The 144,179-nt window shown below is 44.2% G+C and overlaps 1 protein-coding gene across 1 annotated transcript; it reads right to left on the bottom strand.

The window, feature by feature from the left end:
- Positions 1–73,548: 73,548 nt before the first annotated feature.
- On the bottom strand, positions 73,549–136,465 carry LOC144769857 (olfactory receptor 5J3-like). The gene is made up of 2 exons (XM_078654043.1): positions 136,385–136,465; positions 73,549–74,496 (listed from the first exon to the last, which is right to left on the bottom strand). Exons 1-2 carry the CDS (start codon positions 136,463–136,465, stop codon positions 73,549–73,551), a joined length of 1,029 nt encoding a protein of 342 aa, XP_078510169.1.
- Positions 136,466–144,179: the final 7,714 nt, after the last annotated feature.

Raw genomic sequence — 144,179 nt, 5'->3', positions numbered from 1 at the left:
TCCCACACGACATTATGTATGTTTTGGGAATATTGATTTTTAAACCCCTTTCTGCCATGTAGTTAGCGAATTTAAGGACGGCTCTCTGCAGAGCAATCCTAGTGCGGGACATGATGGCAGCGTCATTAGCGTATAAAAATAGTGGGGTAGGTGTTCCCATTATAGTTGGATGATCGTGTTGAGACTCCCTAAGGTGTTGGCTGATCGAGTTTATATAAAGTGTAAAGAGGAGGGGGCAAGAATGCACCCCTGTCTCACACCCCTCTTGATGGGAAATTTTCCTGAGCACTCACCCAATCTGGTGTAACGGACCCTGGCACCTGCTTCCCTGTAAAGTTATTTAATAAACTGAAGAATTTGATTGTCCAGGCCCATGTCTGTTAATATATCCCATAAAAAGTTGTGGTTGACGCAATCCAAGGCAGAACTCAGGTCAACAAAGGCAATAAAAAGATGCCCCTTCTTGGCCTGAGTATACTTCGATATTGTCATTGCAAGATTTAAACCCTGCTTAATTGTGCCCTTCCCCATTCTAAAACCATATTGCAAATTTGATATGATATAATTTTCCTCAGCCCATGATTGGATCCTATATAACACTATTCGACCTGCTACTTTCATTAATGCATCAAGCAATGAGATCGGGCGGTAACAGGTAGGATCATTTCGGTTGCCCTTTTTAAAAATAGGGACCACTATAGACTCCGTCCAAGAGGGTATGAGCCCCTGTTGATTTACTTTATTCAAAACATTTGTTAATAGTGGAGCTCACAGTTTGATTTCATTTTTGTATACGTCTATTGGGACTCCATCTGGGCCCGGGGCTTTACCAGAGGGGCTGTCGCTAATAGCTTTTAAAACCTCCCGACAGTTAAAAATGATAACCAGCGGGAACACGGTGGGTGGGGAGTTGTCATACTGGATATTCGGGAGTCCCACTCCGAAATTTGCATTTTCTGGGGGGGTCTCAGTTTCATAAAGATGTGTAAAGTGGTTAACCCATGTTTCCCCCTCAATGGCCTGATCTATGGTATCAACATCTCTTTTTGTTAAATAGGGGGTATTAACAGTTTTCCAAAAAGCGGTGTTATCCCAGTTTTTGGAAGCATCGCATAAAGCTGACTAAGCCTCCTTTTTCAGTTGATTCTTTCTATTTGTAATGGCCGATTTATATTGTTTCCTAGCTAGCCGAATCGTAAGGGGGGATCTAGGTGATGCATGCAAAGCCCTTTTCAAACAGGAATATGCTTTAGTGCAGCTTTAGTCAAACCAGCCATATAGCTTGTTAGCTTTTGGTCGGTATTCCTTAGTTAATAAATTCTTCATCTCGCCCTGAACTTTGATAAAGGAGCTCACTACTTTAGCTGGTTCCTCTGTGCGAGATAAGCAGACAAGTAGGTCTGCGTGAAAAGCCAATTCCAATTTTAGGAGGAAATCAACTGGGTTCACCTTGTCCCATTTTAACGTATATCCATTAGAAGCGGCTAGTTTAACTGACGGGAGGTATACAGGTTTCTCTTTTAGGGTCTTAGTTTGTCCTCTAAATTTTAGAGTGAAGCGAATGGGATAGTGATCACTAAAAATTAGCGGAAGGGTTTCCCATGAGGAAATCAAGATTGCGTGGGAGGCTGTTAAAAGGGTAAAATCAATCGTTGAATTACATCCCCTGCTGTTGAAAGTAGGGCAAAAAGGAATGGCTGGGGAACATATTTCATTGATGTAAGACAAATGAAAATAGAATAACATACCATTAAGGACATTTCCGAGTTTGGAATGAATAAAGTGGGTGGGAGAGTCCTCTTTGTGTTCGGATAGACCGCACATGTCCGACGAACCATATGGACAGATAGTACAATTAAAATCTCCCATCCAGATAAGAACCATCTTGCCTCGTAAGTGGTCCTGAATGATAGATAAACTACTTTTAAGGTTGTCCATTACTTTATCCACATTATTTTTGGGGATATTAATGTAAAAATTGACTATAGTCATGTTTTTAACATGTTCGCCGCTCATAGTCAGAATCTGAAAATGCTCTGTAGATATAAACTTAAAAGTTTTAATTCCAGCTGCCGGAGAAACATATATAGAAAGACCCCCTTTATTTCTTCCTTGGGTAGTTATGATAGCAGGCGTATGAAAAGTCTGATAGCCAATTATGTGTAATTCATCCGCTGCCCATGTTTCTTAGAGGCAGATTACATCATAATTTTGGACAACATCTAGCCAAGGTTGAAAGGAAATTTTACTAACTAACCCTGCGACATTCCAGGATATGAAATTTAGATTAGTGTTTCCCATCTGGGGGTGGTAGCCGCGTCAGTTTTTTCACTTATGTTTATCAACTGTGGAGGAGAAGGTTGCTCTGCCTCAGAAGTCAAATCAAATCTTTGCTCGTGTGAAGATTTTTGGGGTTTAGAGATACCCAGCCCAAGTGTAAACCCTACTTCTTGGTCTTCTTCTTCTTATTTTCCGGGCATCCCTTACGAGGAAGTACTCTCCGTTGTTCATTTAAGTCAAGCGGTGGTGGAGCTGGGACCTTCAAGGTCATTATGTGCGCCCTGTTTTCCCCCCTATTTCAATGCTGATCGTCAAGGGAAGTTAATGCCTCGTAGTGATTGTATAAGGGAATGGACCAGGGCGGGGTATAAGCGGACCTCTGTGTTCTCATATAGTGATGTGAAAAAGGCCTATTTCTGTAAGTGGGTCCCGGGTAATATGCCTCCTGCCTTCTATAAAACGAAGGTGTTAAAACTGGTGTAAAGAGAGTGGTATTTTTCCTCATCTTGTTGGTTTGCCTGGGGAACCTCCCAGCTACTAAGGCTTGAGGATAAAAATAGCTCAGATCACGGGTGGATATGCCATCGCCGCCTCTCTCGACGTACCCATCCGTGATGTGAGCTACTGCCCTTCGGTCCCTGAAGTTTACAATCAGGATATCATCCGCAATATCCTTGGGTCTATTGCCAACCCATGCCAATATTCTCACGAACATGATTTTGCCATTTATATTAGGTGGCAGGGGTCTATTGTTTATTAGCCAATGTATGGCCTTGTTTTTTAATTCCAGATAAGGTTCCCTTTTCTCTGCTGGCAATTCTGGAATGCCAGTAAGGATTATGACGTAGGGGGCAGAAGCTGGAGGGCGATCTATATGTGCCGCCATTTTATTTAAGGTTTTAGACATCGAGTGTTCTTTATTTGGAGGAATATTTAAATCTTCTAGGATTTTTGTTGGAGCGGTTTCATTTGATCCTGTGTTTGTTATGTGGGTGCTGTCTGTTACTAAAGGAACCAGATTGAGCTCTTTTACAATAGGTAAGGATTCTAATGTTTCTGTTGTTTTGTGAGCATCCCCCGGTATCTGGCCACCAAGGGAAATAGCTTGTTTGGATATCGACAATTTCTGTAGAAGATTGGCATTATTAGTTGTAGTTTCAGCCATGGTGCTTAGTTGGTCAGATATCCTCTAAACTCTTTCTATAAGGGGTAAGAGTAATGATTTTACTAAATGCTCCAGATTTTTCATCAGATCATTTGAATCAAAGGACAAGGGTTCTTTTAGCAGTGTACCTTTTGATTTTAAAGGGCTGTGATGGATTTTAGCTGTTTTTGGGGGTCTACCCTGGTTGCATGCTCCTCCCCTTTTTCTCTTTGACATGACAATGTGCCCAGTTTGTTTTATCTTTAAATTATTATTTCTCAGTGATGTAATTTTTTCTGGGGGATTTGGGCGTTCCTCTAATAATAGTTCTAAGGAGATGTCAAGACTGTCACTGCCTACTCGTGCCCCTATAGTCAAAATCGAAGATGTAGTATAATCTTGCAGAAGTAGTGGAATGCTAGGATCGTCTGTCGGGGTTGCTTGAGTGGGTTGTAAGGGCGGAGATGGAACTGTTAGGGAACCCAGGGAGGAGTTTCTATTGGCTAATTCCAGTGACAGTTGGTGTTCGGCAATCGCAATCTCATGATCAATATTTGAGGCTGCTTTAGTTAAAAAGTGGTCGAGCGTCCCTTTATTTAATCCTCCTCCCAGAGAGTTCCTGCCCTTAGCTGTTCGTGCAGTCATTATTATTCTTAATGGGGCTATATACTGGGTCTCACAGGTACCTGACAGCAATAATCGTTAAAAAATGAGTATTATAAACAATTTAGTTACATATATAGCAAAGTTCATTAACAGTCAGTACGTTCTTACTGTAAGGGCCGTGTCCAGTGTTCATACATCAGCGGAAAGGGGGGGCCCGCCCCGGCCTCGTCTGGCCCCGGACGGCCACAGACGGCCCGCCCTTTGCCGGGCTTTGCCCCGGGTGTCCCGCGTGCGTCCCGCGACGAGGAGGGGTCGGTGGCTTTGTAGCCCCTCCTGGCGCTGTAATCGCATCAGTGATGCGCGCCGCCACTGAGGCAGCCGGGATCCGTGGTCCCGGGGTGGCGGCGTGGGTGGTAGTGGCGTCCCGCAGGGTCCAACAGGGTCGTCAGCGCTCCAGCGCTCTACAGGTGGGCAAAAGAGTCTTGGCGGTGTCGGCTGAAAATCAGCTGCTCCCTGGTCACGAAGAAAAGTCTCCCCATACTAAAAAACAGTAACCATAGCCGGAATCCTTCTTCCCACTCTTCATATTACAGACAATGTTTAAAACAAACTTATCCAAATGCATCCTACCTCACTTCGCCTGTCAAACCAATGGATCAGAGGTGCCCAGATCTTTTTCCTTTGCTCGCCTCCCCTTGTTCTTATATAGGATCATTTCCTGATTCTATATATTCAAGAGCCGACTAAAACAAGCTGTAAACCCAGGGTATTCAGAATCTTTCCAAGCTGTGGATATCAATAGTCTAGCTACTGACACTGAAATAAATACAAAATCTTTTTGAGACGATGATAGCCCCGCTCAACTGTCATATCCAAATAACATTAATGATTGGCTTAAACTAATCTACTTATTAATTGTGTGCAACCAAAACATTTCCATACCAATTTTTTAAAGGAGCCAATTTACTACATGTGCAAAACATTTGTATAATATCAGCTGGGTTGACTTGCAGAAAGGAATATATTTTGACCCAGTTCCATTGACATATTCAGGTCTACCTCATCATCTCCCTGTTTTTCAGCCCATTTTGCCCCTACTTTTTCCAAGTCATCGGGGAGAGTTTCATCAGAATATTATATTAGTCCCCAATCCTCGCATCCCCTGATAATTTATATCCAACACTGGTATTGCCCTGAGTTTAAAAGATACTTTGGCCAGGGTTTTCTGGCGGCCCCACATTTGAACATACATGAACTGAGACCTAATATTTTTCTCCATTTGCTGGACTAATTTGGGGAAAGGTATGGTCTCTAGATTGTCATTATACAGGCTAGAAATTGTTTCTATGCCAGCCCGTACCCTCCCTCTCGCCATACATCATATATCGCCGTTAGAAAGGATGAAGACCCCCATTGGGGGGTATATCCATTATATTTGGGGATTTTCAATGCTTTAATGACTTTAGTCCACACCTTCAAGGTCGCTTTTAGGCATTTGAGCTGGGTCTTTTTATATTAACTGGGTTCAAGTTGTTTTAAAAACAAACCCATAGCTTCCTTGCCTAAGGCTAAGTGATAGACAGAGGGTAGGTAATTTTATTTCCTGGGCCTGCCTGTTGTTAGCAAGGCCCCCATCTACTGCAAAGTCGCTTTCCAATAATAAAAAAGCAAATTAGGGGCAGCCCATCCTCCTCGAACCTGCGAAAGTGTCAACAATCTTAGAGTAGGCCTAGTTTTCTAATAATGCCATACAAAGTTTGAAAACATAGAATCCATTTTCTGGACTACAGCAGCCGTCTGTTCCAGGGGGATAGGGCGGAGCAGGTATAATATTCTGGGTAACACTTTGATTTTCAATACATTGATTCTGCCAACTTTTGTTAACTGCAATTTGTCCATCCGCCTTGGCTCACTACCTACATTATCCAACACTGGATCAAGATATTTTGACCATAATGCATCCAGAAAAGATCCTATCCTAATGCCCCTACATACTAATGATTCAATCTGCCGCTGATCTTGCATATTGTAATGCTTTGTACTAAATAACTGTGTTTTGCCCTTAGTAGGCAGATATCCTGACCTGCTTCTAAATTCCTCCGCCATCCTCTCAATTTCTTTAATTGCTATCTCTGGTTCAGGTGTAATGATAGCAAAATCGTACGCATAAGCCAATACCTTAGTTTCAAAACCATTAGTTATTATTGCTTTAATCCTGGGATTCAAGAGCATTTGAATAATAAAAGGGTCTGAGTAGATAGCAAAGAGAATTGGGGAGCATGGGCTTGTTCCCCTATGTACCTCTTTAGTCCCATGATGAGCTTCCCATGACCTGTAGTTTTGCGATAGGACTATAATACATCACCCCGATGGCTGTAATTAAACGAGGGCTGAATCCGCACTCTGCAATTGAATCCCATAGGTATTGCCAAGCTATATGATCAAAAGCCTTCTTGGCATCTAAGAGGATCACAGCCATTTCATCCCCATTTGCCTATGCTATATCCAATAGCGAGATCACTCGTCTTATATGATCGGTAGTTCCTCGGCCTGGTATAAAGCCATGCTGCCATGGTGGGACTAGTTTGGCTATGAACCTCAGCAGCCGATTAGCTAGAGCCTTTGAATAAATCTTCGCATCAGAGTTTATCAAGGAGATTCAGTGGTAGGAACCGGACAGCTCTGATGGTTTCCCCTTCTTGGGGAAGATTCTTATATCAGTTTCCTGCCACGACATGGGTGGAATTCCTCCATATAGAGCATCCAAAAAGAGATTATGCAGTAGTGGAGCCAGATATTGTTGAAGCAGCTTATAAAGCTCAATTGGAATTTTATCTGGTCCGGAAGCCTTCACAGAAGATAAAAAAAAATTCAGCAGTAATTATTTCTTTCAGCGTAATTTTGCTTCTAACTCTAGCTGTATCGCTTCATCGATCTTACTCAGCGTTGTACACCAAGCCCCGGTAAGGAATTGCACCAAATCGGTGGGATCTGCTTGATATATTTTCTGATAAAATTGTTCAAAACCCCCATCATGTTTGCAGAGTTGTTCTCACACTTCCCTTGATTATTCTGTATTTTAGTTATGTTATTCCTAGCTGTCCTGTGTTTAGTTTGAAAAGCCAATAATCTACCTCCTGGGACTAAGAGTCCCGCAAAAACAGTTACAAATAAAGAAAATGGGCCAGGGTTTAAAAGCATTTTGAAAAATATTTTGCCACAAATTTGAAGATCTTTTAAAAGAAGCCCCTGTGTGGATCAAAATTGATTGGGCATGTTTTTTTAATTATACAGGGGTGCCCATCTGGCACCCCCAGCCCGGTGACTGTCCCCTCCCCTGGTCTAATTATTAATTAAATGTGGGGGAAAGACCTTATGTCCACCAACTCTGCTGGTCTAATGGAATGGGTGCCTTGTGGATACCCACTGCCACAGGGACCACCACTCCCCAGGGCATTTAATTTTTGATATCGGAGGCATCATGGACCCCCCAGGCCACAGGGATCACCATCTCCCTGGGGCCAAGGTGTTTTTTAAGAAATGGTAGGGGGTCCATGTGGCCTATCTCCCAGACCATTCTCAGCCCCGGGAACTGCCACCTCCCCTGGGCAGGCCCTCAGTCAAGGGAGGAGGGGGGTTGCACAGCCCCACTCCTGGAGCCGTACCTGACACAGGGGATGGCACCCTCCCCCTGTCTCTAGCATTGACCCAGGGTGCCTGCCTCCAGGACATTGCAGTTTGCTATGGCTTGGTGAGAGCATTTTCGCTCCCGCCAAGCCTTAGCAAACGCTGCTCCTTTTTCAGCAAGCAAGAAGGTTAACAATGCTCTTGTTTGTCAAAAGCAGAGTAGAACTGCTTTTGGACAGAGGGAGCTGCATGTTTACCAACTCCCTCTGCCCAAAAGCAATGCTGGCTCCCTCCTATTACCTACAGTAAGTCCCATACAGCAGGACTGCTGAGAGGTCTTTTGAGGCCACTCCCCCTTTCTCTACCACTCTGCAAACGTACCTCCTGGTGCACTACTGGTTGGGGGATGCAGAGGGTCTTTGGGGGCCACCAAGTCCTACTATTACCTCCAGTAAGTCCTACACAGCATGATTGTTGAGACGTCTTCAAAGACCATGCGCCCTTTCTCCACCACTCTGGAAACACCACTCTAACACCTCTCTAACGACATCACTAACTCCCAAGACCTCTGCAATGCGCTATCCTCCTTCTTCTACAACAAAATTGACGACATCCACAACAGCTTCAAGAACACTCCCAATGACCAACTCACCCCACCCCCTTCTGATCCCACCCCTCCAACTAACTACCTCAATTCCTGGAACCCAATCACCACTGAAGATACCATTCGCCTCATGAACTCAATCCACTCTGGCTCACCTTCTGACCCCTGCCCCCACTACATCTTCAACAAAGCTGACTCCATCATCGCTCCCCAACTCCGCGATGTCATCAACTGCTCCTTCAACTCAGCCACCTTTCCAGAAATATGGAAACACGCCGAACTCAGCGCCCTTCTGAAAAAAGCAACAGCAGACCCCTCAGAACTGAAAAACTACCGACCCATCTCCCTCCTCCCTTTCCCGGCCAAAGTCATCGAGAAAGCCGTCAACAGCCAACTCGCAGCCTTCCTTGAATCCAACAACTCCCTGGATCCCTCGCAGAATGGCTTTCGAGCCAAACACAGCACCGAGACCGCCCTCATTGCGGCGACCGACGACATCCGAGCACTCCTGGACAACGGTGAAACAGTGGCCCTCATCCTTCTCGACCTCTCCGCCGCCTTCAACACTGTCTGTCACAACACCCTCATACAACGCCTCAACAACATCGGCATACAAGGAAAAGCCTTGGACTGGATCACTTCGTTCCTAGCCGGGAGAACACAGAGAGTCCGACTCCCCCCTTTCTACTCAGAGCCCACCGAAGTCATCTGCGGCGTACCTCAAGGCTCCTCACTCAGTCCCACCCTCTTCAACGTCTACATGAGTCCCCTCGCCTCCATCGCACGCCGACACAACCTCAACATCATCTCCTACGCCGACGACACCCAGCTGATACTTTCCCTCACCAAAGACCCCAACACCGCCAAGGACAACCTTCACGAAGGTATGAAAGAAGTAGCCGAATGGATGAAACAGAGCCGCTTAAAACTCAACTCAGACAAAACTGAGGTGCTCATCCTTGGATACTCCCCCACAGCTTGGGACGACTCTTGGTGGCCTTCCGCTTTGGGATCAGCGCCCACACCCACAGACCATGCACATAACCTTGGCTTCATTCTAGACTCCTCTCTCTCAATGTCCAGACAAGTTAACGCCGTATCGTCCTCTTGCTTCAACGTCCTTCGCATTCTCAAAAAGATCTTCCGCTGGATCCCCCTCGAAACAAGAAAGACTGTCACCCATGCACTGGTCACGAGTCGACTGGACTATGGCAACACTCTCTACGCCGGAATCACAACAAAATTGCAGAAAAAGCTCCAGCGCATCCAAAACGCATCAGCGAGACTCATATTAGACATCCCGCGCCAAGAGCACATCACCGGTCACTTAAAAAACCTCCACTGGCTTCCCGTCAACAAAAGAATTACTTTCCGCCTTCTTACCCACGCACACAAGGCCCTTTATAATCTAGGACAGAATGCCTCAACTCCCGACTGTCCTTCTACTATCCCACCCGCTAACTAAGATCATCCATTCAAGCCCTCGCCGCAGTCCCGCGCATCCGAAAAACCACCATGGGTGGCAGATCCTTCTCCTTCCTGGCTGCCAAGACCTGGAACTCACTCCCCACCCACCTCCGCCTTACTCAGAATCACATCTCCTTCAGAAAAGAACTGAAAACTTGGCTATTCGATAAGCAATGAACCCCTCCCTCTAGCGCCTTGAGACCCTCTGGGTGAGTAGTGCGCTTTATAAATGCCTGAACTTGAACTTGAACTTGAAACATACCTCCTGGTGCACTGTAGGTTGGTTGGAGAAGCGCCATTAACTCTAGAGCGTCCTTGGGGGCCCACAAGTACTCATGTTACTTGCAATAAGTCGCATACAGACTGATTGCTCACAGGACTTCGAAGGCCACCCAACCTTTCTCCACTACTCTGCAAATGCACCTCATGGCACACTACTGCTTGGGGTATGAATCCTCTTTGGCTGCTTAAGGTCCTGGGGTGCCAAGCAGCCCTCCTGTTTACTCCAGTAGGTTTCTTAAAGTAGGATTCCAGAGATCTGGTTGAGGTACCACCCCTTTTATCCACCACTCTGCAAATATGACTACTAGTTAAAAAAACATAGACTTTCACTTTAAAAAAACAAAGGTTACAGGAAAGTTATAGTTAGGAAATATCATTTGATAAACCTTAGATATTTACTGAAACAAACAGGGAATGGAATTTACAAAAATAAATAGCAATTCGTGGAAAAAGCAACGGTTACAGGGATGTTATTTTCAGACTGAGAGTTCACTTAGACAAAAACTGTGAAATTCAGCAGTTATATTAACTTGAGCTAAAAATAACTTATGCCAAGCAATGCACTGCCAATGACCTTATATAGTACATCACTCAAGACATGGTTAGTAACATCACTGATGATGTCTCAAATTACACAGGTCACCTACTGAAAACATACCTACTAAAGCCCAGTGGCCATGTCTTTAATATTGTACTAACTCTGGGGCATATTATCAAGGGGGTTTATCTCCGCTTTTTTGGCTTTAAAAGCCAAGAAAGCGGAGATAAAATTATCTCCCTATTACCTAGCTGTCGCTAACACCAGTTAGCGACAGCTAGTAGGAGATAGCGACCATCTTGGGCCCCACTTTGCATGTCAGTGATATTTATCACTAATGACATGCAAAGTGGGCGTGCCAAGATGTTAGCGACTGGAAACAGTCGCTAACATCGCTATCTCCTATTACCAACTTATGGAGATATTCGCGCTAAGCGCGAATATCTCCAAAAGCTAACACCTGCCCTGAGCAGTTCTTAGCCATGTTATCCAATGGGAGGTGGATAACATGGCTAAGAGCATTAGCTCGGTAATGCATGAATATCGCTGACTTTTCAGAGATATTCATGCATTGCGGCCGATTTTTATCGCATTTGCGATAAACCTTGGTAATACCAAGGTTTATTTGCGATAAATATCGCCACAGCTCTGCGGTAAATGTTTGTCTCTAACCAAGCAATAGCGATAATTATCGCTATTGCTTGGTAATGTGCCCCTCTATTCCTTAGGTGTATGGCAAGTTCCTATTGAGTTTCTGTCTGTGTTTTTTGACGTGCCACACTCTAACCATATAGTTCAACTTTCAGTTTTCTGCAAAGTGAGCTATGAGTTTGCTATTATTCTGCATCATCTTAAATACCATTTTGTATGGTTTCCAGTCTGTACTGACATTCATCAGTGTTATGTCCAGCTAGCCACAGGATTAGCCTGCTGAGTTGGGACACTAAGTAATACAGTTCCATATATGAGGCCCCAAGTCCTCCTGTAGGAGTATTTTTAACTTGGGCAGTATGATTCAGCATCTTCCATGCCCTGGTATCAGTTCCCACAAGAGGCCATCCAGCTCTTTAAGTGTCACTGAGAATACTAGTACCGAATGGTTAACAAAGACGAAAAAAATCTGGGCTTCAAGATCATTTTGGCAACTGCCACTCAACCCACGGGGCAAGAGTCAGTCAGTCAGTCAGTCAGTCAAAGAAACTTTATTCGGTTATTTAAAACCATAAAAGCAAGACATGGTATACAAAACAAGTTTAAAATTCAATTAAACTTATATAAAAAGACAAGAGTCAGTATACGCTAGAAAGCACCGTGCAGCCTCAAGGATGCAAGTGAGGCCCCAGATTGCCCTTCAGTCTATCTTTGTATTTATAGAAATCCAGGTTCCCCAAATTTCCAAATGTGTGGAGTTCCCATGTTATAGCTGCTTTCCTGTGAGTGGGGTGTATAGGGTGTGTCCCCTCTATAGTGGGATAGATTGAAACAGCATTTAATTTGGAGCCGTTAGTTTCTGGTGCTTGACACAGACATTTAATTGTCAACACTGGCCTTTATGGCAGCTGCCACATGGTGACAATGTGTGTGTTTTTAGAGATGAACAGAACAACAGTTCTTTTTTTTGATCGATATAAAATAAAAAACAACTAATACCTGCCTCCAAAAGTAGTTCTTATAGTTTTGGGGGCCTCAAATAGTCTGGTAATCTGGCATTTACTCTTTTTTTAAATTAAGCACTGGGTTGACTGACCTACTTTAAGGGCTTTGAAGCCTCTTCTCCATCCTCTGACGTCAGTGTGCGTGCTGTGGTCCTCCATGCAGACTCCTATCAAAGAACTTGACCTATTGGAGAACTGTGTGGAAGGTATGAGAGACTTCACCCTTCACTTTTATTTATTTGTAATTTTATTTAGACACAAGGTACAAAATATATAGATTCCAAATAGAAATCCTACAGAGGTTTAGTTATATATATATAACAACAATCCTTATTGATTGACTGCAGCTTTAAAGAGAACATTCTAATACCATTAGTCGGTTTCTTGTGCGGAGTAACAAAAAATATATAGAGAAAAAGAGAAAAACATACTAGATTCAGATTCAAAAAGCTTTATTCGATTTTTAAGAGAAAATCATAAAAGCGAACATTACAATAATAAATGCCCTAAACATTTTATAATTATACACATTATTTTTTAAATCCGTTAATAAATAGATAAAAACAGTTATTTATCAATTATCACAGTTAATAATAGGATTCATCAAAACAGGTTAGTTCATTGTAATCCGGAATTTCACAACAAGTTTTGGAAAACCAGAAACTGCATAAATAACAAAGTCATTTTCCAGTTGCTGCAGTCTGTTAAAAGCAAGTTTGCAAGTACGGATATCCCATTTTTTAAAAATTGGTTTCAGAAAGGTCCTCCGTGGGATTTCATAGAATTTACAATAAAAGGCACAATGGATGGACGGATATATCATCACAGGGGCAGGTTAGGTTTTCCATAGCCCAATTATTAACATGGGGGAAGGTAATAAAACGGTAAAAGGTGCCAAACCTAAAACGGGAGAGTAGCATTCGGGCATAACAACTGGGGTTATACGTGAGATACCTTTGAAGCCCTTCCAGCGGAGTAATTTGTTGGTATCTTATAACAGTATGCTTGATTTTTTCCGTACCCCACCTCTTGGTGTTTAAGTGGTCCATGACCATCTTTTTCAAAGATTTCCTAGATACTAGTTCCATAGTCAATGGGCTAGTATAGAATTCCGAATGTCCGAGCTATGTCATCATGTTCTTCACATAGGTTAGCCATTTGATATTACCTACTCCCTCAAGTTTGAGGCAGTCATTAATTAGATCACGATTTAGTGAGGTCTCAGGGGTGACCCAGATTTTATGCCATAATAGAATGGGCGCTGTTTTAATAATATCCAGTATGTAGTGAAGCCCCAGTTCAATATGTACAAGGTAGGTAGATGTTGTTTTAGGTACAGCCAACAAGTGGCGAATGAACTGGATTTCACTATAATGAATTTTTTGGCCGTTTTCCATTCCCCAGAGTCCTGAGCCATATACAGCTGTAGAAACACATTTCGCATTGTAAATATGGATCAGCTCTCTCACTGGTCTGCCCCCGATTTTAGCCTCAAAATTGTTCAGGGCGCCTATGGTCCTAGAAAAAGCTAGCTGTCTAGCTGACACAGCAGGCTGCCAACTGCCTTTTCTATCAAAGTGTATACCCAGATAGGTGAATCTATCTGCGGACTCAATCCGCCAACCATCAAGAAAAATAGAATAGGGAGTCCTCTTTTCCCCTGTCCCACACGACATTATGTATGTTTTGGGAATATTGATTTTTAAACCCCTTTCTGCCATGTAGTTAGCGAATTTAAGGACGGCTCTCTGCAGAGCAATCCTAGTGCGGGACATGATGGCAGCGTCATTAGCGTATAAAAATAGTGGGGTAGGTGTTCCCATTATAGTTGGATGATCGTGTTGAGACTCCCTAAGGTGTTGGCTGATCGAGTTTATATAAAGTGTAAAGAGGAGGGGGCAAGAATGCACCCCTGTCTCACACCCCTCTTGATGGGAAATTTTCCTGAGCACTCACCCAATCTGGTGTAACGGACCCTGGCACCTGCTTCCCTGTAAAGTTATTTAATAAACTGAAGAATTTGATTGTCCAGGCCCATGTCTGTTAATATATCCCATAAAAAGTTGTGGTTGACGCAATCCAAGGCAGAACTCAGGTCAACAAAGGCAATAAAAAGATGCCCCTTCTTGGCCTGAGTATACTTCGATATTGTCATTGCAAGATTTAAACCCTGCTTAATTGTGCCCTTCCCCATTCTAAAACCATATTGCAAATTTGATATGATATAATTTTCCTCAGCCCATGATTGGATCCTATATAACACTATTCGACCTGCTACTTTCATTAATGCATCAAGCAATGAGATCGGGCGGTAACAGGTAGGATCATTTCGGTTGCCCTTTTTAAAAATAGGGACCACTATAGACTCCGTCCAAGAGGGTATGAGCCCCTGTTGATTTACTTTATTCAAAACATTTGTTAATAGTGGAGCTCACAGTTTGATTTCATTTTTGTATACGTCTATTGGGACTCCATCTGGGCCCGGGGCTTTACCAGAGGGGCTGTCGCTAATAGCTTTTAAAACCTCCCGACAGTTAAAAATGATAACCAGCGGGAACACGGTGGGTGGGGAGTTGTCATACTGGATATTCGGGAGTCCCACTCCGAAATTTGCATTTTCTGGGGGGGTCTCAGTTTCATAAAGATGTGTAAAGTGGTTAACCCATGTTTCCCCCTCAATGGCCTGATCTATGGTATCAACATCTCTTTTTGTTAAATAGGGGGTATTAACAGTTTTCCAAAAAGCGGTGTTATCCCAGTTTTTGGAAGCATCGCATAAAGCTGACTAAGCCTCCTTTTTCAGTTGATTCTTTCTATTTGTAATGGCCGATTTATATTGTTTCCTAGCTAGCCGAATCGTAAGGGGGGATCTAGGTGATGCATGCAAAGCCCTTTTCAAACAGGAATATGCTTTAGTGCAGCTTTAGTCAAACCAGCCATATAGCTTGTTAGCTTTTGGTCGATATTCCTTAGTTAATAAATTCTTCATCTCGCCCTGAACTTTGATAAAGGAGCTCACTACTTTAGCTGGTTCCTCTGTGCGAGATAAGCAGACAAGTAGGTCTGCGTGAAAAGCCAATTCCAATTTTAGGAGGAAATCAACTGGGTTCACCTTGTCCCATTTTAACGTATATCCATTAGAAGCGGCTAGTTTAACTGACGGGAGGTATACAGGTTTCTCTTTTAGGGTCTTAGTTTGTCCTCTAAATTTTAGAGTGAAGCGAATGGGATAGTGATCACTAAAAATTAGCGGAAGGGTTTCCCATGAGGAAATCAAGATTGCGTGGGAGGCTGTTAAAAGGGTAAAATCAATCGTTGAATTACATCCCCTGCTGTTGAAAGTAGGGCAAAAAGGAATGGCTGGGGAACATATTTCATTGATGTAAGACAAATGAAAATAGAATAACATACCATTAAGGACATTTCCGAGTTTGGAATGAATAAAGTGGGTGGGAGAGTCCTCTTTGTGTTCGGATAGACCGCACATGTCCGACGAACCATATGGACAGATAGTACAATTAAAATCTCCCATCCAGATAAGAACCATCTTGCCTCGTAAGTGGTCCTGAATGATAGATAAACTACTTTTAAGGTTGTCCATTACTTTATCCACATTATTTTTGGGGATATTAATGTAAAAATTGACTATAGTCATGTTTTTAACATGTTCGCCGCTCATAGTCAGAATCTGAAAATGCTCTGTAGATATAAACTTAAAAGTTTTAATTCCAGCTGCCGGAGAAACATATATAGAAAGACCCCCTTTATTTCTTCCTTGGGTAGTTATGATAGCAGGCGTATGAAAAGTCTGATAGCCAATTATGTGTAATTCATCCGCTGCCCATGTTTCTTAGAGGCAGATTACATCATAATTTTGGACAACATCTAGCCAAGGTTGAAAGGAAATTTTACTAACTAACCCTGCGACATTCCAGGATATGAAATTTAGATTAGTGTTTCCCATCTGGGGGTGGTAGCCGCGTCAGTTTTTTCACTTATGTTTATCAACTGTGGAGGAGAAGGTTGCTCTGCCTCAGAAGTCAAATCAAATCTTTGCTCGTGTGAAGATTTTTGGGGTTTAGAGATACCCAGCCCAAGTGTAAACCCTACTTCTTGGTCTTCTTCTTCTTATTTTCCGGGCATCCCTTACGAGGAAGTACTCTCCGTTGTTCATTTAAGTCAAGCGGTGGTGGAGCTGGGACCTTCAAGGTCATTATGTGCGCCCTGTTTTCCCCCCTATTTCAATGCTGATCGTCAAGGGAAGTTAATGCCTCGTAGTGATTGTATAAGGGAATGGACCAGGGCGGGGTATAAGCGGACCTCTGTGTTCTCATATAGTGATGTGAAAAAGGCCTATTTCTGTAAGTGGGTCCCGGGTAATATGCCTCCTGCCTTCTATAAAACGAAGGTGTTAAAACTGGTGTAAAGAGAGTGGTATTTTTCCTCATCTTGTTGGTTTGCCTGGGGAACCTCCCAGCTACTAAGGCTTGAGGATAAAAATAGCTCAGATCACGGGTGGATATGCCATCGCCGCCTCTCTCGAAGTACCCATCCGTGATGTGAGCTACTGCCCTTCGGTCCCTGAAGTTTACAATCAGGATATCATCCGCAATATCCTTGGGTCTATTGCCAACCCATGCCAATATTCTCACGAACATGATTTTGCCATTTATATTAGGTGGCAGGGGTCTATTGTTTATTAGCCAATGTATGGCCTTGTTTTTTAATTCCAGATAAGGTTCCCTTTTCTCTGCTGGCAATTCTGGAATGCCAGTAAGGATTATGACGTAGGGGGCAGAAGCTGGAGGGAGATCTATATGTGCCGACATTTTATTTAAGGTTTTAGACATCGAGTGTTCTTTATTTGGAGGAATATTTAAATCTTCTAGGATTTTTGTTGGAGCGGTTTCATTTGATCCTGTGTTTGTTATGTGGGTGCTGTCTGTTACTAAAGGAACCAGATTGAGCTCTTTTACAATAGGTAAGGATTCTAATGTTTCTGTTGTTTTGTGAGCATCCCCCGGTATCTGGCCACCAAGGGAAATAGCTTGTTTGGATATCGACAATTTCTGTAGAAGATTGGCATTATTAGTTGTAGTTTCAGCCATGGTGCTTAGTTGGTCAGATATCCTCTAAACTCTTTCTATAAGGGGTAAGAGTAATGATTTTACTAAATGCTCCAGATTTTTCATCAGATCATTTGAATCAAAGGACAAGGGTTATTTTAGCAGTGTACCTTTTGATTTTAAAGGGCTGTGATGGATTTTAGCTGTTTTTGGGGGTCTACCCTGGTTGCATGCTCCTCCCCTTTTTCTCTTTGACATGACAATGTGCCCTGTTTGTTTTATCTTTAAATTATTATTTCTCAGTGATGTAATTTTTTCTGGGGGATTTGGGCGTTCCTCTAATAATAGTTCTAAGGAGATGTCAAGACTGTCACTGCCTACTCGTGCCCCTATAGTCAAAATCGAAGATGTAGTATAATCTTGCAGAAGTAGTGGAATGCTAGGATCGTCTGTCGGGGTTGCTTGAGTGGGTTGTAAGGGCGGAGATGGAACTGTTAGGGAACCCAGGGAGGAGTTTCTATTGGCTAATTCCAGTGACAGTTGGTGTTCGGCAATCGCAATCTCATGATCAATATTTGAGGCTGCTTTAGTTAAAAAGTGGTCGAGCGTCCCTTTATTTAATCCTCCTCCCAGAGAGTTCCTGCCCTTAGCTGTTCGTGCAGTCATTATTATTCTTAATGGGGCTATATACTGGGTCTCACAGGTACCTGACAGCAATAATCGTTAAAAAATGAGTATTATAAACAATTTAGTTACATATATAGCAAAGTTCATTAACAGTCAGTACGTTCTTACTGTAAGGGCCGTGTCCAGTGTTCATACATCAGCGGAAAGGGGGGGCCCGCCCCGGCCTCGTCTGGCCCCGGACGGCCACAGACGGCCCGCCCTTTGCCGGGCTTTGCCCCGGGTGTCCCGCGTGCGTCCCGCGACGAGGAGGGGTCGGTGGCTTTGTAGCCCCTCCTGGCGCTGTAATCGCATCAGTGATGCGCGCCGCCACTGAGGCAGCCGGGATCCGTGGTCCCGGGGTGGCGGCGTGGGTGGTAGTGGCGTCCCGCAGGGTCCAACAGGGTCGTCAGCGCTCCAGCGCTCTACAGGTGGGCAAAAGAGTCTTGGCGGTGTCGGCCGAAAATCAGCTGCTCCCTGGTCATGAAGAAAAGTCTCCCCATACTAAAAAACAGTAACCATAGCCGGAATCCTTCTTCCCACTCTTCATATTACAGACAATGTTTAAAACAAACTTATCCAAATGCATCCTACCTCACTTCGCCTGTCAAACCAATGGATCAGAGGTGCCCAGATCTTTTTCCTTTGCTCGCCTCCCCTTGTTCTTATATAGGATCATTTCCTGATTCTATATATTCAAGAGCCGACTAAAACAAGCTGTAAACCCAGGGTATTCAGAATCTTTCCAAGCTGTGGATATCAATAGTCTAGCTACTGACACTGAAATAAATACAAAATCTTTTTGAGACGATGATAGCCCCGCTCAACTGTCATATCCAAATAACATTAATGATTGGCTTAAACTAATCTACTTATTAATTGTGTGCAACCAAAACATTTCCATACCAATTTTTTAAAGGAGCCAATTTACTACATGTGCAAAACATTTGTATAATATCAGCTGGGTTGACTTGCAGAAAGGAATATATTTTTACCCAGTTCCATTGACATATTCAGGTCTACCTCATCATCTCCCTGTTTTTCAGCCCATTTTGCCCCTACTTTTTCCAAGTCATCGGGGAGAGTTTCATCAGAATATTATATTAGTCCCCAATCCTCGCATCCCCTGATAATTTATATCCAACACTGGTATTGCCCTGAGTTTAAAAGATACTTTGGCCAGGGTTTTCTGGCGGCCCCACATTTGAACATACATGAACTGAGACCTAATATTTTTCTCCATTTGCTGGACTAATTTGGGGAAAGGTATGGTCTCTAGATTGTCATTATACAGGCTAGAAATTGTTTCTATGCCAGCCCGTACCCTCCCTCTCGCCATACATCATATATCGCCGTTAGAAAGGATGAAGACCCCCATTGGGGGGTATATCCATTATATTTGGGGATTTTCAATGCTTTAATGACTTTAGTCCACACCTTCAAGGTCGCTTTTAGGCATTTGAGCTGGGTCTTTTTATATTAACTGGGTTCAAGTTGTTTTAAAAACAAACCCATAGCTTCCTTGCCTAAGGCTAAGTGATAGACAGAGGGTAGGTAATTTTATTTCCTGGGCCTGCCTGTTGTTAGCAAGGCCCCCATCTACTGCAAAGTCGCTTTCCAATAATAAAAAAGCAAATTAGGGGCAGCCCATCCTCCTCGAACCTGCGAAAGTGTCAACAATCTTAGAGTAGGCCTAGTTTTCTAATAATGCCATACAAAGTTTGAAAACATAGAATCCATTTTCTGGACTACAGCAGCCGTCTGTTCCAGGGGGATAGGGCGGAGCAGGTATAATATTCTGGGTAACACTTTGATTTTCAATACATTGATTCTGCCAACTTTTGTGAACTGCAATTTGTCCATCCGCCTTGGCTCACTACCTACATTATCCAACACTGGATCAAGATATTTTGACCATAATGCATCCAGAAAAGATCCTATCCTAATGCCCCTACATACTAATGATTCAATCTGCCGCTGATCTTGCATATTGTAATGCTTTGTACTAAATAACTGTGTTTTGCCCTTAGTAGGCAGATATCCTGACCTGCTTCTAAATTCCTCCGCCATCCTCTCAATTTCTTTAATTGCTATCTCTGGTTCAGGTGTAATGATAGCAAAATCGTACGCATAAGCCAATACCTTAGTTTCAAAACCATTAGTTATTATTGCTTTAATCCTGGGATTCAAGAGCATTTGAATAATAAAAGGGTCTGAGTAGATAGCAAAGAGAATTGGGGAGCATGGGCTTGTTCCCCTATGTACCTCTTTAGTCCCATGATGAGCTTCCCATGACCTGTAGTTTTGCGATAGGACTATAATACATCACCCCGATGGCTGTAATTAAACGAGGGCTGAATCCGCACTCTGCAATTGAATCCCATAGGTATTGCCAAGCTATATGATCAAAAGCCTTCTTGGCATCTAAGAGGATCACAGCCATTTCATCCCCATTTGCCTATGCTATATCCAATAGCGAGATCACTCGTCTTATATGATCGGTAGTTCCTCGGCCTGGTATAAAGCCATGCTGCCATGGTGGGACTAGTTTGGCTATGAACCTCAGCAGCCGATTAGCTAGAGCCTTTGAATAAATCTTCGCATCAGAGTTTATCAAGGAGATTCAGTGGTAGGAACCGGACAGCTCTGATGGTTTCCCCTTCTTGGGGAAGATTCTTATATCAGTTTCCTGCCAGGACATGGGTGGAATTCCTCCATATAGAGCATCCAAAAAGAGATTATGCAGTAGTGGAGCCAGATATTGTTGAAGCAGCTTATAAAGCTCAATTGGAATTTTATCTGGTCCGGAAGCCTTCACAGAAGATAAAAAAAAATTCAGCAGTAATTATTTCTTTCAGCGTAATTTTGCTTCTAACTCTAGCTGTATCGCTTCATCGATCTTACTCAGCGTTGTACACCAAGCCCCGGTAAGGAATTGCACCAAATCGGTGGGATCTGCTTGATATATTTTCTGATAAAATTGTTCAAAACACCCATCATGTTTGCAGAGTTGTTCTCACACTTCCCTTGATTATTCTGTATTTTAGTTATGTTATTCCTAGCTGTCCTGTGTTTAGTTTGAAAAGCCAATAATCTACCTGCCGCTTCCCCATACTCACACATTTCTTTCTGGTATGCCTGGTACGACTGGGCAACTTGGAGCTGAAAAAAACTATTTAGTTCTGATTTCATGAAAGCTATTTTAATCCTCACCTCATTTACTATCTCCTGTCCTGTCACCTGTCCCCCCTGACCAATCAACTCCAATTGTGCCAAACGCACCATTAAAGAATTAACCTTATTGTGATGCTTGTAACGTTGCTGGCCTACATAGCTTATCACTTCACTCCTCAATCCCGCTATAAATCCATCCCACACTATAATACATGAGGCGCTGTAGCAGTTCTTATAGAAAAATTCTCTAACCCATTTTCTAATATAACACTGAAATACCTAATCCATTAAAAGTTTTCTATTGAAAGTCCTGCAACAGTGCTCCCCCCCCTCTGTTTTCTGTCAAGTTATTTCCAAAAGAAGCGGGTTATGATCAGAAAAAAATGGTGGTAATTTGGTTATTGTCATTTCATCCAACATCCTAGTAGGAGCCATAAAATAATCTATGCACACATATTTCTGATGCTGATATGAAAAATAGGTATATCCGAGATCCATAGTATTTTTATACACCCAGACATCCGACAGTCCATGACTGTTCTTAAAATGTTTAAAGCCCTATAAACCTGTGGTTTCCTACCCTTATACTGTAGACCAGTAGCTCGAGACATCCCAAAATGAACATTAAATTCCCACATACTATTAATGGAGTTCGCCAAAAAGCAAGCTCAACCTCAAGATCCCCCCAGATTCTAGAGTCGTCTTGGTTTGAGCCATAAATAGTTGCAGTCGTAAGCTGTGTACTTAATGTAGCAATGGCCCATCTTCCCCATTTATATTCCATTGTGCGCTTCACAATACCCACATGGTGTCTGATGAATATAGCAACTCCCCTTATCGTTGTCGTTTGTGAAGAGCAAACTATCAATTCATAGCCTCTAATATGCAATTGGTCCTTATTGCTCCATTGGATACGAGTCTCCTGTAAACAAATAATCTCTGGATTCCAGAACCGTGGGATCCCATATACCATGGCCCTTTTCTTCTTATAGTTCAGCCCTCCCACATTACCAAGCATATCTGTATTTTATCCATAGTAAATTGCTAAAAGCTGCCATCTATTTTGATTACCTCTCAAATTTATTTTTATTGCTCCAATTTTCATATCCCTTGTCAGACTTTTTTCCCGCTTTGCACCTCCCAAAACTCTCCCCAGAGCTGCACCCCCCATCCCCGGCCCCCAACCCCTTAACCTCCCCCTAGAGGCATCCAGACCGTGGGTCTGGTATGAGATGAAGCAGTGCCGTGATCAGTGAAAACCCCCTATATCAATTGTAACACTACCAACAAAATATCCTGCACCTACCCAAGCGTTTAACAAGAAAAAAGAAAAGAGTGCAGTGCCCAGTAGCCTAACCATATTTATATTCCATTACTCCATCCTTCCCTTGACTTTTCCTTTTAGTTCTTCCAGAAGTTTTTTAGCTTTAATATCAGATGTAAAGAAACAGGATCTATCTCCTACAACAATTTTCAGTTTAGCTGATTTCAAAAGGCAGTCCTGTGCACCGTTCACCTGAATCAAGTTGATCATCTGTCGTAACACCAGCGTCTTTCTACGGTTACATGACAGAAGTCTGGCTATGTGAAGAACTCTACACCATCCAATTGACACTTCTTATCCAGTCTAGCTTTCTCGAATATCGATCTGCCGGAAAAGGTAGTTTCCAAAACAGACTAGGCTTACTGTGTACTCCATCAGGGTGTTTAGCTACCATAGGAACTCGGTGAGCTCTCTGGATTTCATGGGCCCAGTTCCACCCAACCACCTCGGGAAAGGTTTTCGCTAGTAAATCAACCATTTAGAGGCGGATGTCCGTGGCCCCTTTATCCTCCGGTATACCCAAAAATCTTAAATTGTTCCTGTGCTGGCGATTTTCCTGATCTTCCAGCTTCCACTGGACATCAGTTAATCTAGCCTCATGCAATTTAATCTGGAGCTGTGTTGCCACAATATCCCTCTCAAGATTTTCAGTCCTTGTATCTAGTGCAGTTAGCCGATCTGAGATCTCGACTCAGACATTAACAATGTTCCGCACCGACCCCTACACCTAACGAATAGCTGCCTGGGAGCATCTATTATCTTGCTTAGACTCCTCCCGGTGGGCCAAAACTGATTGTAAAATGGTATCCAGGGTTGTGGTAGAGATGTTTCCTGAGCCTACTGTTTGCTCCCCCAAGCCTCAAATAAGCAGACTAGATGGTGAATAAATCCAAGTTAAGTTCTTGTATTTTATTCCCTTTGCCAAGGCCATGGTTAGGGAGACCAGACCGCCTGCGCTAGTTATCCACATAGTTGCACAGAGTCTCTCCCGCTGGTATCCGGTAGACTCTCGCTATCCCCATCACATGAACTCATCAGGGCTTGGGAATCCATTACTGATTCCACTACTGATTCTGTATCATCTGACAATGAGTAGAAATAATCTGTCGCCTCCACTTCGATATCACACATATGCTGCCTGCCTACTTTGATTTGTAGAGTTTTTACAATTAGGTCCCTGCTGCTTTAGTTTTGGGCCTCCTATCTGAGTCTTGCTCCTGCTCTTGGTAGCCAATATAATATTCTCCCCTACTTTATTTTGTAAAGGATCCTCAGATGGGTTTGTGCATAATGGGTAGTTTTGTTGATGATGTGTTTCTATTCCTCTCTCATTGTCCGTTGTAATGTAATTCCGTACAATGTCAGCACCCTCAGTCATGGCTGGGTCCCTTCCAGCCTCTAATATCTCATTGCCGGTAGATAGCGGCAAGTCCCGGGTCTCAGTCCCTTCCTTTAGCTCGCTCTACATTAAGGGAGGGTTGACTGTCACCATTGTCATTTCTGTTTCTCCCACTAATGAATCTTCCCTCGCTAGCGCGTTTACCCGCACAGTCTGTTGGGTTGCTTCCTCGCTCCTCTCCTTATCCAGCATTTCTCCCGACTCCGGTGTCCCAGCAGCAGCAGCAGCAGTACGTCCTTCAACTTTCTTAGAGCCGCCAAGCAGCTTTACTATCGTCGGGCCGGGCATATGTTGCTGGGCATTTATCCTCTCCCTTTCCTCTCCAGAGCTCCTTCACAGTGTGAGGAAAGGCATACAGGTAGGAGGAAGAGCATGGAAAGAAACAATGCAGCCCAATGAATACAGTGCACTGAGGTCCTGCATAATTGTCTATGTGCTTGTGCATCAATCCTACTCCCACATTTGCCAAATGTAACTTTTTCTCAGGACTCTGTGACTCTCCAAGGCAGACTTAAGGACTGGACCCCTGTACTAGTGCCTAGAGAGTGAGATACAGTTTTTAGTACTCTGGATCCATGGTTCTCTGTTTAAAACCGGTACAGTACGCCTCAACATATGAGGGAAAAATGCCACCAGGAGATGCTGTCCAAGCATCAATTGGAGTGATGGTAGATTTGTAGACTGGGTGACAAAAGGCCTTACCAGTTTTTACTCACTTCAACAGCTGCTATATGGCCCTGCCCCATGCATGACAGCTTTTCCATTCCTCACTTTATACCAAAAGAAAGTTGTGTTCTTGTACATGTAGTCATTCTTTAAAAATTGTAAGCATGGAATGAAAAATCCTTACGCAACGCTGCTGACTGAAAAGCCAGGAACTGAACACGCCCTGCATGAGCAAAGCCCTGTAATACCAGAGCATTTGTCGTGGCAGCACCCTCTTCCTTGTCTCCAGCAGGTACTACCAATTATAATATGGCAAGATGAGTTTTTAAGAGCTTGCCCTCACCCACCCTATGAATAAAATCATGTTTCCCCCATTTCATTCCCATCACTATGTCAAATGATTCTGTGCCATGTGGGCCACCTTCATCCAGTCCTTTTGCATAAAAATCTAAGCTTGCATAGTGTTTTTGGATATAAAGCCTGGCTGACTGATGATGTCACATACATAGGTCCAATGGTCTAGTGTCAAAATATCATCTTCAAGCAGTTCTTTATTTACTGTCATCATTTCAACACCAGGTAAAACACACACTATGTCCATGGTATGGTCATTTTGGCTTTATGTATACACTCTGCACCACATACCTTCTTAAGCACCCAAAGAGGTGGCATGTTAGCACTACACAAAACACTCAAATAAACAAGAAAATCCAGGGACTTGGAAGAATTGTCTACATGTATTTCCAACTGCTGAAGAATTTCCACACATTGCTTTAAGGTCTTCCCATGTCACGTGACAGTCATTAGTCAGGCAGTAGTTTTGATTTGGCATTCAGGAAATCAGAGTCCTGCATTTATAATGACTAGAACATGGGTGAGAACCAGAAGATAAAGTACAACCCGGGTGGGGGGGTGAACTGCCCCACAAAGTAGTGCAGTCTGATACAACATTAAGAGTCTGTGCATAGCCTTGAAAGCCACCATAACTGTTTAGAAAGCCAACAAAAGAACAATTTGCCTAAGAAACAGGCAAGAATAGGAGAAGGAGAATCTAACTGTATCAACAACTGAGATTGTAGACTCAGGAGAACAACTACCAGCAAACTGTCCCCATTGATGAAACTATCCTTGGACTGAGGGAGTGGTGGGCTGGGTATCAATTAACACAAATGACTGCTGCATACTGTGGTGAATCAAGACTTGTGTGGGGTACTGTAAGATCTGTATTTGGTGACCATCAATCAGAAATCAAAAGGCACATCATCTACCAGACTAAGGGCGTTATAGAGAGCTCAACAGGTGGACTATTATATCACAAGCAGAATAGATATCCTGTTGGCTGTATTACTAGTACTAAAAAAGAAAAGGTTTCCTTTGGGTTTACTTCCCAAAGCTATTTATATTGATTCCACTAATAGCTACACTGTCTTGCACCAATCAGAACCGCACAACTTTGTACCACTCATCCTTTGACACACACACAAAGGATGTATTATAGTAACCCCAAGGTCAGAATGCACAAACATCGAAAATAGATGTTTTTTATTAAAAATATAAAGCACCAAATATGTAAAACATGCAAATTGGTAAATAAATTAAAAACAGTTCAATACATTAAAGTATCCCAATAGTTCGTCGATGGGATCACCCATGTACTAATAATTCCTGGAAAATCCTAAACACAGTTATTGTAAACAATTCATAAAAAGAATGACACCATAAGCACAGAACATAATCTATTTGGCGAGAGGACACACAAAAGACAACACACTTTGTCATTGAGAGCTACACATCCGTGTTCAAAACAGTAATTGCTAGAACCCGATACTGTAAAATTTATTAGTAATCTGTATTTCCAGCCACTCCAGGGATTGTGGGATGCAGCGCTGACGCGTTTCGATGGGATCTTTTAATTCACACAATCTTTTTCAAGACCTTTCTAGTGACTCTCGTAATTATTTAGTATTGCCAGAAAAAAGTCAACACACCTCTTTTCGAATAAAAATAAAGGGGAGATAATTCTCCAGGTCGCTGCCCTCTTTCTAGAATCCTTGAGAAAGCAAAATACTGTAGTTCCCTCTCTCTGTGTCCTATCCACAAGTTTGCAGGGCATATCTTATACTCTAAATGGGTCCAGGTGGAAGGTTCTGGAAAGTTTGTTTCCTACGGCCTCATTTATGAAAAGTGACGTATCGCTGCATGAAAACTAAGATGCGTCACTTTTCATAGTGCCCTCTTTGCGACACCAATGATGCATCATATTTACAGTATGACGCATCATGGAGCAAGGAGTTACAGATACGTCAGTATTTGTGACGTATCTGTAGGCGCAAAAATGACACATTGCTGGAGTGTGTCACCTAAGTGACGCAACTCCAGTAATTTGTCCTTTCACCTGGGGCAAGCCCCAGGTGAAAGGGCCTGCGTCAGTCTTTCGCCTGTTGTGAGGCAGGCATAAGAAATTGATGCATTTCGTCCTAGAAGTGACCCAGTGAAATCTTATAGATTTCACTACGTCACTTCTATGACCCTTTCTTGCGTAAGAACGCCCACCCCTGCATACATTATACCTGGTGCAGGTTTAATGTACCGCAGGGGTTTACAAAGTGACATATCTACCTAGATGCGTCACTTTGTAAATATGGTGCCACAAGGCAAATTTTTTACGCGGCTGGTGCGTCACAAAAAGTGACGCACCGGCGGCGTAAAAGTGACGCACTGCCTCATAAATGAGGCACTTAATTGGCAAATCTCTCCAAGCTCCCGTAGTGCGTTAAAATCTGTTGTGTGTGGGCCTGCTGTAGGGTATTTCAATTCCTTCCTCGTCTCTGTTCACTTGCGGCTTCCCCTTTTTATAATTGATGGGACTTGTGACATTTTTGTGTGTGGTGTTCCCGTTGCGAGCCGAATGATCAATGTATTACTAGTGCCATAGGAAATAATGTACTTTTATTATCTGTCATGTTTTTGACGGAATAACCCATCCACCAAACTCTAAATCCGGCCCTTAATTCCAGGACATTGTTCATTGACACCTCAATGAACAATTTTATAACAATGTTATGCAATGAAGAGCAACAAATAGAGTGAAAAGGAGATATGTGAGTGCCATATCTACATAGATAAAGCACTGGTGAACATGACACTAAATACTATGCCTGGGCATCGTTTAAAATCTTTCCAACAATGTATGTGTGGCATATACTGCAGCACACAAGCTACTTTTGAAAAGATTGTGAAAAAAATATTTCTCCAACTTTAGGCCTGCTTCATGAAGTTTTACAATTTAGGACCAAAGCTTTGTCTATACATTTTAGTTCATAAGGCTTTGCTCAGAAAGAAAAAGGTTATTTCATGGCATCAACCATATACCACTCATAGGATGCCCCTTGATTAATAATAGCGAGCACAAAGTGATGCACAGTGCTACTCTGTGTCACTTTAGGACTACTTTCCATCACAAAACAAGATTTGCACTGGAAAGTAAATGTAAATTCAACACTTCGCTTTTAGTGACCCTGTGCGGGTGCCCGGTGCTGATAAATCTGGTCAACAGTTTGGAGTGAGATGGGGTGGATTCTCAATTTATCGATTAGTAATTATTGGGACAACAACAGCAAAAAACATTAAGGGTAGTAAGTGTACGTTGCTTAGTATAAATGTAGTATTCCTATTTGAATACCTTGAAAATGTATATTTGGTCATGGTAAATTAACAAAAAAATGTATTCTTAACATTATACACTTATACACTTACCATGTCCATATTTTGGTTGTCATTTTGGAAATTATAATAGGTTATGACAATATTCAGTGCTCAGCCTCCTGGCGCGACACCCTGAAGGCGTCCATGCTACACATACACGAGAGGGAGTAGTGTGTGCCTCCACTGGTCACAGGACTCAGTGATTTCAGTTCACAAAAATATGGAAATCCTGGACAGTGTCAGCTTCACAGAGAGAGACAAAAGATTGCTCCTGAAGCAAGCCACGTGTGTGAACACTACAACCTGGAGCAGCATAGCCCATGGGTGGCAGTGCCACCCTCACCATTGAATGGAGGGGAGTGACTAACTCCAACTCTTGGTGAGCAGAAACCAGTATGGGTGAAATGGAAATACCTAATGCAGCAGCAGAGGGAGCTTATTATCACTTTCCTCAACTTATCAAATGTGGGAGCAGTGAGAAGCTCCTGCATGTGAACCTCATATCTGCAGCCCCCTTCCTGTACTGAGTACCCATTAGAAGCATCTCTTGCAGCCCAGGTGATGGCATTGGTTCGACCATTGCTGCTACATTTTGTATGCTTACAATATCCTGTCAGCAGATCAGTACATACTACTTTAAGCATCCTTTAGAAATAGGTCTGACAGTCAAAACAGAATTACATACTAATCATCTAATCATGATCTGCATTAACACATAGTCAGACAGCAGTCGGTATCTCTGAGCTGAGTTAAAGGGAACTCAAAACTGTGGTCAAAGTGTGATCAGTGCCATAACTTATATGCTGCTTCATTCAGAGGCTTGGTTCAAGCATTGACTACATGTACATAAAAGCAAATCTATTTACCTTCATATTGAATGTCAAAGAATCCCAGCTACTGGGGCTACAGCAGACGCACACTGTTCCCCTGTACACATTCCTTTTCTACAGAAAGTCTGGATGGAGGGACCATTAGAAAGGAAACAAAGGGCAGTGACTCCTCAAAGATGCTTTGTGACCGCTGAGAATGGTATAAACCTCATTGTTGCTTAGACCTTGGGGCACAATGCATGAACACTGTGGTGCACATGTCCCCAGAATATTGTTGTCTGTTTTGTGAAGAAAGGTGCCAGAGAGATCTGCTTGCATGTTCTGTTGGTGTCACACCAGCAGCTGCAGGTGTCATTGTACACAGACTGCAGGTTTCCTTTTCACATGCACTTGTACACAGATTGCAGTGTCTCACGGCTTACCCGTCACTTACATCACAGCACTGGAATAAACGACTGGCACATCTTCTTGCTGCTAGTCGATAGCCTATGGCTTTTGTGTGCTGCATCTGTTTGACGAGGTCGACAGAATTGGTGCTTAACATCCAGCATATTGACAGCATCAGTGCATATTCTGGACAGGAACCTGTTCCCAAATGAGTCAAACATGACTTTACTGGGGACACAGATGTCCTACAGCTGGCGGGAGGACATCTGCCAGATGTGTTTGTGGATGCTGACATGATAAAGACTAACACTCAATAACTTGTGAAACATTTAAACCTACTTTAAATACTGCTTGTTAATAATCAGTAAACAATACATGTTGTTGTTGAAGTTTACTGTCTTGTCTAAAATAGAGTCCCAACACTTACTGTGTGAACACCATCATCTAAGGATTGGTAATTCGGACAACTTCAGAGGATGAGGAGGAATTTAAAGAATAGGAAACGTGTCCCCTATAGAAGAAGGTCGACAGCATCCATGGCATTCACCATGATGCATTTTCCATCCTCTCTCACCTGCTTATATGAAGCTGGAGGCAGCATTCACTCTGCAGGAAGCTCCTCAGAGACACAGTCCCTGGAGCTACAAGGGCCAGAGCCACATCTGCAAAATGTTACAGATGTTGTAGCATCATTACTTCGGAACTCAATTAACATGATGTGTCCTTGCCATTGATGCACAATTCTCAGGACAGAAGGTAATTGATGTCCTAAAGTCAGTGGTTATGTTTACAACCATTAAGTAATAATTGTCTTAGGTCAGGGCTCACCTGTATTGATTGTGTGTAAAGGAAACATGAATTAGTTTGACAGGTCTTGAAACTGCAATGCAAAAGTGGAGACAGCACCAGGGATGAAGTCACAAATTGGTCACTTTTTATGAAACAAGTTATTTTATTCTTCTTGATATAAACACTTGACAACAGCCAACACGTTTCGTTCCTATGCAAGCAACTTCCTCAGGGCAAAGAATGATGAATAACTGGGTTCCTACAATAGTCCCAGAGTGCTCGACATGGACATAATAGTCCCAATTTCTCAGTTTCAATGTATTATTAACTTGTGCCCAATATCACATTTCAAGGTATCTTAAGATAGCTTGAAACGTGATATTGGGCAGTTATTCATCATTCTTTGCCCTGATGAACTTCCTTGCATAGGAACGAAATGCGTTGGCTGTTGTCAAGGGTTTATATCAAGAAGAATAAAAGAACTTCATAAAAAGTGACCAATTTGTGACTTCATCCCTGGTGCTGTCTCCACCTTTGCATTGCATCTCGTATCTGAATTCCAGTGGGACTGAGTCGCAGCAGGTCCCGTGGTGGACTAGCACAGGACTCTACCGAACAGGGGACTCTTATGATTGATGTGCTCAGCGTAGAGTCAGCTGCAGGTTCATTTTTGTTGTAGGTCTTGAAACTGACATCCCCTGGAGGACCATGTGGCATTTCATTGAGGTTCCGGGTGATACCTCCCTTGGTTGACATCCAAAGCTCCCACTTCTATGGCATTGGAGAGGCCATTTCCTTGCATTTACGCATGGATGTAAAGAGGAGTGAGAATAACTCAGTGTGAAGCAGATATGTACCTCCTTGATACACCCACTGATCCTAATCCTTTTAATGACACATCAGGACTATCAGGCTATCTCCACCTCGTTTGTAATAATAGGTGAGGGTGTATGTGTCCCATACTGACCATGATACTTGGTACTGGTTGTTTAATAGAATGCTTTTCTCAAAATCTCCTTGACTCCCAGGTCAGAATTATCAATGAGTAAATGGTTGAGATTCAATGCAATAGATCCAGTTATCACAGGCTTACCCCACTTAAATAACATTGTGGAAATATATAACGGTATGTACTCAGACATGACATCTTACCTTTGACCACTAAATATCTCTCAATTATTTCTGCATCTTACTTCCTATGTTTCAACCCCTTCGTTCTTTTCCAGTTAGTTCCTTTAGGTATTTGTATTTTCCTGTCTCTTTCATTTTCTTTTCCCATTTCATCACCAGTTGTATTTCTTAGCTAATACCATCTTTCTTATATTTATTTTATTTTATTTTCCTTTATCTATCACATGCTTTCTCTCTCATGTGTTATTCCTATTCCTTTCATTCCCTCCTCTAGAGGTGTTTTCCAATCTTGTTCTTTACTCTTTCTCTCCCACTTGCTTTCCCTGTTGCTTATTTCTTCCTTCCCTTCCTTGACTGTTCCTTTTCTTCTATCTTCCTTCTTTTTAACTCTTATTTACTTAGCCCTTTTTACTCACCATGCTTGAGTCCTCACTCCTACACCATCAGGGCCTCACTTACGAGGACCCGAGCAGCTCGTTTGCACCATCAAGGCGTTATTTCTTTGACGCTCCTCTGGCGCAATGTGCCGCAGCATATTTGCGTGGATTTTCATTGACCTTGTGAAGATTGCGTGAAAGGAGTGTTCCCTTGGTGTTGCTGTGAGTGTTCCTGCACAACACTCAAATCATGTGAAGCATTCCCAGATTATTAAGGAATCGTAAACTTGGGAATACTTCAGATTCTAATGCTACCCAAGGGGTGTCGTTTGGGAGGCATATCTATATTTCTCCAAATGTTTCCTCTTTCTATGTGTGCTGCATTCTGCAGCACACATAAAACAGGAAAACACCTTTAGGGATTTTTTTGGTGCAGGAAGGTGACCCTTTCTGTACAAAAACAACCCCTCTAATCAAGCAGCCACCCTTGCACTATGGCAGCCAATTGTGTGCCAGCACAGGGGGAAAAGACAAAGGCAGAAACGCTGTATCTTCAAGATACTGTGCATTCCTGGCCTTTTGTTTTGATGCAAGGCAGCGCAGCAAGATTCCTTTCATCGCTGCCGTGCTCCAAAGCCTCGTAAATGAGGCCCTCAGTTCTGTCCGCATTATTCTCTTCACTGGATTATTTATGACCCACTGCTTAAGTGCATAGGATTCCTTTTAAAACTTGGCATAGTATGCAATAGCCAAAGCAGTAATAGAGCAAAGCTTTCCCCAAATCCCAGGTACAGTACCAACAGGAGCAGGTCAAGCTTCTTACATTTGCAAGAAGCTGCCCATTGGTACTAGCAGTGGAACCTTCATTCACATATTGCAAACCTCGGACTCAAACAACTCGTAACGTCACCCACCCACACCTCTGGACACTCACTGGATCCCATTTTCTCCACAAGCCCCCACGTCTCCTTCAACCACACCACTTAACCCCACTGGACCGGCCACAGATCCGTCCACTTCAGCTTCAGGAAACCCACCACACACCACCGTACCCAACAGCTACCATGCCGCTGCTGGGGCAAGGTCATCAAGGACCAACTGACTATCACCCTTGCCCTGAGACCACCCGCCGACCCCACCGACCCAGACATCGCCGCGACCAACCTCAAAAAATGGATCAACGACTGCGCCAGACCCCAGAGGGGTCTCAAGACTTCCACAACTAACCACACCAACATGAACGCCGCCTGGTTCACCGAAGACCTCCGGACCTCCAAGGCGCACCTGTCGGAAGCTGGAGGAGAAATGGCTCCACGACCGAACCCCAGACAGCCACACAGCCCACAAAAACGCCACCCGCAAACACCACCAACTCATCAGGACTGCCTTCAAGGACCGCCTTCAAGGACCGACTAGACAACAACGCACACAACACCAAAGAACTTTTCAGCATCGTGAAAGAACTCTCCAACCCCAGCTCCAACACCAACGACATCCCACCATCCCAAGACCTGTGTGACTCCCTGGCCACTTTCTTCCACCGCAAGATCATCGACAGCCACGACAGCTTCAACTCCAACACCCCCTCACCCACCACCGAGTCCACCACCCCTGCAACTACCACCCGCACATGCCGCCTGACCGCCTGGTCTCACGTCAACGACAAAGACACCATCCAAACCATGAACTCCATCCTCTCCGGATCCTCATCCAACCCCTGTCCTCACCACGTCTTCAACAAAGCCAGCACAACCATCGCACCCCACCTCCGGAAAGCCATCAACAGCTCGTTCGAGACAGCAACCTTCCCGGAAAGCTGGAAGCACGCCGAGATCAACTCCCTCCTGAAGAAGCCCAAGGCGGACCCCAAGGACCTCAAGAACTTCCGGCCCATCTCCCTGCTCCCGTTCCCGGCAAAAGTGACAGAGAAGATTGTCAACAAACAGCTAACCCGCTACCTCTAAGACAAAAATCTCCTCAACCCATCCCAGTCAGGCTTCCACAGCAACCACAGCACCGAGACCGCCCTCATCTTTGCCACCGACGACATCAGGATCCTGATGGACAAAGGAGAAACAGCCGCCCTTATCCTCCTGGACCTATCAGCTGCTTTCGACACGGTCTGCCACCGCACCCTATCAGCACGCCTCCATGGCGCCAGAATTCAAGAGAAGGCCCTGGCCTGGACGACATCCTTCCTCTCTGGCAGAACCCAGAGCGTCCGCCTCCCACCCTTCCTCTCAAAAATCACAGAGATCCTCTGCGGCGTCCCACAGGGATCCTCCCTTAGCTAAACGCTGTTCAATATCTACATGACTCCACTCGCCCACGTCGCATGACAACATAACCTCAACAACATCTCCTACGCCGACGACACCCAGCTGATCATATCCGTCACCGAAGACCCCCTCACCACCAAAGCCAACCTCCACAGAGGAATGAAGGCCATTGCCGACTGGATGAAGGACAGCAGACTGAAGCTGAATTCAGAAAAAACGGAGGTCCTCATCCTCGCACCCAACCCATCAGCCTGGGACGACTCCTGGTGGCCAACGTCGCTAGGTACACCCCCGGAGCCCACCGACCAAGCACGCAACCTGGGTTTCATCCTCGACTCCTCCCTCTCCATGACCAAGCAAGTCAACGCCGTCTCTGCGTCCTGCTTCAACAAACTATGAATGCTCCGCAGGATCTTCAAGTGCATCCCTCCCGACACACCCAGGCCCTCATCACCAACAGACTCGACTACGGAAACGCCCTCTATTCAGGAACAACATCCAAGCTCCTGAGACGACTACAATGAATCCAGAACGCCTCGCCATTACTGATCCTCGACATCCTCCGACGCAGCCACATCAAACCCCACCTAAGAGGCCTGCACTGGCTCCCAGTCAACAAGAGGATCACCTTCAAGCTCCTCATCCACGCACACAGCGCGCTACACAACACCGGATTATCATACCTCAACAACCGACTCAGCTTCCACACCCCCACCAGCAACCTCCGCTCCACCACCCTCGCCCTACCCACAATATCCGTATCCGAAAAACTACCCTTGGCGGCAGATCCTTCTTCTACCTCACCGCCAAGACCTGGAACAACCTCCCTACCAGCCTACGACAGACCCAGGACCTGCTGGCCTTCAGAAGACTTCTCAAGACCTGGCTCTACGATCAGTAGCAGCCCCCCCTCCATCGCCTTGAGACCCTCACGGGTATGTAGAGCGCTCTACAAATGCTTGATTGATTGTGAGATTGATATCCACCCCAAATCAACTTCTATTCATGTCTAATCACAATCACTACCGCAAGGAAATAAAAACTTGGGGCCAGATGCAGGTGGCCAAATTCTGATCGCTAACGGTGAAATTCGCAAAATTTTCAGCGTTTGAGATCGGTATTTGGCTGAGAGCAAAATAGGTGAGTTTAAACCTAAGGAATCAGAAATTGGGATTCCTTAAATGCACAAAAGAAAGTGCACTTTAGCCTTAAGGGATCGCTAATTACCACCAACTTCAAGTTGGTGGTAATTAGCGATTTCCTTTAAAAAGCACTTTTTTGCTTTTTTTAAAGTGCCAAGTGGTGCACATACATGCCCCTAGATGTGCACATTTCAGGGGTGCAACAGGGTGTCCTTTTGACACCCTGGCACCCTTGAAATAGCTCCCTCTATTTGTGATTCTTTAATACCTGATCGCAAATAGTGAATATCTTCCCATTCATTCCTACGGGCCCCTAGCCGATAGGAATGCATGGGTAGGTATTCCTTATAAACAAATCTCAATTTGCTATTTTTTATTAAGGAATATTAAGGAATCACTAATATTTTACATTCAATTTTGCGAGTCCTTAATAGCGAATCTGTAAAATTCGCTATTAGGGACTCGCAAATTAGATTTGACCTACCTCTGGTCCTCGGTTATTATTTAGCCCATACGGAGCCTCCCCCAGCCATGAGACGTTGTTGGTGATTTGTGCGCTCAATACGTTTCTCTGACTTTGACACAGTGGGTACTTCGTAGGTAGAAGCATTGCAAAGGCGAGTAGAATGTTTTTATGATTATTATGTGCAGAGAGCACTGGTGTAAGTTTTCTTCACACAAAAGAGAAAAAGCAAACAGAGCTGCAGTGTAAGTTTCCCTGATGCAAACAGTCATAGAAGAGACAACTTCTATGCATGCTTTTTTCACATGACAACAGACACACCACAAGCAACAGCTCAGCAGGCATTCCTTGCAAAAAAAGGTCTTGGATAAACATCAGCGTTCAAATCGCTCTCACATCAGTGCATTACTGTGAGTAGCAGTGCAAGCATTACTAGAAAAACAGGTCCAACATTGGCAGCAGATCTGCAATTTTCTCTTGCACTAAACATGAAAAGTGTAAGCAACAGGTGTAGAGGTCTTCTTCATTAAACAGATGCCGCACTAGAAAGAGGAGTACTGCAAACATCTATCACTCAAGTGATACACCATGGGAAACAAGAAGCAATGGCAGCCACCTTCACCAGAGAGGTGCAGTAGTAGTAGCAGCAGGTGTGCAAGCACCTCCCACTCAAACATGTAGAATACCACAGCAGCAGAGCAAGCCTAAGTGACAAGACAGGTGAGGAAGTATGAAGGGATAGGTGAGCACAGGTGCCAACTGGCAACATGTCACATGTGACACCGTCAGTCATCCCTGGCTTTTTATCCAAAAGCACCATGCAAACAGGGATTTCTGATGCCATGTTTCAAAGCTAAACATAAAACTACAAGTTCCTGAATGCCCAGTGTTCTTGGTTTAAAAGCTAGAACCAGCAGGGGCTTCCTCTTTTGATGGATTGAGTGGCTGGGTGTGGGTGAAAACAGACACACAACTAAGTCAATTTTGCCAGACTCGAATCATAAAATGTGATGAAATATACAACCTCAATGTGACATCAGTTGCATTTGGGTTCTACATTTAAGAAGCCTTTTTCTAATCTTGTGGATTTGAGAGTAATAATATGTAGGGTTGTGAGATACCTGCAAGATCATATATGATTTTTAACGATTGTTTCTTTTTCTTTTACTGATGGTTTTGATTCACATCATGGCACATGCCGGTGTTCACTTTCACTATATATTCATTAAATCTATACATTATTTTCAGGTTTACGAAACCCCGTAAATCTGGGAATGTGTCAGGTTTCATGGATGTTGCGTGGGAGCACCCACAGCATCACCCATTGAACTCCCCTTTCACACAGAGTAATGCATGAAAGGGGCCATATTAACAAGGTCAAGAAAAGCCACGAAGGGTGACAGTTGGTGGCCTTGTACATATGGGCAGGCACACTGCTCTGCCAGTGCATCAAAACAAGTGATGCGCCAGCAGTGCAGCAGGGTTGTAAATGAGCCCTTAGTTTGGAGAATTCAGAGTGATGTTGGGAAAGAGGTAAGTCAGGGGACCCTTCACCATGGAAAATACGATGTGGATGGGCCAGTGGCACTGTGCCTCAATTTCTGAGTTTGAGATCACACAAACATGAGGGCTGGGTTTTGCATTAGTGGCGCCCTGCCCCTGCCCCTCTGCCCCTCTGCCCATGACCTTCTTCTCCATGGATTTCCTCCCTCCCTCTGTCTATTGGTGCCCCTCATCTCTCCATAACCCTCATGTATTTTGTTGGGGCACACTTTATGTCACACACACATAGTTAAAGACACACAATTGATGGACAGAATGCAGAACAAATCAAAACATTCACCCCCAGTCAAGAGATCTGGGTAAAATACATCATTATTTTGCTGAGCCTTCCACCCCAGTTTAGACCTGGCCATATGCAAAAAAGTCTTGACCCTGTGCCTCATGGGAACAGTCCAGCCCGAACTGCCAAGCCATGTCCTCCCTGGACCAGAAAGAAGCATCCTAGGAATGGTTTCGGTGTTTCACCCCATATTTGCCAGGAAAGCTTGATTCCAGTGGCACAGTGAGCCCGAGACCCATGTCTGGGTATACCCAGTGCACTTAGGGTAAGAAAGACAAAAAGACACACAATTGATTGGCGGAATTCAGAACAAATTAAAATATTCACCCCCATTCACATACACATAGTTGAGAGAGACAATGACTCATCCAAATGTGTAAATCAATCTCAGGATCATAAGACATCATAAGAATCATAAGGCAATGTGAGCTGTAAGGTGTAGAATTAGATCAGCCATACTGATAGACAATATAAATTAAGACTGCTTTGGGACACACAAACTCAGAATTTAAACTGTAACAGTGGCTGGGGTTTTGCATATCAATACAAAGTTATCACTACTGAAATAAACCAATTTTAGCAACCTTAGAATAAATCAGGTTTGAGGAAAAAAAAGGTTCTAAGCTTATGCCTTGCAGTTTGCATTCAGTTATTTGATGATTGTTCATAGCTCACTATACTATATGTCGCTTACGAACTACAAGTACAAAAAAATACTCTGTAACAAAAGCAGTAGCCAACTGAGCTATCACAATAACATTCTAATCTGTGATCTGCTTATTACACATTTGCAGCAGGCTGATTAACCCTATCTACTACTTTATATCTAGACAAAACAGCTCTCTCCAACAAGCACATTATTCACCAGTTATATTCCCCTTATTATTGTCCCCCGAAAAGTTTGGAGCACACAAACATTTCTGCAGGCAGGTTTTGTCTCCCCTGTGGTCTGACCTGTCTTAAAGACAGCACTGCAAACTGAGTTACAATTTCTTCTCTAGTGCTGGGCTCTGAGGCTCTGCAGGTGCAGATTAGAAATGCAGCAGGAAAAAAGTGATTTTTTTAACCCTAGAAGAGACCCTCACTTTCAAGTGAGAGGCACTCTTCATGAATCATGTTTTCCATTCTCCTCTTTCACTGATGCTAGGACTCTGCCTGCTTCTGTCTATGCTCCTTTTTTAAGCAGCATTGTTTTAAATGATATACATTCTCTGGAACTGGACTTCTGGAGCTCTGCACCCCCTCCAACCAAGTGAACTAACCTGAGAATTACAATCAGTACACCTGAAGAACACAAACCTGACCATCTGCAAATAAATCGGTTTGAGTGTATGCACTAATAAAAAAAAACTAAAAAGAACTAATCCAGCTGATAGTACCTGTGTCCTTGCTCTCTTCGAACCTAGCGAGCCCTTGCAATGGAAACCATAATGCTCATCTGAAAGGACTTCTCATGACTTCACATGTGACGTCACAAATGTCATTCACAGTGACAATCATGTAACAATGATGTAAATGTAAATGTATAGGCATTTATATAGCGCACTACTTACCCGTAGGGTCCCAAGGCGCTTCGACCGCTGCAAAACCCTTCCTGGCTTCCCTGAGAGATGGTCCCTTAATGGGTATCTCCAGGGTGAGACCAGGCATCCCCGGCGGTCCCGTTAGTGAAGATGAGGCAAGCTAATGCCCAGAGTTGCCGAGTGTGATCGCTGATCAGAGTGGGCACCGAGGCGAGAGAATTATCAAGTCCGCTGAACCTGGTCCAGAAACCTGCCGCGCCGGGAATCGAACCCTGGTCCCGGGCCGTCCTCTGCTCTCGGGTCTGCCGCCTCTAACCAGTGAGCCACACTGGATGATTTCCATATTACCTTAACATTGACATGCTTATTGTCATTCCACTGAATAAGGCACAATTAATTTGTTTGGCAATATATTGTTACTTCTTGATGTTTTGTTGGTAAGTCTTTAATATAATGGGCATCCATTTGGTGGGTGATTTTTGGAATTAAAGATGAGGGTGAAAATTATGTTTGTGTGGTGAACCATAATTTGACCATGTCAGGGGGATTCAGTTTTATATCAAAATCAAGACTTCTCTTTGACTCTTGTATTTTAAAAAATATATGGAATATGTTAAACCATAACTTACCCATAACAATTATTTCCGTGAATTTCTGGCAGTTCTTTTTGTTATATACTACATCTAGCTCCTAAACCTCCAACCACCAATGTTATCACCTTTAACCTTGCTCATTGGAGGCTGACATCAGAGATAGGACTCCGCCTGACTAACAATCTGCATGTACAACCCCTCCTACTGATGTCACCAGTAAAGATTGGCCACAGCATGCTCACTACCTGTCAAGAGGCATATGTTATAGTGTGTACACTTAACTGTATGTTGTCAATTTAATGGTGAGTTTTATTTTCATTACTAAAACGTTGCTTTACTGTGATTTTCAATATAAGTTCCTATCTAATGAGCAATTTCTCTCCATCAATATTTTTGTCAGTGATGTTCTGTTTAGAATTTGCTGTAATGCATCCACGTCCTGAGTAGAGCAATATTTGTTGCAGGGCCCAGACAACTAGACTGTCAAGCTTCACTGTGCATGGCTTCTGGCTGCATACTGTGGGTTTGGCCTCAAGGCCGGGCCTCTCACCAGGCTCTCGAATATGCACCAGCAATGAATTCACACTGCTAATATCTAGCCCTTTGACCTAATCACATATTACATGGCCAACAATATATCACATGTACTTGTAGAGTGCACGTTCAGCGATGGTTAACTTGGCGCTGAATACCAGATGTTTATTGTTACCCAACTCAGTGGTACTCATTTTATCAACCTCAGAAGTATGAAAAGCTGATTGGTCTCACCAGGATTTGAGTCTGTGACCAAAAGGTTGAACACAGGCCCCTACAATGGATAAGTGTTGAAAAGATGCAATGGATGCAGAATTGAGTATGTAGGTTATTAGCTAAGGAGCGCAGAAGAACACAACAGCTTCACCAGTGTCCCTCCTTCAACTGCCCATATCAACCATACTTACAGTTAAACACAAACATTCCAAGAATGCTAGCTAGTCAAGCATTCCTGGTAGTTAAGCAACACAACACTTCCCTCCTTTCCATTACAAAACAAAGTACTAATTGATACATAAAGAAATATTTAAACAAGGAGAAAGAGAGAAGGGGGAGGTGGCAAGGAAAGGAAGGGAAAGGAAGGGAAGAACATGTGTACATTAGATAAAAAAATACAATGCATATACTATACCTTTGAACAAGGAATTGCAATTAGAAATTGTTCCCCACATAATCCTTTAACCAACCAGGTGCCTTCCTTCCCCTTCCCAATCTTTATTTTAGATCCTGATCAGTAGAATGAACTTATTCGGCAACAATCTCATTAGCTGTAAGGGACATGTTTACACTTTCCTGCCTCTCTGACCCTGCAATTTCCAAACCTTCAGTGGGAGTGGAATACTCCTGTGATGGTGGAGTAAGTACTTCTGTAGTCATACTTGATTCATTATTAACACCATCCTCCATCATTTCAAAATGTGCTGCTTGTACCCCCAAATTCATTCATATACAAACATTAAGCCACTCTTTTTAGATTCCAGACCTTACTGTTTCTGAGTTGTACCACTTCTACTGCATGAATAAAAAACACTTTCTCTGTTTCCTACAAATCCGGGCTTCCTAGCATGTACCCAGTTGCAAACTTCAATTTTGGCAGGTCTCACTCTGTGTTTCGCATCAAAATATTTCTTGCTCCTATCATAAATGCATTCCTTTCTGTTCTTTATCTCCTACCTTGACCATTATTACACACCTAAAGCACATAGCCATCCAGGATTAAACTTAGACCTGGGTTTATGCCCACACATTACAAAAGGGGGTAACCCTGTGGAATCAGTACTCGCGATGTGGTAATTCTAAACCATTTTCCTAATTGCGTTATCCAGTCTCCACCTCCATTCATGGCCAATTGGATAATGCCCTTTACAACACAATTAAATCTTTCCACCATTCCAGTACTACTTGGATTGTAGGATGGGGTCCTGTGTTAAATATCAAGTCTCTCAAAATAAGTCCTTGCCTCGTTAGACAAAAATTGGACTCCATTATCATTCACAAGGCACGCTTGAATACCTTCAGACGTGAACATTTCATTCAAGATCTCCAGCACCACATCTGTATCTGCCTTGTCCACCACCTTGTACAGGCCAATGAGAGAATAAGTCCATCAACAAAGTCAAATAGTTCTGTAAACCGTGAAGTTGATCAAACACAGGCCAACGATATCGATAACTACAGTTTCTCATGGTTCCTTGGGAAAAAAATGATCACACATTGGCAAATGTAAGGTTTGCAAGGATTTGGTCGACGGATTATCAAGCGGATCGCCCGAAGAGTATGATGCGGTGAGAGAAGAGACTTATTGGAATAGCAAATTGGATAGAAGACTAGAACTAAGAGGAACTGTCGGTACTTTACCCTGAAAACGAGTGGCAAGCTGACCGTAGTAGCAGCAAAAGGAACACTGCAGAGACTGAGCAGCCATACCGTAATGGTTCTTGAAGAATTTTAGAGTTTATAAATAGACTAACAGCATTTAAGTTGAATAAGCTATACAGACCACATAAATGAGATTATCTTCTGATCAAAAATAAATATTGGAATATTTATATTGGAAACTTACCCCACAACCGCATCTATGAAATTTTGCACATTAGATTGCCCTCAAACGTGACAGAACGAGTCAAGGGGGAGCATCATAAAGATTGCCTGATTTTTGGGACAAGATAGCATTGACCTTATCTAAAGCCCTGATGATGTCCCATGGGGGACGAAACGCGTAGGCTGTATCTGGCTGTACTTGACCAACATATGAACTGTATCGATATCATTGAATCATCTCTTCTAAAGAAATCACTTGAAATGTGCAAATAAAAAGAAGAAGCAAGCCTGCTTTAAAGAGTTTTTTCTTTAACTGATTACGTCTAAAAGTGACTGTTTAATGATTACAGTTAGGATATAAGATACTCCTTGGTTATTGTATAAAATTTGCAAGGATTTATCAGCCTTGCAGCACACACTACACTCCCTTACCACTCTCTTAGCAACCTTGTCCAGCCCAGGCCACCAAAACAAACTCTTCAAAGCTGACATAGTTCTACTGATTCCTGAATGCCCTTCATGGGAAGATTCAACAATCACTGCACGCAAACACTCAGGTGGAACAATATTCTTCCCTCTCAACAAAAACCCTTAGTTCATGGTAAGTTCTGATCTCAGTTCCCCAAAAGGTGTAGCAGCCTCACTGAGTGCATCATTACGAGGCCAGCCATCCATTACATATGGAAGTACTTTCTACAGAACCAAATCCTTTTTGAATTCCAGCTCCCATTCACTCTTGTGAATAGCAGAGTGACCTTGATTGTGAATCAATGCCACTTGAAAGTTACTCCACTTGTCATCTTCACATTCCTCCAACATCTCTGGCTTTCTAGACAGGAAATCTGCCACAACATTGCTCTTCCCCAGAGTATAAACAATTTGGTGCATAAAGTTTTCCATATGCATCGATACACTGACACAAGAAAGTGAGGTTCCTGTACACAGCTCGCACTGGTCTGAGATCCCTTGCGTGGTGTCCATCTCGAGACCAAGACTGGGTCCCACAGTCTCTCACTTCAGGTAATGTGGTTGGGTTCAGCCCAGGGGTATTATTGGCTTTACACCTACATACATGATAGGTACATATAGGTACATCTAGTTAGGGTTCCATCATAGGAGTAGGCATTATTATTGTCATGTATGTATATGCTTGCATATCTCTATTAATTTAGCACTTTTTAGAAATCTACCATCTATTTACTCTGTTGGTACATAATTTTGTTTATATCTGTTTCTGTCTTACGGTTGTTTCAGTACACCTATTTTACACTAGAATGAAGCTGGTTTAATAAATATGTATTGAAAACAGCTACACTGTTTATTTCTGTGTAACTCTAAGACAAAGTGAGGATGAGTGACTGAGCGAAAATGACTGTACTGTTCCACGATGATGGGACAGAGTTGTCATGCTCGATAGTTGCCAGGAACTATGCTCTCCTTTGTAAGAGGAGTTTATAGTGGCACTGTGAGCTAGCTAGTTATACAGGTGAATATACCCGTTGGGGATGTCTGGAATCAGTCTGGACAACACTCCAACAGTCTATGTTGTCTAAACATGCAGATCCTATATAGGTTTATAGAAACTGCATGACATGGCATCATCAATGTTGGTTTGGTACGTATTTAATGATCAAACCTGTGTAGTTCAGTCGTGCTTTTCTCATATACCCCTACTCACATTATTTCAGATGCGTCTGTAGTGGGAGGTAAAAATCTGATACACCACAGTAGGCAAATCCTATGTGTTGGCTGAAGGCTTATTCAAGCCTGAAGGACAAACAGTTCCTATTGTGCATAAAATCTTGAAACTTTTTCAACAATGGCTGCCGAAGACAACACTACGCCGGCACAATGTGAGAATGCAGTGGAGGAAGGAGAACAAGAAGGCAAAATTAACATTTCAGACAATGTCAGAACTGCCCTTACTTTAAAACTAGCAGACTATGGAGCCACTGCTAGGGGTGGGAAAGTAACTTTTGTGATTAAGGCACAAAAATCATACAAACCTGAGGTATTCCATTCATGGGTTAGATTCTCACAAGCAGATGCACACACAAATGCATTTCATTCTTACACTGAAGATGAAACACCAGAGGAATACTGTTCATATGAGGACATTGAAGTTTTGCTAACCTTCCAGTAACACATACATTGTTTTAAAGCTACCCTCCTACCTACAAGAGATAAAGTAAGACTTGGTCCAGTCAGCAGTCACAGAGCGACTTGGCCGGTCATAGTGGCCTACACACTGCATCCAGACATTTACACAATGCCGGTTGCAGACTTGCGTCTGTCAGATACACAAAGAAATAATAAAACTTTACAGAAACCTGACACAGTTTGTGATGAGAACACTCACACTTCAGCCAACAAGGGCTACACTAGCAGGACAGATTATGGGATGAGCATCTAAAATAACTCCACAAATGCTACATGCAATTATGGGTAAAATGCCTATTAGACGTGTACAAACAAACACCATTCTAGGTAGCTTAGACAATAACAAAGCTAGAGGCAGTATTTCCACAAACAAGCCCTCAAGAAAAACACAGAATTATGACAATCTGCGTGCTTACAGGGATAGCTTCCCAGATAGAGGATTGCATATCTTAGGGTACAGTTTTCGCTGCAATATATACCAGAACTCGTAGTATTCCTTCAATTGCAGTAAGAACAGATGTATTAGGACAAATACAGAATGAGTATGGTGCAGAACCTGCTATGAATTTACAGGTGAAATTGTTAGGTCATTTTGCCCCCATATCAACTATTATATTAGCAAACATAGCAGGGGAAGCAGCACCAGTGGCAATACGCCAACGCCCGTGGGATTTCACTCCTTTACAACAGCAGCATGAATTACCCAAAATGATCATCAAAGATACCTATACCAAACTAGGTAGAGATATTTTGGGAGCTAGAGCAACAAAACCTTAAGTCATGGGTGGTCCTGAAAAGGACAACACCAAGCAAGCACCTGATTCTTCCAAGAAGATATGGGACAATAAAAAAACAAAATAATAGAGAGAATAGATCACAATTTAGAGGTGGTACCCTCAACAGGAGCCCCGGAAAGGAGGTACCAACTTAGGAATTGTGATAACATTAAAAAACCTGACAGGTATCAGGATACTGATACACATTCCTCTCATTACTTTCACTGTTCATCAAAGAACTCTGAGAGGGAAGGTCAGTCGAAACACAGACAAGAAGAACGGGCAAAGTCCAGCGACACACAGCTCACTTTGGACAATAATGTAAAAAAAAGAAGAAAAGCCAAAATGAAAACATCAATTTAAAAAGAAGAAGGTAGCAGGTCTTTAAGGGAGACATGCCCAGAATTATAAGGACTCAACGTCTGAACGTGGAATGGGCACTGACAATGCTAGACAGCACAGCAGAATTAACAATAGCTTGCCAGAACCTGATGGAATTTCTGGTGACAGAGGAGTTGAATGAACACATCACGGTAGAAACACCTCATACGAAGGTAGGTGCCCCACATCGGTTACATGAGATAACCCCGAAAAATTAAAGGTCTCTTATGGGAGAACCTGATTTTGCCTTTGACATCCTTTTGGCTGAAAAATATTGGCCGTCTGAGTGCCCAAAGGGAGAAACAGTAATTTTACCTGCTTTTTCCAAACTTGTTCCAATATATGTGAAACATGCTTATGTGCAAGAGTGGGCAGTAGCACTTGCTCCAGCATTATATTGCAACCATGTAGGATGGGATGCTGAGTCACCTCACCATGTATGCTCAGTAAAAATTACTCCAGCAGAGACAATACCCTATTTAACAAGGAGTGAAGAAGCAGGTCAGGTAGATCTTAGATCAACTTGAATAACAAAGTGTAATAGAAACTTTCACCTCTTCAATGAATATTCCTTTGTTTCCTGTAATGAAACCAGGTAATTCATATAGTCTAGTCTTAGACTACAGACATCTGAACACATGCACAAAGACATTTGCAGTACAGAATGCACACAGTGGAGCATTTATAAATTAACATTGTGCCGAAAAATTTCAAACACAACACTAGGGGGCCGATTCCGATTCGGGAAACGAATCCGTACGACAATTCGTATTCGTAGCCATTTCCGTACGAATCATACGAATCCGTACGAATCACGTAGTATGATCCGTAGTGAGAAAATACATTTGAATCATTGCGAACCGTACGAAAATGAAGTGTAAATCCGTACGACACCGACCCGCACAGTGAACCGTACAATTCTTAAAAAGGCCGTACGACTCGCCAAGTACGATCCGGACCGGGGAATGAGTACACAATTCGTACGGTAAACGTCGTGTATGGGCAATTTGTACGGAGAGCAACACTATCACATACGTACCATACCCCTAAAAACAAGGCGTGTACGCACGGGATATACACACAATACACCGACGTCCTTGGGGGTACGGACCGTATGCCTACGCTCCGTACACCTACGATCACGGGGTGTACGCACGGGTACATATGCACCGTACCCCTGAAATCCAGGGGTGTATGCACCGTACCCCGATGCACCGTACTCCTGCAATCGTGGGGGGTACGCACTGTACCCGGGGGGTCCATTTCATACGCATTTCGAGGCAAAAACAGCATTTACGGATGTTTTAAACTCCCGTAGAAAAAGAGCCGTACGGAGTGTTGTCGGTATGATTTGTACTTGCTGGTTGGGAATGCGATTCGTATGGATTAGTGAGTTGTACGGTCTTCGGTACGATTCGTACGGAGAACTGCTTTGGGTACACATCATACGACATCGTACGTATGGGTACGGTTCTCCATACGAATCATGCGGGGAAAAAAGCTCCGGACGGCAACTCGGAGGGCATTTTACCGAATCGGAATTGGCCCCTAGATATGTCAAATAGATTTTTATGCCAAAACATAGCTCCTCAGAGCATATATTTGACAGCATTTTCTGTGCTCGGTTCTCAGAGTCAATTCAGTTGATTCCCCTAAGGGTATAAAACCAGCCCCGGATTGTTCTCAGCTAGGGTAACTGAGTTACTTCAAAATTTGGATGAGGAGGTATTGTCCTATATAGATGATATTATCTGACGGATGATGATTTAAAGGTCCTTTACGGAGGAATCTTTGGGGCTATACAGAAGTTGTTCTCTAGGTATTTTCCCACAAAAATCCGTAAGGTAAGGTTGGGGGGGGGGGGGCGTACCTTGCCATCCGTACTTCGACTCCAACCGAACCTCTTGAGGTTTAGGAAGGAACTGAAAACTTGGTTATTTTCTACAATCTAACAGTTCATTTATTGTTTTTTAGTCCTATGTACCCCAATCAGCGCCCAGACGCCACGGCATTTGCGCGATTAACAGATAACAATTCAAATCAAATCAGGGTGAGCAACATCATTGTGGGGTTTGCCTCTGAGGGCTATACATTCAACTTTAAAACATTGAAAAGAGCCCACCTAAACGTCCTATTTTTGGGATATAAACTTTTAAGTGAAGCGAAAGCCTAGCAGCTAACTTTTTAGAAAAGTGTGCCCTGCGCCAAACTTCAAAATTCCTGAGATACTTACAATCCTTATTGGGATTCCTAAATGTTGCCAGAACATCCATTTTGGATTACGCTGAGAAAGTAAAACTTTTCTACGATTTATAAAAACCTGATTTTTCAATTAGACATTGGTCAAGGGAACACATAGATATACTTCATTGCTTACGAGCTGACATGATAGCCTCAAAACACCTACACAAACATGTAAATACCACAAATTTGGAGACCCGTCTAATTGCAGGTCAATCAGGGTACACTTCAATGAAAGCTAAATAGTACCCATAGCACACAAATCACAATTGAACACAAACGCTGAAATGCGTTTTGCTTCAACATAGACATTTCTGACAGCAGTACAGACTGCTGTAGTGAGAGAAAGAGCACTGGCTCTGGGGAAACGAATAATACTAGTAACTCCAGTACCGACCTTAGAGGCTTTGATAAATTCAAGCGTTAGAAATGCTTAAACGTTACATCCTAAATGGATACAATGGGCTAATACACTCACTGCAACAGAGGTAGACTACAAATTTAGTCCTACATTAAAAACGCAGGCATTACTGCAATACGAACAAGAATATCCTCTCTCAAATGAAATAATGCCTCTAGATCAGGGTGAATATTATTTACACTGAAAGTTCTGCTCAGCCTGCCATAGGAATTAAACAGCAATACAGGCCAGCAATTGCGATTGTAAAGGGACCCATGCAGGACAGCAACTTCATCCTAACAGTACAAAGACACAGTCTCAAGGAGATTGCACGGCACAGCTGGCAGAATTAAAAGTCATATTACTTGCAGTAATACAAACTGATCAGGAATTCCCCAGACTCATAGTGTACGATTCATTTTAATGTGTCCAGTCTTACAATGAATATCTCCACTATTGTGTTCAGAATGGGTTTAAAGATTCAAAAGGTTGCACATAAAGCACAAAATGCTTTGGGAACAAGTGGCAGAGTTGAAAAAAGACTTGCTGAGAGCCCACGCAATACAAACATGTCATCAACGTGATGGCCTTCACGTTGAAGAGAACTTATTGGCTGATGAAGATGCACAGGGGCAGTATGAACTGCTGCCATAGATGCATTCATTCGTTCTAGAAAGAGAATAGATGGACAGATAATGGTAGCTATCATTTCTTCACGATTAAACAACACCATCCCCTATGGCCACTACTTAAAATATAGGTGAGTGGACCCCCCTTATTAGGCCGGGGGACACCAAACCTGAGGTTGTTTTTTTATAGGGGAGGAGGGCCACCTGACTCTCCTTTCCAAGCCCTATTAGGCTCTGGGGAGCTCCTCCCCAGGGCCGTTGTCTTTATTTTATTTTATTAAATGGCAGAGTAGCCACTCTCCTGATTTTGGCCCCTTAAACCTCATCCTCCAGGTCCCAGTGTGATTGTTAGGAGTAGAGGGAAACTGCCCCCTCACAGGCTGATTTTACCCAAGGGACCTATTCCCTATGGCCATCACACCTAAAGGTGGGTGCCCTGGCACTAACCCAGGCACTCAATATAATCTTTTTGGGGGCCACAGGGGGAGTCCAAATGTCCGAGCCAGCGTCTCACATGCAGCAGATGCTGGCATTCCTTTCAACCAGAGGGATCTGCTACTAATGCTGCTCCCTTTGTGCAGGAGCAATATTTTGATGTTTCCTAGCATGCATCAGTGTCAGAAGGGAAACAGTCTACAAATAGTGGGCGAGAGAAGTTTCAAATCTTCCCGCTGGGAGTGAACTTGGTGTTTGCTCCTGCTTGGCTGGAAATTAAAAAATGCTCCCACCAAATGAGAGCAAACTCTTCCTGGAACATAGCTACTGGCCTGACTTTGGGGAAGGTGTCCCCAGGGCCATTTTTGACTCAGGGAGGGGGCCATGTGGTCCCCCTCCTTTAATGTAATCAGCCAAGGGGCGGGGTCCTTTAATGATCTTCGTACATCATGCTGGCTTGAGCGCCAGCATCTTGTGAGTTCAAGAGTGTTGGGTTGCGTGGATTTCACTGTTTGCAGTTGTATGTTGGCTGACTGGAGGGAAGCCATGCAACCGACAGGCCATAATAAACCTTACCTCTTCGTAGTGTTCTGTGTCTGCAGTCTTCTTCACCACATTTTGGCGAAGACCCAGCCCTGGCTTATCGAGTGGTTCCTGTGGCATATTACTTGTACAATACTCAATTAGTACAAAAGCTCAATGGCATTTCAACTACTAGAGGGAGGGTGGCAAAGAGAGAAACACACTTGTACCAGTTTATAACAACTTCTTTGTATTTCAAACAAGACAGATAATACTGCAATTATATCTGCAACGTACACACAGTATAGAAAAAGGTGCAATGTGTCCCAAGTGATATTGTGAGCGAAACAAAGAGAACGTGTAACAATAAGTGATCTATACAAGTTTCAGCTGTGAATATTTACAAAGAGAGGAAACTGACCAAAAACAATGATAAAGACAATGGTTAATCAGTGGCTATATACAATCATAGACACTGTGTTTGTGTATTTCATTTCCTATGGCATCAACGGCGTTTCGACCCGTAAAATGGGGGTCTTGTCAGGACTGGACAGTGGGGGACATCTAAAAAGAGGAAATAATCAGTGAAGATGTATAACTATATGTGTAGTCGCACTCAATATTAATTATTCACGGACTTGTAATAAGGAATGTACCTTGTAGTGTGTTTCATTCCATAATGCAACCCATGCGTGAAAAAGTAAATTGAATTTACTTTCAGTGAACCCAGCCGGGCACTGTCGAAAAGCAAAAGAATACATAGTAAAACAGACGTCCGGATATTATAATTGTATAATGAAAAAAGCCTCGACCTTCGCCAGAATTCATGACTTACCACTGTAGATGGTAACGGTCAGTGGTAGTCCTATATTGAATGTGGCGGTCGGTGCCGTTAGTGCGAGGGATAGTCAGGAAAATGCCTGTCAAGGGATACGACCCTTAGTTAAATTATCCAAATAATAGTATTAGTCATGATATCTATCTCTGGTTTGGGGTATGGATCCTACCTGCTCGCCGAGTTCGTAAGCTCAATCGCTTTGGTACGGACGTCTGTATGTCAGGGAGTTTGTTTGTATTACGCGGCAAGACGTCATCACGTGATGCGTGAGTTACGTGCGCAGCCATTACAAGGACAGTCGAATGCTCAATCCTTGTAGAACGGCAATTGGGTGCATTGTTTACAATTCTAGTCTGTTGGGATTATGCGATATGAGTAATCCTAGACATATTCTGATATCCCCATATAGAGGCATTATGTGAATCCTCTTGTGGCTACAATATAAAACATATAATATATGTACACAAAAGGAAAGTCAAAGGCAGTATCGTAATACCAAATTAGAGATCTCTACAAACAAACTCCCTGACATACAGACGTCCGTACCAAAGCGATTGAGCTTACAAACCAGGCGAGCAGGTAGGATCCATACCCCAAACCAGAGATAGATATCATGATTAATACTATTATTTGGATAATCTAACCAAGGGTCGTTTCCCTTGACAGGCATTTTCCTGACTATCCCTCGCACTGACGGCACCGACGCCACATTCAATATAGGACTACCACTGACCGTTACCATCCACAGTGGTAAGTCATGAATTCTGGCGAAGGTCGAGGCTTTTTTCATTATACAATTTTAATATCCGGACGTCTGTTTTACTATGTATTCTTTTGCTTTTCAACAGTGCCCGGCTGGGTTCACTGTAAGTAAATTCAATTTACTTTTTCACGCTTGGGTTGGTTTTGGAATGAAACACACTACAAGGTATATTCCTTATTACAAGTTCATGAATAATTAATATTCAGTGCGACTACACATATAGTTATACATCTTCACTGATTATTTCCTCTTTTTAGATGTCCTCCACTGTCCAGTCCTGACGAGACCCCCATTTTACGGATCGAAACGCCGTCGATGCCATAGGAAATGAACTACACAAACACAGTGTCTATGATTGTATATAGCCACTGATTAACCATTGTCTTTATCATTGTTTTTGGTCAATTTCTTTTCTTTGTAAATATTCACAGCTGAAACTTGTATAGATCACTTATTGTTACACGTTCTCTTTGTTTCGCTCACAATATCACTTGGGACACATTGCACCTCTTTCTATACTGTGTGTACGTCGCAGATATAATTGCAGTATTATCTGTCTTGTTTGAAATACAAAGAAATTGTTATAAACTGGTACGAGTGTGTTTCTCTCTTTGCCACCCTCCCTCTAGTATTTGAAATGCCATTGAGCTTTTGTACTAATTGAGTATTGTACCAGTAATATGCCACAGGAACCATTATTTTCTGGATAAACGTATTACCCTGGTTCCGTTGTGAGTAGGGTTTCCCTTGTTCTCCTTTTCGCTCGCTTATCGAGTAGCAAGAACCCTTGTGTGATGCGGAGTGAGCAGAAGTGGGTGATCTGAGGCTGCTGTGGTAACCCGCATTCAGTAAAAACAACACAAAGATTGAAACCAGGCATCTCCACACATTAGAGCTGTGAAGGCAACTGGCAGACTGTGCCTGTTCCCTTCTCTGGCATCTGATAAAGCGTGTTCGTTAGAACTGGGTATACATAATTATTTTTCTCTCTCTCTTCTGCTCTTCACACCACGTGCACTTTGGGAGAGGTATTGTTTCCTGCTGCCATGCATCATCAAGTTTGCGTGTCATCACTTGTTTATGCTTGTTTCCGGTCCAGGGAAGACATGGCTTGGCAGTTCGGGCTGGACTGTTCCCATGAGGCACAGGGTCAAGACTGATTTTCTTATGGCCATGTCTGAACTGGGGTGGCTTGGTGAGAAAAATAACGATGGATTAAACTCAGATCTGGGACTGGGGGTGAATGTTTTGCCATTGTGCAACATTCCGTCCATCATCGTGTGTGTTTTGCTGTTCACCCTATGTGGGAAGGGTATTGCCAGACGTTGGTCCCGCGCTCACTAAGATACTGGAGTCAAGCTATCCTGGCTGAAGACGGCTGATAGCCAGAACCCGGTCCTATGATGCTTGATTCCGGTCCAGGGAAGACATGACTTGGCAGTTCGGGCTGGACTGTTCCCATGAGGCACAGGGTCAAGACTGATTTGCATGTGGCCATGTCTGAACTGGGGTGGCTTGGTGAGCAAAATAACGATGGATTAAATCCATATCTGTGACTGGGGTGAATGTTTTGCCATTGTGCAACATTCCGTCCATCATCTTGTGTGTTTTGCTCATCACTTGTTTATGAGGCATCCATGGTAATAGACAATGAGCGCACATATCCAAGTAAAGTATTTACCGGCAAGGAGATGCAGAGTTTCCATTAACGCTTGTTCAGTACAAGGATTAGAAGTTGAGTGGAGTGCATACAGCCTCAGTATATCACGTCGGAAGCAGGGCAGGTACAATTTGTTCTTTCTAATTGTCCTGGGAGGGCATGCTGTGTGAAACGCGCTTGATTAAAGGCTATTTCAAGCTTTGTTTCTTAGAAAAAATGGAAAATTCTTGTGCCTGCGCTAAGTGTTTTGAGAAATGAAGGTCAACACATTTTCAAGTATCGTTCAGTGGTTATGTATGCGGACAATCAACCTATTAGGTTTGTGTTCAAGAAAGCTAAACTCCTGTTAGAATGAAGGTTTGCTAAAGAAGCCAACATTTTTATGCTCAGATATAAATTTTACATTCATGCCCAAAAACCGGATGAGTCTAGAGATTACTTTGTGTCAAGGTTAGGGGAATTGGCCATCAAGTGTGAGTTTATCCAGATGAGTGATGAGCTATAAGAGATCAACCTATTGTGCAGTGTAAAGGCAAATACATCCAGGAAAGACTTTGGGTAGCAAATAACCCCTCATAGAAAGATGCCTTTCAGATCGCGAAGATGGTTGAAGAATCTGATTTGTTTAAGCAAGAAATGGTAAAAGGGGATGTTGCAGATGGGTGTGGTGTGTCATACATATTCCAAGATGTGGACAAAGATGAAGTTGAGTGTATGGAAGCAGTATACAAAGATGGGAAGAGTGGGAAAACATTTCAGAGAAAGGGTGGCATATCAAAACAATCTCCTAAAATTATCTTTATGTGTGACAGTAATTTTTATTTGAGAGACTCAAAGTCTTGCTTTGCCACGAGTAAGGAATGCCTTTAGTGCGGTCTTTGTGGCCATTATGGGCGCATGTGCAGAGGGAACTTCAAAGGGAGTGTAGCAGTCACTGAGGCATGTGAATTAGGGATGAATTTTTATCAGTGATAGGATTTTGATGGTGGAGAGTGAAGACGAATATGTGGATGGGGGAGTTTGCCCTGTAGCCTTGTTTTCCATAATGAATAGACAGGTGCATCACATATTGGATTCAGTATCCATACTTACTATAATTCCCAGATCTGTGTTTTTGGAGAAATTGAGTGAAGTAACTCTGACCCCCAAAGACATCAATCCCATGAGGTATCAGGGTGAGACCATTGATATTTTAAGATACTTTTAATCTCCAATAGGGTTTCAGTCAAGATAGATATGTGGCAAAGTCTACGTTGCAGAAAGCAGACCCATAATATTGGGGTGGATACACCAGTTCAATTCGCATACAAAAATAAATCCTAGTGACCCAACCAAGTTATGGTGGTGGAGGAAACCGACATTGAGAAACTTGTGGAGGAAGTCAGTAGTGTGTTTAGGGAGGAATTGAGTCAGTTGAAAGGGTATGTCCAATGAAATCATGCTCAGAAAGAGGGCCATTCTAACTAAGCATAAGGTGAGGAGGGTACCTGTGGCCATCAGAGGGAAGGTGAAAAAATGCTGGATGACATGTTACAAGACGGAATAACAGAACCTTTTGAGGCCCCTAGTTGGGTGTCTCCAGTGGTTATCACGGAGGGATCCAATGGTCGTCTACACTACTGTGCGGTCTTGAGTCTATGAACATGAGACCATTACATAAAATGTTTCCCTACCCAACATGAATGAGATGTTGGTATTGTTGAATGGAGGAACAATTTTCACAAAGCTGGATCTCAAAAATACATACCATCAGATTTGTCTGCTTGAAAAGTCAAAGAGTCTTCCATCATTTATTACTAAGTAAGGCACTTTCTGATTCACCAGGATGTTGTTTAGGCTCCCTATTTTGCTGCCAGTGTCTTACAATACATGATGGCAGCTGTTTTCAAACAAGATATTCTTTTAAGGTGGCATTCTTGTTCTCCAAGTGTTAAGACATTTGGTAGACGCTGGACAACATTTTTGGTAAAATAAATTGAGCATTTATTGCATACCATAACAGGTGCAGGTGTACTACCAAAGACAAATCTTTGCCATACAAAAGACTCCCAGTCCAGGTGACAAAAATCAGTTGAGGTCCTTTATGGGTCTCGTGAATACTATTCCAAATTTGTAAATATGTTTGCAGAAAAAAATAATGTTTGCGGTCTTTGTTGAGGAAGGGGTGCAGCTTTCAGTGGAGTAAGGAGCAACAGGAGAGCTTTGAGAGAATAAAGATGGAGAATTGCTCTGCTAGGATTTTGGTGTGGTTTGATACATATAGTAAATATTTTTAGACTGTGCCTCTATTGTCGGAGCTGTGTTGTCACAAGTAAAAAAAACAACAAAAAAAACAAAAAAAAATAAAAAAGTACTTGATTCAGAGGAAAAGACAGTGGCATTGACGTCCCGTTTGTTGACTGAAACAGAACGTCATTGTTCAGGTATCGAGCGAGAGGCATTGGCAGCTGCATGGTCAGTAGAGTATTTCCACACCTACCTGTGGGGGTTAGGTTTTGTGCTTCGCACTAATCACAAGCCCCTTGTCAGATGTTTACTTCTTTGTAGTACAGGGAAGGGGTTGGAAAGACTAGCAAGGTTAGCGGCCAAGTTACAGGAGTACAGATATACAATTGGACATATTCCTGGTTGGAGAAATATTCAGGCCGATTGCATATCTTATATACCCATGAATTGGGAATAGGTGGTTAGAGAAGCTGTCATTTCAAGATATATTTAAGGGGCAGTGGCACTGTTATCTGGAGTGGGTTATTGCAGTAGTTTACCTACTTTTCTCAAGGAGGAGTGGAGCAAAGAGATGGATGTCGATGAAGTATTGATGTGCTTTAAGTTGATAATTATTAAGGGGCACAGATATGAGAGTACTGTGGCTGTTGGTATAAGAGATTTTGAAAAAGTTGTAGAGAAAATGTAATTGTGTGATCATGAGATCATTATGAGAAATGACAAGTTGTTACCACCCCAAGGTTTGATGGAGAACATTTTTTCTCTTGTGCGTGAGGGTCATCTTGGCCAGACTTTCGTCAAGAAAAGCTAGCAGGAATTGTTTTGGTGGCCTGGCAGTTGATCAAGGCTGTTGTAAGTTTGGTAGTGAGATGTGTGGATTGTAATAACAGTGAGAAGACACTTAGAGCAGGGATAAAATCGGAGCAAAGACACATTGAGGATCCGGGTAAAGCTTGGTACATAAAGCTTGGTACACTGTGTGCTTGGATTTCATTTGTCCCATGAATGAGTTAGAGGTGGAGTTTAGATTTTCAATGGGGATGATGGACATTTTCTCCAAGTGGCTAGTGGTCAGTTTAATGAGGGAGGTGACCACTAAGTGCACCACTGCCATTTTGGACAAAGTGTTTAAGAAGAATTTTTCCCAAAATTCTAGTCATGGATAATTGTACTCAGCTCATATCTGTCAACATGCAAGTTTTTTTTAGTCGGTGTAGAATCAAACATAAGTACATAGCTCTGTACAACCCAATAAGGCAATGGTATTGTGGAAAGGGCCAACAGATTGGTGAAAGGTACGATCCTGATGGGTCTTCAGAATGGAAAGACTATTGGTAGGATGGTTTGATGAAGTGGTGTGGGCACATCGCACTACTGAGACTGGCACATGTGGTGTAACACCCTTTGAGTGTATGAGGGGGAGGAAGCTGGGAACCACATTGCACCCTGGTAGGCTCTTGTTGGGTTGTGGAAGTGAGGGTACTATGAAGGTAGAACTGGTATGTAAAGGCAAAGTAGTGGATGTTGTGAATTGGGTTAAGATTAGGAGAGGCCACGTGGGGCCGGGTTTTTCTAAATTTTTGGGACCTTTTAAAGTTACATTTGTGCACAAGTGGCACGTAGTCCTGGAGAATGGGGACAGGTAGAAAAAGAGAAGGGTGGCTTTGATTCAGAAAGATGAGGAGTATGCTTTAGCGGTTACATGTTGATGTGGTATGGTGAACCGTCTAGCAAAAAATGTATGGGGTTACTGGGAGTGAGGTGAGTGATGGGGAGGTGAGGAGTTTGTAAATTCATAGACCTTCATGTTACTTGAATTGTTATGTAAAGTAGTTATGCATATTATCATTATTTATTAAAGTATTTGTTTTTTGGGATTTTTTTATTTATTGTATTGCTTATTATCAATCTTGTTTTTACTTGCTGTTGTGCTGTTATTTTCTGAAGGTACCTCACAGTTGTCTTGCTCTTCCCTTCTGGTTCATTGTTGGCATATATTGTTTAGAAAAAATGTATTGGAAGGGAGAAGATGTGTAGTGATCTTCTTACCTCCTGCTGGCACATGCTCCAGCATCATGTGAGTTCCGGAGTGATGGGTTGCGTGGGTTCCACTATCGGCAGGTGAATGTTGGCTAACTGCAGGAAAGCCACCCAACTGACAGGCCACAATAAACCTTGCCTCTTTGTAGAGCTTTATGTCTGCAGTCTACTTCACCACAGGTACTGATGCCCAGGGTGAGAACCCCTGGGCCTTTGGAATCTTGGGAAGGGGGCGCACATCATCCCTTTGTGTTTTGTACAATTTTGGCGCTGAGGTGGGCTCCCTAGGAGCTTTGGGGGCTTGGGAAGGGGTGACATGTGCCCCCCGTTTTGTCACATTTTGGCCCCAGGGTTGGGCTCTCCAGGGCCTATAGAGGTTCAGGACAGGTTGACTGGATACCCAAACATAACAATGAAAAAAAACGTATAGCTCAGCTTCATAGAGCCAAGGCCAATTGCTTTGCCAGTTCTTGTTAACAATGTCTTCCACTTAAGGTTATGTAAGATTGATCTTCTGTGCTATTTGTAATCAGTAGTGATTTTCAAACCATGAGCCATAGAAGGTATCACTTGATTTGCTGCTACATCTAACAGTGTTTTTGACTTTTTAATTGTTTAGAGTGTTTCAATACCCTTGAGTTTGAATGACTGTAATTCAGTTAAACGGACTTGATAACTGACTGCAGAGATTGATCTCACTCTGAATGTGGAAGTATACTGAATTGTGTACACCTTTGAAAAAGGGATACAGATAAGGTGAAGTAAAAAACTAAACCCATCTCTAGTGAGCAGTGAGTAAAAAGGAAAGAAAAGTCAATTGTTAGACATCCATTAAACAACTTTGAGTTCACTTATCACTTTTTACATCCAACTTTTCGTTTCAATTGTCTGGTATGCTGGGGTTTAGAATTTGTCAATTTTGATTCCCTCAATCTTCTCTTTGCAACCACCCATTAATTGAGAATAGGTTTGCATTAAAAACTCAATGAATAATAAATAAGCCATAGATTTGGAGTTAATGATACTAAATCTATATGTTGCTTCAAAATATTTTGGTACGTGATATTGTAGAGATTATATATTTGTAGGTTAATATTACTGACCCCAATATTGTGACATACATTCTTAGCAAAGTTGCATTCATATTGTACCATCATCCTCAGTCACTATTGTTAGACGGTATGCCAACCACTCCTATTTACAGAAATGTCTGTTAAACAGATGCAGTTTGTTCTGTGCTATCCCCAAACATTGTCTAATTTGCATGAGACTGATTCTCTTTTCTGAAGAACTCTCTACATCAGTAAAAGTCAATATCTATTATAATCAATAGTTGCTGCAACCGTTTTCTTAACTAGTTTCAAGAGGTCAACTACTCCATGCCCTACTAAGTTATTTGCAGATTTCAGTACAAATTGTTTCTCTCTCTACAGGGTCTGATTGGCTTTTGAGTATGTTTACACTTTGTAGTAATTGAATTACTTTCAGTAGTTTACTCACAAATTCCCATACAATTACTACGAAAATGGTAAGTTATACGTCTCTACTCCCAGGGCAATGCAAGTGACTTACTCCTATTTAAGGTGGGTGACGTCCTTCCCTAAACTCCCTGGCCCTCTCCAACTCCCTCTTACTCCTCTCTAATCCCATCCCACCTGGTAGTAAGTCTTCCCCTTTTCTCACCCACTCCCCTGTGTCCATCCCATATTTGTGATGAAAATCTATAATTACATGTGCATAGACTCCGCAGTCGGGGTAGACAACTCACACACACATAGAAGTTTACCCAAAAGTTACACTTTGCAGAATGTTTTGTAGTACATTTTGTAGTATTACAAAACATACTATGAAGCACAGTTTGTGAATCAGGTCTTTTGTGTCCAGGATGATAAATTAGAAGGTTCACACAGTGCCATGTGTAGTGATTTTAGGAACAGAAAAAATGCCACTGTATGCACATTTTCTCATTTAGGTCCTCGAACCTACTGTCCTCATGATACACTTTAAACTATGCAGGCCTGGTCCATTGAAATGTCCACTCAGATGTTCATGACTAGATTTGCAAGTACACCCATGAGCATCAACTCCAACCCAAACATATGGAAAAAGATGTGCCTTCTCTTCTTTTCTGAGCCCTTATTTAGGATGCAGGCTGCCTCACATTATACAATGCCTTAAAATGTGTCTGTGTCTGCCTGCGAGGCTTGGAGCACAAGAATATGGCCCCATGAGCCTGCAGCTCCGTCTCAGAGGAACGGGCAATTAAATTTTTCACCATCTATGGAGCACTAAGACTGGATATACAGATAGTTCAAAATCCTAGAGAGAATGCCCACTATGATGCTCTCAAAAGAATAGTCGGATGCAGTTCTCCACCATTAAGTCTGGGCCTCTTCCTAGTCTGGTTGAGTAATATTGTCAGGCCTCTGCGGCATGACAACCAATAAGCAGAGAGATGAACGGGCGTAAAAAGGGCAGAATCCACAATCGGAAACTAAGCGGAAGCATGGTAGTCATGTTAACACACTTACACAGCAAAACAAGTAAGGATCTCACCTCTTTCACTCGTTTGGAGTCTAATTTCTCAAGTCAATAATTGCAACTGCATGGTGTACCTGATTCTAAGATAGTAGCTGAGCTTGTATGCCATACATGACTCTGAGACGGTTTCTCCTTATTTGCCCATTATTTGCCACAACTGTGCCTAGAAGTGACATCAAGGAGCTGTTGCCAGGGCTCTAGTGTGAATGCAAGCACATCAACTCAAGGAAATACTAGTGAGTGACTGATACACGATATACCCTGCCTGACTTTGTAATGGACGCATACAGAGACACAATGCCTCCAATGGGACAATGAGCGGGTAAAGCTGTTGCAAGGGAAATATCCCAATGCTTTTGCTCTGACCTTACACAATTGATTCAGCACCAAAGAAGGCTCTGAATGTTCATTTATCCAAGCCACCAACCAACTCATAACTTCATTAACCAACACCACAATGGTAAAGCTGAGATGGGCACATAAAGAGACACACAATGCTTCCAATGGGTCAAAGCGTGCAGAGGGAATCTCACCAATGCATTAAGGCTCTGGAATTTCACTAACCAAAGTTTCTGACTCGGAACTTCATTAACCAATACCACAATGGCACAGTTGTCAGCCGTAAAACCCTAGGAGCTCCACCAAAGTGCCACTGCATAGGAAGACCCACAAAGGGTAAAGAACAGTGGCAGTGTGACCCTGATGACGCTAAAACACTGACACACTGAAGATACGTAGAAAACTACATCTCGTGGCTCATTAGAGTTTTTACAACCAAAGATACCCAGATTCATGCGTGTTGACCATACAAAGAAACACATGTATTCAAGGATGGCTGAGAAAGAGAACAAGATCAACCTTAAGAGAGTAAATGTGGACCCGTCAAACCAAGACTCCCTGGTCAAAAATCAACAAGATATCAGCACTGCAATGGAAAAAATATTGAATAAACTAGCTGAGGTTCACGACTTGGTAAAATCCACCTTGGACAACACTGACATCATGCAAAACAGGATCTCTGTAATCAAGAAGGTAATCAGAGAGACCAACAACAGAAGTGAAGAGGCAGAGAGCAAAATTAGCCAACTAGAAGATGGGGTATCTAAATAGTTCAAGTTCAAGTTCAGAATTTGTATTGCGCACTACTCACCCAGAGGGTCTCAAGGCGCTTGAGGGAGGAGGGGGGAGTACTTTACTTATCGAATATCCAAGTTTTAAGTTGCTTTCTGAAGGAGAGGTGGTTCTGTGTAAGGCGTAGGTGGGTGGGGAGAGAATTCCAGGTTTTGGCCGCTAAGTAGGAGAAGTATCTCCCCCCATGGTGGATTTGTTGATGCGCGGAATAGCGGCTAGGGCCTGATTGGACGAACGGAGTTGGCAGGCGGTGGTGTAAAAGGACAGGCGCGTGTTAAGGCATTCGGGTCCTAGGTCGTACAGGGCTTTGTGTGCATGGTTGAGGAGTCGGAAGGTTATCCTCTTGTTGACGGGGAGCCAGTGGAGGTCTTTCAGGTGACCGGAGATGTGAGCTTGGCGGGGGATGTCAAGTATGAGTCTGGCTGAGGCGTTTTGGATGTGTTGGAGTTTTTCTGTAGTTTGGCTGTGGTTCCTGCGTAAAGGGTGTTTCCGTAATCCAGTCGGCTTGTGACCAGTGCGTGGGTGACCGTTTTTCTTGTTTCGGTGGGGTTCCAACGGAATATTTTTTTGAGCATGCGTAGGATGTTGAAGCATGATGAGGAAACGGCGTTGAGTTGTCTGGTCATCGAGAGGGAGGAGTCCAGGATGAAGCCCAGGTTGCGGGCGTGGTCCGTTGGTTTGGGTGCGTTTCCCAGGGCAGGTGGCCACCATGAGTCATCCCATGCAGAGGGGGATGATCCTAAGATGAGGACTTCCGTTTTGTCCGAGTTCAGTTTTAAGCGGTTGTTCTTCATCCACTCGGCCACTTCTTTCATCCCGTCATGTAGGTTGGTTTTGGCGGAGTTTGGGTCTTTGTGAGGGAGAGGATCAGCTGGGTGTCGTCTGCGTAGGAGATGATGTTGAGGTTGTGTTGGCGCGCGATGGATGCGAGGGGACTCATGTATATGTTGAAGAGGGTGGGACTGAGTGATGATCCTTGTGGTACGCCGCAGATGACTTCGGTGGGCTCCGATCTGAAAGGGGGGAGGCGGACTCTCTGGGTTCTTCCGGCGAGGAATGAGATGATCCAGTCCAATGCTTTTCCTTGTATTCCGACGTTGTTGAGGCGTTGTATGAGGGTGCTATGACAAACCATGTCAAAGGCTGCAGAGAGGTCAAGTAGGATGAGGGCGACTGTTTCTCCGTTGTCCAGTAGTGTTCGAATGTCGTCAGTTGCTGCGATGAGGGCGGTCTAGGTGCTGTGTTTGGCTCGGAAGCCGGACTGTGAAGGATCGAGGGATTTGTTGGATTCGAGGAAGGTGGCAAGCTGATTGTTGACGGTTTTCTCAATGACTTTGGCAGGGAATGGGAGGAGCGAGATGGGGCGGTAGTTATTAAGTTCAGTGGGGTCTGCTGTGGGTTTCTTCAGAAGGGCGCTGAGTTCGGCATTTTTACAGCTTTCCGGGAAGGTGGCGGAGTTGAGGGAGCAGTTAATGACGTCTCGGAGATGGGGTGCGATGATGGAGTCTGCTTTGTTGAAGATGTGGTGGGGACATGGGTCGGTTGGCGATCCTGGATGGAGTTCATCAGGTGGATGGCGTCTTCAGTGGTGATTGGGTTCCAGGCATAAAGGTTGTTAGAGGGGGGATTTGGTTCGGGGGTGGGTGGGGTGGACTGGTCACCGGACTTGTTTTCAAAGCTGTTATGTATGTCGGCGATTTTGTTGTGGAAGAAAGAGGCTAGGGAGTCGCAGAGGTCTTGGGATGGGGTGATGTCGTTGGTGCTGGCGGTGGGGTAGGTAAATTCTTTGACGATGTTGAATAGTTCCTTGCTGTTGTGGGCGTTGTTGTCAAGTCGATCCTTGAATGCAGATTTCTTGGTGGATCGGATTAGTTGGTGGTGTTTGCGGGTGGCGTTCTTGAAGGTGGTCAGGTTGCCAGTGGTTGGGTTTTTTCTCCAGGCTTTCTCGAGGGTACGACAGAGCTTCTTGGATGTCTTAAGGTCATCGTTGAACCAGGGGGTTCATTTGCTACTTTGCTTTTTAGATGGTTTTTCAAGGGTGCTAGTTCGTCGGCGCTGTGGGTGATCCATTGTGTGAGGTTGGTGGCAGCTTGGTTTGGGTCCGATGTTTTGGCAGGAGGGTTATTTGAAGCGAGGTAAAGAGCTGGTCGGTGGTAATTTTGTTCCAGTTTCTTCGAGGGATTGGTTGAGGGAGGTTGTGGGTCGTGGTCTTTTTGTAGTTGAAGTGGATGCAGCTGCGGTCCATCCAGTGGAGAGCTGTGGTGTGGTTGAAGGAGATGTGCTTGCTGGAGGTGAAGATTGAGTCAAGCGTGTGCCCGGCATAGTGGGTGGGGGTATCAACAAGTTGTTTTAGTCCGAGGTAGGCCAAGTTGTCCAGGAGGGTTGCTGTCGTTTTTCTTTTCCAGGTGGAAGTTGAGGTCTCCCAGTGGGATGTAGTCCTCAGAGGGGAGGGCGTGTGGGCTGATGAAGTCAGTGATGTCTTCGCTGAATCGAGTGCGGGGTCCTGGTGGTCTGTAGATGAGGGTGCCTCTGAGGGTTTTGGGGTCGGTGTGGATCTGGAAGTGAAGGTGTTCGGCGGCTGCGAGGTTATCGTCAGAGCTGGTCGTGATGCGGATGGAGTTCTTGTGTACGATGGCGATGCCTCCTCCTGTTTGGATGGTGCGGTCTTTTCAGATGATCTTGTAGCCATCCAGTATGGCTTTGGCGATGTCGGGAGCTGATGAGGCGTTCATCCAGGTTTCTTTAAGGAAGGCGACGTCCGGCTAAGTGGTGTCGAGTAGGTTCCAAAGTTCAATGGCGTGTCTGTGGACCGAGCGGGTGTTGAGTAGGATGCACTTCAGGTGGTTAGTGTCGGAGCTCTGTTTGGAGTTTGTAGATTTGGTGTGGGTCCTGATGCAGTCGAACTTGCAGGAGTGGCAGGTGAAGGGTCCATGGGTGTGTCCTGGTGCAGCTTGGTAGCAGTCTGGGAGACGGCCGGGGTTGAGTGCTGAGAGGGATGCGGCATTGTACGTTATGCGGGTGGAGTGGGATTTGTGAGGACCAGGGGGTCTGGCGCTGGGCGCGGTCCAGGCGCGGACGGGTGTAGACGGGCTTACCTTTGGCGCACCTTCGGCGCGCATGGGGCGTAACCGCTGCGAGTGAACGCTGCGCGCGAAGGCATCTGTCATATGAGGATAGTCGAGGGGGGAGGGGCGAGGGAGGAGCAGCTGGGAGGTAGGAGCGGGGTGGAGAGCCGGGCAGGGAGGCACAGCAACAACAACAAAATGGCTGTAAGCCAAAAGCGAAACAGGATTGGGGTACCAAGTAAATAAATGCGAAGAAAATGGCAGAGGCTCTGGCACAATCAGGCGCAAATGAGTCACACAGGCAGCACAGCACAACTGAAACGATTGCGAAAGCGCACCTTGGCAATACAGTGCTACAATACAAACAGGGTGAGCAAACAGGCAACAGTAGATGAGAGAGTACACTTGCAGTATAGCGCTACGATATAATTCAACAAAGCAATCAGGCAATAATGGTTCAGAGAGCACACTTGCAGTATAGAGGTACGATATCCAGCGGCAGGCAGAGCAGGTAGCAGCGTGGGGAGCGACCGCTTCTGATGAGATCAGGACGGTCACAGCGCTACCACGGGGAGAGCGAAAGCCTAACTATCAGTGGGAGGGAGGAGCAGCTGGGAGGCGGGAGCGGGGTGGAGAGCCGGGCAGGGAGGCACAGCAACAACAACAAAATGGCTGTAAGCCAAAAGCGAAACAGGATTGGGGCACCAAGTAAATAAATGCGAAGAAAATGGCAGAGGCTCCGGCACAATCAGGCGCAAATGAGTCACACAGGCAGCACAGCACAACTGAAATGATCGCGAAAGCGCACCTTGGCAATACAGCGCTACGATACAAACAGAGTGAGGAAACAGGCAACAGTAGATGAGAGAGTACACTTGCAGTATAGCGCTACGATATAATTCAACAGAGCAATCAGGCAATAATGGTTCAGAGAGCACACTTGCAGTATAGCGCTACGATATCCAGCGGCAGGCAGAGCAGGGAGCAGCGTGGGCAGCGACCGCTTCTGATGAGATCAGGACGGTCAACAAAGACAGTGGCAAACCTCGATCCCCTACACAAGTACTCTCCAAACAGGTGTCAGTATTGGAAGGTAGAAACAGAAGAGGAAATCTACACTTCTTTGGCATACCTCAGGGGTGTGAAGATGATGCAGGGACATGCATCACCTTCCTTGAAAAATGGCTGACACAAGTCACCAGGTTGCCCTTTGAGAAACCTCTGCAATTTGATTGAGCACACAGGGTCCCCGCAAAAGGTTGCCAAATCAAGCACACCCTACACCCATTGCATGTAAACCATTGAGATACCAACACGTTGAGCTTACCTTATCCTTTATGATGAAGAATCAACATATTCTCTGGAAGAACAGCAAAATCTTTATAGCACAAGATTACTCCAAGGCAACAGTGGACACAATAAAAGGCTTTCTTGCTCTCCATCCCAGACTGAGGTCTCTAGGGTACTAATTTTCCTTTGCTAACCCTGCAAAGTGTCGGGTGTGGTACAGGGCACAATCCATCTCTTCTAGAGTGTGAATCTCTTAAGAAATTTCTGGATGACATCAAAGACCATACAATGGACACTTCTGTACAAAGAGACTCAGCTGTAAAACCTAAATATTGGACTCCTAGTAGACAATTTGAGAAGTATGAGAAAAATAAGGAAGCTCTTTTTTGTCCTTAACAGTTTTGTCTTTAGCAGCTCTTATCTGGCTAAATTTGTTTATATATTTTAGAAATTGTTCATATCTATTACATTGTTTATATCTATTAGATATAATACCCATGCACCACTGATGACATGTGTCTATATACCATTTTATAAGATCTGGTTGATCTTACTATACTGTGCTCGTTAAGCTTAGTTTACTAAGTATATTATCATATTAATTACTAGGACCTGTTTGATCTTACTATAATATCCTGGTTAAGTTTAATGTACTAGTTACATTATTGTAATATTTACACGAGTTAGACACAAACATTCATTATGGTCATTATAGTCATAGTAAATGTACAAATACATTCAGAAACTGGTAGGTTACAGTAGATGTGCATTCTGTATTCATGGCTTATGGAAAACATGGTTACATATCTGTACAAGTTGCGTTTTGAACATACATTACTCACCTGGCCCCACCAGGCATCTACCTAGGAATAATAATAGTTTACCTCAGTAGCAGTGTTAGTATTGCCCACTCTTAGCAGCACCTCCAAGAGGGAGGCGTCTTCCTGCTATTGCCATGCCTACAGCAACTATCAGAAGGAGGGTGAGTTATAAGGGAAGAGAAGGGGAGGAGAGTATCAGTATTTTTCTTCTCCTTTTCGTGCTGGTGTTGCTTTACTTTTTGGATCTGGTTTCATATATTTTATAGTTTGTGTCCCCATAACCAAAGGGGCTTTACTGCATATGTACACACACAAAGTGGTCGCACTATTGGGAATATTCTATCACCACTCTCTAAGCTCCTTTCTTGTATATCCACTGACACAAATCTCTCAGGTGATATGTAGAATTAGGCTCTAAAAGTGTTGGTATCCTCCATTTCAGAACACATGGTATCTCATCTACATACCAAAGATGTCTCTCCAATGTAATTATTGATCGTAGATCATGGTTAGTGACAAGCTGACATCTCATATTAAAAAAAATATAAAAATATTATCTTTGAATGTTAAAGGCCTTAACCACCAATCCATATGCAAAGGGTAGACATTATCCTCCTGCAAGATGCAAAACTAGACACCATCATAGCCAACTCTCTTAAAGGCCACCAATGCACAGATATAGTGCGTTCCTCTGCAGCTGGCAAGAAGAAATTGAGTTTTGACAATGATATCCAAGAGTGCATGAGTAGATCTAATCTCGCACAGTGCTGACAAACAAGGGAGATGTGTTATAGCAAAATTAACTAAACAAAACTCTGAATTTTACATAGTTAACAATATGTACCCACTAATGATGAACCAGTTTTTTGGGATGACCTCGCTAAACAAATCAAGCTGATCCATTAAAAGGATGCACTCATACTGGGGGGATAATTTCACCTTCCACTGGACGCCGACTGAGGCAGGAACTCTACCTATCACTTCAGACCAAACAAGGCACTTAAACTCCAAATAATATTTGTAGCAAATTTAATATGATAGACACGTGAAGGCAGCAGAACCCTGCAAAAAGAGATTACTCATTTTGTTCCTACCCACATAAATCATACTCTCAGATCGACTATTTCCTGATCTCAGGGAGCTCAACCAGCAGAACAGATCATACAACAAATGAACCAAAAGTTATACCACACTCAACCCCACCACTTAATAAACCCCTTTGGATGTTTAATGACAATGTCATTACAACAATACAGAACAAAACTCTTCTTAACCGCATGCGTGCGGCGCATTTTCCCGCTGTGCGCTGACTTTTTAAAAAATCCGCGGTTCATGACGAGCTCAGCTTGTCATGAGCGTACGAGAGTTGTACCTCATGACGAGCTGAGCTCTTCATCAGCGTCGAAGGGGTTAAAGAGACAATTACAAATAAGGTCAATGAGACGTCACATCTCACTAGATGGGAGGCATTGAAAAGTATAGTCAGGGGTATTGTAATAAAAGCCAATCAAATATGAACAGAGATGCATATGAGAAACTACATACCCTAGAGAAGGAAACTTCTGAATTTGAAAAAATGCACATACTTAGAAATGACCCGCATATATTAAATAATATGTTTATTACAAAATATGAATGCAATAAAATAATCAGCACTAGAGCAGGGGTTTAGATTAACAAACAAAAAAGTTGGAGGATTTGTGAAGCCAAAAAAGCAGGGAAATCACTGGATGCATTCTTAAAATTCAAAATACAGAAATACTCTATAAATGCTATAAAAGATGAAACAGGCACCATCCACACTAATCCTAACAAAATAGCGGATGCATATCAATAATTTTATCAAAGACTGTATGGCACCAACACTAAACTGAACCTCATGAATAATAAAAAATTCTTAGACACAATAGCACTTAATACCCTATCAGACCAAGAGATGAGCTCCATCAATGGTCCTATCACTTTAGAAGAAGTCGAAACCGCTGTTAAAAAACTAGTTACTGGCAAACCCCAGGACATGATGGATACTATGCCACTTTCTATAAGACATTCAATATCCATTGAGAACAACCTCTTTTAAACCTATATCAACCGTTTACAACCCCAGGCCAAGATTTATGCACTCCAGCTGAGGCCATCCTTAAAGTTATTCCAAAAGAAGGCAAAGATCCACTCCTCACAAAAAGTTATAGATCAATCTCCCTAATAAACCCTGACTGTAAAATATATGCTCTGACCCTGACTAATCAGGTAGAAAAACATATTGACAATCCTAGGATTTTCTGCCATGCAATTGAAAAAGGCAAACTAATCAGTTCCCCTTCGTGCTATCACCGTAGACGCAGAAAAGGCATTTGATAAGGTTAACTGGGTGTATTTATGTATGATTCTGGATAGGTATAACTTTACTCATTAATATGAATGATCGTGACATTATACCATGAGCCCAAAGCAAATGTTAGAGCTGGAGGTGCTGTCTCCTCCTCCCTCACACTTAGACATGGTACAAGACAAGGATACTCTCTTTCCCCATCACTCGTCTTATTAGCTATAGAACCAGCACTTGGGAGAAAATGTAGACATACCAGGTATAGAGTTTGGCCGTCTCTTTTATGATAGTGCCCAGGAATCTCGCAATGTGGACCCATAATTCAATCTGGTCACACTACACTAATGTATAATGACAACCCTGAAGTTTGTAACATGAAATATTAGAGGTCTTAATGACCACAGGAAAATCAGACTCATTCAAGCATATCTGATCCGGCACAGGATCGACAGTTGTTTTCTGCCTAATGCATCCAGTACCAAGCTGTGTCATGACCACTGGGGAGAGGTGTACTATACTGGTTACTCTAATTATGCACACAGGGTGGCTATATTGGCACGTAGGGGATGGGAATAGAAATCTACATATGTACAGATTGATGCTGAACGGAGATTTGTTATCCTTAGGGGCTCTCTTTGTGCGTCAGAGGTTGAACAGCTGCTATATAAGGACACATATTAACTTGAGTTTTTCCACCAATATATGGCCTCACCTTGCAAGCTTAGGATGCGACACAGTAATCTAGGGTGGGGACTTGAATGCAATATTAAATGACTCCCTGGATAGAAGGGGAGCATCCCAAAGTTTATATCCAGGCGCCAATGAAGCTCTTAACTCCCTCATCCACGCTAATGACCTGGTGAACATATGGAGGTACCAGAATCCTGATAGAGTGGTAGGATCATGCAACACCTCACAACACAGAGCCTGGTCTAGACTGGACTTCTGGGTGGTTTATCGGGACATGGCTGCCTGCATGGACCTCTGTTGTTCCCCTCTTGCCAAAAATCCTATCTGATCATGCCCCATGTTTACTGCAGCTGAAGCTCCCTGCACCAAATCAACGCCCCTTCACATGGAGGCTTCCTACCATGGCCCTACTAGATCAAGCCTTACGTGAGGAAATTAGGAAAGACATCAGCAATTACTTCATTGGAAATGAGGGCGCAGTTGAATCGGCGGGGACACTGTGGGAAGAGTTAAAGGTGGTTATAAGGGATGTTGCATTGCTAAGCAGGTGGGCGTATTAAAGTCGAGCAGGTAGAGACCCCAAACTCAAAAGTCTCAAATTAAAGACATGGGGAAGAAGTTTTTCAATTCGGGTCAGGGAATCCACCTTGCATCACTTACTTTCTGAATATACAGATGAGGCAAATCGAGAAGTAAAATTAATGGGGAAGTACAGCACTGCTAAGAGATACAGGGAGGGAGATAGACCTGGAAGAACATTGACAGGCATGCTCCGCCTCCCGAGAAACTCCAATATCATTACTGAACTTTGAGATGACGGTGGGGACCACAACTATAATGAATCATTTATCTTAGTTCTATTCTAACTGATATACCTCTACCATTCCCAACGTACATGAAGAGCTGCACACATATTTTAAATCATTAGAGCTGCTTTGGATAGGCAGAGCACACAGAGAATATCTAGATGAACCTTACACAGTAGAGGATATCACAAAAGTATTTAACAGCCCCCAAATGACAAGGCTTCAGGCTTAGATGGTCTGCCCGCTTCCTTTTATAAAACATTTAGTGATGCCCCACAAATATTAGAAGTCTACCAGAAATCGATGGCAACTGATCTTCTCCCTCCCATGATGCGGGAAGATGTAATATTGACACTATTGAGGCCTAATAAAGACCCCACAAGCTGGGACTCCACCTGTGCGCTATCCCTCATTAATTTAGATAATAACATCTTTGCTAAAATAATTTCCCAGAGACTACAACCACTGCTACCCTTGAGAGCAAGGCAAGATCAATCTGGTTTTATACCAGGTAGGTCAACAGCACTTAATTCGAGAACCTTCTTCGCTCTACTTCACTATTTAAACCCCCAGACCCCGGCAGAAGCTGTACTGCTAGATGCATTCAAAGCATTTTATTCCCTTGAGTGGCCCTATCTCTTTGCTATTTTGGCTAGGTTAGGCCTTAGCCCGGCCTTTATAGCTCAAATTAGGCTTCTTTACAGGCTGAATGTAAACTGTCTCCTTTCAGAGAACTTCCCTACAACTAGGGGCACTAGAAAGGTGTGTCCTCTATCCCCACTCCTCTCTCTTTGCCATAGCTATGGAACCCTTAGCTGCTCCAATCCGACAACACCATGCTAATAGAGGGGCTGATCAAGGGGAGATAGTCAATTGAGAGGGCTTTTAAGTCATGTAGTGCAACAGTGAGAAGGTGCAACAGTGGAGACATATTGTCCAGGTGTGCTACCAAGTCTGGGTGTTGTGAGAGGGGTGAAGGATGAGTTAGGAAATTGGGCGGAGAAGGGGGACCTTGATGTCAGTACCTGTGGTCCAAGGTGGTAAAGTGTGGTTCCAGGGAAGGGAGTTGATCGTTAGGGACTCGCTGTGGACTACGGTCTTTGGATAGCGGGGTGGGTAAATTAGCGAGGAAGGGATGGTCATTGACCTGTGATTCAGGTATGGTCCAGACAGGGTTGACTGGATTTGTCTGATCATGGTCCGCGGAGGACATATGCCGGGTCACTGGCCTAGTGTATGGTGTGGAGAGAGGGATGAATGAAGGGAGGTCCTTTTTTGAGAGCACTGGCAGTGGGTCACTAGTGAAACTCTCGGCTTGAGAAACAGTTGGAGTCATAATCGTATTGGAGAGCTGTGCGCAGCGCAAACCAGATATGTTCCTCTCCTTCGCGGTCGGGGTCTAGAGGGTTGGGACAAGCAAGACGACAGGGGACAGAGCCTCTCTAGGGTCTGTTAAAGGTGAAGCATTATTTAAATAGAGTGAGACCATCCCCACTGTGGTGGGGCAGGGCCGGATAGAAGCAGAACAGTGGTAAGGAGTGTGTAGGCATCATTGGGTTTCACTGAGGCCACGTTTTTGAGTAAAGGGAAAATATTGGCCATCTTCGCTAGGTTGATATTGGAGGCTTGGATTACGATGATACTGTTGATGTAGAGGGTGATTGTAGTGTTAGCGTCTAGCATGGGCGAGGGTGCCATTGTTAATTTGAAACCATGCAGTGTTTTCCTGGTGCATGAAATTCGGAGCAAAGCGTAGCATGCTCTACTACCCTTATTTGCACACAAGTAGAAGTTGGATATTAAAGTTTCGGGTACAGTTTTGACTATATGATGTTTGTGTTTTTTAGCTGCATTTTTGGAGATGTTAGGAGGTTAGTTGATAATGAAGGCGTCGGATCCTGTGGGATCGGGACTTATCTCCATTTTGATAGTGTGTCCTGGCGAGGGAGGGGCCCCTGAAAGGGTGTCTATGGGAGAAGCCGGTCTACTTTCCCAAATTTTGTCAGGTTAGGCCGAATGGAGGGTCTAAATCTCTAACGGATAGGCGGAGTCAGTTTGTTTGCGTAGATAGGGGAATAGTTATAGACTTCAGGGTAGGTAGGTTGAGGAGGGAGACAGCCAAAGGAGGCTATGTGAACTTGGAGGTAGAGTTGTAGAGGAGAGAAAAAAAGACATTAATTGAGAATAGATGGTAACCTAATTTTTTGGTACACAATGGTATTAACATGATCAAGGATCTGTATAATAACACTTCCCCTAAATCCTTTGCTGAGCAAAGCTAGAAAAGAACTTAACTAACATAGACTTGTATAAGTTGTTGAAACTTAATGTCCAGATTTCTAAACAACCTATAAAGCTGGTATGTCCTTCTCTTCCCCTTAAACTGTGCCAACTACTCAACGTAGGACATATGGTATCTAGGGTATATAAAATACTGATGTTGAAACCGGATATATGCCTGCCGGTTCGCGAAAGGAAGTGGGAAATAGAGGCCAATACTAAATCTATTGAATTCGACTGGGGACGTATACATATGACACCATTCAGGAATAAAATCTCATCATCGCTTTCTCACACAAAATATATGATTACAAACAGAGCCTATTGGACACCAGCCAAGCTTTCCAAACTTTACCTTACTCAATCACCCCAGTGATGGAACTGCAACTCTCATGTAGGAGACCTACCTCATATGCTATTTTATTGTCCAATCTTACAAACTTACTGGATAGAGTCTTCGAATATATAACACAAAACCTACATATTAACCAAACCAGAGTATTCTCATATATTATGCTTGGTTTCTTGGACCCCCAAACCCAAAATGACAATGACCAAGACCTCCTTGACTTAATGCTCACACTATCATGCAAAATATTTTGAGAATTTCAAATTGATCTCACGCAAAATGTGGCAGGAACGGCCAATCTTTCTGAGAGGTGCTGATAACATAGCTCTACAACTCTCCCCCTGGTGTCCAACCCATAGGAAAATATGGGGTGCTTTGGACTCATCCTCCTATATCTTCAAGTCGCCCAAATTGACTTCAAACACATTTGACTAAGCCACTTCAAATTCATCATACCACATTCCACTCGCCTCGAGAACCCACCACAGTCTACCCCTAAGCGCTCCTTCTTTCAGACGCAGCAAACCCTTGGTTTCCTTAATACTGTTCGTTAATTAAGAATTTAATCTCTTACTTCTGTTTTTCTACGTCTTATGTGTCAAATACATATACTATAACACAAAGATAAATCTTTAAGACAAATTGAAACTAGCAGCTGTACCAACATGCATGTTATCCATTTTATTACTGGTTAGTTAATAACTGATCTATTTGGTTTGCACAGTAAATGTTATCAGTGACATTGTATCTGTTAGATGATATGTTATACTTGACATCACATCTGTTAAGTAAGTACTGTATATACCATGAATATCTGTCTTTTTCTTTGTTTTCCTTCTATTTTTGTGTTGTAGTCCCCCAATATTATCAATAAAAAATATTTGAAATCAAAGAGTGTCTGGGTCCATGCCTAAATTGGTCTGTTAGTAGTGTAGACAATGCTTGTATAACCCTTAACACCTAGTAGTGATCAAATTCTTTTGAGTGTGAACAAAACCTAATAAATAATTATGTAATGAATATGTTGCACATTATAATTGTATCTCAGGCTTGTTCGATATTCTGTGATCTTCTACCTGTTCTTCTTTTCAAGGCATCTTTGAACTCTTTGTTTTTTAGAGTGTAGATTATGGGGTTGCACATTGGGACCACTCCAGTGTAGACCAAGAAGAACATTTTGCTCTCACTTACTGAATACATAGAGACTGGCCTTACATAGACAAACATGATGGCTCCATAAAATAAAACAACCACTGTGAGGTGAGAGGCACAGGTGGAGAAGGCCTTTTGTCTCTGTGTAGTGGTCTGCATTTTCAGAATGGCTGAGATGATTTTGATGTATGAAGTAATAATTAAAGTCCATGAGAATATTAGTACTATCACAGCAAGGATGAAAGTCATTGTTTCAATGGTATAAGTGCTGGTGCAGGAAAGCATCAGCAGGATGGCGATGTCACAGAAGAAGTGGTTAATTTCATGAGTTTTACAGAAAGAGAATGTTGATAAAAGAGCAGTGTGAAATATTGGCTCCAAAAATCCTAAAATCAATGCTCCACTGGCCATTTGCAGACACACAGACCTTCTCATAATCATTGTGTACTGTAAGGGATTGCAGATGGCTACATAGCGATCAAACGACATTATGGTCAACAGAAGGAATTCTGTAGCAATCATAGCCCCGAAAAAGTACACCTGCAGAAGGCATTCCTGAAGAGTAATGTGTGTTTTCGAAAGAAAGACACTGGCCAGCATTTGTGGGAACATGACAGAAGTGTAGGAGATGTCTACAAAAGACAGGTTTGTAAGGAAGAAATACATGGGCGTATGGAGGTGTGAGTCTAAGTAAATGACAGATATGACAGTAAGGTTACCAGAAACTGTTATTAGATACAGGAGCAGGAATCCAACAAAGATGGGAACTCGCAAGTTGGAAAGATCAGAGAACCCCACAAGAACAAATTCTTCCCCATAAGTTTGATTGATATCTGACATCTGAAAAGAAATATACCATAGTTTACAAAGTCAAGAATATGAAAGCTAAATCATGTTTCAAAGTAGAATTACTTCAGGGACTTTGCATCAGACTGTGTTCTGAGCATTCTACATTAAATCTAATTTTTACATCATTTATATGTTGGCCAGAGTTATGAAGTCGAGACGGACACTTTTCCTGCATATACAGCATCCTATCAACCCCAAATATGAAGGATTTTTGGTTACACTGAACTCCAAATCAGGCCTCATGTTGTTAGGTGTGATTTTCATAGAACATGGACTAAAAAGTGGATCAGCACTGACAGGCTAAAAGAAGAGTAACTTGAAGGGATATGTTTGCGCACCATTGCATTGCTCCAGTACCATGCAACTTGGTGCAAGAGCAACACAACTCAGGAATGAGATTTATAAAGCCACACAGGGCGACCTTCCCTGAGTGCATCATAAATCTAGAGTGAAATAATGGATTAGAAATCACTATGTTATTGTTATTGTTATTGTTATTGTTATTGTTAGTGAGGTTTTATATTGCGCCTAATCACCTGCAGGTCTCTAAGCGCCTGGAAAGATGGTACAGACAATAACTTAGCAAGATGGAAGCTGAGGTCATAACTGGATTATACTGTGCTCATGCTATTGCTGACCAGAACTGTTTTTAGGCTCTTCCTGAATCGTAATAGATTCCCTTCCCGGCGCAGCACCTCCGGCAGCCTGTTCCATAGCTGAGGAACTAGCACTGAAAAGGCTCTCCCTCCCTTGGTCACTAACCTGTAACGAGGACAGACCAGTAATTGGGAGTCTGAAGATCGAAGTGTTCTAATAGGGCAATAGAGTTGCAGACAATCTTTGATGTAGGTTGGGGCTTTGCCGTAGATTGCCCTATGGGCCGTGCTTAAGTTCTTAAATTCAACTCTTTCTTTAATGGGGAGCCAGTGCAAACTTTGTAGTAGGGGAGTGGCTTTAGATCTCCTCAGTAGCCTGAAGATCAGCCGGGCAGCGTCATTCATTATGACCTGAAGTCTACTGGTCAGAGTTTTAGGTAGGCCAAGGTAAAGGGCATTACCGTAATCAATTCTGGAGATGATGGTGGCCACTACTATTGATCGCATCATGGATTGTGAGAGGACAGGAATTAATTTCCGCAGTTGCCGAATGATGTTTGTGCAACTTCCCACAACCGCAGAGATCTGAGGGGCCATTGACAGATCATCATCCAACTTGATCCCCAGGCTCTTTACAAACGGGCTTGGTTTTGGAGCCGGGCCTAACTCTGTGGGCCAATAGAGATCACACCAGGGTGAGGCAGTGGATGGAATCACTAGTACCTCAGTCTTGTCAGGGTTAATTTTTAACAGGTTATCCATCATCCATTGCACAGTGAACCGCAAGATGTTCTGGGCTTGGAGTTGTGCGGCCATAGTGTCATCGACACTTAACAGCAATTGCGTGTCGTCCGCGTAGTTAAAGACTTTACAGCTCATGGTGGCCAAAGAAGCAATCAACGGTTGCAGGTAGAGATTAAATAGAAGCGGGGACAGGGCGGACCCCTGTGGCACCCCGCACTCTAAAATCCCTGTCTCAGATGTTTCGTCCCCCAGTTGTATCTTTTGGGTCATTCCTGTAAGGAATGATTGCAACCATTGAAAGGCCAGGCCCTTAATCCCAAAGTCCCTGAGTCTTTCCAAAAGCAAGGCATGGCTGACAGTATCGAACGCCGCTGATAAGTCCAGCAAAATCAGGGCGCTCGGTTTCTTGCAGTCAGCCACCAACTCGGTGCTGTGATAGCTACCCCTCCTCCCCGTGAGCCACCTGGGCGGTTGTGCCACATTACATCATATCCGCTAGGGAGAGCGGCGATGATATCCGGCAACAAATTCTCACCCGTCCAGGTCTCTGAAAGAGTCAGGACATCGATGTCATTGTCCTGAAGCATGCTGTAGACCTCCAAATGATGGCGATGGAGCGAACGAGTGTTCAGGCTGACTATCTTTAATCTAAGGAACTGAACCGGAGGGGGCGTGACCTTATCGGGATTCAGTATTGTGTATTTCTTGAGCGTCAGTAGGACTGCCTGATGTACAAGCGGCTCACCTCTATTCAAGGCCAGTGGTCCCAGCCCCTGCGCCCGTCCGTACGCAGACGGGCGCAGACGGGCTGGACTCTGGCGTGACTCCGGCGATGCTCCGGCGAGCCCGCCGCGCGAGCCCGCTGCGCGTCAACATGGCTGCTTCATATACCGGTCTAGCGTCCTTGTGAAGACTAGACCGCTCCAATCCCCAGCCCCCACCCAAGATGTCCGCCGCTCTGGTGGCACAGTACAGCCCCGAAGGGGAAAGGGATCCGCTCCAAACGCGGTGCTCTAAACAATTATGTGCAGGTATGCGGCCGTTAACAGAACATTTAAAACAGTTACTTCAAAATATAATGTGCACGAAGATTTATCAGTGAGCAGGTAAAAAACGAAGAAATTGGGTTTTTTTAAAAGCTATAATGCTATAATGCTCCTAATGAGCACGCTGCGCTCCACAAGCTAGCAGAGCCTCTCAATGTCGCTAAAATCGCCAAAGTACTTTCCAAGTGATTGGCCGCCTAATTTGCCTGCATTATATACCGGTCTAGCGTCCTTGTGACGACTAGACCGCTCCAATCCCCAGCCCCCACCCAAGATGTCCGCCGCTCTGGTGGCACAGTACAACCCCGAAGGGGAAAGGCATCCGCTCCAAACGCGGTGCTCTAAACAATTATGTGCAGGTATGCGGCCGTTAACAGAACATTTAAAACAGTTACATCAAAATATAATGTGCACGAAGATTTATCAGTGAGCAGGTAAAAAACGAAGAAATTGGTTTTTTTTAAAAGCTATAATGCTATAATGCTCCTAATGAGCACGATGCGCTCCACAAGCTAGCAGAGCCTCTCAATGTCGCTAAAATCGCCAAAGTACTTTCCAAGTGTTGCCTCACTCTGTGCTAGGGAGGCATTCCATTGCATGAGATTTTCCACACAATTCCCAAGGTTTTTGAAGCTTTCCCAGATTACTGGTAAACCTGGGAATGCGCAAAAAGATATGCTTCCCAAGAGAGAAATATCTTTAATTCTTCTCCTTAATTCCGCTTTCTATGCGTGCTGCATTATTCAACACGTATTGCTAGAGTAATATCCCTCTCAGGATTGTTTTTGTGCAGGAAGGTACTGCTTCCTGCTCAAAACCAAGCTTGTATTCAACACAGACACTCTTGCACCATGATGAAAGCAAGCCTGCATTGAAGCTAGGTAGGCAAAACAGCACCTGAGTGAGGGAAGTCAGGAATGCACTATATTCTTCTGAATACAGTGCATTCCTGCTCTTTGCCCATCACGCAGTTCAGCAATTTGACTTGCTGTGCTGCGCGGCACTGCATGACAATGTTATAAATATGCCCCTTGGTGTACAAGCCACAATGCCTTCGCACAGATGTTCTTTTCAATCAACGACATAAACACACTAAAGTGGATCATGAGTGTGCATTAACTCATGCTATGTTGGCACGCCCACACGAGAAGACAGTTTCACAAGTTCAGCAAATGCAAATGTACCTTAATGTGAATATTCAGTCATCCACTGTCTTGTTTTCTTGATTCACAGTCATGCATTGGTGTGTGCACATCCAGTCTTACAGGACAGGAGAAGTGCTGCTGTGGTTGTCACCCACTCCATTGAAGTTCACATATGCTCACCTTCCCCAAAGGAGGGATAACAAGCAACTTTCCAGGGTCTCTGTAGTATTGTACACCATGGTCTTTGATGCACATGCTTGTGCCTGTCACATCACATCCTTGTGTCTGTGCTCCACTGGAAAGTTGGCCTCATCAATTGGTGTAACTGTACAAAGAGACATATTGATCTCAATGTGTATCTTATGTCTAATGGGGCTCAGGACCTATCAGGTGCTTGCCTGAATGTGGTGCATCTCTTCGATGGTTCATACATGGGCAGTTAGAACAGTGAGACCTAAGGAATAGCTGTGTTTCCTAGCTGCTCCTGACCTTTCTTTGTACCCTGTATATGTATTGTCTGCTTGTGAAATCTTCTTCCTCCTGTCTCTATCATTCTTTGATATCTTGACAGCATAAGTCTCTTTGTGGATCCCTCATAACATTTACATTTGAAGCACCAATTCAGCACACATACCACCAGAGAGACAGATCTGTGCAATAAATGACAAGCTCAGATGTGCAGATGAAGGTAAGCCTTTAAGCAGATGAGGACACCATGTGTGTAATATATGTTTACATGTTTCTGTGCCATGTCCTACATATTTACATTCTTCAAAATGCAATAATTTGAACAGCTGTATGGTGGATGAGGTTGTTAGTAATGTTAAAAACTAATGTAATAAATGTAACTGTCATGAGTGATGTAATATTAGCACATTATGGCGAAGCGCAAATTATAGTTAGCTCAGGTAACTATAATTGATTAATTTCAATGTGCTTTTTATTTTAAAATGTTGTGTTTTAAGAAGCATTTCCAAATAACTTTAATGGCACTTTATACTTAATTTTTTGTCAGTGAATATATATATACATGTATATATGTGTACACACGTGTGTGTGTATATGTATATATTTTTTGAACCATGAATAAATCAGAATGCTGCACTCCCATTGGGTTTTCACATCACATATTTTAATGGAATCCTCAATTTCACCGAAACGTCACCTCCGCGTTTCGACCCTTGCGGTCTTGTTCACGGCTGCTGAGTTTCTTTGTGAATTACGTCTTGTGCTCACATCCCTTTAAATACTCCATAGGCATTCTGGTACTTATTAGCCTTTTAATATTAACTGGATTTGCACAGTTATTACTTAATAAGGGTCCTCCTTCAAAACACTAGGCAGTGTTGCTATTGTGGGATATCACATGAGTTCTTTACGCAGAGTGCTAATGTCTATTGCTGTTTTATCCCCCAGAGATCAAACCTTTCTGCATTCCTTTGCGTGCATGTTAATACACACTTTCCTCCAGCAATAATAATGTTTTTAAAAAGGGGTTTAAAGTCCAAGTTACCAGTCACTCCGATTAGGCACTCGTAATTGCAAGTGTTGCCCTCGTGAAAGTTACTGTGATTTGCAAGGCATTTCGGAAGTCCTTGCCTATCCTGGCTGCTTTTGTCTTCCACTGCTGAGTACATATGCACAGATTAGTATCTCACTTGTAACTCCCCGCTACTGTTCAGATTTCAAAGTTACTTCCATATCGGGCACAGTCGCTTTAAATGAAAGTTCCAAACCAAAGTAGTGAAAGAAGCAGCGAGCTCTGGCTGGTGCTGCAAGCATTTGGGATACGACCACCATCACCAAAATGTTTCCAACCATGAATAATTCAGAATGCTGTACTCCCAGGGGGTTTTCAGGCATATATATATATATGTGAATACACAATCCCGATTCACCACCCCAAACGGCACAGAGAAAGCAGGTTTGGACCACCAGATGTATCAGGTTCAGCTGCTATCTTGAAAGTTTTTGGGTGATTTGTCGAGCAGTGCCCGAGAAAAAGGCAGGACCCTAAACGCATTTTCTCCATGTTAATTGCGATAAGAATTTTGAAAATGGCTGATGCCCAAACTGCTGAATGGAATTACATCAAATTTGGCAAAAAGGTTCTTGGTTCAGAAAGCGCCCTTTTTAAATTGTGTAATTCCGTTCAGTAGTTCCTGAGAAATTTCAACAACAAAAGGTACCAGAGGGTCTCGAGGAGTGTGCCCACATGCAACAGAAAGCCAACCTTTCCCGGTGAACCACAGTGATACAACACAAAAGATTCTCAACAGGATGAGGAGAATACCCATCAGTCACCGTGTGGATCCGCCCTTCATCATTTGGGATTTTATCCGTACCACCCGTCTGAGGAGCTCGGTGCCACACTGAGAGGTCAACCCGATGGTAAGGGGGTTCCTCAATGGAGAATGGCAATGACAGTGTGGTAGACCACTTGATATTGGTAAGTGGCCCTGGGTGTGGGACTGGGGTGTGCAGTGCTGAAAAAAGTGATAACGTGAAAGAAACCCATATAGTGTATGTTTAAAATTGGTTTGAATAGGCACTTGAAAAAAGTTTATTCCGTGTCTGCCTAACATACCAAAGTATAAAAACAGGTGTAACCTAAGGCCTTCTCATAAGGTAGACTGCTCTAGGTTAAAGTAGGTCGACTAGTTTCTGCAATAATGGGACTATAGTTCCCTTGCATTCTTCAGGACCAATCTAAATAAAAACTACTGCACCAAGTGAATTAAAAATAATGAGTGAAAGATGACAACAGGGTAACAGTACAAGTGCAAACAAGTCACCTGAATGCTCCCGGTGCCTTTACAGTCTGTGTTAATCACTAGATCTGTAAGGATGACCAGCCTCACCCCACCTGGCAGTGGCTCAGGGAAAAGATGAAGCACCGCTCTCTCCGTCGGTACTCCGTGCCGGCGTCCTAGCTGTTGTCATCTTTCACTCATTATTTTTAATTCACTTGGTGCAGTAGTTTTTATTTAGATTGGTCCTGAAGAATGCAAGGGAACTATAGTCCCATTATTGCAGAAACTAGTCGACCTACTTTAACCTAGAGCAGTCTACCTTATGAGAAGGCCTTAGGTTACACCTGTTTTTATACTTTGGTATGTTAGGCAGACACGGAATAAACTTTTTTCAAGTGCCTATTCAAACCAATTTTAAACATACACTATATGGGTTTCTTTCACGTTATCACTTTTTTCAGCACTGCACACCCCAGTCCCACACCCAGGGCCACTTACCAATATCAAGTGGTCTACCACACTGTCATTGCCACTCTCCATTGAGGAACCCCCTTACCATCGGGTTGACCTCTCAGTGTGGCACCGAGCTCCTCAGACGGGTGGTACGGATAAAATCCCAAATGATGAAGGGCGGATCCACACGGTGACTGATGGGTATTCTCCTCATCCTGTTGAGAATCTTTTGTGTTGTATCACTGTGGTTCACCGGGAAAGGTTGGCTTTCTGTTGCATGTGGGCACACTCCTCGAGACCCTCTGGTACCTTTTGTTGTTGATATGCCTGTTGGGGATTGTACCCAGAGCAAGGTCTGTAAACTTCCCCTAGGTCCCCCCCTACCGTAGTGTTTTGTTTGTTCCTGAGAAATTCACAAAAATAGAAATATTGATATCTGAGCACCGAGGAGGAGCCTTGAACACTCCTGAGCACGAGCTTAATTTTGATTGGCAGACAACACTCCAAACCAGGAAGCTGAAACTGAGTCACAAGAAAAAGAAAAAAAGTTAGAAATGAAGAAAAGGGGGTAGGGTACAAACACCCTGACCCCCTAGGCCTGTTTTAGGGGGTCCAACAGGGACCACCAGAACAACAAAAATCATTTTTGTAAAAAAAAAAAAAAAAAAGAATTCGGCCGGAGCTGGGTGCGCAAATCCGGAAGATTTCTTTAAACAAAAAATGAAGTGCGGTTTCCCACACTTCGTTTTCTTAAGGCTCCCGGTTGGGCAAGGTACCAGGGCAATATTTAATACTGGTGCGGAGCCTGCAGGGCCCTTACAGCCCTGGGGACTGCCACCTCTGTAGGGTGATCCTTATTCAAATACGGGGGCTTGTGGTCCACCCACAGCCCCAGAGACTGCCACCTCCTGGTGGCATTTCAAGTTAAAGGTGATGTGGGGCTCCTGCCCCCCCACACTGCCCCGGGACTACCACCTCCCCGGGGTACTGATTATACAAATAGGGGGTCTGTTGCGTACCCCAGGGACCACCACGTCCCTGGGGCTTTAAACAGCTGGGAAGAGGCTTCACAGCCCCCTCCTGACCCCTAGATAGCCCTGGGGACCGCCACCCCCAGGGCCGGCTCCTGCACTGTCCCAGGGTGCCCACCCTCTGGACATTGCCACTTGCTATAACAGTGCGGGAGCACAGCTCCTGCCCTGCAACAGCAAACACTGCTTTGCTTCTTGGAGGCAAGAACAGGAAACCTGCTCTTGCTTCCAAGAAGCAAAGCAGAATTGCTTTTGGGCAAGGGCAGCTGCATGTAAGCAGCTCACCTTGCCCATTAGCAATGCCGGATGTCGCAGGAGGCAGGGAGCCGGCAGGGACCATAGGGGTGAATGGGCTTACACCTCTGTCCCCATCAAAGAGGCCAGGCCCGGGGGATGGGGTCCCGGGCCAGAAGTGCCTAGGGAAGGGGGAGCTACACTTATTTAAAAAAAAAGAATAAGGCCGGGCACCGGGTTGGTGTCCTCGGGCCATAATTGGCCTCAGGAGATGGAGCCACGCTGCCCCTTCCCGTTTTTTAAATTATTAACAACAAACTATGGCTCAAGCCCTGGGGTATGGGGTCTCCAGGGCCCCAAAGATATTTAGAGAAGGGGGCCTCACAGCACCCCTTCTAAAAAAGAAAAACAAAACAGAAGCCAGCATCTCGCCAGAGGCCCGCCCCCTCCAAGCACCACTTTGCAAATGCGCCTCCTGGTTCATATTGGGCTGGGATGTAGTCCCCTAGAGTCTTATGAGTCCTTAGGAGCCAACTTGCCCATCCAGCAAGCCCCACCCAGTGGGATTGCTGAGAGGTGGTCCAAGGCCATGCCGCCTTTTTACACCACTCTCCAAATGCGCCTCTTGGCCTCAGGACTAAAGTGGACTTCATCCCCTGAGCTGCAGTGCACCAAGAGTGGTGTAAAAAGGGGGCATGGCCTTTGAGCACTCTCAGCAAACCAGTGTATGGGGCTTACTGGAGGTAACAGGAGGACTAGTTGGCCCCCAGAAACCCTCAGGAGTAAAGGGGACTTAAAACCTAAAGCAAGAGTGCACCAGGAAGTGCATTAGCAGTGTGGGGATCACTGGAGGTAAGCGGTAGGCTAGTTGGCACCTAACCACTGCCAGCAGCGAGGGGACTTCAAATCACATGCAAAAGCATGCCAGGAAGCACGTTTGCAGAGTGGTGGGCAGAGGGGGCGTCTCCTGCTATGAGAACTAAGCAATACTGCTATTTGGGACTTACTGGAGGTCCTTGGGGACCAACTCCCCTCTTTTTACCTCCAGTAAGTCCCACCCAGTGGGATTGCTAAAATGACTTCGGGGGCCATGCCCTCTTTCTCCACCACTCTGCAAATGCATCTCCTGGCAGACTACGGAATGGGGAATGACGTCCACTTTACTCCCCAGGGACTTTGGGGGCTAAGAAGTCCTCCTGGTACCTCCTGTAAATCCTGTGCAATAGAATTCCTGAGCACTGATCAGAGGCCCAGTACCCTTTCTCCATCACTCTACAACCACGACTGCTAGTTAAAGAAGCATTTGCAATGTAATAGGTTTCGCATTTGCGAGAGTTAGAGCTATTAGCATTGTACATAAAAAAGTGTTTTAATAATAATTCTTGGAGTGGAGAAGATGTAGGTTGGCTGGCTTATCTGTTACCGGCATTCTCAGATTTGGGACGTCCTGAGCTCCTTACTTCCCCCCAAGATATCAAGGTCCAAGACATTGATCTTGTTAAAAAGGACTTTATGGGGAGGGCAAGAGCATCCCGTGAGGAAAGGGAATTAGTGAAACCATCAGTGAGGGGTCATTACTTAATTGTCAATTCATTTTCTTTAGCACCCTACCTTGGTTTTGTTACAATCACATTCAATAGGTTTCTTTTAACTAAGTTTAGGTTTAATTTGTTACGTTTTTATTTAGGCACTTTTAAAACATGGGGAAAACCGGAATTAGCTTTACCATGCAGCTGTGATAATTTCTCACCCCAAGATACTATGCATTTTGTCATGTTTTGTCGGTTTTATGTAGAGCCAAGGAAAAAATATTTGGTACCAGTTTTGAAGGAGGCTGGTATTACACAAGTGAGACCGGCTCTGCTTTTTTTACAATCATTGACCAACATACGTATTACTTTTTGTATAGCTAATTTCTTGGTAGCTGCAGCTAGGATGAAAAAACATTCCCATTAGATTCACTGTTACTCCTTTTTTAATTGTTGTATGCCTAGATTTGGTTGAATGTAAATGGTTTTATTGTCATATCTTAACATATATGAAAAGTTTCTAACTCTTTGTATGAAATGTTTTTTAAATTCTTTGTATGAATTTTAATGGAGTCGAATAAAGATATTCTGACTGACCTTGGCATATATATAAAACATATCTAAACTTTACAGAAACATGCAGTCTGTATGATGTCATCAGTAATGTCATCAGTGATGTCATTTGAGATGTCTTCAGCTATGTCGTTAGTGATGTTACTGACCATGTCATGAATGTTGTATTATGTGACGTCATTAGCAATGCTTTGCGGGGGCGCACTTCTCTGGTTGTGCATAAATATATATACACGCACACCACAGGTTTGAGGGAATGGATGTAAATGAACTGGACTATCTAGCATGAAGACGGGATCAAAGCTTCCCATAAGGAATGCGCTCCAAGTCAATTGGAGAATTCTGAGAAGGGATGATGACCTAAAGGAAGTGACCTCTGATCAGCTCAATATAACTTATAAGAAAGCACCTTCTTTGGGAGACATCCTCACACATAGCCACTATCAGGGATCAGACAGTAGTGGCAGCAAAATGCAATGATTGAGAGCAAAAGGATTATACAAAAAATTTCCAAAACATAAACCATGCAAATATGGCTTGAATCAACAGTAAACCAACAACATGCTGGGAGAACAGATGACCATAAGAGAAAGAATCACCTGTGAGACCACACATGTGGTCTATGCCCTAAGATGTGAATGCGGAAAGGAGTACATACCAACATATTAACTATGGGCGAAATTTGCGAATTCGCGGTACGCGAATTAGCGCAAAATCGTAACTCCGTAAGCTTGCTGATTTTTTTTTTGCCACTTCACGATGGTTTTTTACAAGTTCGGGAACGCAAACTTACTTGTGTGGTCGCAACGGTCGCAACCATATTGTTTCCACATATCCAGCCTGTTTGCGACCCTGTGGGTTATATCGGCCACCCTCCGGTTCATCACTGCCACCCTCTGGCTCACCACTGCCACCCTCTGGTTCATCACTGCCACCCTCTGGTTCACCACTGCCACCCTCTGCTTCATCACTGTAACCCTCTGGTTCATCACTGCCACCCTCTGGTTCACCACTGCCACCCTCTGGTTCATCACTGTAACCCTCTGGTTCATCACTGCCACCCTCTGGTTCATCACAGCACCCTCTGGTTCACCACTGCCACCCTCTGATTCATCACTGCCACCCTCTGGTTCATAACAGCACCCTCTGGTTCACCACTGCCCCCCTCTGGTTCATCACTGCCACGCTCTGGTTCACAACTGCCACCCTCTGGTTCATCACTGTAACCCTCTGGTTCATCACTGCCACCCTCTGGTTCATCACTGCCACACTCTTGTTCATCACTGCCACCCTCTGGTTCACCACTGCCACCCTCTGGTTCTTCACTGTCACCCTCTGGTTCATCACTGCCACCCTCTGGTTCACCACTGCCACCCTCCAGTTCATCACTGTCACACTCTGGTTCACCACTGCCACCCTCTGGTTCATCACTGCCACCCTCTGGTTCATCACAGCACCCTCTGGTTCACCGCTGCCACCCTCTGGTTCATCACTGCCACCCTCTGGTTCATCACAGCACCCTCTGGTTCACCACTGCCACCCTCTGGTTCACCACTGCCACCCTCTGGTTCATCACTGCCACCCTCAGTTCATCACTGTCACCCTCTGGTTCATCACTGCCACCCTCTGGTTCATCACTGCCACCCTCTGTTTCACCACTGCCACCCACTGGTTCACCACTGCCACCCTCTGGTTCATCACTGTCACCCTCTGGTTCATAACTGCCACCCTCTGGTTCATCACTGCCACCCTCTTGTTCATCACTGCCACCCTCTGGTTCATCACTGCCACCCTCTTGTTCATCACTGCCACCCTCTGGTTCATCACTGCCACCCTCTCGTTCACCACTGCCACCCTCTGGTTCACCACTGCCACCCTCTGGTTCACCACTGCCATCCTCTGGTTCATCACTGTCACCCTCTGGTTCATCACTGCCACCCTCTGGTTCATCACAGCCACCCTCTGATTCACCACGGCACCTTCTGGTTCATCACAGTACCCTCTGGTTCACCACTGCACCTTCTGATTCATCACAGCACCCTCTGGTTCACCACTGCACCTTCTGGTTTATCAAGGCACCCTCTGGTTCACCACTGTAGATTATGGGGCAAAAGCACACCTGCCCAGCCTCAACCGAGACAAATTAATTTGGGGCTGGTTAATGTGTTACTGATTTTGAGCTTCAAGTCTGGCACCTGCTTCCTTATCTGTAAGTGCTTCCTGTTGCGGTTTCATTTTTGTGACAGGAGCATTGTGCCATACATGTATCTATTCTCTGACCCTGCTTCGATGGTCAGAGCAGGGTCAGAGAATAGTTGCAAGTAAGGGAAACGAACTCTGGAGGCGCCGCTCAGGAAGCACTTACAGGGTTACAGCAGGTGCCCAAGTTAAAGTTAATTTCTTTGTAACCAGATTTTTCTGCAATTTCGCAAGATTTTCGGATCGCGAAATTGCAGAAAATCCGCAAATTTCCGCCCACACTTATAACATAAACATATGAGGTCGCGCCACCTGCTACTTTGGTATGCGACAGGTACGCACTACCAAGCCGCGCGTTACGTCATATACATATGGGGTCGCTCCCGCTGCGCGTTGCGTATGCGACGAGTGCACGCTGCCACGCCCTGTGTTACGTCATGGACATATGGTGTCTCCCCGTGTACGCCATTCCATCTTTTTTTTGTCTCAAAACTATATCTAAATAACTTTAAAGTGTATATGAGAGTAAGCGATAATGAACATTTTTCAAACATGTATATATTTCTAAATGTAATAAACTAATATTAGAGAAAATATATTTTCTCAAAATCACGTTGGGTGCGGTCTCCTTGCTCGCTGGGTGTGCCATTCCATGTGACCATAAAAAAAAAGCATTTCATTAGTTCATAACATTTCCCATTATAACAGTTGGAAAACGCCACCCATTTTAGTCAATCTCTCTACTGCTTGATGAGACAAACCTCTTCTGCTTAGAGATCTTTTTTCTAAACTTTTTGCAATGTACATATATCTTACACTACACACAACATGCAATAATCATCTTCATCAATATTTATACATTGTAAAGTAGCCCTCCACCTGTGAGAGCCATACAACTAAAAGTTACAAAACCGTTTTCTCCACTACCAGAGGTAACATGGTTGCATACGCTGTCCACTGCACAATGTAATGTACTACGGCCAAGAGGCAATATCATGCATAGATAGTGAACACACGGACACAGATAGATAATGGTAGGGGGTACGGGCGCGTGCTCTCAACACCTTTTTATTATCAGGGTCACATATCCAGTGCTGTGCTGGATGCGTGTGGGGTGAGTTTAAATCAGCCCTGAGGGAATGGTTGCTGCTAGCATCAACTACAACAGTATTCATTAGATCACACACAGAGATTAAATATTAAAAGAATCAATAATGTGTGCTGCAGAAAGGTAGGGACAGTAGATGCGAAATAATACAGAAAAAATTCTATCGTAAAACAACCACAACTTGTGGAATACTGAGACACAATCAATAGATCTGAAATAATACACAAACAGATTATATCATAAACACTCCATCAGTTCTAGTGCACTCACATATCCACATCAAAAGCATTCAGCATGTGCACAGCCAGCGATGATGCGTGCTGCGGGCGGGCCGTACTAGGAGCAACATCTGTTGCCATCAACACTGCATCATCTGCGATAGCGACTCGATCTAAATTGTGAACACTGCTGTCTGCATTGTAGGCCAGACAGAGCAGTCAGCAAAGGCCCAAAGCCAAGTGGCATTGACTTGAGCTCCACAGTTTTCAGTACGTGAAGCAACAAAAAAGCATGTGCGGAGCCTGCAATGATGCGTATGAGTGGTGCAGACAGAGCGCACTGCAGCAATGTCTTTTCTTACAGGACTGCGTCATCTACAATACCGACTCGATCTAAATTGTGAACACTGCTGTCTGCAGTGTTAATTGAAGGCAGTTTGGGGGAGGCAATAAATTGATATGGGAACTGGAGTATAGACTGCACCAAGATTCCACCTGTAAAACTCAATCCCACGTTCAAAACAGCCTAGTCATGGGTGATTTTAACTGTCACCTCTGCCCAGCCCTTTTTCCAATAGATGCGACATGGTCGCGATGCCCACTGGATAGCGGACCTCATTTTGAGCACACTGTAGAAGGGGATGCCTTAACTAAATTTTTATTAAATCAGGATATGGTCCATACAATGGATTTGGTGCATATACCAAAGGACGAGACCCTGCCGCCGACTTTTAAGGGCAGAGGATGCTCAACGTACATTGATTAAATTTTTTCCTCAAGGGCTTTTACTAATAGAATCTCCAGGGTGGGCATTGAATGGAATCCGTTTAGTGATCACAATTATTTGGTGTTAGACATATTGCACCTGCCCGCCCCAATTCGGGAAAAGCTTGTAGCAACATCCGAGAGGGTTACTGACCAGGGCAGACGCCTAAGGTGGGCTAAAATTGACAGGGAAAAGTTCTATGAGGCATTGATGGAGAAGGGGAAAAAGGCTTTTGAGGCATGTTTAGATGAGACAATTGTAGGGAGGGAGCTACTCACAGCTTTTGCAAACATAGCACATCTGGTAGATGGGATGCTAAAGACCAGTGCCAAGGTAAAAGAGTCAGGCAGCCAGCCGCGATGGTTTCACCGAGACTGTTCTAAAGCCCTGAGGAAGCTTAAAGAAAGTCTTAAAATTAAGCCCAGGGACGTCACCAAGGTTGCGTCCTATAGGAAAAAATATAATAGTGAGCTGTGCAGAAGGAAGAAGGCATTACAAGCAGAAGGATGGGCGGACCTTAGAGAAGCAGGGGAAAAGAGGGATATGACTGAATTTTGGAAAATTATAAATAGACCTACTTTCCAGGATGATTTGGCTCCAAAATTAGGAACAAATATTATGCCTGATAGGTGGATTTCTCACTATGGGGGTCTATATAACCACGAAATAGACATACAGCACAAAATAGGGAACGACGACCATGGTCAGCTTGTAGTTTTCTCTTTAAAAGAAATCAAGGCTGGGATAGAGGGGCTGTCTAAGAATAAAGCCCCTGGCCCGGATGGAATCCCACCTGATTTGTTCCTTAGCTCGGTGGAACTATGGGCCCCCATAATGACGAGAGTCATTAACACCGCAATTCACTTTGGTTTACCGCCCTCCTGGTCAACTGCTATTATTGTCCCCATCTTTAAAAAGGGTAACAGGGATGACCCACAATGTTACCGCCCGATCTCCCTCATCGATGTATCCGTTAAAATCCTGGGTAGGGGGATTTTAAACCGGTTGTCTGAGTGGACAGAAGCAAATAACATAATCTCAGACATACAGTACGGTTTTAGGACGGGCCGCTCCACGAGCGATCAATGCTTGAACCTCTACATGATAGCTGCTAAATACATTGTGACCAGTGATGAATCCCTGTATATGGGGTTCATGGATCTGGCAGCTGCTTTTGATCATGTTAACAGAGGCAAGCTTTGGAATATGATGTCCTGTATGGGGATAGAGGTAGGCCTTATTAACATTTTGAGGGAATTGCACAGTAATACCTCAGCGCAAGTTAGGTATAACATTGGGGGTGGCTGCACCGATTCTTTCCAATGCAGAAGCGGGGTACGCCAAGGCTGCATTCTGGTGCCTTTTTTATTTTCCCTTTATATTAACAACCTAGAACAGCACCTCTCACAGTTGGGATCTGATTGCCCACGGGTAGGGTCGCGTCATCTTCCCGTGCTACTTTACGCAGATGACGCGGTCCTCCTCGGACGCACACCTAAGAGTTTACAGATTTTAATTGATGGTTTCGTTTCTTTTATGGGTTCATTAGACCTTTCCGTCAACTTGGGTAAATCCTATGTTTTATGTGCCGGGAAAAAACCCTCTAGGAAATGTACATTCATGATAGGGAGTCACAAGATGGAGATAGTCAAATCATTCTCATATCTGGGCTTGCTATTTGATGAGTCACTAAAATTCAATGCCCTGATAGAGGATCGCTGCCGCAAGATAAACATGGCTAATGGGGCAATTGCTGGTTATGGCCAAAGGTTGGGGAGGTGGTGCCCCGAACAGGCAATGATCCTGTATAACTCAATGTGTTGCTCTAAAGTCACCTACGGGGCCGAGGTGTGGGTCTTTGTAAACATTTGCCAACTGCAGCGGGAGGAGAATAAACATCTGCGCTCCGTCCTGAAAGCCCCACACAATCTACCAGCCGCAATAGCACACAGGGAGTGAGGGATCCCCTACCTTGAAGATTTAATACAAGTTAGGCCAATTTTAGCCTGGCTTAAAACTTGGATAAATCCGGAGGCGAGCCTAAGCAGGGAAATACTGAAGGACTGCTTGGGCAGAGAAAAATGGTCCAGAATCCCGTGGCTCAGCTACGTAAAATCTGTATTGGCAAATTTGGGCCTAGGGAAACTCTTCACTGATCCGTCAGCGATCACCACCCAGCATAAGGCAATTGTCAAAACAGCGTTCTTTGCACATAAAGTCGCTCAGAGGACAGAACAAGAAAGGGCTAAGACCACCGTGTGCGTATATAACCTCGTAAAGATCACAGAGGGAATGGAACCGTACCTGTATTTGTTACACAACGCACAGGAAAGGTTTTTAATGACCCGTTTTAGGCTAAATTTTTTACCATATTTATTGGGATCACCATTAGGGTATTCATCCACCATTGAGCAGAAGGGAACCTGCGGCTGCGACAATAGGTCTCCGCAGGATTCACTTCATTTTGTATTGTTATGTTCATTTTATTCTGAACCCAGACGTAGATTCTTGGTAGATATTTTGAAAAAATCGAACATAAAATGTGCTAAAGAAGCTCTGATTTTTTTAAAACAGGCGTCGGACCCCCTGACATTGTGCGGCATCATCAATTTTATTAAAGTAGCTGTTCGTTTAAGATCAACCAGAGGGGGGAAATGTGAGATACCTGTGATTGTTTTTATAGTATTTTAATGTATTATAATGTTTCATTTAACTCACAAATGTATTGAATGTATATCCGAACTTTTATGGTGATTTTTAATCATCGAATAAAGATTATAAATTGAATTGAAGGCAGTACTCACACAGACAACCATGAATACTTTTTCTCACTTCTTCTTCACAAAATACAACAACATAAATTACATAAACTCTACAATAATTAATTCAAAACATTTCGAATATCGATTTCTGCTGTCCACAGTGTACACTAGTCAGTGTTCCTCTGTAATTGCAAGATGAATTTGGTCATTGTAGTAAACCTACAAGTCATCCTCTAAGTCAAAATTTCTTCATGCAAGTATACTAAAAGGATATTGTGTGTATTTTAATAGACGCTCTAGTTACTTGACTACTGGATTCTGTAATTAAACAATCACCACTCAATATTCATTGTGAGCCCTGCTGACCACAGTGTAGGCCAGAGGCACTATTAAGTAACGCCTCACAGCCATGTACCATTGAATTCGAAAGCATGTGGTTGGTTGCACCATATCGGACGGGGTACACAGAAATAATCACAGACTTGAACTTCTGGCAGCCTCAATCATAGAATCAACACCCCATTTCACTGTTCGGACCTGCTGTACCGCAGTGTACTCCACCAACTGGTGTCAACCAAGCACAATAATCATGTGCAACAGGTAGCTACGCAAGCACAGAGTCTGATGCACTTCAACGGAGGGAGTTCTATGAAAACCAAGCAGCAGGTAATATTGGACATCGTTCATTGTGGGATCAAGACACTGTTGCACTGTTGTGACCTAGAGTAGGTTGTAAGCATGGGCGTAAAATCCGTTCCGCTCGCGGATTTTGCTGATTTTCGGTAAATTCGCAATCCGTGAACTCTCGCGAACTTGCCGAAAATTCGTAAAATCCGTGCGAAGCGGATTTTTTGCTTGGTCGCACTTGCCAACTAGAATACTATACAATTTCGCGGGAGTAAACACTTGCGAACACATAGATTTGCAATTTCGCACAAGAAATCCACCAGCAGGCAGCATAAACCTTGAAAATTATGATTTTTATCAGAATAACTCCTCAGGTTGACATTTGCCTGCACTTTTTCTTTGCAAGGAGTCCATTTTGGGGGGTGGGGGTGGGAGGAAGGAAGTGCCCCACAGTCTCCAACTTCCTGTTCCTGTCCACCAGGCTCCTCCCAGTCACTTTGATTTGGATCTTGACCTGGAAGGATTACTTTTTGTGGATGCTGCTGGATATTTGGATTTTTGCAAAAAATGAAAGCACTCAGCAGGTGCAAAAGTTCAATCTTATCATTAGTAACCATTCCATGTAGTGCTTCCTGAGGGGCCCCATCAGAGGTCATTTGCCTACTTGCAACTATTCTATGACCCTGCTCTGACCCTCACAGCAGGCTCAGAGAATAGCTACAAGTATACAACAAAGGTCCTGTAAAAAAAATTACACTGCAACAGAAAGCAATTACAGACCAGACTGAAAGCACTCAGCAGGTGCAAAAGTTCAATCTTATCATTAGTAACCATTCCCTGTAGTGCTTCCTGAGGGGCCCCTTCAGAGTTCAGTTGCCTACTTGCAACTATAGGCCACAAAGGTCCTGTGAAAAAAAAGTGCACTGCAACAGAAAGCAATATTACAGATAAGGAAGCAGGTGCCAGCCAGACTGGAAGTTTAAATTCAGTGACACATTAATCAACCCCAAAATAATTCATGTCAGTTGAAGCAGGGCAGGTGTGCTTGCTTTTTTTCACCCCCATAATCTACAGTGATAAACCAACCAGAGGGTGACAGTGATGTACCTGAGGGTGGCATGGGTGTACCAGAGGGTGGCAGTGGTGAAACAGAGGGTGCTGTGAACCTGTGATGATGAACCAGATGTAGAAACAACATAGTCGCGGCCGTTGCGAGCCGACAAGTAAGTTCGCAATTGCGAACTGGTACAGAACCCTCGCGAACTGGCAGAAATCCTTGCGAACACACAAAAAAATAAATCTGCAAATTCGCGAGAGTTCGCGGATTTTGCGGATTACGAATCCGTAAATACGCAAGTTCGCGGATTGCCAATTCGCAAAATCCGCCCATGCTTAGTAGGCTGCACCTCGTCGAAGGGAGTACCTTCATCTCCACTCTCCGATGAAGTTCTAACATCGTCCATTGTGTGATCAAGACACCGTTCCACTGTTAGGACCTAGAGTTGGTTGCACCTCGTCAGAGGGGGTACACAGAAATTATCAGAGACTTTAACTTCTGACATCCTCAATCATAGAATAAAGACCCGGTTTCACTGTTCAGACCTGCTGTACTGTGGTGTAGTCCAGCGACTATTCAAAAAGGGGGGGCAGAGAGCTAGGTTATGGGGTCCTGCAAAAAAGCTCCCGAATGAGGCTAGAGTTTAGAGAAGATGTGCAGTTCCAGTGTGAAAGTGGGGGGAAGACAGGTCTTTCTTCATGATGACTTCACAAACCCTGGGAGGTGTCATGCTTCATCATAGGGCAGTTGCACCTCGTCGGGCCGGCGCAGCAATGCCTGTCGAGCTCCCGAAACCCGGGCTCTAAGCCGTAAGGTGAGTGCGGGTGTGTGGGCTGGGTATGGCACAGTGAGGTGAAACATGGATGAAAAGGGTATGGGCAGTCCTCTAAAATCAAACTTTAATACAGAGGTAGCCTCAGCCTAATTAAAAACTAGCGTGTACCCCTGTATGGAAGACGATGTTCCTAAGAGGCTGTCTATATGTGCACGATCGACGTGTTTCGTGCCGTGTTATGCCACTAATGGGTCAATTGGCACTTCTTCAGGACCATTAAAGAAAATAGTGAAATAAGTGCACTACCTCCTGGTATTCAGATAATTTGTAAGAATTATCAGGTGCGATAGATATAACGTAGTTGACATGTACTGGGGAATATGATAGACCTGTGAAAAGGGAACAAAAAAGGGGGGAGGGGATAAGGGGTTTAATGAGAATTAGTCAGGACAGCATGTGTTAGCAACAACTTAGACACTGGAAACCAATGGCAGGAGGTGCCAGCAGCATTGATGGCATTGTATAACATAGGTGAACATCATTAGTATACGCACAACATTGGTGAATATAGGAATAGTGCACTGTATATCAAGGATGAACATCAATGGAAAAAGAACAACATTGGTGAATGACCACAAGAGTCCAGTCTATATGGTAGTCATAATGCAGGAAGGAAGAGTTCCAGTTAAATACACACTTGGAGCCCATACAAGTACAAGTAACACAACTGTCTAAACTAGAGGTAATTGGAGTAGCGGTAAGGTATGGCGGTGGCTTCGAGGAGAGCCCCAGTGGGCGTGAAACCCCCATACCTTTGGGTATCACTACGAACAGTGGCAGCATGCACGGCTGGTGCGTGAGCTAAATGAACGGTAATGTGTGACCCGCTTATTGCTAGGTAGATGGCAAGGCCTAATCAAAGTGCCCTGTGAGCACCGCGGTTAAGGGCACTGTGGAGGGTTAACGTTAGGATTGAGGATGGCAAAGCTGGCATGCTGTCCAAAGTAAAGAAAGGGTGCTCTAAAAGGTCGGTATCAGGATAGGTACTGTTGGCGTGCTGACCATAGTGAGGACAGCGCATAGAGTACAAGTTGGTAACAACATAACATACACAGTATCATGGGTACTTATATAACTCACCCCTACCACAACATCAAGCGGCTGACGGGGATGGCCGGAGCACATCGTTGCTCTGGTAACCTGAAAGGTAAAGGTGGTGGAAACAGGGATAGTTTAGCGGCTGAGGCGGCTTACTGGTGGTGCAGGTGGTGAACTGCGGTGTCCAAATACTCACAGGCGATGGAAAGCAACATACCGTCCTCCTACCTTGCTCCAGGGGCCGTGTAATGGCAACTTCAGTGTGGACTATTTTTATGTGTCACACTAGACCGTGAATGATCGGTAGCCATCTTGGGTGTAGTTTTTGGATCAAAAAGCTTTATTGAGCGGAAGACAGCACTGATTGTGTACACAGTGGGAAATTGATGACTACGGGGCAAAGATGAAAAAGGGTGCAGCTTGCCCTACCACTGTGGGAGGCATGGACTAATTGAGGTGCCCGTGTGCACAAAAAGGAAAGTGAATAAGAATAAAACCCAGGTGACAATTACTCATTGGGGGGCGGTCACATGTGGCCAGGTTAGACAGTTATGTGTGTATTGGGCCTAGAAGCGGGCTGCTTTCAACCGTCACGTCGCACATTAAGGACGAGGACCTTTGGAACGGTGAGAGTTCTCGTGGGGGGTATGAGGAATGACGCAGTGCTCGTGTGGAGCTAGGAATACCATAAGTGGTGTTTGACAAATCATTTTAGGGAATGCGTTGAGTATTGTGCCCGGTGGATGGGCAGTTGTACCTCGCCTAGTCATGTGAGGAAAAAGACCCTGGAGGGCAGGGATAGTGTATTATATCCTATCTGTCTGCTACGTATGGGAGAGTCTGTACTGGATCAGTGTGTAGAGGCACGTGATGGTTATTCAGAAATTAAAAATTAAGGTGGCATGTGGGTGCCGTAACCAGAGACCTAGTGGTTCAGTTCTGCCCAGGGGATGTCATCGTTGAGGCTCTTATAATGTCCTCCAAGTTTGCAAACCCAGCATTGTTCCTTTCTGAAGAGAGCCTCCTTGGTGATAGTGGGGAAAGCCTCATTAACAGTCCAGTGTATGTCATCAGGTGAATGATTTTTCTCCACCAAATGTACGCACATTTTGGTGTTAGTTTTCTTGCAACGGAAATTGCTCCTAGTTTTGACCGCACGTGTGATCACCCCTATGTATTGGAGTGAGCAGAGGCATGTTATTAGATAGCTGCAATTTTGTGTGTTGCAATTCGTGTGTTTGTTTTGGGTCCACCTCCAGGTGTTGGTGAGTTGAATGTTTTTTGAGGCCTGGGTGAACGGGCAGACTACGCATTGACCAAAAGGGTAGTGTCCAGTGACAGGTGGAAGATTCCAAAGAGTATTGGGGACCCTGGCAGTTTGTTTTTTTGGTCTGGTGTTGACCAGTAAGTCCTTAATGTTGGCCGCCCTTTTGAAGGGGAATCGTGGCTTGCTCAAAGTTAGGCCCCCTGTTTCCAGAATTCTCCCTTGTTTGTTAATGATTCTTTTTAACAAGTTGGATTCAGGTGTGAAGCTGGTGACACACGTGATGATGTTCTCAGCAGGGTTTGTGTGGGTTTCCAAAAGATTGAGTCGGTTGGCATTTGGTGCTCTTTTTTTAGCATTATTCACGACTCATGGGGGGTGCTGCCTGTATGATAAATTCTCCCTCAGTGCCTTGGGGTGAAAACTGTGGTACAAGAGTGGACTGTGGCTGTCAGTGGGTTTTTTGTAGGTGATGGTTTCCAACTTATTGTTTTTTTTATGATCATGAGATCAAGAAAAGGCAGTTCCGGCTCTGAACTACGTGGCTGTGAAATTGAGGTAAGGGTTCAGGTTGTCAATCCAAAGGAAGAAGTCATGGATGGTGTCCCTGTCTTCCCTCCAGAATATCAATATATCATCGATATAATGCTTCCAAAGGAGAACGTTATTCGTGAAGAGGTTGGAATCAGTGAGCACATACCTCGCCTGAAAGTCTGACATGTAAAGGCATGCCAGACTTGGGGCGAAAGTACTGCCCATCGATGTACCCTGTGTCTGGTGAAACAGTTTCTCCTCAAACTGAAAAAAATCCTCAGTGAGTGCGATATGGGCGCAATCCATGACAAAGCTAATAGGGGTGGGTGAGGTCCAAAACATGCCTTGTAGGGTTTCCTCAATCTCTTCTAGTGTATTTATTTGAGGATTGTTGGTGTAGAGGGCCTCTACATCTAGTATCAGTAGTATATCAGAAAGGAGGCCCTCCGTATTGGTAGTTTCAATGAGTCTCAGGACATCCCTCATGTCTTGGAGAAAGGTGGGGGTTCTGCGAACCAAAGGTTGGAAAAAATGGTGGCAGAACTTGGACAGGGGTTCTAGGACTGTCCCTATGCCTGAAACTATGAGTCTACCCAGTGGTGGAAACACACCGTAAAACACTACCCCAGCATGACCCCCTGCACTACCCAAACACAACTGTACTACCCTAAACCCTAATACACTACCACAGCATGACCCGCTACACTACCCAAACACCACTGCACTACCCTAGACCCTAAATCTACCCCCAGTACTACCACCTATACTACCCAAACACCACTGCGCTACACTAAACCCTAAAACACTCCCCCCTACACTACACAAACATCACTGCACTACCCCAAACCCAAAAACACTCCCCCAACACTACACAATTACCACTGCACTACCCAAAACCCTAAAACACTACCCACAGCATGACCCCCTACACTACACAAACACCATTGTACTACCCTAAACCCTAAATCTACCCGCAGCACGACCCCCTACACTACCCAAACACCACTGCACTACCCTAAACCCTAAAACACTACCCAAGCACGAACCCCTACAATACACAAACACCATTGCACCACGCTAAACTCTTAATCTACCCCCACCACGACCCCCTACACTACACAAACACTACTGCACTACCCTAAACCCTACATCTACCCCCAGCACAACCCCCTACACTACACAAACACCGCTGCACTACCCTAACCCTAAAACACTACTCCCAGCAAGACTCCCTACACTACCATAAATGCTAAAACACTACCCCCTACAGTACACAAACACCACTGCGCTTCCCAAACCCTAAAACACCACCCCAGCACGACACCCTACACTACCCAAACACCACTTCGCTACCCTAAACAGTAAAACAGTACCCCAGCATGACCCCCTATACTACCCAAACACCTCTGTACTACCCTCAGCCCTAAATCACTACCCCAGCATGACCCCTACACTACTCAAACACCACTGCACTACCCTAAACCCTAAATCTACCTCCAGCACGACCCCTTACACTACCCAAACACCACTGCGCTACCCTACACCCTAAAACACTACCCTATATACTACACAAACACCACTGCACTACCCTAAACCCTAAGACACTACCCCCACATGACCCCCTACACTACACAAACAGCACTGTACTACCTGAAAACCCTAAATCACTAACCCCAACCACGAACCCGCAAACACCACACAAATACCACTGGACTACCCTAAACCCTAAATCTACCCCCAGCATGACCCCTACACTTCCCAAACACCACTGCACTACCCTAAACCCTAAATCTACCCCCAGCACGACCCACTACACTACCCAAACACGACTTCACTTCCCTAAACCCTAAATCTACCCCAACATGACCACTACACTACCCAAACACCACTGTGTTACACTGAACCCTAAAACACTACCCCTACACTAAACAAACACCACTGCATTACCCTTAACCCTAAAACATTAACCCCAGCATGACCCCCTACACTACCCAAACACCACTGCGCTACCCTAAACCCTAAAACCCTACCCCCAGCACGACCCCTACACTACCTAAACACGACTGCGCTATCCTAAACCCTAAAACACTACCCCCTACACTAGACAAACAACACTGCACTACCCTAAACCCTAAAACATTACCCCCAGAATGACCCCATACACTACACAAACACCACTGCACTACCCTTAACCCTAAATCTATGCCCAGCACAACCCCTACACTACACAAACACCACTACACTACCCTAAACCCCAAAACACTACCCCAGCATGACCCCCTACACTACAAAAACACCACTACACTACCCTAAACCCTAACACACTACCCCCTACACTAGACGAACACCACTGCACTACCCTAAACCCTAAAACAATATCCCCAGCGCGACCCCCTACACTACACAAACATCACTGCACTACCCTAAACCCTATATCTACCCCATCACAACGCCTACACTACTAAAACACCACTGCACTACCTTAAACCCTAAAACACCACCCCAGCACGACTCCCTAAACTCACAAACACCACTGCACTACCCTAAACCCTAAATCTACCACCAACACGACTCCCTACACTACACAAACAACACTGCACTACCCTACACCCTAAAACACTACCCCTACAATACACAAACACCACTGCACTACCCCAAACCCTAAAACCCTACCCCCAGCACAAGCCCCTACACTACACAAACACCATTGCACTGTGCTAAACCTTAAATCTACCCAAGCACGACCCCCTACACTACGCAAACACCACTGACCTACCCTAAATCCTAAAACACTACCCCCTACACTACACAAACAAAACTGCACTACCCTACACCCTAAAACACTACCCCCAGCATGACCCACTACACTACCCAAATACCACTGCGCTACCCTAAACCCTAAAACACTACTCCAGCACGACCCCCTGCACTACCAAAACACCATTGCACTATGCTAAACCCTAAAACACTACCCCAGCACGACCCCCTACACTACACAAATACCACTGCACTACCCTAAACCCTAAAACACTACCCCTACACTAAACAAACACCACTGCACTACCCTAAACCCTAAAACACTACCCCAGCACTAAACCCTCCACTACACAAACACCACTGTACTACCCTTAACCCTAAATCTACCACCAGCACGGCCCCCTACTCTACACAAACACCACTGCACTATCTTAAACCCTCAATCTACACCCAGCACAACCCCTACACTACGCAAACACCACTACACTACCCTAAACCCGAAAACACTATCCCCAGCACAACCCTACACTACCCAAACACCGCTGCACTACCCTAAACCCTAAAACACTACCCAGCACGACCCCCTACACTACATAAACACCACTGCACTACCCTAAATCCTAAAACACTAACCCTACACTACACAAACACCACTGCACTACCCTAAACCCTAAAACCCTACCCCAGCACAACCCTCTACACTACACAAACACCATTGCACTGCTCTAAACCTTAAATCTACCCCAGCAAGACCCCCTACACTACCCAAACACCACTGCACTACCCTAAATGCTAAATCACTACCACTACACTACACAAACACCACTGCACTACCCTACACCCTAAAACACTACCCCCAGCATGACCCCCTACACTACCCAAATACCACTGCACTACCCTAAACACTAAAACACTAACCCAGCTCGACCCCCTACATGATGAAGAATTTATGCAGTGCCTCGTTTCGTATCCTCCTTTACAAACATGTCTGTATGCAGTTTTATGGTTTTGCTTTTAGCATAGTTTGTTTCCGTGCCTCTAGACTGAGGAAAAGTATTTCACTAGAGCGATGTCACATAATTGAGCCCTCCATTCAGACCTATGAAAGTGCGTCAGTCCTGTTTTAGGTCACGCCTACGCAGCGCATATGTTCGCCGCTTTGGGAGCACTTCTCAAAGCCCTCCTAAATGTCTCTCCGAGCAGCGCATGCGCGCTGACTCAGCGAGACCTAAAAAGTGCTGGCCCCATCATAGCGCCTTTTTACTACCTTTACTTTTAGCATGCTGCACAGTGACACTGCTGTACAACGTATCTTAAAGATATTGCCGGTCAAAGTCAATAGCTTTAGCACGGACATGACCAATTGAGTTTGCCAATGCTTCTTATCCCTCAAGTTTCTCTTTCCTGTAAATCACGGCTATCCATGAAATAAAGGGAGATCCCGAGGGCGGAGGAGGCACAAAGTGAAAGCCTCTTCTGAGCCGCCCCTCCGATGACCAATGGCTACGGATGAAGAGGTCTCATAGCTGCCCCGCTTTCATCCGCCAATCAGAGTAAGGCACGTACTTAGGTTTATTCCAAGTATAGAGCTATAAGGGGTGCTGCGGGCTCCTATCTGGGACACTTGAGAGAAACCCAATACAGCAACGAAGAGGAGAGAAAATGAGAGATTCCGTAAGGTGCATGCCTTGTTTACTTCACTTGCTGATTATGCTGTGACGTTTCATAACAAGATGGACTCGCCTGTGCCAGTCATAGGGGTTTAATTAGTGATCAGTGCATTATGGGAGCTATAGTCGCAGTCCTTGAATGAACGTTAGTCTGAGGCTGTCGGTTACAGGAATAAGTAAAATAAAGATTAATGGCAAGGCCGGATAGGGGCTTGGGGGGGGAGTGGCGGGGGAAGGATATTGGGTATGTATGTATAGGCATTTATGTAGACTCAAGGAGTCAAAACAAACCATATAGGGGGCGTGGCTCAAGCGTCGCATGAGATGGCGGTGTAGCGGCGAAGCTCCAGAGCCAACCTCAGCCTTAATCCCGATAACACCGGCATTCTCTGCGGTTTCCTGCAGCAAAACGCCGCTTTATTGCTCTAAAGATGAGTTGAGCCCAGTGCCCTCAATTTTATTTATTTTTGCTCCAATTTGACCCCATTTCTGCTGCGACTCGGATCTCCCGATCCTGGCCGCCATTTTGTCTCTTCATTTTGCGCGTTTTTTTACCTGAGGGGCAAAGATGCTGCAATTGTTTCCCTGTTACACCCCATTCTGCAGATGATTTTTTCTGCATTCTATCTGTACTCTGAGCACTGTTTTTCTGTTTTTACCTCTACATCGATTTTCTGCTCTTCATTCAATGACTATCCTGTCTTAACCGGGATTGCCACCATTTTGTCTGTTTTTTTCATTCATGCCTCAAGCTCTTTCCTTGTTTTAATTAACTGCTCATCCATGGAATGACTTTTGGTGGCCTGCGCATTGGATAATCAATCCTCTTTGTTACTTCATGGGGAAACTCCGTAACTTGAAGCTCTCTACCACTTCCAAGCTGCCTGCTTGCTCAGATTCCGACCTTAAATTACAAGATATGGAAGATACTGCAACGTCAGCATCTGAAATGTTGCCTGGGACAATTCCTGAATCTCATAATGGTAGTAAACAACCAACAAACACAGCGTCAACTAAACGCCTCAAGAAAGACCCTCCCTCACCTGGTAATGCCTCATCTTCTTCATCTATGGATCTTATTTTGGAGGAGATACACACTCTCAAGCCATTTATGGAAATGACCACTAAGGGCCATATGTAGGTAAATGGAGAATACCGAATCCTTAATACCGAATTTTACCGAATCGGTATTAAGGAATCGGTAAACGCGATGTAGATAAAATTTCGTTAAAGTTTACCGATTCGTTAAAAATCGGGATTAAATACCAATTCCGAACAAATCGGTAAAAAATGACAAGCAAATACCGAATCGGTATTACAGAATCCATTACCGAATCGGAAATACCGAATCGGTAATTCAAAAAATCGTAATTTGTTGAATTAGCCAATCCTGAATCACCCAATTACCTCCCAAACAGGAAGTGGCCACACCCAGCCAGGTGCACAGGACCTGGAGCTCACAGTGAGACAGGCAGGCAGGCAGGTGAGCTGAGGAGCCAGCAGCAAAACAGCCACACAGCCACAAGCAGGACTGAAAAGCTGCAACAAGCATTGAAATGGCAAGCCAGGACAGGGAGAAAGAGGGAGGCGACAGAAAAGAAAACTCAAGTTCAGTGACAAGGAGCTGGAGGTCCTGATCCAGGATGTCAGCCAAGAGCACCACAAGCTATTTGGAGCCCAGTTCCACCAAGTGCCAGAGTCACAGAAAAGGCAAATCTGGAGTGGCATCAGGGACAAAATCAATGCCATAGGTGTGACCCAGCGCACCATAGAGGACATCAGGAAGAGGTGGTACGACCTCAGGAAGACAGCAAAACTGAGAATGGTAGAGAGACAGAGGCAGGCTGGAAAAACAGGAGGAGGGAAAAACAGAGCCCCAGCACCAACACCTCTAGAACTGATGGTTGAGTCCACCATCCAGCAGGAGAGTGTTATTGGCGTGGGAGACGCCGACAGATCCGCCAGAGCAGCTAGAAAACAAGGTAAGAAGCATGCCCAGCATGTTGTGCTACCCCCTCCCCAACCTCAATCCCCATAGTGGCAAAGGGGCTCCCACTCCACCCCATGTCTTACTGTTTACCTGCAATGCATTATGGGTGATGTAGTCAGAGGGAACTCATGAATAGGACAGTCAGGCTAGCAAACACAATAGCATGGTAAAGTTATTGACAACGTCAGGACAACCACTGTGCTCTGTAAGCATGTTGTTTAATGTAATTTCATAGCAGACAGAGCAGTGAGTATATCTACATTTGTGTCATTACAGGCGAGTCATCTCGCAGTGAAGCAGAGAGCAGCCGAGCTAAGTCAGCCAGGCCAGAGGGGAGGCAAAATGAAGACGTCAGCAGGCCTGCAGGGACCACAAGCTCTGCGTCATCACAGCCATCTATTCCTCCACCACAGCCATCACCACAGCGCCAGGGAAGTCCGCAATCCCCTCCCACACAGTCCCTACTGTGAAGATCACCAACACCCCCACCACCACAGTCAGGCAGGAGGCATGCCGTGGCCACCCTCCAGCAGATGGAGGAGTCAGATGAGGAGGGCAGAGGGGGCGAACAAAGTCCCATAGGGGAAAGATCCAACAGGGAGAGGTCTGGTTCTGCATCCGAGGGTGCCCACATCTCATCCAGACGCCGCAGGGCAAGGCCGGACAGTCCAGAAGCAGCCGAGCAGGGTGACAGTGTGTTTGCTGGACTGGAAGGCAACATGCTGAAGGTCCAGCGCCTGCAATGGAGAGAGATGAAGTCAATGCACAGGGAGGTGGCACACATAAACAAGCATATGCACAGGATGGAGAAGGGCATCAGTGCTATGGGGGAGAACTTATGTGCAGGAATGGAAAGAGTAGCTACTTCGGTGGACAACCTCTGCAGCCAGCTTGAGCAGGACCGTCTAGCCAGGCGCAGGGAGAGACAGAGGCTCCAGGCCTATACCAAGTCGGTGAACAGGCTGGCCACTGCAACATCACTGAAGTGTCGCAGGTCCATCGCCATGCTGGAGGAGATGGCGCATTGCAGCAGGGATGTGGCCAGGGGGATGGTGTCCATGACCTCAGTGCTAGAGCAAATGCAGAATGCAAAGGCCGCCACAATGGAAGGGGGGGACAGTGATGAGGCCACCAGCCGTGGTAGCATCACGCCCTCACCCACCGAGTTCAGAAGGCGTAGTGAACGTAACGTGCCTTCACAGGAACAGTCCAACACACCAGACAGTGTAGATAGGGAACGGTCACGGGCAGCGCGTGGCCGCAAGAAGTAAGGACCTATGGCTGTTGCCATGCATGAGATGGGTGATGTAACCCATGTCCAATTGGACATTGCTCACATTACTGGGGGTGTGCCTAATAAACACCTTAAAATGTAACTGTAACTTGCTCTGTGTCGTTACTCACTCAGAAGTAGTTTGCCGTTATCTCTGTCCGTCTCTGTCTCCCATCATGTTCAATAGCAACACCTGCTGCGCAGGGCTCTGGCTGAGGGTTGTCCTCGTCCTCGTCATCTGAGTCAGTCAGTTCCACTGCTGTTCCTTTTTTTATGGCAAGATTGTGTAGCATTGCACATGTAGCAATTATCTTGCAACATTTGATGGGGCTGTACAGACGTGCACCACCAGTTTTGTGGAGGCAACGGAATCTGCTTTTGAGCAATCCAAATGTGCGCTCCACCACGTTGCGTGTGCTCCTATGTGCCACATTGTATCTCCTCTCCCTTGGGGTTGCTGGGTTGAGATATGGTGTGAGTAGATAAGGCCGGAGGGCATATGCGCTGTCACCTATGTACAGATGTAAGTGGCATTAATTGGTGTGATCAATTGCTTTAGCCAGGGTGTACATCAGGGTGTGTCACATTTACTTACCTAGTATGTATCCGTCTCCAAATTCATCTGCAAGCAGACGTGTATGGATGCCACTGTTCCCAGGAGATGTACGCGTCGTGGCTACTCCCGGGGAATTTGGCCACGATGTCAGTAATTATGTACTTGGCATTACATGTCACCTGTACATTGATGGAGTGGGTGGATTTGCGGTTCCTGTATATGTATTCACTTGCTGCAGGTGGGCAGATGGGTATATGGGTCCCATCGATGCAGCCGATGATGTGTGGAAAGTGTGCTATTTGGTAAAACTCCAGCTTGGTCCTCTGCACCTCCGCCTGTGTACTGGGGAAGGAAATGTAGTGTTCCATTCTGTCCATCATGGCATCTAGGAAGGTGTTGAAGAAACGGGATAGACAGCTCTGTGACACTCCACCCACTGCAGCTATCAAACCCTGGAAACTTCCTGATGCAAGGAGGTGCAGGCAGCAGAGTACCTGGACATGGGTGGGGACAGCGTGGGCCCTTGGTGTCTGATGCTCCAGATAGGGTTTTAGGTCCTCTGTTAGGTCCAGGATGGTATCAAGGTGCAGTCTGTATCTTTCATGAATTTCTGCTTCTGTCAATTGGAACAATGTGATGCGCAATCTGTACACCTGCTCTTCCCGTCTCCAGATCCTTACTCCTGCTGCTCTCAAGCGTAGCCGCCTTGCAATGAGGTAGAGGCCCGCCATTGTGTTCGCACAGATGCATTTTGGGCCAGTTTTTATGCACTGCACCTGATTACCACATGCTCCAGAAAAGTGGTAAATACCGATTTGTTATTACCGAATCCGGTCATATTCGGTAATAACGAGGTTTGCTACATCGCATTTTTGGGGATTATTCCGATTCGTTATTTCTGATTCGGAATTCTTTGTTTCGGTACTTTTGATTCGGAAAATAAGGAATCGGTAATTTTTTACCGATTCGTTATTAACGATCCAATTCGGTATTACGTACATCTCACATGGCTAAATACCGGTCGGTAACAACGAAAACTGGCCTTTTTTGGTGTTACCGACCGGTATTTGGTGACCTACATATGGCCCTAAAACCCTACAAACTATGCATGATAAATGGTCTTACCTGGACTCTCGTGTTCTGATTATAGAGCAATCAACAGAGTCTCTCCAAACTTCCTGTTCTCGTATCCCATCCATGGAGGCAGACATACTTCAACTTAAAAGACAGGCGGAGGATTTGGAAAACAGAAATCGCAGAAACAACCTACGCCTTTATGGACTTCCTGAACTTTTGGAAGGGTTAAACCCTACTGCTTTTTTCCAAGCCTTTCTTCCAAAAATTGTTGACTCACCTGCTTTATCTTCCATTAACATTCAGAGAGCACATCGCCTTGGGCCCAAGCTCTCTAGTAAGCCTCGAGGTGTCATCATGCTGTTTCTACAATAATCAGACCTTCAACAGGTTCTCTCAGCCGCCAAGCCCAAGAAGCAAATTATGTGGGAAGGTCATCGTCTTTTCCTGTCACAAGATGTAGCTAAAGCCACTGCCGACTGTCGGAAGACATTTTCAGACATGCGTCCACAATTGTGAGCTCTCAATGCTACATATGGCCTACTTCACCCGTGTCTTTTCAAAGTTACCTACAAGGATAAGTCTACCACGTTTGAAGATCCTGTAGCTCTTCACGAATTTTTTCGTCATCACGAAGCAGACGTTATGGACACTTCCAGAAATGTTTAATTGGACCCGATAACAGTTTGGTCTTGTTGATTCTGCTCATATCTCATTGTCCCTGTTCTGATTGTCGTCCTCTTTAACCCTTTATATTTATCCCTTGTCCAGAATTGTCCTGACTCCTTGTTTCCTCTTTTATATTATACTTTTTCTCTCTTTTTACAGGTGTCTTCTCCTTCTTCCTTTCCTGGTGTGTCAAACTGTTCTTGTGATGTTTTGAAGTTTTTACGGCAGAGGTCTGGTGTCCGCTCTCATTGTTGTCGCCATCGTCTCTAGACGCCGTCACCCCTGTTTCTCGTTTGTTCTCGTAAGTATGTTTCTCAGTCGTCTGTTTTGGACTTGAACTGTCTTCTTGTTACTTATCTCTCTCTATCCTTTATTTATTTCATCATCAACTCTTCTTCCTTCGCTTCTATATTCTCATCTTTGTTTTTCTTCTACCTCCCTTTTTTCTTTCCTTTTCCTCCCCTCAATTTACTTCCTGGCTTCTTTTCCTCTATTCTTGCATTGTTCTTTACACTTTTTCCTCTCTGTAATAAGTAAGCATACTGTTACTTTATATTTTTTCTCTGATTCACCTTGCAGGTTACTACATGGAATGTTAAAGGCTTAAATAATCAGATTAAAAGGCAAAGGGTGTTATCTCATCTCGCCAGACTTAAAACTGAAGTTGCCCTACTTCAAGAATCCCATCTCTCAGAGACAGAGGCTTTGCAACTCAAATGTTGTTGGGTGGGACATGTTTTTCTTTCTCCTGCTACGGGTAAGAAAAATGGAGTTGTGTTTTTGTTTCATAAAAAGTTAAATGTTTCTATAGTTTCTCATGAATGCGATGCTAATGGTCGTTGGGTAATTGTTAATCTACGTATGGATGAAATTCCTCTTGTTATATTCAATGTTTATGCCCCCACTGGAGTTGACAAATCCTTTTGGCCCCCCATTTCTGATAAATTGGCTACTCTTACTGATGAATATATTATTTGAGGTGGTGACTGCAATCAAAGCTATGGCCCTATCCTCGATCGACACTCCAAGGTTAAATTTTTACCATCTAGAATGTATTCCGAATTCACTAATGCTGTCCATCATAATGCATTAGTAGATATCTAGAGATTATGTAATCCCGACCTTAGAGAGTTCAGTTTCTATTCTTCTTCCCATCATTCACAATCCCGCATTGACTATATTTTTCTCAGCAAATCTCTAGCTCAACACGCCATCCACTCTGACATTGGTTCCATTTTAATTTCAGATCATGCTCCTGTCCATGTCGATATTGACCTCATCCCCTTTTTCCCTCATCCCGGGAGATGGAGATTTAATAATTCTTTACTCCTTGACCCCATTTTTTTTACAAAATTTACTGCTTTTGCTACTGATTTTTTTCTGCTTAATCATACTCCCGATACCTCCTATGTTATGGTGTGGGATTCCTTCAATGCACTTGCTAGAGGTTTTATCATTAATTTTGTGTCACAAAAGAAAAAACTCATGGAAGCTCAATTTGCTCAACTACTTACTAAAATCAAACAACTCAAACTCGCTTACCCTTCTTCTAATACTGAATCCTCTCTCAAAGATCTCATTGAAGCCAAAATTTCATTCAATAAATTTACCACAGATGCTGCCTCCAATCGTTTATTAAAATGTAATTCACGGTACTACGGTGGTCAGAATAAAATGGGGAAATTACTCGCAGATTATTTGAAAATACGGAAAGAACGAACGATAAACTAATCAATCAAGACTTCTTCTGGTGACTCTATTCAAAGACAAAGTTATTCTAAATCAGTTTGTCAACTTTTACAAAAATCTCTATACTACGGAAACCGTCCCTACTTCAGATGATCTTCTTTCCTATTTTCACTCTATTCCTCCGCCTTCTTCTGCCCATGTGGCCTTTGGGGCTCTGGAACTTGATATCTCGCTTACAGAAATCTCCCATGCAGTTTCGAAGTTACGTCATGGAAAAGCCCCCTGTCCTGACGGATTCACTATTGAATTCAACAGCCATTTCGCTTCTCTTCTTTTACTAAAACTCCTACTTTTATTTCAATCTTTTATTGATGCGGGTATGTCGAGTGGCTCGTTTCAACAAGCTTAAATATGTTTAATTCCTAAGGATAATAAGGATCACTCACTATGTAAGAACTACCATCCCATTTCTTTGGTCAATACCGATCACAATATTTTGGCCAAGATTTTGGCTCTTAGAATGGATCCTCTTTTACCTGATTTAATCGGTCCTGAACAATCCGGTTTTGTTAAGGGTCGTCTCTCTTCCGACAACTCGAGTGTCTTTTTTGATATTCTCAGTAAGGCATCATCTTTAGACCTTCCTCTGGCTGCTATTTCTTTAGACGCTAAGAAAGCTTTTGACAGGATTAGTTGGGACTTCATGTTTCAAGCTCTTAACTGGGCAGGTTTCCCACCTAAATTCATTTCTATTATCTCCTTACTCTATTCTGGTCCTCAAGCGTTGATTTTCGGTAACGTATGGTTTCAGATTATTTTGCTCTCCAAAGGGGTGTTCGACAAGGCTGTCCATTGTCTCCTCTATTATTTGTCCTAGCTCTAGAACCTTTTCTTACCAAGATTCGACAGGACAACACCATTTCTGGTTTTCACTTTGGTTCCCAACAAGTTAAACTTTCGGTTTATGCTGACGACATTCTTTTTTATTGCTCGGACCCGCTTTCTTCAACAAGTCTCTTCCTTTTCCGCTGTGTCTGGTTACCGTCTTAACGCCGACAAATGTGAAATTCTGCCTCTAAACACCACTTTGAACACTCTGGTTTTTCGTGGCAACCATCAAAGATAAAATACTTAGGCGTTTGGTTTGCCCCCCTCTTGTCTGATACTCTTAAAATAAATGTTGATTGTATATATAAGAAATTGGACGCTGCCATTATCCGATGTAACCCACTCTTTTTATCTTGGTGGGGATGCCTAAGCTAAATAAAAATGATGTTATCACCTCTTATACTGTATACCATTTCCATGATTCCTATTCATATTTCTGATTATTACTTTAAGAAGATTGATTCTATTTTACTAAAATTCTTATGGAACGGTAGACGTTCTCATATTGCTCTTGCTTCCTTAAGGAAGCACAAAGCTCATGCTGGAGTCCGTTTTCCTGATTTTAAAGCCTACCATCGTGCTTTTTCCCTGAAACAGGCATCCCAATGTCTCACAACTGATCTTCCTCTTTATCCTCCTCTTTGGCTGAAAATAGAATCTTCTTTTATTTCTCCCTTTGATTTGTGTGAAATCCTATCTTTTACATCCATTTTGACTAGTCTCCGTAATCCTATTATTGCTCACTCTCGGAAACTCCTTCTCCCTTTCTTGTCCTCATCTTATCCCTCTCTCTTTTCGACACATGTACAACCTGTTTGGTTCAATAAACAACTTAAACTTCGTAATCGCTTTTTTTCTGGAAAACTTGGCATTCCCGAGGCCTGCGATGGATTTCTCAACTGCTCTCTCACAACCATCCTCTCTCCTTTTCGGAACTCCAGTCTCAATTCTCTCTACCTTCCAGTTCTCGTTCACAATACAATTTACTATACCCCATTCTTACTCAATACCTTCACTCCCTACAAAATTCTAATGCCATCCCTACCATTCATCAATCTATATCCTCTGCATTAGATTCCTCTCCCCCGCATCATTTCTTTATAAATCTTTTCATCTCCTTCTACATAAACCTAAGACTAAGACTAAACTAGCCTGGGAAAAAGACCTTTCACAAGATTGGCCTGTCCCCTTTTGGGATAAGATTTGGTCTAAAATCCATAAAACCTCTAGAGCTGCCAATACCACCCAAACCCTCTATTTCATTTATAACCAAATTCTGTTTACTACATTAGTTTTATCAACTTTCTCCTCAGACATTCCCTCTACTTGCTGGTCATGCCCTCGTCATTCTGCAGATTTGAAACTAATGTTATTTGATTGCCCTCCCATATTCCAGTTTTGGAAACTAGTTTGGCTCCAAATCCAATAGATTTTTCAGTTTCAAGTCCCCTTTTCCTTTACCCACATTTTTCTAGGTTCTCTCTCTCCTACCTTTCCCTAATCCCATCAACACTACATACTCATTGATCTTTTGATAGCTATTGCCTTTCACCTTATTACCTCTAATTGGAAACAAGCTACTAACGTTACTTTTCGTTCTTGGTGGAGCTCGATACTAACTATGTTTCCCCCATTTCCCTGGCAATTAAAAGAGATCTCCTTTGGCAACCTTTGGTAAATTACTTTTCCTCATCTGCTCCCTCAGTCACCACCTCCAAAACTAGATCTGTTAAAGTATGGAACGCACCTTGACTTTCCCATTGCCTTTTCTTAATATCACTTATTGTCTTATCATCTTTATTGTGGTTTTGAATATATTGCATAATTTTTTCAGTTTTTTCAATATTGCTATGCTTACGTTGTTTTTTCTTTATACACAATTTTGATTGCATTTCTTTTTTATTCATATATACTTTGTAATTTCATAATTTTCTGTATTATTGTATAACCTGATGGCTTATTATTTTCTCTGTTTCTTCATTTTCTGTTCTGCTCTTTTGTTCTTTAATAAACTCAAACTTAAAAAAAACAAAAAAACATATAGAAAAACAAGGTGGATAGATCCCAAAGCGTTCATGTATGTACACTTGCTCAACACCAGGGGCCGTCTGTGTCTCCAGGAGGACTGAGGCTAACACTCTGAACTGCGGATGTGCACCTACACACAGGCAGCTGTTCATATGATGTTTATATAACATTTAACCATCGACAAAAGCCAGGAAAGTTTGTGCCTTGGATCTCAGATAAAGACCTTTAATAACTGTTTTGAGAGACCAGCACATGAGTAATAAAGGCAGATGATTGGTGCAGATTACAAGTTAGACTGAGCCAGTATCGGGTGACCTGCAGGGCGCACACAGTGCAGTGCCGTTACCCTCTCCATCTCCGCCAGCGTCACTCCTGGCTGCCAACATCTCCGAACTGCGAGTCTATCAAACAGGCCATAAACGGATGGCAATCAGCAAACACAAAGGTTACTCGGATCCATGAAGACTTATTAATGCAAAAACACTCTTCCATGCAGTCATTAGAGAGATAAGGGGGTGCAAACTCGACCTTCCAGGTGCGGTGAAGGGTTTGACATTTGTGATGAGCCAGAATCAGGGAGCGTGGGCACCAGAGCAGGTAGAAGCATTTTAACTGCTCTGCTTTGTCAAAAGGAACAAGCATTGGCCTCGTGGTCGGGCCGCAAAATGAAATAATTTAAAAAAAAATGTGAGTTGTGCGCACGCGTGTGCGCGACAAAAAAGTGCTGTGCGCATCGGGCGCATGCTTGTGCGTGTGCAGGTAAGCTGGTCGCCACTTTGGAAGCACTTCCAAAAGCGGCTTACTAAATGTCTCGCTGACAGCATCAAACTGTCTCTCCCTCATTCTGTGGCCATGGCTTCCAATCTGTGAAGATCATGAAGGTTGCTTTTGTGGTGTGCAAATATTTCATAGCAAGCTATCGTATCGGATGGAAACGTTTTAAGTAACGGGCAATTGTCAAGTGCCCCCACTTTCCAAGGGGCCCCCTGGAAAGCGAACTTTCCTGTAGCTCACTTCTATGTATTTTTAGATATTAAACTTTAACGTATCATTCAATTTGACAGGCAACATAGGGTTTGAATTGGCAAAAAATGAGAAATGAAATTCAAAATTGCTCTAAATAGGAGCCCCCAAAACATTTATTGTCATGTGCCCCTAAAATCTTTAGGATGACATTGGTTTCGATAAAATCGTGTAATACGATGCTTACCTTAGCCCCTCACTTTCCTGCTAAAAACTAGCAGTGGCAGGTGTAAGGCAAATAGCCTCATAGGCAATATTGCATTATCTTTCGTGATTGCTCTATTTTTCTTTACTTCCTGGGCCTTGTTATGGGGATTGCATTCTATTTCTCCTTTCTTGTGGCGAGGTTAGTGTGCTTCAATTTCCTTTCTTTTCACTCCATTGTAATAGCTTTGTTTTATTCTGCGCTTTCCTTTATTCAAGCCTGTGCAGATGTTATCCAATTGGAAGTCCACCACTCAACTTTAGAAAACATGGCTTCATATAAGAGGTGCAGTGGGTTGCAACTACTTAAACCCTATGATCCGAGGGTAGTCTTGAGTGGACAACCCATCCACGTCTGAAACAAAGATGTTTGCAGCTCCAGGAAAGGTGACAGCTTGTTCTTGTGGGCTATGGATACCTTCTTGTCTTTACCTGTTTGAGGTCTCCCTTGAAAGCTATCCTGTGGGAAAATTCCAGAGTCGGGGAAAATCAACTGTCAGTTTTTCTGTGTTTTGACCCTTCCAGTTTTAAGTGAAATGGAAGTTAAATGAAAATGGGTTGAAGTTGGATAAAGAATGTGACCGGCAGCAGGAGTGCTAGTCTCACCTTCTACCATGCTGGGAGACTTCACCAGCCCTTGGTAGTCACCTGTATGACAGGCAGTCACAAACACGAGGATGTCAGTCCACTTTACAGGTGATGCAGTATGTTAGTCATACATTTTGTGAGACCTATAAAAAAATTACAGCCTCAGATCTGACCCATGTCTTCTTTTTGTATTTTCTCCCATTGCTTTCCAAACATACATTGGCAAATTCACTAGGCTTAGCAGGCTATTGTGAAGGATAATTTTGTATGTTTTATTCCAATAATGTGTCACAAAAATATTTGTTTTGCATTAAAAAATTTAAATATCTAAATATTTACTGATGTGGGTATTTTATTAGTGATTTTTTTTAAAATGAAAGCCTTTTAATGGTGTTATATATTTCATTAGTATTTGTGAACAATACTAAGCTTACCAAGTAGCATAAGTTACTGTGAATCACATTAGGAGCTCACAACCTGGTCTTCCGTCTCATAGCTGTCAGGCTAAAGGTTAAAAATGGATGGCTGAACAACCTAAATAACTATAGGTGTGTTTTAGGGACTCATTATAGCTTGTTCACCCAAGAGTAGACCAGAGCAGCCAGCTGATGTCCATCAGGTAAGTGTCCATTTCAAAAGAGCTGAACTTACCACAAAGTCATTCTGCATTTTCATAAGGCGCTACTGCTTTGTGATCAATGGTAACCCAACTCTGGAGGGAGACAGGCCATGGTAACTGTTTTGGTATTTCGTCCTTCATGACCATAATCTACTTAACCCCTTCCATGCTGGCGACGGAACCGCTCTGTCACCAGCCTCAGTCACGTTGTGCTGGTGACGGAGCGGTTCCGTCACGGCCCGCTCGGCGCGCCTGCGCGGTGCGTTCTATAGAGCGGGTGGGGCCGTGACGGAACCGCTCCGTCACAAGCACAGCACGCCCGAGGCTCATGACGGAGCAGTTCCGTCACGAGCATGGGAGTGCCGCGCGACCTCCCCTCCCCCCTAGTGCTCAGGAGAATTGCCACCGCAGCAAAGGGGTTAAGTGGCTTGTGTTCAGTTTGCACCACAATGGATGTTCCGCCAGATAGGTTTGAACCCATTAAATGGCAAGCAGTGGCACAGTGGTCTTTCTCAGTGCTGGCCCAGCTGCATTTCATTCTTTGTCTGCAAAGGTGTACCTTGCTGCCATCTTTCTAGTGCCAAAGGTAGACCACTCAACTTTTTTCCACGTGAGTGCCTAAAGGGCATACTTGAACACAAAACCACTGGGTATGGGCTCCCACGGGCATTGCTTGCCACACTTGAATAAAGAACAAAACGGTTGCAAATGCCACTAATTTTACAAAATAAGCATCAGTTGAATGAACATACGATCGAAACAATATGTTTGAGTGAAATAAATTCCGTTTGTTTTAATCTTTATGCATTTTCATTTGAACACTTCTATTTCAAAATAATGTTTCAATATATTGTACAAATATTAAAAACCTGGAGTGCACAACAAATATCATGTACAGTGATGACAGACTTGTTCAATATTTACAGTGTAATACAACTTGCTCACCATTCGATCTTCACTCATACACCACTCAATCCACTACAAACAAAACAGACTTACAACAAAACATGAATGATTCAAAAAAAATTACTGGATTCACCCTCCAGCAACAAAAAGCCAAATATTTTTTACAATCTATACAAATCTTTCCTAGTTAATGATTCAATTATAAGTTTTTTAGGCTATTAACAGGGTCTACGCGTTTCGAACTACCATTCTTGCGTAGTTCTCTTCAGGACCAATCTTGCGCTCGACAATACAAGCTGGAAGGGTAGTGATCCCAATTTAGGGTTTGATGGTGCACTCGCGGACTGACCTGGCTCGCCTGTCTGCATTGGTTTGCAAGCGCCTGCAAACCAATGCAGCGTCCAGACGCCGGCTGTTTTCAAACGCGACTGAGCCTCGAAGTGCCAAAACGGAAAATTGAAATTGAACGAAGGAAATAGAACCGCCTTTGCACACAACACGCCTGCCTCGCTTAAATCAGACAGGCGAGCCAGGTCAGTCCGCGAGTGCACCATCAAACCCTAAATTGGGATCACTACCCTTCCAGCTTGTATTGTCGAGCGCAAGATTGGTCCTGAAGAGAACTACGCAAGAATGGTAGTTCGAAACGCGTAGACCCTGTTAATAGCCTAAAAAACTTATAATTGAATCATTAACTAGGAAAGATTTGTATAGATTGTAAAAAATATTTGGCTTTTTGTTGCTGGAGAGTGAATCCAGTAATTGTTTTTGAATCATTCATGTTTTGTTGTAAGTCTGTTTTGTTTGTAGTGGATTGAGTGGTGTATGAGTGAAGATCGAATGGTGAGCAAGTTGTATTACACTGTAAATATTGAACAAGTCTGTCATCACTGTACATGATATTTGTTGTGCACTCCAGGTTTTTAATATTTGTACAATATATTGAAACATTATTTTGAAATAGAAGTGTTCAAATGAAAATGCATAAAGATTAAAACAAACGGAATTTATTTCACTCAAACATATTGTTTCGATCGTATGTTCATTCAACTGATGCTTATTTTGTAAAATTAGTGGCATTTGCAACCGTTTTGTTCTTTATTAAAGGGCATACTTGGCACTGAACACAGCTGTGTCGTCCAAGTGGCGGACAGAGAAAGGCTAATGACAGACCCCACAGCCTCCCTGAAGTCTGAGGTCAAATGAGCACTTCTATTGTAGAGACATTCTGTGAAAGTTCAGGCTTTTGTTTTGGGATTTCATCTCACAAAAGCATATAGCTGTTTAATCTCTTAAAGTGTTCCCATTTGCATCTTCGGGAAGGGGGGATGGGCTGACATAAAGCACAAAGACAATACCTAAATGTACCATAACTGTATTTAAAACATAAAAAAGAGCGATTTGCCTGAGAAGTAGATTATAACTGCATGACATAAGTTAAGAGACGGATCTGCAACTGAAATGTGTTTGAGATGATTGCAAGGTGTTTGCCAAGGGAGGACCATTTAACTGTATGAAATACTAAGATTTTAGACTCAGGAGATCAATTATCAGTAAAATGTCCCATCAATAAAACTATCCATGGATTGAGCGAGTGCTGGGCTGGTTGTGTGGTTATTAATTAACACAAGTGACTGCTGCATACTGTGGTGAATCGAAACTTGTATGTGGTATGGTCAGATCTGTCTTTGGTGGTCTTCAAACAGAAATCGAAAGGCACAAGATCTGTCAGACTAAGGGCTTTATCTAGAGTTTGAGAGATGGGTTATTCCATCATAAGCCCGATGGATATCCCGCCCGCCGTATTACAAGTCCCAGAGGATGCAATGCACTTGTAATGTCGTGGACCGGATATCAGTCATGTTTATGGTGGAATAACCCATCAGCCAAACTCTAAATCAGGCCCTAAATTCCAGGACACTGACCATTGACACTGCAGGGGCAATTTTACTTCACTGTCGTGCAATGCAGCCCAGCAACCAGAGATGCTGGATCACATGAAAAGGCGATATGTTGAGTGCCATATCTACAAAGATATAGCACTGTTGCTGTCTCCGCCAGTGCGGGTACCTTGTCAATACAAAATACTATGCTTGGACATAGTTTAAAATGCCTCCAGAATAGGAAGTGCACTGTATACTGCGGCACAAAAGCTACATTTGCAAAGGTTGGTAAAGAACAGGTTTCTCCAACTTTACGCCTGCATAACAGGAGTTTTAAAAGCTCTATCTACAAATGCTAGATGACTAGACGTTTAAATGGTTCATTGTCAGTGCGCCTTCTCAGGGCTTCTTTGCCTCAACTCCCGTGTCTGTAATACAGTGCAGAGGCAAAGGATTCCCTCATTTGCATGGAGCAGTCTCCCATGCAGAAGAGGGAACGTCCCCTGTAGATAGTGCTGGCGCTTCATGTGCACAAGCGCTATCCGTAACACAGAAGGGGCCGCACAAGCGTGGCATGGCGGCACGCAAAGCAGGCACAAACACCCATTGCATCCCCAGGACACTTTCTGTAATATGGCCCAGGTGAGCAGAGACCAACCTGGGTGAAATAGAAATACCAATGAAGCATCTTAAATGTATTCTTGCAGGACAAGCAGCCGGAGCGTTTTTCCTCAAAAGTGGACACAGTGAGAAGCTACTGTACATGTACCTCTTATCTGCCAGTCCCTTCCTGTAATTGTTGCCACCAGATGCAGCTCTTGCAGGCTAGTTGCTTGCACTGCTTCAACCATTGCGCTATATTTTGTTTAGGAAAATATCCTGTCTGCAGATCAGTATCTAGTAATTTAAGCACCCTTAAGGTATAGGCATGGCAGTCAAAGCAGAATTTCATACTACTGTCCCAGGATAGCATGAGAAGCATATCACATGCTATCCTCAAAGTGTACAGAGTGTGTCTGCTGAGAGAAAAGCTGGAGATCTAGATGGGAGGACACATTTTCTCATATTTTTTTTTTCATAGTGTTAAGTGTCCAAAAACAAATCGCCCAGAGTGGTATCCAAGGGGGGAGGGGATGATGGTTTGTGCAACTGCAAGTAATCAGTTTTTCCGGACCCAAAATGTACAGCTCTGGATTCACCTAACTCAATTTAACCTGGTGTGTATCCGCCCATGGTAAAGCTATAGATGGAGGGGACAAGGGCTGATGGCAAAGGCATGAGCCTGACCCATGACCTCACCATCCAGCACCCCCACGGACACTCTCCCCAGGTCAAACACCCCAGAGCTGCACCTACTCTACCACAGATATGTACCACCTACTCAATGCAGGTGGCAAATGTCTCTGATAAACTCCACAATGTCAGGGAAACCTGGACTTAAAGAAACTGGTAGTTATAAATCAAGCATGTTATTCCCCATTTTAGGGAGTTTAACTCACCATCTGCATTAACTCACAGTGAGACACTAGTCGGTATCTCACAGCTGTGTTAAAGGGAACCCAAAACCGGGGTGAAAGTGTGAGCTGAATGTGTGCAACGCAATCATCTCTGTGCTGATCCAATCAGAGAAGTGGTCAAAACATCAACCACATGTACTTAACAGCTAATGTATTTACCTTCATCTTTAATGTCAAAGAATCCCAGCAACAGGGGCTACTGCAGATGCACACTGTTCTCCTGTATTTAACAACAAGGGGTGGTGATGGACAGAGTCCTCTGAATTAAGCAGAATACTCTCACCCAGTCAAGAGATCAGGGCTAGATCCAACACTGTTCCCCTGTACACATTCTTTCCTACAGAAAGTCTGAATGGAAGGTCAATTTTATGAGTAGTCAATCCCCAAAAGGTGCTTTGCGACCCCCAACATTGGTATACACCTAATTATTGCTGTATCCTTGGGAATCAATGCATAAACTCTGTGGTGCACATGTTGCATGTATTATGAAGAAACATGCCAGTGAGATCATCTTGCATGCCAGACCTTTCTTTGCATGTTCTGTTGGTGTGACATTGTCACACCAGAAGATGCAGGTGCTGTTTTACACAGACTGCCAGTTTCCTTTTCACATGCACTTGCACACAGATTGCAGTGTCTCATGGCTCACACATCAGATGATACGTCACAGCACTGGAAGAAACTTTCGGCACATTTTCTCGGACCTAGCAGATAACAAATGCCTGTTGAGTGCTGCGTCTGTTTGAAGAGGTCAACATCATTTGCGTTTAAGATCCAGCATATTAACACCATCAGTGCAGTTGTTGGACAGGAACCTGTTCCAATCTGAGCCAAACATGACTTTCCTGGTCTCATGGATGCCCTGCAGCTGCCTGGCGTGAGTGGGTGAAGACATCACAATGAGCATCAAATAACTTTTAACATATCTAAGCACCACTTGTAAGTAATCAATAAATAATACATCTTGTTGTTTATAGTTTCTGTCTTCGGGGACATCATAAGGATGTTGTGGGTCCTGGGACAAAATACAGCTATAAATACATGATTAGTGCAAACACCAAAGCTGATACAATCTAAAAAACCCATTCACATTAATCTCCCCCCTGAATCCCATTTATACACCATAGTAATGATTGGTGTACCGCAACTAGAAGATGGTAAGGTAGAGAGTCATGGGGACCTGAAAAATAAAGTGAGTCACTGGCTAACCGCCCATAGACCGAATCCTCCCCACATAAGTGGCATAATAACAAATGTCAGGAGGGTCGACTTGGTGGGGCACAGATTTAAATCTACTGAGGGTGATTGCATTATTGTCAATTTCAAGGACAATCGTGTAGCAAGGCACATTACTAGTTGGAAGGATGGCCCGATTAGCAGTTTGATCCGTACTATGGATCTAAGTTATTTTTATCCCTCAAGTGATCACAGTCTAAGTAAAGTGTACCCATATCCCACACCAGAGCAGGAGAAAACTTATGATAATTTTAATCATTATCATGATGGAGTAACACCAAGGAACCATGGACACTACACTGCAGGAGATCAAAGACAGTATAGGAGAGATATATCTCGGGAGACCAGACAGGCTAACCACCCAGCAATTTATCACGAGAGATGGGAGGCCTCACACGGGACGTATCACCATCGTGATCATCCTCATTCAACATACCCTAACATCCATTATAATGTACCTATTTCAAATAGGTTTGAAGCTTTTTATGACCAGAGTGGCTTGGAGGGGGTCGATTGACTACATTTTGCCTCAACCACACTAATGCATATTGGTCATATGCAAAATAACCCAGCACATGGGGAAATTAGGGCCATACAAGCAGTAACTGTCCCCTCTCCATCTGTTGAATCAGACACCAATAGTCAGGTAGAGCTAGATATAGATTTTTTAAAGGATAGCCCCGTATTACATGAGAACATCAGTACATCGTATGACTTGCCCGAGGCTTTTAGCTTTCCTCCAATCAATGTAGAACCAAACCCTTCCACAGTAGAAACTCAGGGAGACACACACGTAGAACAACCTAATCGATCGCTATTAGAACCTATAACCACAGAGCTAGTCATTGGAACAGAGCCTGTTGACGTTTGTAATGTGAGCTCTAGTCTCCTGGAATATAGCGCGTTTGGTTGATAAAATATGTGATCCCGTCTGGTTGGCATTTGTCAAGAAACACGCAGTCATATGCCTCCAGGAGACATGGATGGAAGATAATAATGCCTTTATTGAGGGTTATCAAAGCTTCTTTAGGCCAGCAGCTCCCTCAATCAGTGGAAGAGCAAAGGGGGGCCTGGCTATTTTTGTTAATCTGGAACTTACCTGCCAAGTAAGTAATCGGGATCATGTAAACCAGAATATTCAAGTGCTGGAATTGAAGAGAGGCAAACATGTCTTGACTTTAAATAATTTTTACAACGCCATAAATAGTCATGGGGAATGTAATATACTGCTTTTGAATGAGATGCTGAGAGAGGGAGCAGGCACTCTGTCACGTAATTTACTGATCGCAGGAGATTTTAATGTACACCCGTGTGGTAACCCAGGAGTTACCCCCATGGGATCTTTGGGGTGTAATAGTGTGAACGGTTTTCATTTTGACCACTCCAGGCATGGAACTTATCTTAATGATTTGCTGAATGAAAATAACCTAACTGTAGCCATGTCCATGGTGCCGGAGTCCAAGGTTTTTGATGTTTCTACATTTAAAGGTTCAGGCCACGGGTCCTTTATAGATCACATATTACTATCTGCTGATCTTGCCAATCAGGCCTCCAGATTCACTATTCAAACAAACATCTATAGTGACCATAATCCCATAACTATAAGACTGGGCGGTGGAGTATTTGAACAGTGAACGAATTGTGAAGGCCGGGGAACCTTAAAATGTATAAATGGTAAACGTCGACTGAAATGGTCAATGGTGAATTGTGAAAACCTGTACACTGAAATCAATAGGTCATGTGGCGAGGAACTTGCGGTTTGTGTGTCACCAGCCACATCCCCAGAGCTAACTCTAGCTGTCTTTGAGGTTGTGGTGTCATCAGTAGGATCTATGTTAACAGTCCCAGTGAAGGGACAAACCAGAAGTAACCCTAAGTGGTTTGACCAATCTTGCTCTAAGGCAAGCAGAGATCTGAGAAAGGCGCTAAAAACCAAACCTAGAGATTCAGGCCAAATTAAAATCTTGCGATTGATTTATAAGAAAGCTCTTGCTAAACGAAAAAAAGAAATCAAGGCGTGTACCTGGGAGTCTCTGCTTGATCCATCAGTCCTGGGTAACAGTAGCAAATTCTGGGAAATTATTAATAAAGCTTTGTTTGACAATCCCAGTGATACTGCACTTGGCACTAACATCCCAGAGGAGGATTGGGTCATTCATTTTAGTGCAATTTTTAAAAGCAATGAGCAACAGGCAGAAAATGGCTTTTCAACTCCTATGGAGAATTTTTTGTGCTTTTGAGTCAATGAAGTAGAGAAGGGCATTCAAGGGTTAACCAGTAATAAGGCCCCTGGACCGGATGGCTTGCCTCCGTACCTTTTTAAATCCTGTATCTCATTATGGGCCCCTGTCCTTACTGCTGAAGTAAATGCAGCCGCGGTCTCTGGATGCCCAAAGTCGTGGGGGATGTCGACTATAGTGCCCGTGTTCAAAAAGGGTGATCGTAGTAGCCCGTTATGCTACAGGCCAATATCTCTAATTAACTCTGTAGCTAAAGTGGTAGGGGGCGTAATCCTGAATAGATTAACTGCATGGGCAAATGAGAACAACGTTATATCCCCAATACAATATGGCTACAGACCTGGACATTCGACAGTTACCCAGTGCCTGAACCTGTATTTGATTATAGGTAAATATACTATGGCCCGGCAGGGAACAGTCCACATGGCTTTTATGGACTTATCGTCCGCATTTGACTGTGTGGACAGGGGCAAATTATGGGACACCATGTTAAAGATGGGTGTAGAGCAGAACCTAATTAATTTACTGGCTGACCTGCACTCCGATACAAGAGCTAACGTTCGATACACCCAAGATCTGAAAGTGACGGGGGATATCAGAATCAATCGGGGTGTTCGACAGGGGTGCATTTTAGCCCCATTCCTCTTTAACTTGTATATTAACGAGTTAGAGGAATTCCTGTTAAAAACCGGAGCTACGTATGTCGGAAAGGCGTCCCAGTTCTGCTCTACGCGGACGATGCTGTCCTTATTTCAAGGACAGCAATCGGCCTCCAGACACTTTTAAACTCTTTTTTTGATTTCATGGAGTCTCGAGGCTTAAGTATTAACAATTCTAAGTCTTATGTTATGAAGACAGGCCAGGGGTCACGAAAATCCAACCTTTTTAATATAAATGGGGAAAAAATTCCAACCACCAAAACCTTCTCATATCTCAGGGTCCTTTTTGATCACCAACTGTCTTGGGGCCCCGCTGTCCGGAGGAAGAAGGGCGAGGTAACCCGCGTCAATGCGGCCATACTTGATTTCGCAAGAAAAATGGGCAATAGTCCGGTGGTTGCCTTGCTTAAATTATACCAGGCAAAGAGCATCGCCGTCGCTTGCTACGGAAGCGAGCTCTGGGACTATAGCCAGACGCGGGACCTGGAGGTTGAAGAAAATAATTTCCTGAAGCAGATACTGAGGCTGCCAAGGGGAACTGGAAACTTCTCGGTACATGAGGAGCTAGGTGTGCCCTATTCAAGCGACAGAATTATCAGTTAATCCCCTATTGTGTTGGTTGAATTGCTGGCTAAATAATGACATACCTCTTACCCATGAAATACTAAAAGAAGCCTTAACATGGGATGGTAGGTTTAAGGTTCCGTGGCTGAAGTACATTAATGATTGCTTCAACGAAATAGGACGGCCTGATCTGTTTTTAACCCCAGACTCTATCACTAAATTGGATGTTACCTTAGTGAAAAATACTTTCATGACAACCAGGTATTTAGCCCGGGAGGAGGCTGAGCTACAGAAAGACAGTGTTAGGAAACACGCATTACTCAAAACCTGTCTACAAATGGAACCATACCCATCATGGCCCATGACTGGCTATGAACGTTATTTATTAACAAGGTTCCGTTTTGATTTGTTCCATCTGTTACTGGCGGTACCAAATGGGGCCCATCGAGGTCAAGTGTTGCCAGCTTGCGGCTGCGACGGAAAGTCTCTGCAAGACCTGGCACACTTTTTATTTATTTGTCCTTATTATACAGTACCCCGGAGGCTATACCTAAAACCACGCCTCAAAGAACTGGAATTTGCACAGATTAAACCAGCACTTTATTACCTTCAACTCCTGAACTGTGACTGCACTTTATTTGTATGCAGTTTTCTGAAATTAGCAATCATATTCAGAAAAAGTATGGAGGGATAATTATTCTGTCGTTGTTATGTATATTTTTAACTTTTTAATTTTGCTGTAATTATTTATATTCTTAAAAGTGTTTATTCTGCCTGTTACTCTTGTTTTATACAGTTTATGTAACCTCTTGTCTGACAAATGAAATGGATCACTTGACTTTTTTTAACTGTATGCTGATGAATTGTGCTTTTATGATTGTAATGTTAACAATCAAATAAAGTCATTTGAACTTAAACAATGATATTTTCAGGGCCCCTGTTTGGAACAGCTTTGAATTTATGATCCAATTTCAGATCTTTCATGCCCTCTTTACCAAACTCAGGGACACTGCTCAGGCACACTTGTCCACATTCTAAATGTGTACAACAAATATTCAGGGACAGTGAGGTGTGTTTTCAATGTTGTATCACAGCTGCGCCTCACTAATACTACTACACAGTCTCTGTCCATTTCTCATATGTGAGGTCCTGTTTTGATATAAAAGAAACTTTTTAATGGATGTTTCATCAAACATAAACACATTTCTCTGCAACATTTCTATATTAGTTTCTCACACATCAATTAAAAGAAAATGGTATTCAAAACATTCTATTTAAGAATTATTCAAGGTCATCAGGGCAAACCTCTCAACAGAACAGAGTTTGCACTAGCAGAGGGCCCCCTGAAAGGCTGGGGCCAGAGCCCACTTTCCCATTCCTCAAAACTTCTCTGTCTGTCTTGTCTATAGTAAATTGTAAGTACTTACTGTGTGAATACTGTGATAAAAGGATTGGTAAGTCATGCAACTTCTGGGGGTGAGGAGGCATTCACAGAAGAGGAAGACGAGAAGAAACATATTCCATTATTTGTAAACTTCCACACTGCAAAAGAGGGTGGACAGCATCCATGGCATTCACCATGATGTGTTTTCCATCCTCTCCCTCCCTTCTTCTCTCACCTGCTTATATGAAGCTGGAGGCAGCATTCACTCTGCTGGAAGCTCCTCAGAGACACAGTCCCTGGAGCTACAAGGGCCAGATCTACAACTGCAAAATGTATTTTATTTTCTAAACACAATTAGCATGATGTGTCCTTGTAATTAAGGGCTCCCCATGTTGATGCACAGTTCTCAGGACAGCAGGCAGATGATGGCCTGTCAATGTATCTTTGTATGTTTACATTCATTAGTAGCCAGTATCTTGGGGAAAGCTCACCAGTCTTGATTGTGTGTAATGGACACCAGAATGATCATGACCGGTCTTCAAACACACAACCTCTGTGTAGTGGTGGAGCTAGACCTTCGGCCGCCCATGGCGGTCCCTGCAGTTTCCACCCACGGCTGCTGTTTTAAGAGTGGGGGGTGGCACTTTTTGCAGCAGCTGCCCCGCGATGGCCACAGGTTAGAGCGGGGGGAGGCTGCCACTCCTTCAAAACTTGTGCCGCGGGGTGAGAACTGCCCCTCCCTTGCTATGAGACTGCCTCTGTGTTAGACATAGCAGTGAGGTTCCAAGACAAGGTCTTACTTGTGTGACACCTAAAGCTTGTACTGCTATAACATAGGAGAACCATGTATTTGCACTTACACAAGGATGTATAGAGGAGTGAAAAGAACTCAAGGGAGAGGAGTTTTGTAGCTCCTGGGTAAACAGAGCCTTGATACTTGTTATGGCAGAGTCTTCAGAAGTAATATCTGGCTTTCCCCATATCCATGTAAGGGGTGGGGGCCACCACGACTATAATCAGAAGTGAGTTGAAGGTGTTCCATATAGACCAGGATGCTTGATGTGCCATAGAATGTTTGCCTCCAAAGTCTCCTTAACGCTCCTGGGAAGATGATCAATCAGCAAAGAGCTCAATATGATGGATGACATGGTTGAGATTCAATGCAGAATGACACAATTGATTTGATTCAAAACTTTATTCGGCTCAGAAACAAGAGGCCATAAAAGTAAATAAAGAAAAACATCATCATAAAAATGAATAAATACATAGCAATATGTTAAAATAAAGATGAAAACTAGCTTGAAACCACCCCACATAAAATACTTTACAATACTTTATTTTTCCTGAGATAAATGGCAGCCCAAATATAAAAAGCAGTTCTAATGCAGGATAAAGGGTTCATTAGTGCAAATAGGAAGTGGGAAGAAGGAAATGTGATTTTAGATAATATTTTCTGAAACCCTAAAAAAAAACACTAAATAGCATAAAGTACTGTGTGCTTTGAGCAGAAACGCCATTGCAAGGACAAGGTGTAGTAGCTGATGGATACCTCTTCATTGGAGGAAAGGTGACTAAATAATGGACAATACCGAATCATAATCTGGTTAACACAAAAAGATATTGGGTGTTAGTCAGTCAAGTCAGATAATGCTGACATCTTTCCAATATGTCATCACAGGTGTAACATCACTTTAATATATATTTATATTAGGAAAACGTCTGTCTATACAACACAACATTGAACAACACAAACATGTTATACCTTACGATAATAATGTACACACCACATTTAAATAAAATAACTTTTTTTGCTTCCTTCTATACACGCCAAACTTAAAGTGCAGAAAATGTTACGAATAAAAAGTTGTAGTTATACCTTAAATGTATAATGATATACCACCTACACATTATTATAACTAGTGCTTTTCCATACACACTGTTTTCAGCTCACTAACCACACAACAACAATAACTCACCAAACCCTCATGCACTTCCTATATCCTTTTATATTACATCACTTATGCCAACATGCTACTTTCTGCAAAAAAAACATAGACAATCTCTGAAAAGCCAAAGGTTCAAATGACATTATATTTAGACATGATAATAAAAACGTATTTTACATTTACAGAAAAAACGTAGAAATTCACTTAAGGTATGTGTAAATGACATTTTCGCCTAAATATAACCTTTGTTTTTTTTAAGTGAATGTCTAAGGATTATTACAAAGGTAAAGTAAGGTATTATTACCATAGCTAATTATGATATCCGTTCAAGAGAGAGAGAGAGAGAGAGCGGGAGAAAGAGAGAGAGAGAGAGAGAGAGAGAGAGAGAGAGATATTACACAGTTGTGGTCACCACTATGGAGTTGTAGTTAAGTCAGACTTTCCATGAAAATAATATTTTTTGTTTAGCTAATTACTCTGTAACCATTTGACGAATCTTTACAACGAATCTTGATCCCTCTCAGTTCCTCCGCAAAACATTTCTTTTCCATGGAATATCTGTGGGGACCTTTCAACCGCAGGACAGCCAAAACACTTGAACAAAATTACACCAAATTTGTCAGGGAACTAGATCTTTACGAATAAAATCTGTTTGTTTGTGATTTGGTGTAAGTACAGTAAATAGTTCTTGAGGAATTAAGGTTCAAAGTGTATATATATATACATTGACAGATGCACTGAAAGTCAAAAAATAAAGCTTTCTGATTAAATGATGATCAAGAGCACTTTGTCTGGATGCAACATATAAATAAATATTGCAGAATCCATTTCAGGACTTAGAGACTTGATCTCCTGTCCTGATTTTCATTTTAAAAAGGACATAAGGGGGACAATTAGGGATACCCTAATCCCCAGACCTGGCAGTGGCATTCCAAGAGGAATTCCGCTGGGCCAAATGTTTTTTTTTGTTTAGAGGTCTCGCACAAGTATGCCACAGGGTTGGCACACAATTTTAAAAAGGCGGGTCCATACTCTGGTAAATTACTGCCTGAATGGTCCAAGGTCTGGGAGTTAGTGTGATTTTTTTAATTATTTGCAGAGGGGGGCAAGGACACACTCATTCCAACTTTTGCCCCAGGGACCTCATCTCTCAAGACCCGATGTAGTACTGTCTCTGGGTCTTCATCCCTTAGGACAAAGTGGTGTTTTAAGGCAGAGGTTTCTGCCCGCAGGGAAAACAGTGTTTTGGTTAGGGGTAGGTAGCAAAAACCTCTTGTCTGGAGTTTTTTGCTCACATGTGGCTTTCAAACGTTCAGTTGGTGAGCACAAGAAAGAAAATCGAGTGCTAGACTTCCTCCTGGGGAGATGTCCCTATGCGGGTGGTCGTGGCAAGTCGCTACCACTCATTTTAAGAAAGCTGCTAATCGCATTGAGAAGGCTGCCTCTCGAGTAGAAAATCTGTTTTTGCGGCAGAAAGAAGCAACTTCCTCTGATGTGTCGCGTGGTGCAATATGCACTGCTTTTACAGTGCGGGAGAAGCTCCCAGTGCAAAAAATACACATGTATAGTCAATGTACCAAATTCCACCTCTCTTGGTACTCCATAGAATCTCACAGACTTTTTAGGTAACTACGCAGAATTTTATGGATAGAAATGCTGCAAGCTCTGCCACTCCTAGTTTTTCTTCCATCATGTGGGAGATAAGATGAAAAGGTGTTCCCACCTGAGGGGAGCAGCGAGAAATGTAGCTAGCTCTTGGAGGTTAGGGGTTGCATGTGGGGTGCCTGTGATGCTGCAGGAGCCTTGGAGGCCTTGGAGCTCCCTAGTGGACCTCCAACAATGTGGTAAGGTATGGGAGTCCTGCAAGGGATGGGGAACCCACAACAAAAATTCAAGAAAGTGGTGTGGGGCTTTGAAAGCAGCAGGAACTGCTTAGGTATTATTCTTTGTGCCTCAATAGGATAGCCCCATCATTCCCTTTATGGGCTTATTTAGACATTTATCACCTTTGTGGTGCCCCAATCTTGGCAAGGGCTTTAGCAACATGATTTTCAGAGTACCAAGGGCTCTACAAATGGTGGAGCAGACCCCAGAAATTATTGATTACATTGACTGTATATTTTCTCAGGCATAAATAATCTGCCTCCTGGAAAGGTTGTTGATGTTTTCAAGCATTATCAGAACTAGAGCTTTTGCTGTTCAGCTGAGGATTTCCAGGGGTAGTTGTGGGTGGTGTTGAGGCTGTATTATGTGACATGCAGAGTATAAAAGAAAGCCTCTGATACATGCTTAATGTTGCTTGAATAAAACTGCTACATTGAAATGTTTATCGACATACATTGCAATGCTTGTTATTGATAAAGAGAATCTTTGATTATCATTTTCAATTATATTGTTTTAATAATGAGTCTTAATATGTGATGATATGTGATGATTATTTTATTTACGTAGGGATCTCTAGACACAGCAAATAGGCTTTCCTTTAAATACTGATGTGTGACCACTTCTCTTTTTATATTGATGTGGTGACCCCTTGACAAAGCCATTGGCCTGTCTCATACAAAATGACACCCTCTTTATAATATGTTGTTGCGTCTGGCAATGATGGTGGAGGTCGTTATTATGGGGGTCTTGCTATAGTTTGATACTGTCTCTAAAGGTAGTTACAGGTACTGCATGTACATATTTTAACTGCATGCACATCATTTAGTAGTATGGCTTAGGATATGGAGACTGAAAAGCAATTCACTCACTCTCCTGATTCCTGGAAAGCTGTAGCACCACATTGGGTGAACCAGGGTTCAACATCTATCTCCACAGACCACCAACTGCCACCTTCTAGCTTGACTCAACCCAGGAAGAGTTTTTGGAGCCACCAGCATGGTAAGACGGGATCTCTGCATTCACTTGGAAGGTAACAAGAAAGATATAGGAAGATAGGGTTGAATGTATATGTGTGTGATAGTGTGTGCTAATGTGGGTGTGAGAAGGTATGAGTGGATATATGCCTCTCAATGGATGTGAGGATGTCTGTGTCTTAGGAAGGGAGAATGGCATGCATAATGTGACTGATCCATGACATAGTGCAGCCATTCCTAGTTGCATGTTTTGTATTCCTGCAAAACAGTAGCAGAGTTAAAAATTTTAACAGGATTGCTATTTCTGCAGAATACGGACCCATCGCTGGACTACCTGTGGCCCTTGCTAGCAGGTTGCTACTAATCTGTGGTATCATGTATGTCCACCAGTGATATTTGTGAGCATTATTTAAGACATTCTCTTTGTTCCTGGCTGAGTGGTGGCTCATCAGTCCTATGCTGTGACTATGCCTTGTGTAAAGCTGTATATTGTCCATATTATCAGCCCATTAGTGACATTGTATGTAGTAGTATGCTGACTAGAGCTGAATAATAGTGCCCAATCCATGATACATTTGTCAGCACTCAAAATTCCATGATGAATATTACTGCATTATAGTGTATCACCAATGACATTGAGAGGGAATATATAGCTATCCTTGAAAGTAGTAGGCCATGTGTAACATATGTGTGTGAAATCTTTCCCACAAGTTCATTATGCCTAAACTACTTATGTTATACATCAATGTATGCTGACTAGCAACACATAATAATGAAGCACCGGTAACTTATTTACGGACAACCCTGGTGGTATGCTGCCATTCCTGGACATAATTGTAGACCCACAGTGACATATTGTGAGCAGTCTTATTAACCTGCAAAATAATTGCCCACCACTTTCACATTCACCAGCCGCAGAAGGGTGTATAGAAATGTCAAGTTTCCTTTTTAATTATGATTGGTAGACAAATGCGTTTCTATTAATATACTAAATCATTGCCTTATAAATTTAGATGATAGATACTTACATGTCAAGTAAAAAGTACATTCATGGTTTAGACTCCACCAAAAATAAGTTAAAGAACTAAGAAGGAAATGTGTCCCATATTTTAAAGTCAAATAGTGAATCTGAAGGATATATGTATTGCAGGAAGGACTACGCCGATTTTACGGGTGAGGAGGCATCAGTATGTGGCCCACAGTATACTATGACCACCTGCCATTCAGTGAAGGAGGACGGGCATTAGAAAGCCATCTTGATGCATTAAAGGTGTTGTGACCGTAGGTGACACTGCTACTCACAGGTCAGCTACTGTATAGGAGTTAAAAGACGCTCGAAGGACAAGGAATAAAAATGACAAAATTAAGGTTATAGATAAAAAAAACACTAAATGCAAATTACAGGTGGTACATTGATGTTTTAATATATCTGTTTGTTAATAAGAAAGTGCTGATGTCCTAGGCACTGCCTTTGATATATACAAACATGAATAGTGCTGAACAAATAAAACAGACATCAAAACCTATATAGCAAAAATTAGGCAGTGGGGAGTGTGTATGTGGTGTGCACCCCATATTAGAATCTGGGCAGCGGTGAGTGTCCATGTGGTATGTACCCCATATTGTAATCTGGGCAGCGGTGAGTGTCCATGTGGTATGTACCCGATATTGTAATCTGGGCAGCTGGGAGTGTCCATGTGGTATGTACCCCATATTATAATCTGGGCAGCTGGGAGTGTCCATGTGGTATGTACCCCATATTGTAATCTGGGCAGCGGGGAGTGTCCATGATGTGTGTACCACATATTGCAATCTGGACAGCTGGGAGTGTACATGTGGTATGTCCCCCATATTGTAATTTGAACAGCTGGGAGTGTCCATGTGGTATGTACCCCATACTGTAATTTGAACAGCTGGGAGTGTCCATGTGGTATGTACCCCATATTGTAATCTGCGATACAGAAAAGGGGGTGGTGATGAACAGAGTGTCTGAATTAAGCAGACCACTCTTACCCAGTCCAAAGATCAGGGCTTGATCCATCACCATTATTTATCTCACTGCCCCATCCCAGCTCAGAACCTGGCTATATGCAAATTAGTCTGTCCCTGGCCCAGTGCATCATGGGAACAGGGCAGACCAAACTACCAAGCCAATTCTTCACCAGAAAGGAGACAAGCTACCGGGGACCGGTTTCTGGCATTTCAGCCTCTTCGGCCCGGCTTGCTTGAATCCTGATGGAGCAGTGAGAAAGGGACTCATGTCTGAGTATACCCTGCCACACCTATAGTGGCCAAAAACGATACAGAAAAGGGGGTGGTGATGAACAGAGTGTCTGAATTAAGCAGACCACTCTTACCCAGTCCAAAGATCAGGGCTTGATCCATCACCATTATTTATCTCACTGCCCCATCCCAGCTCAGAACCTGGCTATATGCAAATTAGTCTGTCCCTGGCCCAGTGCATCATGGGAACAGGGCAGACCAAACTACCAAGCCAATTCTTCACCAGAAAGGAGACAAGCTACCGGGGACCGGTTTCTGGCATTTCAGCCTCTTCGGCCCGGCTTGCTTGAATCCTGATGGAGCAGTGAGAAAGGGACTCATGTCTGAGTATACCCTGCCACACCTATAGTGGCCAAAAACGATACAGAAAAGGGGGTGGTGATGAACAGAGTGTCTGAATTAAGCAGACCACTCTTACCCAGTCCAAAGATCAGGGCTTGATCCATCACCATTATTTATCTCACTGCCCCATCCCAGCTCAGAACCTGGCTATATGCAAATTAGTCTGTCCCTGGCCCAGTGCATCATGGGAACAGGGCAGACCAAACTACCAAGCCAATTCTTCACCAGAAAGGAGACAAGCTACCGGGGACCGGTTTCTGGCATTTCAGCCTCTTCGGCCCGGCTTGCTTGAATCCTGATGGAGCAGTGAGAAAGGGACTCATGTCTGAGTATACCCTGCCACACCTATAGTGGCCAAAAACGATACAGAAAAGGGGGTGGTGATGAACAGAGTGTCTGAATTAAGCAGACCACTCTTACCCAGTCCAAAGATCAGGGCTTGATCCATCACCATTATTTATCTCACTGCCCCATCCCAGCTCAGAACCTGGCTATATGCAAATTAGTCTGTCCCTGGCCCAGTGCATCATGGGAACAGGGCAGACCAAACTCCCCGGAAGCTTGTTTCCTTACCAGTGTAAGAATTGGCTTTTGTAGTCTGGTCTGCCCTGTTCCCATGATGCACTGGGCCAGGGACAGACTAATTTGCATACAGCCAGGTTCTGAAACTGGGATGGTGCAATGAGCTAAAAAACGGTGTTGGATCTAGCCCTGATCTCTTGACTGGGTGAGAGTACTCTGCTTAATTCAGAGACTCTGTCCATCACCACCCCTTGTTGTAAATTATTTTGTCCACCCTAAGCGTGGAAGGGTATACTCAGATGTGAGTCCCTTGCTCATTGCACCATCAGGATTCAAGCAAGCCGGGCCGAAGACGCCTGAAATGGCAGAAACCGGTCCCCGGAAGCTTGTTTCCTTACCAGTGTAAGAATTGGCTTTTGTAGTCTGGTCTGCCCTGTTCCCATGATGCACTGGGCCAGGGACAGACTAATTTGCATACAGCCAGGTTCTGAAACTGGGATGGTGCAATGAGCTAAAAAACGGTGTTGGATCTAGCCCTGATCTCTTGACTGGGTGAGAGTACTCTGCTTAATTCAGAGACTCTGTCCATCACCACCCCTTGTTGTAAATTATTTTGTCCACCCTAAGCGTGGAAGGGTATACTCAGATGTGAGTCCCTTGCTCATTGCACCATCAGGATTCAAGCAAGCCGGGCCGAAGACGCCTGAAATGGCAGAAACCGGTCCCCGGAAGCTTGTTTCCTTACCAGTGTAAGAATTGGCTTTTGTAGTCTGGTCTGCCCTGTTCCCATGATGCACTGGGCCAGGGACAGACTAATTTGCATACAGCCAGGTTCTGAAACTGGGATGGTGCAATGAGCTAAAAAACGGTGTTGGATCTAGCCCTGATCTCTTGACTGGGTGAGAGTACTCTGCTTAATTCAGAGACTCTGTCCATCACCACCCCTTGTTGTAAATTATTTTGTCCACCCTAAGCGTGGAAGGGTATACTCAGATGTGAGTCCCTTGCTCATTGCACCATCAGGATTCAAGCAAGCCGGGCCGAAGACGCCTGAAATGGCAGAAACCGGTCCCCGGAAGCTTGTTTCCTTACCAGTGTAAGAATTGGCTTTTGTAGTCTGGTCTGCCCTGTTCCCATGATGCACTGGGCCAGGGACAGACTAATTTGCATACAGCCAGGTTCTGAAACTGGGATGGTGCAATGAGCTAAAAAACGGTGTTGGATCTAGCCCTGATCTCTTGACTGGGTGAGAGTACTCTGCTTAATTCAGAGACTCTGTCCATCACCACCCCTTGTTGTAAATTATTTTGTCCACCCTAAGCGTGGAAGGGTATACTCAGATGTGAGTCCCTTGCTCATTGCACCATCAGGATTCAAGCAAGCCGGGCCGAAGACGCCTGAAATGGCAGAAACCGGTCCCCGGAAGCTTGTTTCCTTACCAGTGTAAGAATTGGCTTTTGTAGTCTGGTCTGCCCTGTTCCCATGATGCACTGGGCCAGGGACAGACTAATTTGCATACAGCCAGGTTCTGAAACTGGGATGGTGCAATGAGCTAAAAAACGGTGTTGGATCTAGCCCTGATCTCTTGACTGGGTGAGAGTACTCTGCTTAATTCAGAGACTCTGTCCATCACCACCCCTTGTTGTAAATTATTTTGTCCACCCTAAGCGTGGAAGGGTATACTCAGATGTGAGTCCCTTGCTCATTGCACCATCAGGATTCAAGCAAGCCGGGCCAAAGACGCCTGAAATGGCAGAAACCGGTCCCCGGAAGCTTGTTTCCTTACCAGTGTAAGAATTGGCTTTTGTAGTCTGGTCTGCCCTGTTCCCATGATGCACTGGGCCAGGGACAGACTAATTTGCATACAGCCAGGTTCTGAAACTGGGATGGTGCAATGAGCTAAAAAACGGTGTTGGATCTAGCCCTGATCTCTTGACTGGGTGAGAGTACTCTGCTTAATTCAGAGACTCTGTCCATCACCACCCCTTGTTGTAAATCATATTGTAATCTGAGCAGCTGGGAGTGTCCATGTGGTATGTACCCCATATTGTAATCTGGCCAGCTGGGAGTGTCCATGTGGCATGTACCCCATATTGTAATCTGGGCAGCGGGGTGTGTCCATGATGTGTGTACCACATATTGCAATCTATGCCATCACTAAACCCAACCTTCATATCGAGTAGTGTATCAATCACTTTTCTTTCTTTCATATAAGATGAACAGAACTGTTTGTTGTTTCTTGTAGACAGCCTTTCAATCAATGGATAGCCATCAAATATCAATCAAGCAAAGTTAAATGTAAATACAAATTAAATGATAATATGAGAGATCTCTTTTGTAGCACCTGTGCCAATCCAAATCATTATTTTGTGTTCATAAAAAAAAACCTTGATATTAAGGTTGATCTTACCTACATCACAAAGTTTTACATTCATTAGATGAGATAGGTGATTTCATGGTGCTATGTTTGCTGTGTTGTAGCTGTTTCACATGCCAAAGAAGGAGTAATATGATTGGCTGTGAATTAGAGAGGCCCTAAAGAATGTTGTTATGACGTTACAGGTTTTCACGAGGACCTCTGCCATCGGATGGATGCGCTCGGCCTCAAGTATCTGCCTCAATTGATATCCCTTATTAAGGGTGCCAGCAGTGACAGCAAACCTCGAGTAACAAAGTAAATGCTAACAACAATTCCATCGGCATGGAAGAGGGTGAAGAATCTATAGTCCCTCCCAACTCCCCACTCTATAAAGATATTGGGTATTTGGATGAAGAAGTTATGGAGACTGTAGTAGTGCAACAGCCGCGTGTAAGCAACAAGGATGGCTATGCATCGATGGGCCTTTACCACTCTCAAGCTTTCAGAGCAGCCGCACAGTCCAATGGAAATGCAGAGATTACAAAACCTAAATATGTTAATTTTTTATTCTAACTAATTGTGTATCTTTCTTTCTTTTTTTGAACCCTAGAAAGGATCAGCATAAAAAGCTGTAGTAGAGGAGCAGACACCAAAGGTTAATGACGTAACTTTTTACTGCTTATGCTGTTTAAAACAGTCTGAAAGTTTCACATGCCAAAACAAAGAGCCCTGTAACAACTGTGTTTATGCTTATAATATCGCAGTCTTAAAAAGGAAATTCCAGGCGTCCCTATGATGCAATTGGTCTGTTAAAGGTTTTGTTGTGACTGTTGTGAACACCGTTGTCAAATATAACTATGATAACCTTTTTTACGGTAAAAAAAATTAACGATCCACAGCAGGAGGCTCACAAGTGTCATATGACTCACACACAACAAGATCAATCCTCCGTGTAATGTTGCCCGCAGGACGGGCTTACCCAACGCACACACACACTGAGGGGGGGTGGCCACCAGTGACCCCAGGAACGTGGTGATAATGAGCTGGCCCAGCGTCCACGTGGGCCGTGCGTGCTTGTGTGAATAAATAGCCCAGGGCTCTGGGCGTGGTTTCAGTACGTTGCTGGCCACCATCGCAACTCTCAGTGTCTGTTTCCCTCTGTTGGCGGCCCTGCCCCCCAACACTACACTGGCGACGAGGTGGTCTCGCCACCCTGCCGCACCTTGCCTCCCGGTCTGCCTACCTTGCCTCGGCAGCCGCTCCCTCAACACGTGAAACACGCTGCTAGGAAAGCCGCACCTGGCAAAGGAGGCGCGTGTGCCTCTCCTCACCTCATCAGCTCTGAACGGCTCCCACGCCGTGGCCTGCCTGCCTTCCCCGCCCAAGCGCTCGGTCGAGTACGGCCCGTCTCGGTCCCCGAGCAGCTACACGCCGGCCGGGCATGTGCGCTTGCCCGGCAAGGAGTCGCGCTGATCTCCGGCCCAGTGCCCTGCCCTGAAGTCTCTGGTGAGTGCGGTCACGCGCATAAGACAGCAAGCGCTGCAACGAACACCGCATGTGCCCCACGCAGACTTAGGGGCTTTCAAGAACTGCATTATAAAGCTGTAACTGCACCTAGCGCTCTCTGGCCTGCCACCAACCATTGGGGATACATATGGACTGAGTTTGCCTGCTGGTACAGCAGGGAGCCCGGCCTGCTCCTCCTCCGGCTCAGCTACCATGGTGGTGCCCTGTTCATCTCATGCGGTGCGCACCTTGATACGCCCACGCGCACCATAAGACACCCTTGGCAGCAGGTTGCTTTAGACATTTTGCTTGTCATGCCGCCGGGCTGTCGCAGCATCTATTGGCTTCCATCTGTGGACTTCTTCTGGGGCCCCGCCTCCTGTCTTCACACCCTGCCGACTGCCCAGGTCTGAAACGCCCGAGACCACGTCAGCATGGCCGTACCAAGCTGCACGGTGGAAGGAGTGGATAGAGCGCCTATAGAACTTCTTTGAGGCTGCAGAAATTACAGCTCTGCAGTGGCGGTCCATGCTGCTCCACCTTGGCGGGGCAGACATTCACAAAATCTCGAAGAGAGTCAGAGAAGGCGGTCCGCCCAGGAACTACGCCTCAATGCGTGACGCCATTACAGCGTATTTCGAGCCATTTGCCAGCCCCCAGTACGAGCAGTTCTTGCTCCGTCAAGCCCGCCAACTTCCAGAGGAATCGGTAGATGTATTCTACGCAAGGTTGAAGGAGCTAGCGAGCACGTTTACCCTCCTGCACGAAGATGATGAAGTTCGCGCCCAATTCATCCAAGTCTGTGCATCTGCGATTCTACGAGAACGTGTTTTACAAGAGAACAACATGCCAATGAGGGACATCCTAGCGCTTGGACGCTACAAAGAGCTGTCAAAGGCCAGAGCTGCACATATGGACCCTAAAACTGCCATCTCTGTCAAAACGTAGCCTGTGTGTGCCCTTCAGACTGACAGCGGAAACGCGCCCAAGACTCTCCCGGCAAGCGTCCTCCAAGCCCTCCCAATCTTCACGCAGTCGCCCCTGCGGATGGTATGGTGTCCCCACACCCCACGATGGAGCTTGCCTAGCACAAGGCAAAACCTGCAGTGCTTGCGGAAAAGTGAACCATTTCTCAAAGGTGTGACGGTCAGTACTGAGGAGGAAGCAAAGCGCCCCACCACAGAGAGTGCGGGTGGTGGAACTGTCTCCCAGCAGCCCAGCCAGCAGTGACATGGACGACGAAGAAGCTGACGCTGCCACCGTCCATGTGGTTAGGATGCTGAACACCCTCTCGGCTGCTCACCCTGCAGCACCTATGTGCACCGCCAATGTGCAAGACCAGGTGGTTGCTGCGCTAATCGACACAGGAGCCACCATCAACCTCATGGCGGCCAGCATATACACGGCTTTGCCGAACCCTCCGACGCTTCACCCCAACCAAGTGCAGGTCTACGCCTACGGCATCAGATGCCCACTTCGGCTGTCTGGAGTATTCCAGGTGGACCTCTCCCACGATGCTGCCAACCAATGTGCCAAAGTGTATGTTTTGCAGGATGGCTCGGGATTCCTGCTAGGATGCAGAACGGCGCAGGACCTCAGTCTGATCCACTTCGCCTTCACGGTCCGGGCCACTGACCTTGATCACCTGCTGCAAGGTTACACAAACCTATTTGACGGGATCGGATGTCTGAAAGGCCCAGCTGTCCGCCTTCATATCGACAGGTCAGTCGCCCCTGTTGCCCTCCGGCACTGGAGAATTGCCTTCCACCTTCGGCCCAAAGTAGAAAAAGAACTGCGCCTGCTGGAACGAGCAGGGATCATTGAGAGGGTGAGCGGCCCCACTCCGTGGGTGTCACTCATTGTTGTGGTGAAGAAACTGATGCAGCCTGACGCTGTCTGCATCTGTGTAGACATGCAGATCCCCAACCTCACCATCAAACGCGAGCGCCACTTGACCCTTACGGTGGATGACACCATCGGAGAACTGTCTGGCTCGAAATGGTTCTCGAAGATGTACCTTCGATCAGGGTACCACCAAGTCCAGCTCCACCCGGAGTAACGCCCCATCGCAACCTTCTCCACACACGCCGGTCTCTGGCGTTACACACACCTCAATTTTGGAATATCACGCACTGCGGAGGTGTTCCAGAACATCATCAAGACTGTTCTTCAAGGGCTGGAAGGCGTCCTGAACGTCAGTGATGATATCCTGGTGCACGCGCCCACACTAGAAGATCACCTCAGACGCCTCCAGGCAGTGTTCACCCGGCTCCAAGACCACGGCCTCAGCCTCCATCGTGAGAAGTGCGAGTTCCTACTCAGGGACATCAGTTTTTCTGGATACCGTTTCTCCGACCAAGGGATAGGCCCATACCCAGACAAGGTCAAGGACATTCAGGATTTCCCCGCTCCAATATCAGTGACTGGTGTCCGCAGCTTCCTGGGCATGGTCACGTACTGCGGGTGTTTCATCAAAAACTTGTCAGACCTGGCCGGACCCCTCCGTGACCTCACCAAGTCCACCAGCCACTGGGTGTGGGAAGCAGAAAAGGAGGAAGCATTCCGGAAAATTAGAGCCGCGCTCTCAGCCGACACAACCCTGGCGTACTTTGACCCCCGCCATGAGTCACAGCTAGTGGTGGACGCCAGTCCAACAGGCCTTGGAGCCATTCTAGCTCAACAGCAGGCTTGCAGTGAGTGGGCCCCCGTCGCCTACGCAAGCAGAACCCTCACGCCCACAGAACAGTGCTACTCGCAAATCGAAAAAGAGGCCATTGCAATCCAATGGGGATGCCGTCACTTCCACATCTGCCTGTATGGGCACCCATTCGTAGTGATCACAGAGCACAAGCCCCTCATCCCTCTGTTCCAAGGCTCCTCATCACGTCCTCCACCTCAGATAGAGAAGTGGGTACTACAACTTCAAGAATTCCAGTTTACTCTAGAGTACCGCCCAGGCACTCGTAACTCGGCCGACTTCTTGCCGCGACACGCTCGTCCTGTCACAGATCCGGAAGCAGCCGAAGACACAGCCACAGAAGAGTACATCAGGATGATCATTGAGAGGTCCCGACCCCTCCCAATTTCCCTGGACGAAGTGATATGGGCCACGAAAGATGACAACTGTCTCCAGATCGCCATCCAGGCCCTTGCCTCAGGAGACTGGAGGCCCCTTCAAAGCCCCACGTCGTTCCGCACCCCAGAAGCGCAGGCCACGCTGAACGCGCTGTATCAAGTGCGAAATGAATTGTCCGTCTCAGCAGAAGGTTACCTCCTGAGAGGCCCACGTCCCGTGCTGCCTGAATGCCTGACTTAACAAGCGGCCCTCCTAGCACATGGAGCGCAACAAGGCGCCTTCGCAGCGAGGTCTGGTTCCCAGGTTTGAACCAGCAAGTGGAGTCCATCGTCCAACGGTGCCCAGTGTGTCTAGCGACTAGCCTCCCGAACCATCCGGCGCCAGTGATCACGGAAGATGGCCCCTCCTCCCATGGGAAAGAGCCAGCGCCGACTTCGGCAGCCTCCCAGGTGGAAGATACATGTTGGTGGTCGTGGATGATTTCTCACGCTACCTGGAGGTGGAAATTATGACTTCCACTGCAGCTTCAGAAGTCATACCCAAACTGGAGAAGATAATAGCCACTCATGGCCTCATCGGCGAGCTACGCACAGACAATGGCCCATCCTTTACCAGCACGGAACTGTCTGAACACCTTTTATCTCACCAGATCAAGCAACGCCGAGTGACCCCCAGGTGGCCTCAAGCAAACGGAGAAGTGGAACGGCTGATGCGCACACTAAACAAGACGATCCAGATAGCCCTAGCCGACTGCCAAACCCTGGAGCTGGCACTCTACCATTTCATCCGAGAATATCGGCTGATTTCCCACTGGACCACCGGCATTCCCCCGAGCCGCCTCTGTTTTGTCAGAACTGTGACGTACACCATCCCGCACCACCCAGTATGGGCAGCGTCTCTGACCCCTCCGAACCAGTCAATTGAGCGAAGAACCAAGACCAACCAAGATGCGTCCTGAAGGAGGAGAGCCCAGGACAGCCGCCTTGCTGTCGGTGATTGGGTACTAGTGCGAGATCGCCACCCAGGCGGAAAGTTCCGGATGCCTTTTGAGGTAAATCCATGGACCGTGACCAAAATCAAAAGCACCATTGTCACCGCCTACCAAGGAGCTGAAAGAGTCAGCAGGAACGTCTCGTTCTTCAAGAAGGTTCCACTGGACGGCCTTGAGGAAATCCCAGCACCCTGTGAACCCGATCACGAGTGGCCCAGGGACTTGTCGGATGATGGAGAAGATTACAGCCCTCGCCCAACCCAGAATGGAAGGAGCAGCCTAACCACCCCAGATCCGGAAGAACCGCCGCAGCCAAGTGTGAGCAACAGCCAAGAGACCCCCGAGGCAGACTGCTCGGAGGACCTGTTCCTGACCCCTCCGGCTAGAGACAGTCAGAGCCGGTACAACCTGTGGCCCCATCCCGAGACCATCTCAGAGTTACAAGGACTTTGTGGCTGGCTGCCGGCTGGGGTGAACTGGTGAGATGACCCACTGGGGCGAACCAAGTAAGACTGTTCCAAAAGTTGTAATTAAAGGGTCTGAGTGATGTTAGTTGAAAGTTTGCATAAATGTGCTGTTTATCATGTTTTGTATTTTGGGTAAAGGAGGAATGTAATGTTGCCCGCAGGACGGGCTTACCCAATGCACGCACACACTGAGGGGGGGTGGCCACCAGTGGCCCCAGGAACGTGGTGATAATGAGCTGGCCCAGCATCCGCGCGGGCTGTGCGTACTTGTGTGAATAAATGGCCCAGGGCTCTGGGCGTAGTTTCTGTACGTTGCTGCCCACCATTGCAACACTTAGTGTCTGTGCCCCTCTGTTGGCGCCCCTGCCCCCACAACACTACACTCCATAAATGTAGTTTGTTAGACCCTAACATGGAATATAAAATGTTAAGGGTGGTGTGTGGGCTGACCAAGGAAAATAAATATGTCCTTCCTCATATGATTAAGGTCTTGTCAACAACATTCAAAGTAATCTAATGCTCTAGTGAACAAAGCTCAAAACTCAGTCGCATGCAAAGGCTATGTACATATTTTAACAGAAGGTCGATAGAAAGGGCCATAGAAAAATGTGTGATATTTATTTTAAAAATAGAAGGATTGGTTCTTTATCCCCCCAAAGACTGTGAAAAAAAATAAATGCTGAGTCCTTAGGTAGCGGGTCATCACTTTGTCATTTAATGTTACTTACTTACTCACTTTTGGGACGAGCTTCAGAATGTCGCAGCGCAAGATGCCTGTGAGTTACACCTGGGATACATATGTATTGCCCCGCTGATATAGGTATTGCTGAAAGAAAGAATAGCTGAAATACACCCTGTAACTCTGCGTTATACAAAGCTTTGTGAGCTGCCCATGGTGATGCAGTGCGACAGTCCTAAGTGTATAGCCAAGAGGTGTATCAACGAGTGGATGCATACAACTGCTGAATATTGGAGTAGGTACAAATGCTCTATGCACTATTTAAGACTATCTCTGCCGACCAGCCTAGGTAGCACTTTGGAGCTTCTGACTGAAGAATATTTCAGAAATAACGGTTTTGCAATGGCCGACATACAAATGCACAAAGGTTTGAATGCTGTCCATTTCCTGAGTGTATAAAGTTGTTGGAGGGGTGAGAGGGCTGTTTTGTGCTAGGACATTTCATTACAAATGAAGAATGTAAACAATACATACTTTACTTTACAGTTTCTTAGTATGTCTTATTGTTGTTGAGGGACAATTTGCTGCCTTTTCACTATATGAACATAATGCTACATACATTACTAGGGGCAGGGCAGCTAACCTGCTCCAGCATCACAATCTTGGATATATATTTTTACAGATATAAACTACATGGCTCTAGACAGATCTTCCTGCTCACCCCTCCTATAACTTTGTACACTCAGGATACTGGTGGCATTCAAACGTTCGTACAGTTCTAGATCAGACAATACAAAACCTTTATTTGTTAAATAATCTTAGGTCAGTAGCTCCAAGGTGCTGCATAAGCTGATCATCGACGATTGTCTTAACTCACATTTATGGCATTTGTACACGCTTCAGAATTCAGCCTTTGTAGGTAGCCACGCGTTGATACACTACTTGGCTATACATTCAGGACTGTCACAATGTATCGACATTGGCTGCTTAGAAAGCTTCAGCTAACACGGAGTTACAGGGGGTATTTCAGGTATTCTTTCTTTAAGCAAGACTTGCATCAACCTAGCAATACATTTGTATCCAGGGTGTAACTCACAGGATTCTTGCTCTGTGACATTCTGAAAGCTCCTCCTAAAAGTGAGTAAGTATCTAACGTTAAATAACACAGTGATGACCCCCTATCTATGGGCTTACCATTTGTTTTAGAGAAACAGAAGTGTGTAATTCGTGCTAACTTATTGTTGATATTTAAATAAGGAATCTCTTCTCTAATTACTGTGGACGAATGCTTGAGGTTATGCTGAGTCAATAGTGTATATATAGTATAAAGGTTAAGGGTCTTTAGCGTTTTGTTATTTTACTAACCTCTGCATTTTACTTGGACTCTACGGCTGCTCTGAAATCTTGAGAGTTGCAACGGTCCATAGATGCATAATTGTCATCGTCATTTAAACACAGCTGTTGCACTACTACAGTTTCCCGATCCGCTTACTCCATAAACCCCATATCTTCCTAGACCGGGGAATTAGCAAGGGCTATAGATTCTTCACCCCCTTCCATGTCAATGGAATTGTTGTCAGCATTTACTTTGTTACTTTAGGTTTCGCTGCTGGCACCCTTAATAGGGGATATCAGTTGAGGCAGATCCTTGAGGTTGAGCGCACCCATCTGATGGCAGAGGTCCTAGTGAAAACCTGTAACATCATAACAACCATCTTTAGGGGCACTCTGCTGCATATTCTCATCCATGACCTCGGGTGTGAGGACATGATAATATCTATTTAAAGTGTTCAATCCACCATCATAGGTTACCTCTTTCTGAGGTATTTGTATTACTTCATAATGCCATAGCGATCTCTTTTTGGTGGCCGGCTCTTGGTTGTTGCATAGACCACTTAGAAGCTTCTTATATGTATTTCAAACACCCCAAAAGAGGTGTACACCTCTACATCACAGTGTGGTCACCTGATCTCTAAGGGATCGTTGAGGGCAGCCGCATAGCCCCAACTCTACTGTAGAACCATGAACACATGACTAACATGTGACCAGGGTGATGTCACAACACATTTGATCCCACCCCCAGGGCAGGTGGCACCTCAACTATACTGACATCAGTGCTGGGGAGGGACACCCAGGGGACCAGAAGTCCTGGTCAATGCTGATGTCTATTCCGGGGTGGGACACATCCCTTTTTACATGACAAGTAAAGGTATGCCAGTATTCTACTCATGGCCCTTTCATAACAGGCCAGGTCTTCAAATGGTAAAAGAGTTTTCCCCACTTTCAGTCAAAAGCCAGTTCCATCTAGTTTTGCAGGTTCATAGCTCTTGAAACTTTTCTCCTGAGACCCAATAAAAGTACAGCTTCTTCTTTGATCTCAAATATAGATTGTCAGTCAGGGATTCCTTGGTTCTTCGGAAGACGGCCATGAATTCTCTAATTATCTATATCGGAACAGTGGTCCCTCACAATATCATTTTGCGTTCATGATTACAAAGAAATACAATTACATCTATGCTCATATCTAAATAGATGTTTATACTTCAATACAGGGAAACATAAAAACATAGAAGTGGGACAATTTACAAAAAAACAAGAAACAAAAAGCAGATTGCCAACCTCATGCATTACACGTGTTGGGCAGAGTACAAATAAGTAGTAAGGGCCAAGAGACATAAACATTAGAACCATAGCACTTTACAGCAACAAAATTCTA

This window comes from Lissotriton helveticus, chromosome 7 (genome assembly GCF_964261635.1).
Source record: "Lissotriton helveticus chromosome 7, aLisHel1.1, whole genome shotgun sequence".
Lineage (NCBI taxonomy): Eukaryota > Metazoa > Chordata > Amphibia > Caudata > Salamandridae > Lissotriton > Lissotriton helveticus.
The sequence above is the reverse complement of the archived record's forward strand: the minus strand, read 5'-3'. Positions and strand labels throughout refer to the sequence as shown.

Coding starts and splice junctions, on each gene's coding strand:
- LOC144769857 (XM_078654043.1), bottom strand. CDS start 136,465: ATGGTAGCTGAGCCGGAGGAGGAGCAGGCCGGGCTCCCTGCTGTACCA. Junction 74,497..136,384: donor GTCCATATGTATCCCCAATG/GTTGGTGGCAGG, acceptor ATTTCTTTTCAG/ATGTCAGATATCAATCAAAC.